Source organism: Limanda limanda, chromosome 9 (genome assembly GCF_963576545.1).
Source record: "Limanda limanda chromosome 9, fLimLim1.1, whole genome shotgun sequence".
Taxonomy (NCBI): Eukaryota; Metazoa; Chordata; class Actinopteri; order Pleuronectiformes; family Pleuronectidae; genus Limanda; species Limanda limanda.
This window is the reverse complement of record NC_083644.1, coordinates 4097962-4242140: the sequence shown is the minus strand read 5'-3', so window position 1 is coordinate 4242140 and position 144179 is coordinate 4097962. Positions and strand designations below refer to the sequence as shown.

Below are 144179 nucleotides of genomic sequence, written 5' to 3'. Positions count from 1 at the left end.
CTGACATTATTCATACATGGGTTTTTTTATGACTAAACGTAATCTTTAATCCTTGTAGAACAGATTTTAAGCTGTTTCCTTAAAGGTCGTAGATTATCATATGGACAATGTGTTAAATTTGTTGTTTGAAAAAGTACAAATACATCCTCTCATAACTCCTCCTGCTCAGTTTCCTGTTCTGAGCTCTGTAACATATGGGAGGAGATTTGCATTTGGTTGATAAACTTGTGTTAAGATGCTTTTCTCTGTTGTTTTGCGATTGAACACTAATATCTTTAAAATTCTGGATTGTTTTGCACGCATTGGATTAAAATGTCGCTCTGGATCTGATGTAACGACTCAATGGACAACAGAGGGTTTCTAATCCCCCCCCGTGCATAGATCCTGCTTTTCAAGGTTAGTGTCTCCACACGACAGATGTTACACCAACAACAATGAAAGAGAAACAGGAGGAAAACAACCCAACAAAGAAAAAACGAGAACAGCTTTACTCAAGGGGCTTTTAATGTAGATCTGTTGTGTTCAGCTCCTGTGCGTCACTTTCAAAGATAATCAAGATGAGTGACAAGTGGCAACTCAACCGACTGAGGAAGAGGAGGAGGCCGTGGTTACACCTCTAACTAAACTCTAATGATCTGCAGCTTCATCTCCATCATTTAGTCTTTCATTCCCAAGATGTCCCGAATCTAGTATTTGTCTGGAGGATCCTGGTTCTCCGAGGTGAGATCTCGACCTGTCGTCTGGATTCCCTCGCCGCCGCCGCACCAAACACAGCTGTGGCAGTCAGGAGGGTTTAAAAATGTAATTTCCCGATATAATGAACCAATTAAAATTAAATGCCACCCATAAACACAGACTAATCGGCTCCTTATTTGCATTTTTGCAATTTACCATTTCAAAGCATTCATCTTAGCATGACTGAGTGGTTCCTGTGTTTAATATTAAAGAGCAGCATATTTCTATTTAGCCACATAAAAACAATCTCCTCACTCGTTACTTTGTGTTTTTTTACAGAGAGAACCAGACGGCGAGGTCTCCATCACAACGAGGATTCACGGCGCTCGAGAAAAATGTTTCACGACCCAACGAGCAAACCTACAGCACGGCTCCGAGACGCCGTTCAACTGGAAGTGCCGAGCGCCGTAACTCAATCATCAGCGTAATGAGAGGAAATGAAAAATAAATAAAACATGAAATAGATTTTAGAGAAAGCCAGCAGGAATGTCTTCCTCTATTGTCGTCCTTGAACCGGGCACATTCTTGGCGTTTGAATTTCTGCCGATGACAAGTCCACAGAACATTAATCTGCTCGCCGACGTCCGACTGTAAATCCACGGAACAGCTGAGGTAATGACATTCTCCGTTAATACACATCGATCACTTCAACGCACTAAACAAAGAAAGGAGGAGGGCATCATATAAGTCACACTTAATAACTCTGCACAGCTTTTCACACAAATCACTCGTTGTATAAGCTCCCAGTCAAATAAAAAACCTCATTTGATTTAACTGGTCCAGGGTCAGTTAGCTAAACTATTCTTTAACCATGATGCCAAAGGTCACACGTTTGACCCCTGAACCAGAGCACCACAACATTATATTGTATATTTTATTTTATTACTTGATATAAATGGTTTAATTTCTGCTTTTGTGGTTTTTCTTTTTAAATATTTAAAGCATAGAGGAAGCCTGGGAACCAAGAATCCCATTGCCAGCGACAGCTTTGTGAATTATATTGCGGTTTTGTGTAATTGTTGTGCGACTGACAAATAAACTCTTGGAGTCTTGTTAAATGAAAAGACAAATATTCTTTGGAAAGCTAAAATAACACAATTTGCATTGTCCTGCACTACAAAACATGAATTCCAATGAAAATTAGGATTTCTTTCTGTCTGCATGAGTTTTTCTCTATTTTGAAAGACAAACATAAACATTATTTTATTACTTTAGAATTACTTTATTGTATATATTTTATTTTTTGGGTGTTTATTTTTGCTTGTGTGGTTTTTCTTTCTAAATATTTTTAGCGTAGAGGAAGCCTGGGACCCAAGAATCCCACTGCCACTGACAGCTTTGTGTAATTGTTGTGTGTTTGACAAATAAACTCTTGGAGTCTTGTTAAATGAAAAGACAAATATTCTTTGGAAAAGCTAAAATAACACAATTTGCATCGTTGGATAGTTGATAGTTGAAAGTCCTGCAATACAAAACATTAATTCCAATGGAGATGATGATTTGTTTCTCGCTGCATGAGTTTTTCTCTATTTTGAAAGACAAACATCCTTCATGATTGTGAACAATTTGATGAACAAGTATTTGTATAATTGGGCCAATTTCAATAAACACACGAGTCTGTGCACAGCTCATCTCATCAGGCTGCTGAGCAGGAAAATCCTGGAATCACCATCAGACCCGTTTTTTTACTCGTCCTGAGAGACACTTTATTTCCGGCTGTTACGAGTTACTGGGGATTTAAGGCGGTAATAAGCTCAGTCTGCACTGAAGACGTCTTCAGCCGAGGATCAACCCTTCCATCAGCCTGGACCATGAAATCTACATGATGCACATAAGTGCTCCTGGTTTGGTATATTGCTTGTGCCCCATTACAAAGTAAATCACGGCCCCTGTAGTGTCTCTCCGCTCGTCTCCCAGTGTTCCTTGAGAGTGAGATGAAAGCCAAGAGTGCTTCCAAGGGGATTTCAATTATTAAGTAGCAACATGAAATCTAATTCAGAGTGATAAATGAAATGACATTAAATTAGAGTCCGATGCCTCTGCAGCCCAATCGCTGCTCGGAGGGTAGAGAGATAACGTCTGTGTGTGTCTGTGTGTGTGTGTCTGTGTGTGTGTGTGTGTGTGAACGTGGGTGTGCTTTAATGAATGTATGCCTCTCTCCTGCTGCGGCGTGAGTTTCCTCCAACAGTCCCAAACTCCCCCGTCTGTGATTCTCCGCTGCCGAAGACAAAGAGCAGACGTGTCATCACACAAAGCTCTGCACACAAACCTATAGTTGAATTGTCCCTCAGAGCACCGACATGCCGCTCGCACCATAAAGACCCCACACAGCTCTATTCACCCGGGACTGAAAGGATCCGGGCATGTGCAGCAGCGGATAATAATTGGGAAGTTTTGAGGCTTTGAAGCAATTTGAAAAACCCCTGACGCCAGAATTCTATAAGTTCTGACTTCTCCAGTCGAGCATGAATCCCGGCTGCGATTCAAAACTCTCTGACTGTACATCTTGTTCTTCTGTCTGTATTTTATTCTGATGTGCGGAGACACCGTCCTCCCGTCAGGAAGCAGCGGAGACAGATGGGGGGGGGGGGGGGGGGGGGGGGACCGGACCATCTGGAGCAGCGTGGGTTTCTCCCTGTGGGACGCTCCACCTGTGAAGTGACGGTGACACTGGCAACAGTGACAGGGTAAAAAAAAAAAAGAAATTTTAAGAAATGCCATCCTGTTTTATTCAGCATTGGACCGACTGGCTGCCTCCTTACAGGTGTGTGGAGCTGCAGCCCCCCCCCCCCACCTCGCCAGCTGTACCCGGTACATCCTGTCCAGGCTCAGCAGTGATGCTGACTGGATCCAGGCAGCAGATTAGCATTATGCTGCTTTTATGAAACGTGTGTTTTCACTCAGAGGACGAAGAATCAGAAACAAATCAGCTCAGTACTTAGGAAAAAGCTTCTGCACTTTGTTTGTCCAGCGGGTTTTGGTTCAGTCTCGCTTCGTGTCTTCAGGTCGTGGTAGTTTCAAGTTGCAGGTTAGGGAGCACACTTACTAAAATGTTATTTTGGTATCACTCCCAGCCAGGACTCTACTCCACCCCCTCATTTCAATGCACCAATAGAACGTCCTCGACTGTTCAACGCCTCCGCTGCTGTCGATCATGTTAATTGTTGCCTTGAATGCAGCAGTTGGTTGTTTACATCGGTTCAGATTAATACAGACCGTTCACACCTGGTATTTTGGATTCAGACTAAACAGGTTTACACAGTAATAACACAATGGTAATAAAGACTTTTTTGTTTGTCTGGTCATGATACACCTGTATATTGATTTTTGTGAAGATCGGTCAGTGTGAACACGTTCCAGGGGTCTCGGGGGGGGGGCACCGTTGAGCCATTTTGCGACGCCCATTGAAAATTCCTCCAGAATACGTAAATTTTCATCACTTTCTAACTTTTTCTGCAAATTGGTAAGAATTTGAGCATGGTAAAGCCCTCGAAAAGCCAATTCATTTGCCTGAATAATAATAATAAAAATAATAATCCTTACAATTTCCATAGGGCCTCACCTGACCTTGATCAGTGCTCGGGCCCTAAATAACTAATCCAACCAGAGCTCTGCAGAAAACTTGATATCTTCATGACCATAATCCCGGCTTTCATCGGAACATCATTCATGATTTATCAGTTTCTTGTTGTTCATTTTGTTTCCAAGCTCTCCTGAAAATAGATAATGAGAATCCCCAGGTGTTAGACGACCATTACCACTGAGAGGCCGAGGAAGAAGAAGTCAATAATAACATGGTTCAGTGCGGTTTCAGATTACCGAGCTGGCTGTGTGTGGGAGGGGCTTCACATACAAACACCAGGCGACAGAATTAGCTCTGTAGTGAGCAGCACACTGGATGATTCCCTTTTGGTTTCCCGGCTGCAGACGACCCTCAGCTGAATGTTATGTGACACATCCTGACGAATCCAGAGAGAAAGTGTGACCGAGAATAATCGTACAACTGCAACAAGAGCAGCAAAGAGAGAAAAGCACAAAGACTCTGTGATGCAGCCTGGTCTGTGGTGTGTGGAGATGACCTGTGACCCCTGATCATATCCAGGATCAGTGATGAATCCACTCGGGGACGTGTCACCGATCATCAGCCGTCTTTCTGTGCTGCTGAATTCTGTGGGCGACGCTTCTCCTTCTTCTTTCTTTCCAGGGGATTTACTTTAAATCAAACAAATTCTTTTTCTAAACTCTTTGACTCTGAAGTTGCTGCCACAACACGAGTCTAAATCCTTTCTTCTGACACTGAGCTTGTAAAGGAGCAGACTAACAGCTTCTCGCTGCGCTGCCTCATTAAGTCCAACCTCCACCTGGATGCCACTAAAGCAAAGTGTCACTAAGACCCTCTGAACGTGGGCTGTGGACCATGAACACTTAATTAGAGCTGTTTCTCTGTCTAATTGAGGCAGATCATGGTTTTAACCTCCGTGGGGATTACAGGTGCACAGAGGAAATATGCTGTGGACATTATCTCATTAAAGGAATCCGTGCTCGTATCTACTGATCGGTCAGCGTATCGCTTTGCCACGTAATGTTGAGTTGTGTTGAGTTTTCACTGCAGTGTCAAGGCTCTTATATACTACTACGTGTCCGTTTCTCGGAGAGTTCTCAGCAGGGGGCAAAGACTCTTTTTGATTTTTACTTCTCCGTCAGTCTATGTCCGGAAAAAATTCACCGCCAAACCCATAGGTGGCGCAACGGAAGACGAGCTCAGAGAGGCCTACCCCATTTGGGAAGAAGAAGTCCACGTGTCTCTGTTGACATGTTAGCCTGCGTCCCACACACTGAACCATGGCAACTAACAGAACTAAATAAAGTGACACCCAGCCTGTCAAAATGCTGATGTAATCGTTTCTTAGCGCAGCGGTTCTCCGGTCTTGTTTCCGAACTGTGTTGCTGATTCCACAGCTTGAATCTGCTTGAGGCTACATGTAGCTAGAAGCTACCCGGACCTAGCTCCCCCCCAGCTTCCACACACAGTCAGCAGGGACTCCCGACACTAACTACTACTATCCAGTGTTTGCTTCTAACCTGACGGTATTATAGAAACAGTGTCATGATAGAAGTGGAATTAAAGTCGTGACGGCGGGTTCTTGCACTGTTACCACCGCAGTTAGCATGGTGGCTAGCCTAGCCCGCTAGCCTAGCCTGCTAGCGCCGTTTTGAAAGCTTGTTATAACCGTCTGTGACCGTGCACACATGCCCTCAGTGCTCTAACGAGCCACCGTCAGCCGGACAACTCCGCTGGCTTAACACACACGTCACATTAATCGTAGAATCATAGTTGTGTTTGGGTTTGATGCTACATGGAAGTAAACAGGAAGTAAACAGGAAGTTTGAGGTCCGGAAATACGGAAATGACGTCATACGGAAATGATGTCGTTCGCGGACCAATCACAGCCAAGAGCGGTCCGTCGGGTCTCCAGCATGAAGACGGATAGTTAGAAAAATCAGACGTGTACGAAAAGCTGTACGAAGCATTCGGAGAGGGCGTTTCACGACGGATAGGGCGATCTTATCTGTCCGTAATAGAAGAAACGGAGAGGCATAAATTGGCCTTCAGAATCGTCTCCGTGGATTCATCAGAATGAGTCGGGGGGGATTCGATCCACAGGCGAAGGTGGAGGTGAATCCTCGATAACAGAGAACAGCCTGAGAGGTTCTGTGTCCTGCAGCCAAGTTATATAAACATGGATGATATGACAGGTCCGCAAAAGTGAAGCCAAATCAACTGCATCGCCCCCTGGTGGCTGGCTGCAGTATGACTCATAATCCCCACGTCCTGTCATGTAGGTAGAGGGGAAGTGGAACAAGCTAAAAAAAGTAAAAGTATGTGAGTAGGAATTTCTTTTCACACTTATGGACTTTATTTTTTGCGGTTAATTTGTTTTGAATTAGCTGTAAATAAATTCATCTCACCACATTTTTATAGCATCAAATAACTGAGATTATATTGTGATTGGTGGAGCATGTTTATTGGTAGGACTTCAATATCGCTGGTTTCAAATGACGTTAAAAGATGGTGGCACCCACATCCAGGATGTTGTGACTCAATGAGAGTAACCGAAGATGTGTTATCCATTTTATATATACGTCTGTTTGTGATGCACCTTCCTTTATACTGGTTTCTGTAAACTATGCCTGTCTGTAACTATTTTTCCTGAAGCTTTTTGTTTTTACCAGACAAGCGTAAATATGTGGAATTCAAAAGCTCTCGGTTTCCCATGAGAGTTGAAGCCAGTTTGCTCACCAACTTTTAGAAGAGTTTTTTCAATCAAGTCAGTCAGGTTGGATTAATCAGGCTCGTTGGTTTAAAACTTGGTCAAACCCCAGGTTGTTCTGCTCATGTTTTATTCTTTTTGAAGTTGCTTCTCTTCATCCAACCGGTGCAGACGCAGACCGTCTGTGATTCTCCGTGTTTACAAAAAGTTTTGGTTAGAAAATATTGAGGTTGTGTATATAGGTCCAAACCAAACTCCATCGAAAATCCGTACCTATGTCACGACAGTTGTTTTTCGTGCTCTTTTAATAACCCAGATGTAAGCATTGTTTAAAAATGGATCATATCTCCACTAACACTCGGTTCTGTGTCTATAAACCCAGCAGCGGGTGAAGAACCGGTGAGCGGGTTGTGATCAGACACTGTGAGTAAAATGTTCATGCCCCTGGAGACAGAATCACTAGAATCTACAGGTTTTGAATTCATCCCCATCGCAAAGACTTTTGAGTTTCCTCCACCGCATAAAGAAGAAGTGAAGTGAACAACACAGACTCTGCTTGTATCCAGGGAGCCGCGGCTGAGAGGCGCTTTCATGATGTTGTGAAAAATGTGTTGGAGAACGTGCACCCCACAAATTTATTCTAGATTATTGAAAAACCGTATTCAAAGAAAAATAGTTTTGTACCCGTGTTCAGCATTCACTCACACACAAGCTCATCTTGCAGCGTTGATGTCATTTGGAGCTGTGGTTTAAATCGTTAATGTTTCAACAAAGTGACGTCGTTCATCGGTTCGGGATCAGCGTCGTTGTTGTAACCATATTTGGAGGCTTGGGGGTGGAGCCTGGCTTGACTACGACCTGCAGTCATTGGACCACACTGCCTGTCAATCACAGTGTATCAACAGCCCAAATGCATAAGGTGCCTTATCGTCTATTAGGGACCGTAACTTTAAACAACAGAAAATGTTTATTGACGTTCCCGTGAGAAGTGGAGTCCATTGCTCAGAGTCGTCCTCTGCTGGTCACTGGAGAGAATACAGGTTTCCGTTTTTAAGTACATTCTATCTTCCCATCCACGAACATGGAGGAGGTGTGAGGTTCTGCAGCCATCAACATGATCCTTCTCCAAATCTCTCTATCCGGTCCCTGACTCCCACTCTTCATCATTATCCTCCTCTAATTCTCTCCGTCCATGTTGCCTACGACTCCTCACGCTTCATTTAGTCTCGAGCTGCCGGTTTCGCACACGTCAAAACATTTCCACGGCTTCATTTACCCAAAAACCGTAGGAGTACATATTTTCCAATTGGAAGATGCCACGTGTTCGCCTGGCGTGCCTTGGCGTTCCACCGCACATGTGCTCTGTGGGCCGTGCGAGAACCGGTATCTGCGCCACCATCTTCTCCACAAGCTGCTCCATCTGCCGCGGAACCCATTAAACAAACACGCCATATTAATTGCGTGGATTCAACGGAGGTTTGACAGCCCCCGGAGGAGACGCCACACTTGATTTCCTTCCTTTGATCCGCTCCTCCTCCTGGAGGGCGGGCGAGTCATTAGGGCCTCCACACGCTGCTCCTGTATGTATGGGTATTTCTTTGTTGTGGTGTTCTTCATGCCCTTTCTCCTCCACCTTCACATGCCCACCCGAGGGCAGAGGCCTGAGCACAGGGTCGGGGATCAATGAGCTGCTGTGTTGTGCTCAGCCAGCGAAGGATCTGATTCAGACGCCCTGCAGGTGGGCGGGATCAGTGGCTCACGGAGGGAGGAAGGCAAAGACGCCATCCATTATTTATTTCCTCATTTAACACTGGCAGCAGGTTCTGCACCCGCGTTTATTTATTTTTTCAAAGACAAGTGTTGGGTTAATTCTCCAAAGGGGTTAATATCGGGGACATAATTGGATTCCTGCAGCGGGACAGATGGGAGTGTGAGAGATAAGGGACGTGTTGTAAACACACTAAGCCCTGTTTGCTGATAGAAGATCTATTTGTGCTGCCTGCTCTTTTGCTATAATGTCAGTGCATGCCAGGACAGGGGCGGCCCGGTGAAGCGTATCGATCTGCCCTTACTCCTTCAATTAGAGGGATGAAGAATTAGGCCCTGCCAATGAAACATAACTTATTCTCTTTCGCCGCAGGGGTCCCGGCCCACCGGTCCATCCCCCCCGTCCATCGCTCTTCTTCACAGGTTATCTGGGGCGCCCGAAAGCAGACAGTGTTTCTAATGAGAGCTTAAGAACACAAAGCTTTGAGCTGGGAGAGATGAAAACTCCTCCGAAGGAAAAATGTGGAAGTTCAGTGACGGCTTCATCTGTGTCTGGGATGGTTCGGAGGAGAACTAACTAGAGAGAAGGAAGCTGAGGTCAAACAGGACAAATGCTTCCTGCACTTTGACGTATATATTTCTGGGTAGCCGAGAGGTCGCTGTGTTGTAGAAGTTTGATGATGAAGGAAAGGAACGCGGACCCAGTAGTACAATAATGTTTATTACACAGAAGTTTCACAGGTCAGGACGAGCTCTAGAACTCGGGGAAATCACCCAGGCCAAATAGTGAAATCTGACCAGCCGTGGTCTTACACACATTTATACAGAGAGATTGGTTCCGCCCATGACTTCAGGTAAATGCCGTCCCCCCATGGGATTTCTGACTAAAGAAGGACATGTTTTTGTGTCGGAAAATGAAGACACATTGGTCAAGAACATTCCTTCCACACCCATCCATTAGCTGGTCAGAGGTCATTCCCAAAGTCAAGGATCATTTCAAAAAGGGAGAGAACTTCTAAAGTAAACACCTGGGGGGAATCTCTGAGAATATCTGAGAGTCCAGAAGGCAGGTATCATAAACGTAAGCCTGTCATTATGTTTCGAACACACACCAAAATGATCTACTCTAACGAATATACGACAACTTCATTCTCTCATATTCGATGAGAGATCATTTTTACCTCCAAACTGAATTTGAACGAGTCATGTCACAAATCCATGCAAGGTTATTACTCCATTGAAAGTAGAAAATGCTGTGTGACCCCCCCCCAGCATCACATTAACCTTACAAATATCCTGAATTAACTGTGATGCATCAAATTTGCAAGAGAGTCTCTCGATTTAAAACCCTAATTGGAAATGTTGGTGTCAGAACAGATCCTGGAAATTAAATTCTAGATAACTAAATTACATATTTTTACACAGCCTACATTTGTGGGGAAAAAAGCAGATCTGGCCCATTTTCCAAGTTTGTTCTGCGACTACATTGCAAAGCTTCTGGTTAATTGTTTAACAGTTAAAATAACTGTCTCTATAAAAAAGGAATTCATCTAATTTACTCTTCCTGAAGGGGCCGGTGCTCCCGAGCTCCCTTCACTGGGATCCTGCGACTGCAAAAAAATGCTAAATGATGTGTTATTAAAATACTTTGCATGATAATCACCGCTCCTGCCCCAAAATGGTTGAGCGGTTCCTGTTAAACTTTTAAGCTCTAATTAAAAAATAGAAAAAGGAGAAGAAGAAGACGAAAGGCATTGAGCCGCTTCGCCCGGGGGGGGGGGTGAGACCTGTCTTCTGTGCTGTTGTAAATTGAGCACACCTAGCAGCTCACTGCAGAATAATCAGGAATTAGGGGATGAATGCGGGCGACTGTGAAGAGTAATGCGCGGCTGCATTGCCCCCCCGCCCGCCCTGGAGTTTATAGAGCTCGTGGCAACGTGCTCCTGTTTGAATGCAGGGATTTAAGAAGTCTCAGGAGAAGCACAGTGGGTGAAGTGTTTTCTGTGTCACAGTATAAGCTTCCACTCAGGATGTTTTCTACCCTTTTAAATTCCTTCTTTCTTCCTCTCTCCCCCTCTTCTCCGAGTGTGAATTGTTCCCTGAAATAGCGCAGAGGGAGTTTAAAGCTCTGATCCACGATTCAGGATCTGGTTGTTTATTCTTTATTAGACTCGATGATGCACTCGGGTGTTTTACAGAATCCACTGTCTCTCTGTTTCCTGCCTGTACCTCGGATCGGTGGTCCCTCAACCCCACCCCCCCCCCGCCGGGGGCCTCTGTCCAACCAGCAGATGGGAGTCGACCCCCCCGGCGCCGACCGCAGCCTTCACGCCTCCTCCCGGTGACCTCGCCGTAAACTCGGTGTCAGGTCTTCAGCAGATTAAGCAGCAAAGAGGCGATTTCTTTAATCCGGGGCGATTCTGCTGCGGCATCATCGTCCTTCATCGCCACGACAACACACTCTTCATATTGAGGATGTTGTTTTTCTTGAATGTGGAAAAGGGACACGTGAAGACGGGCAGCTCTCCGATAGATGTATTCTCACAGTAATATTGCGAAAGTGGATCAATACTCTGTTATTTGAGTGTGGAGGTGAAGAATATTGCGGCTTTATATGAGATATTGGATATTAAGAGTTTTATTAAATGTCAGACATTCTAAGCTTCAGCTTCTTGGAGATATGAGCAGGAGTTTTTCCTTCTTTTGGTATTTTTACTTTAGGTCTTTACGTCTCTAGTGGTGACGGTGTCGTTCTGATACTTTAAAAGCACGTAAGTTGTACTCCGTCTGTTTGTTTGAATGTTTGTTTCTCGTAGATCTTCGAGCACTTTGGGACGTTTTGGAGCCGGAGCTTTGACTTTGTGGTTTATTTTGTTTGTTTGTTGGTGTTTATCACTCAGTTTTCCAGGGACTCGTTTGTGGATCTTGATTAAAAAACACACACTTCAGGGAAATGAGTGTGTACAAAACGAGTAGCGTCTTTTAAATCCTCCTCACACCCCCGCTCCACCCACACAGATGTTTCTCTGATTAAATTCTTCTCGGCTGTCGACTTGAATTCACTTTGACTGACAGCTCCTCTCTCCTGTTGATCCTGAAGCACCCGTTTGGGCGGCGCCACTCGTTGACCTGCGCCTCCTTCTCACCGGTGCCCCGAGGGTTTGGGACGTCATAAATTCACCAACAAGGTTTTTACCCATTTTCACCCTGACCGGGTCGGATCAGGAGAGTGATGAGAAGCAGCTGCAGCCCACAGTGGGTCCGAGCGATGACACATCTCCACGTCGAGCCTGATTAGATCTGTCAATCCGTTGATCCCTGATGGAAACAGGAGTCAGGGAAACTTCCACAGAACCTTGTTTGCTTGTTTTAATTTCAAATTAATTGATTACTGTACCGTATCGCTATATATTTCAGTTTCTATTACTTGCAAGAAACTGTGTAGACCTCATATTTAATTCATGAAATAAGTAAAAAGAAATGTGCAGTAACTATTGATTGTGCCGATGAACTCGACAAGCCTCCGCCCCCCCAGGATAAGGAACATGTGATATGAGCCTGTGATAATGCGAATGAGAACAAACCTATCTCTCTTCTCCAGGATTCACAGGGTCGATCGTCTTTTGTCCACTTCTGACGCTAAAAGGCAAACGTGTTGTCAGGTTCATCTACTTCCTGTTATTTCATCATCTGAAACATGTCATACATGAGGTGGCACGTTGCTCTTTCTTGGCAGAACACTGATTTCAGAACACGCTTTCATAATAAAAGTTCCTGTGATGAACAGGATGTGGGCGCGATGACATTTATCTTTAATATATATGTATTATAGTGTTATTCACGTCAGAAGCTTTCAGTGTACCGGATGAAGGGATTTTCTCAAATATGGACTGGAAACATATTCATGTTCAGGCTGTGCTGCTATGATTTTCATTTTTTGGATTGGTTTTGCTCAAAGGTTTGAGGCAGCAACTGTCTTCGGTCATGGAGGTTATGATTTTATCTGTTGGGTTTGTTTGATTTTGCAAAAACTACTCAATGTTTTTTCTTTGAATAAACCTGTTAAACTTTGTGGTGAATGCAGTCATTTCAATGAATTTAACATTGGGTGTTTTTTGGATATTTTTTAAATAGTGATTCACTCAAAGATCTTGAAAAAAAAACATCCGTTCAGAGGACTTATATCTGTGAGTGTTTGCAATTTGGTGCAGGGACCTTGGTGTCAAAAATGTAATCCAACCTTTGAAACGTCCTTCTGCCCTAAAATGAAGAGTTATTGAAGATACAAAATATAATCATATTTACCAAAGCCATTCCACATTCTTTTTTTAATATTGAAAAAACAAAATATGCCCAAATCTCTCACATTCTCTTGCTTGGTTTTTAGACAGATTGAGATTAATCTTTAAATGTGGTGTGAACCTCTTTACTTGGCTCTTTGTGAGACTTTGCTATTTCCAAAATTCATGCTCGGTAATATGAAAATTCTGGGTTTTTTATTCTTTCACTCCCGGTGCTTTTAAACCTGAGTTTGAGGAGAGGACCAACCACTTTGTATTCATTGCATTCCGTCATGGACACACACACACACACACACACACACACACACACACACACACACACACACATACTGGTTTCCATGGTCTGCGGGCCTCGAACTTGTTGTCATCATCTGTGGGGACCACCCTTTCTAGAGGTATTTGAGGTATGAAAAAAATCAGGGGCACTAAAAAAAATTCTGTTAGTACATACACAACTTAAAATATCTAAATTTATGAAGTAGTATTTTGACTGTGCAAAATGGGGACCGAAGAAAAAACGGGTAGGTATGGCTGATGGGGACCTTATTTACATATCATTTGCATGACTCACACAACTTGTCATAAGACTGATGGGGACCTTGCTTCAATAACGCATTATTACATATATATATATTACTACTGATACTGTAAGTCCTTCCATTATTACATTTGTTAGAGCAGTTTGTTTAGTCTAAACCAAAGAAGAAAAATCAATCTTGGCTCAGTTGTTGATAGATAATGTAGCGATATAACATGAGGCCTTTAAATGGTGATAGGGATGCAAAGCATCACTTTGCACAGAACATCTTGCTGTTAATGAACTCTGCCTTACAATGAAGCAGAATTTGATAGGACTATTAGTGTTATGCGGTTGAAGTGAATATTAACATATCAAACAGTGACATCTATCTACATCCGTACAAAGAATAAATCTTATTCAGTCAAATTTGTAAGATATTTTTAATTACAGCCAACTGCAGAGCAACAGCTTACTGCTATTCAATCACTTTCAAAATATTTGGTCGAATGAAAGACAAAATTCAAGTTATCTGAGTTGTAGGGAAAGACAGGATTTTTTGTAAACAAATAAAATCTCAAGTTTTACCGATCCTTCCTTTTAACATAACTCTTTTAGTAAAAAAAAAATATATATATATATATTTTAGAATTTAAAATAACAAAAATGTTGGCTATTATTGGCACTTCAGAACAGAACAATAAAATACATTTTTTTTAAATGCCTTAGTCATAGTAAATAAACATTTTCAGTAGACCAAGTTAGTATCTGCCATACCAGATAGGTGGTAATCTTCCTATTATTAACTAAATTTCCTCTTGTTGGCTGTAATGCGGTTATATATGTAGAATTTCACATTCTGCCAGCTCCGGTCATTAAGAGCTTCTGGTTCAGCTCTTATACACTTCTCACAGTCAAACTTTGCTGGAACAATACAAGATGTGATGAATCGATTCATGTGGCTTTCCACTGCCTCCACCTCTGTCTGCTTCCAGGGTGTTTTCTTCTTTTGGGCAGTTGTACCTTTAAGTGGTCAGAAAAACAAATTTGTAATGACAAAGTGTGTAAGAGTTATAATCCAAAGTTACAAGTTCTGTACAGTATAAACTAGCTTCTAAAGTATAAGAAAACTAATTTATACAATTACATTGCCAAGAAAGCACTGATTTGTGCATTCTGCCTGAAATGGTCAGTGGGAAAGAGGATTTTGATTCCATTTTCTTATAAGCTGTACATGCTGTGTTATATTAAAAAATAAACTGTTAATTCTGGTCACTGACATGGACTCACATTTACTGACATCAATTTCTCAAAATTGTCATGAAGACAATAATGTATTTATAAAATGTTGGATCTGTTGGATAAATAAACACAATGTACCCATTCACTCATTAATCTAACTAAATATGGATTTGTGAGTACCCAGGACAGGTGGTTGGTATAGGGGCTAGTTGTTGTTTGTATGTTTATACTATTAAAACTGTTACTGTTATGAGTCCTACTTTAAGCACCTAATAGACTATAGAATCAGCCTAAAAACCCTTTATCAGACTATTGCAGGCCTGAATATACAGATAAAACTAAATTAAATGGGTGCAGCAACAGTTATGCGGCAAAGTATTGGTGGCAACATCTTAAATGGGCAACACCGAAAACAGACTCTGATCTGGTCTTTTTTTTATGACTGCTATCTAACAAATTTGGCAATTTCTATATATTTCTAATATCCATGAAAGAAGCAAACATAATAAATACTGACATTAAAAAGACAAGAGGTACTACATGTCAAACGTTTACCTTTTGAGGAAGGCCTCATCGTACTGACTGGTTTTGGTTTATTGGGTGGTTGTGGCTGCATTTCATTCCTCTCAGTGGGAGGAAGTGACTCCTCTGCTGGTGGTGCTATAAAAGAAAAAAAAAAGAAGTAAAACTTTAACAACATTTTCCAGGGACAATTTTTAAATGACAAAATTATAAACAGCTTTAACATGGTCGGGGATTTGAAGGTGTGCTGTTTCTTTTTCTGTTCCCATATGGCTGCTATGACACATTTTAAAACATTTGGACATTTCTATAATTAAAACACTAACAATTAATATAAAGAAAGAAGCATACATAATCAATACTGACATACAAAAGATAAAAGAGAAGTGTCATGAGGTCACCTATTGAGGAAGGCCTCATTCTGCAGGATTCTGAAGGTACCTCATCACTTGATGAGTGTGGATTTTGTCTCTTGGGTGGTTGTGGCAGCATTTCATCCCTTTCGGTATGAGGAAATGTCTCCTCTGTATGTGGTTCTATGAAAAAACAAAAAAAGAATTTCACTTTAAAGACATATATGTACTACAGAATAATGATAATACAAAATTGAAAATTCAGTTTAATTAATAAAAGTGTATTCAACCATTCAAGTGTTGAATACACTTTTTAAACTACATATTATTAAAAAGATGAATAAATAATGTTTGTTAATTTTTATTTTCGATTGATTTCGAGATAAATGTGTGTGTCAATGGGTGAATGACAAAGCTGTACTGTAAAGCACTTAGTGGTCTTCAATTATATCACACAAACATCAGTGTAACCATGCGAAATGAATAAATGATGAACAAAAACAAACAAAAAAGTGAAATAAAATAACATACCATTTGGATCTATTCCAATTTCATCCAACCCTTTAGGCGGTCGTGGCACGAGTTTACCCTTTCCGTACTCCATAACTGCTGCATTGTGAGCAAAGTTTCCTCTGTTGCCAATATAATCCAGGTGTCTTTTTTTCTCTTTGGAACCTTTTGGAAAGCTTAGAGCTTTAGCCACATCTGATTTATCTTCATGTGCACGCTCTAGATGCCTTGCAATTTTTGAAATAGGCTTACTGCAATACAAGCAATAATGTTTTTTGTCATACACACCCTTCCCACCTTTTTTTTTAAATGAACTGACAACGACGCTGTCGTTTATGGTCTGACTTGAACAGGGTTCTTCTACTGCTCTGGGGGCTTCAGGTGTAATGTTGTGACTGTCCAAAATCATGTTGTCTGGTGTTGTAGAATCGCAGACAGGGGGGCCTATTGAGCTATCCGGATCACTGTCACTTTTGGTACCTGGTACGTAGTCATCTGCACTCTCTGATGACGAATCAAATAGCTCAGAATCTTCCAGATCTGTGTCTTTCATCTAAAAAAATTAATGAAAACATTATAAATATGTAGAGCTGTAATGGTTAGATTAGAAATTAGTCAGTAACCTAACAGAACCAAATTAAAATTGTTAACAGTGTTGATGTATCAATTAAACCATCATCTCATTTGGCTGTTTTGCAAGTTTTGTTTCATAATTTGTTTATTTTAGCAGTTTATATTAATAATAAACAGGGTATTTTGACTGTTCTGAAAAAAATAAGATTATATCAACTTGCATCAACTTGAAAAAATTGATGTTCAACTTAAAGTGATTATTTTTTACAGACTACATTATATATATTGTTAAATTATAATCCACTGAATTATTGGAAGTTATTTGTGAATGATGTCAACTCACAGTAAGTACTTACCAGAATACTTTTAGTCCGTCTTAGTTTTGGTACAAAAGTCTCAGTTTCATTTTCGAACTCTGTAATCTGTAAATAAAGGCACATGCACAATAAATAATATAGTAAAGTACATATAAGAATATTTGAGACCAAAGTTGTGTCTGCTCTGCTAAACTAAGTCTGAATTCACAATCTACAAAAAATACATTTCATACATTTTACACACAACATTATAGTTCATTGTGGGGACCAGTTTTATCTAACTTTTCAAAAGTTACAACTTGCACACTGTCAGAAGGTGTTTTGTGGGGACCTCGTGACTCCAAACTGTAGAGTGATAATTTATCAAGAAAGAAACAACTGTGAAGTTTGAAATCTACCATGAATATAGCTCTAACACTAACCTTCAAGATGTATGACTTGAAATGTCATTGTATACCAATTTACAATACTTCTGACCAGTGAAGCTCTTTCTCGTTCACACAACTTAACACAGGCTTTGTGGGGACATTTTACACACAACACTAAAGTTCCTTGTGGGGACCAGTTTTATCTTACTTTTCAAAAACAGTTTGTACTTGCACACTCTCAGAAGGTGTTTTGTGGTTACACACTGTCAGAAGGTGTCTTGTGGGGACCTCGTGACTCCAAAATGTAGAGTGATAATTTAACAAGAAAGAAAATACTGTGAGGTTTGAAATCTAGCATGAATATAGCTCTAACACTAACCTTCAATATGTATGACTTGAAATGTCATTGTATACCAATTTACAATACTTCTGACCAGTGAAGCTCTTTCTCGTTCACACAACTTAACACAGGCTTTGTGGGGACATTTTACACACAACATTATAGTTCATTGTGGGGACCAGTTTAATCTTACTTTTCAAAAACAGTTTGTAATTGCAAACTGTCAGAAGGTGTTTTGTGGGGACCTCGTGACTCCAAAATGTAGAGTGATAATTTATCAAGAAAGAAAATACTGTGAGGTTTGAAATCTAGCATGAATATAGCTCTAACACTAACCTTCAAGATGTATGACTTGAAATGTCATTGTATACCAATTTACATTACTTCTGACCAGTGAAGCTCTTTCTCGTTCACACAACTTAACACAGGCTTTGTGGGGACATTTTACACACAACATTATAGTTCATTGTGGGGACCAGTTTTATCTAACTTTTCAACAGTTACAACTTGCACACTGTCAGAAGGTGTCTTGTGGGGACCTCGTGACTCCAAAATGTAGAGTGATAATTTATCAAGAAAGAAAATACTGTGAGGTTTGAAATCTAGCATGAATATAGCTCTAACACTAACCTTCAAGATGTATGACTTGAAATGTCATTGTATACCAATTTACAATACTTCTGACCAGTGAAGCTCTTTCTCGTTCACACAACTTAACACAGGCTTTGTGGGGACATTTTACACACAACACTAAAGTTCCTTGTGGGGACCAGTTTTATCTTACTTTTCAAAAACAGTTTGTACTTGCACACTCTCAGAAGGTGTTTTGTGGTTACACACTGTCAGAAGGTGTCTTGTGGGGACCTCGTGACTCCAAAATGTAGAGTGATAATTTAACAAGAAAGAAAATACTGTGAGGTTTGAAATCTAGCATGAATATAGCTCTAACACTAACCTTCAATATGTATGACTTGAAATGTCATTGTATACCAATTTACAATACTTCTGACCAGTGAAGCTCTTTCTCGTTCACACAACTTAACACAGGCTTTGTGGGGACATTTTACACACAACATTATAGTTCATTGTGGGGACCAGTTTTACCTAATTGTTCACACACAGTTTCTACACGAACTCTGAACATAGAGTGACAAAATAATGAAAAAATAGTGATGGACATGAACTTACCTCTTCAGGTGTGGTCTTTGGCGCAAAGGCACCATCTATCAGACTCTCTGAGTGGACAGGATCAGAGTCATCCTCCTCCATGGTGTCAACAGTGATGCTGGTCGTCTGTAACAACAAATTGTATGACTATTTCAAGAAATTTAAACATAAGAGACTAATGGTTCATTCAATGTATATAATACATTGACATTCAAAAAGACTGACCATTGAGATTTTACCTCTAAAATGAGAAACACCCTGTTATTAACATAAAACAAACTCCAGAGAAAAGAAGCTTGAATTAATTTTCAACTATTTCTTCCTGCCCAGCCAAGCTCTATCTCGTTCACACAATTTAAATAAAACAGGCTTTGTGGGGACATTTTACACAAAACATTATAGTTCATTGTGGGGACCAGTTTTATCTAACTTTTGAAAAACAGTTTTTACTTGCACACTCTCAGAAGGTGTTTTGTGGTTGCACACTGTCAGAAGGTGTGTTGTGGGGACCTCGTGACTCCAAAATGTAGAGTGATAATTTAACAAGAAAGAAAATACTGTGAGGTTTGAAATCTAGCATGAATATAGCTCTAACACGAACCTTCAAGATGTATGACTTGAAATGTCATTGTATACCAATTTACATTACTTCTGACCAGTGAAGCTCTTTCTCGTTCACACAACTTAACACAGGCTTTGTGGGGACATTTTACACACAACATTAAAGTTCATTGTGGGGACCAGTTTTGTCTAACTTTTCAAAAACAGTTTTTACTTGCACACTCTCAGAAGGTGTTTTGTGGTTACACACTGTCAGAAGGTGTCTTGTGGGGACCTCGTGACTCCAAAATGTAGAGTGATAATTTATCAAGAAAGAAAATACTGTGAGGTTTGAAATCTAGCATGAATATAGCTCTAACACTAACCTTCAAGATGTATGACTTGAAATGTCATTGTATACCAATTTACATTACTTCTGACCAGTGAAGCTCTTTCTCGTTCACACAACTTAACACAGGCTTTGTGGGGACATTTTACACACAACATTATAGTTCATTGTGGGGACCAGTTTAATCTTACTTTTCAAAAACAGTTTGTAATTGCAAACTGTCAGAAGGTGTTTTGTGGGGACCTCGTGACTCCAAAATGTAGAGTGATAATTTATCAAGAAAGAAAATACTGTGAGGTTTGAAATCTAGCATGAATATAGCTCTAACACTAACCTTCAAGATGTATGACTTGAAATGTCATTGTATACCAATTTACAATACTTCTGACCAGTGAAGCTCTTTCTCGTTCACACAACTTAACACAGGCTTTGTGGGGACATTTTACACACAACACTAAAGATCCTTGTGGGGACCAGTTTTATCTTACTTTTCAAAAACAGTTTGTACTTGCACACTCTCAGAAGGTGTTTTGTGGTTACACACTGTCAGAAGGTGTCTTGTGGGGACCTCGTGACTCCAAAATGTAGAGTGATAATTTAACAAGAAAGAAAATACTGTGAGGTTTGAAATCTAGCATGAATATAGCTCTAACACTAACCTTCAATATGTTTGACTTGAAATGTCATTGTATACCAATTTACAATACTTCTGACCAGTGAAGCTCTTTCTCGTTCACACAACTTAACACAGGCTTTGTGGGGACATTTTACACACAACATTATAGTTCATTGTGGGGACCAGTTTTACCTAATTGTTCACACACAGTTTCTACACGAACTCTGAACATAGAGTGACAAAATAATGAAAAAATAGTGATGGACATGAACTTACCTCTTCAGGTGTGGTCTTTGGCGCAAAGGCACCATCTATCAGACTCTCTGAGTGGACAGGATCAGAGTCATCCTCCTCCATGGTGTCAACAGTGATGCTGGTCGTCTGTAACAACAAATTGTATGACTATTTCAAGAAATTTAAACATAAGAGACTAATGGTTCATTCAATGTATATAATACATTGACATTCAAAAAGACTGACCATTGAGATTTTACCTCTAAAATGAGAAACACCCTGTTATTAACATAAAACAAACTCCAGAGAAAAGAAGCTTGAATTAATTTTCAACTATTTCTTCCTGCCCAGCCAAGCTCTATCTCGTTCACACAATTTAAATAAAACAGGCTTTGTGGGGACATTTTACACACAACATTATAGTTCATTGTGGGGACCAGTTTTATCTAACTTTTGAAAAACAGTTTTTACTTGCACACTCTCAGAAGGTGTTTTGTGGTTACACACTGTCAGAAGGTGTCTTGTGGGGACCTCGTGACTCCAAAATGTAGAGTGATAATTTATCAAGAAAGAAAATACTGTGAGGTTTGAAATCTAGCATGAATATAGCTCTAACACTAACCTTCAAGATGTATGACTTGAAATGTCATTGTATACCAAATTACATTACTTCTGAGCAGTGAAGCTCTTTCTCGTTCACACAACTTAACACAGGCTTTGTGGGGACATTTTACACACAACATTATAGTTCATTGTGGGGACCAGTTTTATCTAACTTTTCAAAAACAGTTTTTACTTGGACACTCTCAGAAGGTGTTTTGTGGTTACACACTGTCAGAAGGTGTCTTGTGGGGACCTCGTGACTCCAAAATGTAGAGTGATAATTTACTAAGAAAGAAAATACTGTGAGGTTTGAAATCTAGCATGAATATAGCTCTAACACTAACCTTCAAGATGTATGACTTGAAATGTCATTGTATACCAATTTACATTACTTCTGACCAGTGAAGCTCTTTCTCGTTCACACAACTTAACACAGGCTTTGTGGGGACATTTTACACACAACATTATAGTTCATTGTGGGGTCCAGTTTTATCTAACTTTTCAAAAACAGTTTTTACTTGCACACTCTCAGAAGGTGTTTTGTGGTTACACACTATCAGAAGGTGTCTTGTGGGGACCTCGTGACTCCAAAATGTAGAGTGATAATTTAACAAGAAAGAAAATACTGTGAGGTTTGAAATCTAGCATGAATATAGCTCTAACACCAACCTTCAAGATGTATGACTTGAAATGTCATTGTATACCAATTTACATTACTTCTGACCAGTGAAGCTCTTTCTCGTTCACACAACTTAACACAGGCTTTGTGGGGACATTTTACACACAACATTAAAGTTCATTGTGGGGACCAGTTTTGTCTAACTTTTCAAAAACAGTTTTTACTTGCACACTCTCAGAAGGTGTTTTGTGGTTACACACTATCAGAAGGTGTCTTGTGGGGACCTCGTGACTCCAAAATGTAGAGTGATAATTTAACAAGAAAGAAAATACTGTGAGGTTTGAAATCTAGCATGAATATAGCTCTAACACTAACCTTCAATATGTATGACTTGAAATGTCATTGTATACCAATTTACAATACTTCTGACCAGTGAAGCTCTTTCTCGTTCACACAACTTAACACAGGCTTTGTGGGGACATTTTACACACAACATTATAGTTCATTGTGGGGACCAGTTTTACCTAATTGTTCACACACAGTTTGTACTTGCACACCGTCAGAAGGTGTCTTGTGGGGACCTCGTGACTCCAAAATGTAGAGTGATAATTTAACAAGAAAGAAAATACTGTGAGGTTTGAAATCTAGCATGAATATAGCTCTAACACTAACCTTCAAGATGTATGACTTGAAATGTCATTGTATACCAATTTACAATACTTCTGACCAGTGAAGCTCTTTCTCGTTCACACAACTTAACACAGGCTTTGTGGGGACATTTTACACACAACATTATAGTTCATTGTGGGGACCAGTTTTACCTAATTGTTCACACACAGTTTCTACACGAACTCTGAACATAGAGTGACAAAATAATGAAAAAATAGTGATGGACGTGAACTTACCTCTTCAGGTGTGGTCTTTGGCGCAAAGGCACCATCTATCAGACTCTCTGAGTTGACAGGATCAGAGTCATCCTCCTCCATGGTGTCAACAGTCATGCTGGTCGTCTGTAACAACAAATTGTATGACTATTTCAAGAAATTTAAACATAAGAGACTAATGGTTCATTCAATGTATATAATACATTGACATTCAAAAAGACTGACCATTGAGATTTTACCTCTAAAATGAGAAACACCCTGTTATTAACATAAAACAAACTCCAGAGAAGAGAAGCTTGAATTAATTTTCAACTATTTCTTCCTCTCCAGCCAAGCTCTATCTCGTTCACACAATTTAAATAAAACAGGCTTTGTGGGGACATTTTACACACAACATTATAGTTCATTGTGGGGACCAGTTTTATCTAACTTTTGAAAAACAGTTTTTACTTGCACACTCTCAGAAGGTGTTTTGTGGTTGCACACTGTCAGAAGGTGTGTTGTGGGGACCTCGTGACTCCAAAATGTAGAGTGATAATTTAACAAGAAAGAAAATACTGTGAGGTTTGAAATCTAGCATGAATATAGCTCTAACACGAACCTTCAAGATGTACGACTTGAAATGTCATTGTATACCAATTTACATTACTTCTGACCAGTGAAGCTCTTTCTCGTTCACACAACTTAACACAGGCTTTGTGGGGACATTTTACACACAACATTAAAGTTCATTGTGGGGACCAGTTTTATCTAACTTTTCAAAAACAGTTTTTACTTGCACACTCTCAGAAGGTGTTTTGTGGTTACACACTGTCAGAAGGTGTCTTGTGGGGACCTCGTGACTCCAAAATGTAGAGTGATTATTTATCAAGAAAGAAAATACTGTGAGGTTTGAAATCTAGCATGAATATAGCTCTAACACTAACCTTCAAGATGTATGACTTGAAATGTCATTGTATACCAATTTACATTACTTCTGAGCAGTGAAGCTCTTTCTCGTTCACACAATTTAACACAGGCTTTGTGGGGACATTTTACACACAACATTATAGTTCATTGTGGGGACCAGTTTTACCTAATTGTTCACACACAGTTTCTACACGAACTCTGAACATAGAGTGACAAAATAATGAAAAAATAGTGATGGACGTGAACTTACCTCTTCAGGTGTGGTCTTTGGCGCAAAGGCACCATCTATCAGACTCTCTGAGTTGACAGGATCAGAGTCATCCTCCTCCATGGTGTCAACAGTCATGCTGGTCGTCTGTAACAACAAATTGTATGACTATTTCAAGAAATTTAAACATAAGAGACTAATGGTTCATTCAATGTATATAATACATTGACATTCAAAAAGACTGACCATTGAGATTTTACCTCTAAAATGAGAAACACCCTGTTATTAACATAAAACAAACTCCAGAGAAGAGAAGCTTGAATTAATTTTCAACTATTTCTTCCTGTCCAGCCAAGCTCTATCTCGTTCACACAATTTAAATAAAACAGGCTTTGTGGGGACATTTTACACACAACATTATAGTTCATTGTGGGGACCAGTTTTATCTAACTTTTGAAAAACAGTTTTTACTTGCACACTCTCAGAAGGTGTTTTGTGGTTGCACACTGTCAGAAGGTGTGTTGTGGGGACCTCGTGACTCCAAAATGTAGAGTGATAATTTAACAAGAAAGAAAATACTGTGAGGTTTGAAATCTAGCATGAATATAGCTCTAACACGAACCTTCAAGATGTACGACTTGAAATGTCATTGTATACCAATTTACATTACTTCTGACCAGTGAAGCTCTTTCTCGTTCACACAACTTAACACAGGCTTTGTGGGGACATTTTACACACAACATTAAAGTTCATTGTGGGGACCAGTTTTATCTAACTTTTCAAAAACAGTTTTTACTTGCACACTCTCAGAAGGTGTTTTGTGGTTACACACTGTCAGAAGGTGTCTTGTGGGGACCTCGTGACTCCAAAATGTAGAGTGATTATTTATCAAGAAAGAAAATACTGTGAGGTTTGAAATCTAGCATGAATATAGCTCTAACACTAACCTTCAAGATGTATGACTTGAAATGTCATTGTATACCAATTTACATTACTTCTGAGCAGTGAAGCTCTTTCTCGTTCACACAATTTAACACAGGCTTTGTGGGGACATTTTACACACAACATTATAGTTCATTGTGGGGACCAGTTTTACCTAATTGTTCACACACAGTTTCTACACGAACTCTGAACATAGAGTGACAAAATAATGAAAAAATAGTGATGGACGTGAACTTACCTCTTCAGGTGTGGTCTTTGGCGCAAAGGCACCATCTATCAGACTCTCTGAGTTGACAGGATCAGAGTCATCCTCCTCCATGGTGTCAACAGTCATGCTGGTCGTCTGTAACAACAAATTGTATGACTATTTCAAGAAATTTAAACATAAGAGACTAATGGTTCATTCAATGTATATAATACATTGACATTCAAAAAGACTGACCATTGAGATTTTACCTCTAAAATGAGAAACACCCTGTTATTAACATAAAACAAACTCCAGAGAAGAGAAGCTTGAATTAATTTTCAACTATTTCTTCCTGTCCAGCCAAGCTCTATCTCGTTCACACAATTTAAATAAAACAGGCTTTGTGGGGACATTTTACACACAACATTATAGTTCATTGTGGGGACCAGTTTTATCTAACTTTTGAAAAACAGTTTTTACTTGCACACTCTCAGAAGGTGTTTTGTGGTTGCACACTGTCAGAAGGTGTGTTGTGGGGACCTCGTGACTCCAAAATGTAGAGTGATAATTTAACAAGAAAGAAAATACTGTGAGGTTTGAAATCTAGCATGAATATAGCTCTAACACGAACCTTCAAGATGTATGACTTGAAATGTCATTGTATACCAATTTACATTACTTCTGACCAGTGAAGCTCTTTCTCGTTCACACAACTTAACACAGGCTTTGTGGGGACATTTTACACACAACATTAAAGTTCATTGTGGGGACCAGTTTTATCTAACTTTTCAAAAACAGTTTTTACTTGCACACTCTCAGAAGGTGTTTTGTGGTTACACACTGTCAGAAGGTGTCTTGTTGGGACCTTGTGACTCCAAAATGTAGAGTGATATTTTAACAAGAAAGAAAATACTGTGAGGTTTGAAATCTAGCATGAATATAGCTCTAACACTAACCTTCAAGATGTATGACTTGAAATGTCATTGTATACCAATTTACATTACTTCTGACCAGTGAAGCTCTTTCTCGTTCTCACAACTTAACACAGGCTTTGTGGGGACATTTTACACACAACATTATAGTTCATTGTGGGGACCAGTTTTATCTTACTTTTCAAAAACAGTTTGTACTTGCACACTGTCAGAAGGTGTTTTGTGGGGACCTCGTGACTCCAAAATGTAGAGTGATAATTTATCAAGAAAGAAAATACTGTGAGGTTTGAAATCTAGCATGAATATAGCTCTAACACTAACCTTCAAGATGTATGACTTGAAATGTCATTGTATACCAATTTACAATACTTCTGACCAGTGAAGCTCTTTCTCGTTTACACAACTTAACACAGGCTTTGTGGGGACATTTTACACACTACATTAAAGTTCATTGTGGGGACCAGTTTCATCTAACTTTTCAAAAACTGTTTTTACTTGCACACTCTCAGAAGGTGTTTTGTGGTTACACACTGTCAGAAGGTGTCTTGTGGGGACCTCGTGACTCCAAAATGTAGAGTGATAATTTATCAAGAAAGAAAATACTGTGAGGTTTGAAATCTAGCATGAATATAGCTCTAACACTAACCTTCAAGATGTATGACTTGAAATTTCATTGTATACCAATTTACATTACTTCTGACCATTGAAGCTCTTTCTCATTCACATAACTTAACACAGGCTTTGTGGGGACATTTTACACCCAACATTATAGTTCATTGTGGGGACCAGTTTAACCTAATTGTTCACACACAGTTTCTACACGAACTCTGAACATAGAGTAACAAAATAATGAAAAAATAGTGATGGACATGAACTTACCTCTTCAGGTGTGGTCTTTGGCGCAAAGGCACCATCTATCAGACTCTCTGAGTGAACAGGATCAGAGTCATCCTCCTCCATGGTGTCAACAGTGATGCTGGTCGTCTGTAAACAAAAGTAAAACGTTCCAAACATTAACTTCTATTATATTGTAATATTTCTATTCAGACAAAGTTTTCAGATTACATCCATGTCATAAGCGAGACTGAATACATTTAGAATATGACCCTGATTCTTTACCATATAAAGTAATAGCATTTCAATGCTTTGTGCTTATGCCCGAACCCATTTCGCCCCTTCTCCCTAACCCTATCCCTTGTTTTACAGGGTTATCTTGCCCCTTGAAACAGTTATAAGGGGTAGTGGTTGAAATCTTCCCCATCAATTTGGGACAGCCCTTCAAGAGCCATTACATAATCAGTGGTCATCGCAAAAACCCGCCACGTCATCAGTAGTATTCGATTTAAACAGAAGCGACAAAAGGTTTTCCTGGAGATGTCATTGTAAAAACATTGTTGAGATCCTAAATTAACCAAAGCTATTGCTTGCAGTCACTAAAGTGACAAACCTATAATATCATAATCTCATCTATGCTAATGCAGGTGAATCAATGACATTTCCATTCATCCAATGGAAATTGAAAAGCTTGGACACGCTGCACTATTTCACATATAAATCAAAAGCACAGCTTCAGGCTGCTAGCAGAGGTTTGTAGACAACCCTGCTAGGATGAAGTGTTAAAAGAGGATCATTCAGTGCAGTAACATAATATCTATAATAATCTAAACTGACCTTCAATAGCTCCTTAAAACTTTTGTAAATCAAATTCCTGTTTGTAATTACATGTTCCTGTTATTTTCACTATAATTAGTGGTCACTCATGCATTGCAGCTTAAAATCCAAACAAGTTGTGTCAATCCTGGTATTTTTTGTATATGTATAGTGTACATGGTTATTGCAAATATGAATACAGCCAAATTAGTTCCACATATTTCTCATTCTACTAAAATGTTGTCATACTTGACTCATTGTATTTACTGTGTTTGCAACATACTTGTGTTCGCCATGGGCAGTCTTCACCTCCATAATCATAGGTGATTTCTTCTCCTTCTTTGATGTCATCCAGGGCAAATACACAAAGGTGGGGTACTCCATTAACATACATTTTTTTCATTTTCGAGTTAGGACGTCTGTGTTCATCATTAACTAGTCGCCCAATTGAGCCATCTTCTCTGGAGGCATCAACACTTGAGAAATTGGAAAAATTGGAAAAGAAAAAATACAAATGTCACAATATATCACGATAAAATCAGAGACCCACGTAGTAGAGCTTAGTATAGTATATGGAGTCTAGTTTAGGTATTCTTAAGTCTTACCACCATGTTTTCCCTCTCCACTTGAAGGCAAACATGAATGCAGCACATGAGGGGTGGTAAAGTTTTCTCCTTCTCTGTGATTCTGCATCACTTATCATATCCCCCCTATATTGTACAACAAAGTCTCCTTTACAAATTGTACCCTTTGCAAATACGCCACGTCCTGTAAACAATAAAAACATTTTCAATAAAGATCCATTAATTATATTTGTTAACAATGAGTTTATGCTGATATATAATACAAAACAAACCAAAACTGACCAGCATTCTAGTCCATATTAAATGTATTCTGGAGCTTTTCTTTAGATTTTAAATGATAATTATTTATTGATAATTTACAGCAGATACCACCTCACCTTTTACTGCATTAATATACTGGACCTCTAATTTGCAGATTTTGTCAGTCTGTGAAATAACATGTTGAATTGCATCCTGAAAGGGGCTGATGCATGGTGCCATTTCTGCAGGAAAAGATTAAAAAAAAATTGTTTACTTGCTTAGTAAGACTGGTGGTATTAAAAATTGCTGTTGTTGCCTCAATCCTCATGAGGGTTGTTTTTCTTGCAAAATTCAACTACAGAAACCTTCTCCTTTACTCTTTGTCATGAGTATAGTTTCTGCCTACAGGGTGATGCATACTCTTGTGCGTTGTTGCATAAACTTTACACACATACAAACATATATGTACTGTATATCTGTCTTGTGCATGTGTGAAAGGTAAACTGGGTCAATACTGTAGCCAATTATTTGGATTTTACCTGCAGGTCATGCCTGAAAACAGCTTAAATGAGAAATGATAATGTCTGAATAATTGTGAAGGAGTATGGCTTTCACATATAAAGAAAACAGCAGGAGAATTCAGACAGGAGGACGTGCCTGGGTAGAGCAAGCCAGAGGCATGACATGATGTACACATTCAGTAGCAGAGAGCATAGTATTTTTGTTTACAGCACATCGAAGATGATGGCAAAATAATAGTCATTGTATTTTGTTTTGCATGTACACCAATGTTACAAGCATTTGGACATGTCCACATTATCAACAAAGAGTCAAAAGGGAGATTTTTCATGCTGAGATATTTTTATTCTCCCAGTCTCACGTCTGTGAGCTGTTAAAAACACTATGAACTTTCCTACTCGCCGGCTCTGAATCCTCCTTCTATCATTTAATTCCAGATGTATGCCTCTGACCATGATGCTTTAATAACCTGCTCTGCCTCTTCCACATGAACGTGCCCATTGTTAAATAAGAAAAGTTTAAAGGGCCTGTTCATAACCAGCTTCCAAATAGAGGTTATCCAGAGCAGCCAGGTTACATTTCCTCTGCACATAAACTCCTTCACATATGCATCATGCTTGCAAGTAGTAAGAGAAACGCAGTAAAACATTTGAGGTCATACACTTAGCCTTTGTAGCTAATCAGAGCTATTAATCATGCTAGCTAGGTAATGGTAATTAATGTAATTTGAGGGTTCAACACTGCTTATACTTATTTAAGATACAACTGTGCTTACCTTATGTCTTACTTTTGCTCCTCTGCACAAGTTCTTATCTTCTTAGCTAGTTTCTCCAGCAAAAAGTCTTCTTTTACTGTTGATTGCTGAAAATGTCATCGCTGCTTTAATCATTACTAATGGGGACCAGGAAGTGGGTGGCACCCAACCATATTTGGAAGATGTGTGTGTGTGAAGCAGTGGGTGCAGTACTAGCTAGAAAAAGTAGGGACACTACTGAGCAATGCTCACACACTAACATTTACCAAAAAACATGTAATATGGGCCAATGCTTCAAACTTCACAGGCACCTTCAGAGTAGCTCTAGTATTCATTTAAAAGGGTAATCCTCATGGGGACCGGCATTTCGGTCCCCACACCGCAACCGGTCCCCATGACGTGACTGTGTAAACAGTCACCGGTCCCCGCGGTGTGATGATTACCAGAACACACACACACACACACACACACACACACACACACACACACACACACACACACACAAACACACACACATTTATGTAGATGGGAAAACTTGTACAAGTGCATATCATACATTTCTAATTCCCTTTGTTCTGTGCTGGTGAAGTAAGTAACTTTCCTCCACCCCGAGCACACGAGTCGTTGGTTTGAATCTTTTCCACAGAACCATAGTCCAGGTAACCACGGAGATGTGATGCTCATTATCCAGCGGAGCGCCCCAGGGTCGCCGCCGCTGACAGGTCCGTGACTCATCGCAGGGCAGTGGTGTATAAAGTACTTGAAAGCCATACTTGAGTAAAAGTACAGATATCTTACCTGAAAGTAAAAGTCACCCGTCAGAAAATGACTTGAGTAAAAGTCTTAAAGTAGCTCATATTAAAAGTACTAAAGAATCATAAGTATCTGGTGTTGAAATGTACTTAAGTATCAAAAGTAAAAATACAAGTACCAAAATTAAAAATGCAAAGTGCTTTTTATGGTAGTCCTATACAGACACAAAACAACCCAACATGTTTCTCCTCAAGATTTATCTCAACTGACTGAAAAATTATAACAACAATGTTAATATAATGTATAATTTTACAAATTTTGACCCCGAGATGAGAGAGAGAGAGAGAGAGAGAGAGAGCCAACCTCCGCTGCTCAAGTAACGAGCCAGTTTGACATTGTAAGAAGTAGACAGTACACATATTTTTGTTCAAATTTAACGAGTAAAAGTAAAAAGTATAGTAAAGTACAGATATGGGGAAAATCTACTTAAGTACAGTAACAAAGTATTTCTACTTTGTTACTTCCCACCACTGTCGCAGGGTAACAAGCCCCCCCCCGCTGGCAGGACTCACGGCCGGAGTGTGGTGAGACGAGCGTCCCTCAGCGTGACGTGAGGAGCTGGAGGCAGCGACGTCCATATGCAACACGACCGCAGCGGGAAACCAACAAAGATCCGCACGTCACCAACGTTTCAGGAAATCCGTCAATTCACGACGAGTAAATATCGGACGACTTCCAACGTCTTGACGTCTCTTTCTCTGGATTTCAATCTCGCCGACAACAACAAAACGTTCACAGAAAGTTTAGAAAAAAAGTCAAACCACAAACAACAAGCATAAGCAAAGATTCTTTTATTTTTTCTTCCTCCTGTTGTTGTTGCTGCTTCTTCTGAAATCCATCCGAGCTTCTCCCTGGTTCTGTGGAGCGTGAGGAATATCTCAGGACTGTTTATACACCTTCATCCCCACGCTGCACATTAACAAGGAGGGTGGCAGCTGATGCATTTGAAAGGAAACGTAATTGAGGCCCGGGCGCGGTGGACACTCCGATATTAATTTCTCAGAGGGCAGGCCCCCCCCCCTACTGCAGGGCATCAGATAAAATGTAATTAGTCCCACATTTCCATTTGAGAGCCTGTGCACTGCACACACACAGACCTGAGTTGAGGTCAGGTTCCTGCGTTGATGATAAGTAATATCGAAGCGGGAATGATGTATCAATCATGCCCGTGGGCTACTTAGCTAATATTTGTAATTCTTATCCCCAGCTGTGGAGCCTCAGCACAAACTGCGTCTGACAGTTTATTGGGACGGACTTTGCTTTTTAAGGCCGTTGTAGAATAAATCAAAGTGACACGTGGTAAACTGTCGCTGCACATTCACATCGAGGATTTAAAAAAACACTCAGTTCAACAAAGTGCCGGAGAAGCAGTTTGAGGAACGGGGACAAATAAACAGGCTGCAGGTGAAATAACAAACTTACCTCCAGGTTTGACCCACTTGTTTAAAAGCTCTTTTAACGCTGAGTTGTGATGACACACCCGATTTTTAAAGTTCCTGACCTCAATGAGTGGATTCGACTGAATGTCCACTTACTCTCATCCGTCTCATGGTCTTCATCTGTGAACGGTGGTTTTCTGTAGTTGTCATAGAAAGGGAACATTGAGCTGAGTCTGTCTTTTATCAACGGCTGATTTCATGATTATAATTTTTTTAAAAAGCACCGAGGAGAAACCAGATTAGCAATGAAACAAACCAAGGACAGAAAAACAAAGGTGGAACTGCTCGATGGAGATAAAGAAATAAAGATGTTATGAAGCCTTTGTGAACATGTGGTAGGTTTTCATGGTCTGTTGAGTAGCAGATGACGTCCAGCTCCACAAAACGTGTGTAAATGTGGATAAAGGGTCACAAAGAAACTGATGAAGCATTCAATTCATTCATAACAAGATGTTTAATAAAGATGTGTTTTGTATAAATCTGTTTAAGAATCAATTCATCGCGGTATAGATATATTTCAAATACAAAACAATTCAATATTTCTTTTTTGATTGTGAAAGAATTGTGGAAACTAATTCACGAATTGAATAATAAAAATAAAGTTTGAAAATTCAATTTAAAACGAGAAATAAATGATTGGATTCACACATTAAAAAGGAGAATACAGTTTTTTTAATCAGCGGTTTAAAAGGGCGATTTCCTTTTTTTCATTTGCGTTTCCATTTTCCAGAATCACTTCCTTCTCCAATGAGCTTTTACATTCCCTCAGTTACAGCCACTTCCTTTTCCACACTCTGGGTCGTGCACTAATAAAAAAAAGGGGGAAATGCAAATTCAGGCTTTCCAGTGATTGAATTTTTAAACACCTTTTCATTCACTTCATATCCTTTATCATTGGATCTGTCCTGGACATGTGTGGAATAGCTCTAATGGATCTCCACCTGCAGCACCTGGTCCTGAATGTGTGGATCCCTCCTCAGAGACCAGGACACTCTGCAGGTTAAAACCAAACTCAATTACCTCGACCCTCAATGGCTGCAGTCAAATGCTCCACAATCATTTCATTCTCACGTTTAGATCTTGCACGTTTTCCTTTGCTCTTCAGAAACCACACTGTCAAACTAAAACCCTGCCAGACAAAAAGAAGCATTATTCTACGAAGGTCAGATAAAGTGGTCTATTTAACATTTTGTGACTGACTCACCAGCTGCAGCACTTAGGACCCGACTCTCTTCAGGGTGAGTTACTGACTCGCAGGTAGAGCGGAGATAAACACACATGTGGGCCAGAGCGACGCCACGGCAGATGTAGATCGGTTGTGTTATTTCTCCCGGCTTTAATAGCTCCGGGAGATTGAAGAGTTGAGGGGCAGTAACGCAGCTCGGTACATTTCCAGCGCCGCGAGAAGCTATAAAGCTTTCTCTCCTCGGCCGCTCCGCTGATGTTTACAAGACGAATCTATAAATGTGTCTGCTTGATTTGATTTTCAACTCCAACAGAAAAAACAGCAATGTAAACAGAGTGAAGTGAGTCGTCGGGAAACGTTTGTGAGACTCCAGCTGAGAAAGTTCTACTTGACGGACAAATATTGATCGGTACCTTCTTTATTAATAATTGATACATAATTACAGTTGTGTGTCTGTGTTGTGCAGATTTCTCCCTTTTCTTAAAAACTCACAAAACACTATTTATTTCCTGAACCCTTCCTGAAAACGGCAGCTCCCTGTGGTTCTGTGGCCCCGTGAGGCCCCTCCCTCCAGCGGTGTGCAGCCTGATAACATTAATCATAAACAGCCGCTCTGAATATCTCGCAGTACGTTATATTTCCAGCCGCTGACACACAAAAAAAGAAGGCAAATCACTGCTTAATCCCAAAGTCACACGTACAGTACGGAGCATAATGTACCTCACATTTAGGTTGCAGCTTACAGAGCACTTGCAGATTCCCGGGCACTTTGTGAGGCGGACGGAGGCATTCATCTAAATGCCACAAACCCACCCCCCCCACCCCCCAGTTCCCTCTTTGCACACAAAACAATCTGTTTCTCCCGCGGCGGCAGTGGCTCCCCCTGACTTATGCAGAACTCAGAGTAATTTATTACTTTCCTTTGGCGTCCAGGGGGCCGATCTCCGTCCTGCAGAATAAAGAGCCGGAGTAACCCGGGCGCTCAAACATCATCACACAGGAGGAGAGAGAGAGTGTGAACCTCGCTGACAGCTCCCGCACGTTAGCTCCACGTGTTGGAGTCTGTGCAGCCATGAGCTCATTCGGGGGGAAACCCGTCAGCCGTGTGAACATCATGTCACCGGCGCCCGTGTGGGTCACTGGATTCACACGCCGTGTTCAGTGCGTCTCAGAGAGCAGGAAACGTCACCACCTGCCGCGGCGAATCGCAAGGTCGCGGCGAGTCACGATCAGATGTGATAGCCGTGAAAATCGCAGGGCGAGTCGTGAAGTGGAAGTAAAATATACGTCTCGGTGACTCACACAACAAATATGAATTTAAATAGGATTATTATTTGCATATTGTTGAATGCATCAGAAGAGGTTCCATTATTTCACCTGCAGGAATCCAGCGTGAGGCACATCAGCCACTTGCAATTCTGTCCGTGTGTCCGTCTCTGATTCGGTTTGCAGGTCACTAATGGCCCAAGTTGTGAGTTTGCATTATTTCCAAATTAATTATTATGTCCTCTTTGCTCGCGAACAATCGATGTAGCTGGAGAAACAGCAGATGGTTATTTACCGTGTGGAGACATCGCTGCAGGTGACGAGACGGGGGGGTGGGGGGGAGTTCAGGTCGGGACAGAGTGAACAAGAGATACATATAAATGTGTCTGCAGGCCGTTATAACACAAATCTGTCAGTGAGGATTCGTTGAACAATTATCGTAAAAATCAATGTTTAAATTTAAGGTTTAGGCGTCAAAATAGTTAATAAAAGCAAAACATCATCAAATGTGGAGAATAAATCATTAATTTATGTAGTTTTCAAAATTTTAAGAAGAATAAGAATCAACTTAGAAACTGGAAGTCGAGCTGTTGCTATGGGAACGCTCGGTTTGTCGGCTTCCTGCAGGGGAGGAGCTTCATTTGACATTAGTTAAGTTACAAAAACTGTAATTTGCAGAACAGTTACCTCATGAGTTCACACAAATTCCACATCATCATTAATCCCCTAAACGTTTCCCTGAATTTGTTTCTACATCCTTCCACCAGGTTTTGTAATAATCCAACCTGTACTTTTTCTACTTTAACACACATACAGGGAAATGAACATACAACTTGTTTTAGGTGAACCTCCTCAGTGACTAACAGCAGTGACTGGCAGCTACTGAAAAGAAATAATCATGAATAGAAAACTATTCTCTTTTTGTACACTGTTTATGTAGTTTGTCAGTTGCTTTGCCTTTTGTGTACTTTTAACAATGGTGATATCAAGGTTTGTGCATAAAATCCATCATTTTGGAATTCAACACAATAACCAATGGAAAGTAGCCTCGAGTCAATAGTTTCTTGGACCCAGGGAAACATTTGGAATATATTTACTCGGCCTCTTTCTAAAATATTTGATAATTCACTGATATATACGAGGACAAACTCCCTTCAGAATTGGTCTAAATGGCTGTATGCACTCGGTGAAGCTGCCCTACTTAAGACACTTTGATAAAGTTTAAGGCCCACAGCGTGTCGCTCTCTACATTTTTCAAGAAGGAAACCAATACCAGCGTGATTGCAATAACGACTGTTGTCTCCGTGATTGATTATCAGCCCCGGCTTCAATACCTCACCAGAGGTCTGGAGGTAAAACTGCGTCTCAGATGTTTAGTGATTTTGAATTCCTTATCCATCATACTTGTTTGGCGCAGCAGCAGAAGAAATCACCGGCCTCCCTCAACCCTGCGGTGTCCGTTCACTCACGGTGCTTCCATGAGGTAAAAGTGGTGTTTTTCTACAGCTCTGCAGTGGAGCTGGTTTGTCCAGATGGCGCCTGGGTTTTCTGGTCGAACACGGAGAAGAGATGTGCTGCTGCCAGCCGGCATCACGATTCACACCGAGCCACCTGGATTAAAAGGTCATTCGCTCCTGAGGTTCATCTGTAGGTGTTGCGCTGTAGGGCGGAGCAGCAGAGAAGGAGAACCGTCTTTCTTGGTTTTATGATCAACGCCGGGTGATTGATTCCAGGGGAAGGACGCCCTCTGACACAGGAAGAGAAATCACAGCAGAATGCCACAGCTCGCTTTTTAATATTAGCAACGCAAGCAATGTGGATTCTCGTCTTAGGTACAGAGAGAATTTGGAGAATGAGGGGTAATGATAACAATGGAGGGGGAGTTAAAAAAAGAAAACAAACAAGGGATGTGCCCAGTGCACATTCTCTTTAATGGACTTTACCCAAGTTGCATTTCTTCTTGCACAATAAGCAATTTGTGTCCAGTCGATGAAAACCGCTGCTGAATTGTTTACTTCCCTTTGCAGGTAAATCATTTCAAAATTGGTTTGATATTAAGGCGTCTCCCAGAGAGCATGTACTCTCAGGAATCTGGATGATTACAAAGCAAACTTCTGCAACCTTCCTGGACTTCATCAGGAGCCCGGCACTCTTTCTAATTAGCTCCGATCCCTCCAGGACAAACAGGGTTCAGGTGTGAATGAGGCTGTAGCCGGGGGTGCGTCAGGTGCATGTTTGTGTTTGCTGAACCGAAACCAGCTCATTTGGAAAAAAAGCTTCAGAGTCAAGTGGGAGCGAGTCGCGTTGTTAAAGCATAATCCTGTTTCTGCCCTCGGCTCGATCCCATTGGCTCCCGAGTGGAGAACACGGCAAATGTCTCTACATCCTAATTCCACCGGTGTTATTGTATTAAACTGAAACAAATACTTTGGAATATTAAAAAGTATCCTCAGGTTCACTGGTATTTGCTCGGGTAGACTGTTTATAGAGATGGAGGACATGACAGCTCCTCAGAGCATGAGGCCTGCGCGTCTCAATCAATCCTGCCTCCTCCATGTAAGTGGACGGGACACTGACCAAACTGAAAAGTCAAAGTTGGGATTTAATAACGTGTTAGAGACGGACAGGTGTTAAACATCGACTCTGGTCAGGAGCTCATCTGTTCAGTGATTTAACGTCTTCTTGAAGTTACAGTTGCTTCAGCCCCAGACTGGTTCTTAACTACTTTACTGTCCGGCCTCTTCTCCTCAGCTTCGGCCAGACACATGAATAAGTCATGATGGCAAACCGAGTGTTGAAGATGCTTTAATTACAATATGACTGAGCAAGAAACTTAAACATGGAGAGCATGTGGTTCTCTCTGGAGATCTTGTTACGGTTTAGACGACGGAGATTGACCCAAATGCAGAGATTATGAAATAAAAGGTATTTTAATTAAAGAAGCTCTTTAACTAACAAACAAGAAAACTAAAGGGGAAAAAACAACAAGGCTGACACGCTGATTCAAAGGTGAAGAGGTTCCTTTTAACAAAACAAAACATTAACAGGTAACAAACTGGAAAAAACAAAACACAACAAAGCTAACGCGGGGATTCAAAGACGAAGAAGCTCTGGACAGCACCATTGAAAACAGGGGGTGGAAGAACAAACGATCCGACAGAGGACAAGGGGAAACACAGAGGCTAAAGTACACAGGGAAGGCAGGTGCAATTGAACACAGGTGTAACACATGAGGGCAGGGCTGACAATCAAAGACAGGAAGTGAAGACGGACACAGGGAACACACACAGGGAACAGAGACTACAAAATAAAACAGGAAACAGAAACACAGAGTGCAAACATGAAAACAACTCAAACATAAACAACAGAGATCTACAGATAACCAGAAAACACTTTTGGCCTGACAAATACAACCTAAATTGCCAGACTGTTACATATCTCATATCTCCTCCGATTGCCGACTGAAGATTTGCCAGACTCAACCTGATGAAAAATACACTTATTATATCAGAGTTCATCAGACTACTTGACTTGAGGTATTCTGATTTACTGGAGATCAGAGTCACTGTCCAAGGTGTCACAGCAAGGACAACTGATCCTCCAGTGTCGGGTTGTGAGTCCAGCAAACTTAGAATTTAATAAAACAGGTGAACGACTCTTTGTGCAGCAGCAAGTCAGAAAGAAAACTGAGTCCAGCATCACCACAGTCCAATCAACAGAAACTACTCTTCTAAATACATCCTGTTGCCTTTGTGTTGTTGTGATCAGCCACAGTATTAAACCTGCTCCCTGGTTTTTATCCGTGAACATACACAGGATGTTGTTCCGGAGGATTATCACTGACCCACTGAAGAGATTTCCATTAAATTTTGTCAAGGACACGACCCGAGAAAGATAGAACCCAAATCCTGCAGCGGATCCGGATAAATCAACAACACAGGAGTTTTTATCTTTGCTCTCTTGATCAGCGGCTATCAGGGGCATTAGCCTTGGCGGAATCACGCACTCTCCAAGTGGCTCAATACATTTTTACCTGCATCTTTGTTGCCAACAATAACCTTACAGGTGCTTTCAGAGAACCTGCCTGGCTCCTCCTGTTGGATTCCGGCTCCAGAGTTTGTCTACAGGAGCGTTACAGCTTCTTTTTACTTTTGACTTTTCATTCAAGCAGCCTACACTTGAACCTGAGGTCACCTGATGCTTCAAGCTACACAGCCGCCCCCCCCCCAGCCCCAAGCGTCAGGGCGGCATCTGGAATTCTTTAATAAATAGAAACCTTCTGCTATTTCTCAGAAGGAAAACATCTGAAAGGAAAACGCACGCTCCTATTGACATTCTGCGATAATAATAACGGTTTACTTGCTCATCATGCACGGCGGCCACCTATTCATCGCCGGCTCTCTTTGCTTCCTCCAACACATTCTGCATTTCCCTGTCACCTCCTGTGTGACTCCACTGCTTCTGTTCTCAGGCCTTTCACACGTTATTCTTTCTGAGGGATTGCTGTTTGCTAAAGGATGTTTTCTTTTTTTTCTCCACCCGCAATAAGGCGGCCGTGCATTACCATATAGCCTGCAGAATAAATATTTCCCACTGTCAATAAACTACCCGGTGAATGAGGGATGCTGGGACGATGTTTTGCGAGGTGGAGGAGGGGAAGAGAGGGGGAAGAGTCCTGATTATCGAGGTTGTACGCGTTCATCCTCGCCGTGCATTCGTCTTGTTAGCTGTTCATTAATAACGAACGGCGGCCCGGGAAGTCGTTTGTCAGCCTTATCGCGCCGGTCTTTTTTCATATGCCATCATTCTAAACTCTTAGCAGAGTGTGTGCCCTCTTCGATGACCCATAACTCCACAACTACATCCAGCCTGCTTGGAGCGCACCAGGACATGAATCAAAAGACGGGCGGAGTTTATCCTCTCGCACGGCGCCTCCGAGTAAACAGACACCAACACAACATGTTCATTTTCTGAATGATGACATTTTTTCCTGCACACACACACACACACACACACACACACACACACACACGCAAACGCAAATGTGAAAGAGAAACTGCAATGTGTATCACGGCTATTTTCCTTTCTCTGATGGATAAAGCACCGGCTCTGCCAGAGTTATTGCATCAGTGTGCTCAACACTGCAGGGACCTCTAAAAATAAATGAGCGAGCAGAACGTAGGAAGTGTCTTTGGGTGGTTATTTAATCAGGGGCCTGCGTTCTGTGGGTTTCAGTGTTCGTCAGTGTCTCTGTTATTGCAGCGTGAACGTGATTGGCACAGTAATGTTCCTGTGAGGTGAACGCACGCCGGTGTCACTCCCACTGTGCCCTTCCTCCACAGGCTGGCTAGTAATGCAGGAAAAGGTAATGTCATTGTTGATAGGGTGAAGAAGAAGAAGAAGAAGAAGAAGAAGAAGAAGAAGAAGAAGAAGAAGAAGAAGAAGAAGAAGAAGAAGAAGAAGAAGAATGTATTTTAATGGGAAATTTGATGAGCTGGTTCTTTGTCCCTAATTTTCGGTAATTTAACTCAAATCTAAGATGGTGTTGGATACAAAACACTTTTCTGTTTCCTCTCTTTGGGAGCATTTCCTTCGGTTTCCTGGTTGAACAAAATGCTTTTTCTCTCAACAGCAGCAATGACTTGAATATAAACCGTGTTAATATTATAGATTTAAAGGTCATTGGGAAGTTCTACACAAATGCGTCAGCTGCCGCTTGGTGTTCACAACGTCTGACGATGTTAGAAGCAGCGATTACAGACGGAGAAGCCAGAGACGAAGAAGTACGAGTATTAAACACTTATTAAAACCCATTTTGTCTACCTCCAAGATTGATTCCACAAGAACTGTAAGAAAAACCCTCTCAACTCCCGTAGTTTCAACGCTTAGAAAACAACTATTTATGTTAAAATAAACTAATATTTTGTTTGTGCAGAAAATAGAAAAAACTGGTTCCTCTGCAGTAATCTATACTTTTCCCCACCTTTACTTTATTCTGTATGAGAAACCATGAGGTTATTTGATCAGAGTCGTCTGTCTTGTTTCTATTTAGATTCAGGTATTTTGTTTAGTCCTGATTTTGTTCTATTTATTTGATTTATTTGATTTATTTGGCAGAATCACCTTTGTGTGAACTTTTTAACTAATTTGTGTAGATAAATTGACGATAAATCACCCCTGTCTCACCTCTGTTTGACACATATTTGTATTTTTTGTGTGACTGACGCCCACAAGGTACACAACACTGGCAGAATATCTATGAACAGTAGAACAGCCCAATTCAGTAGAACAGCATCATAGATTACAGCCTCCAAAGTGTCCGATAAAGTACAATAAAAATAAAAAATCCTCTTAAAAAATACTGCACAATATAATCCTCACAAACAGACTCTACTGCTTTAGTTTTTTTTATCCTGGTGCACCTGCTGTGCGACAAAGAACCCAACAGGAGAATCTGTTCTTACCCTAAAACTTGAAATGCTAAAAACATGGATTTACTTTCTCTCTGGGTTAATATGCATTTAAGAAAATCACTGGCAAATGTTACAGTTTATGAATCATTGCAGATAATTTCTTCTGCTAATGCAAGAAAATGCTCGTCTTTAATATCATTTTAATCCATTTCCTCGCTCATACATGGTCGTTAAAGGATTTAGAAAACACACAATGGCCCGATAATGGCATCATGTGTTGCGTGGTGTTGCCGTAACAGCAGCGGTGCACAAAGGACTCGTCCCGCCTGCTAATAATCCTAATGCATCACGCTTGGCTGGTTCTGGAAAGTAAACAAACATGGTGTCGCCGTGCTGTGGCTGCGTCTTACAAGCAAAACGCTTCAGGATCCTTCTGCTTCAAGTGGCTCGTGCAGAGCTGTGATGAGACACTTCCAATTTCCAGAGAGAGAGGGTCTGAACTAGTCCCACACTTCAGATGATCCAAGTGAGATGTAATCAATGATGTCTGTTATGTGGTTGTGAGTCTCCCTGGCCCTGAACAAATTCCATTTCTCACAAAGTGCTTCACAATATTCACGGAAAGTTTGAGGACGATTAGAGGCGAGAAAATCCAAGGACAGACAGAATCAGAGAAGGACAGAGATTCCTCCATTTAACAGTCAGAATGTGAGATTTGATCATGAAGGACGGGATGGAGATAAAGATGGAAGCTGATGATATTCAATCTGTTTGATCGTTAAATTCTAGTCGTCTCTTTTCTTAAAGGTCAAAAAAACAAACAAGTAGGAAGAATATTTTATATGTGGCATGTTAGGGGAAGATGAAAAAGTAAAGAAATGAAGGAAGGAAAGAGAGACTGAGGCAGAAGATCAAGAGAAGGCGGACAAGAGATGAAAGAGGAGGAATAAAAAGGAAACAAGGGAGAAGTGGGATAAGAAGGAAAGAGTGAAGGACAAGGAAGAGACGAACAAAGAGTGAGGAGAAGGAAACAAAGGAGGCAGGAGGAGGAGGGACATGAAAGAGATGCTGAGGTAAAATGAGGAGTGAGACGGGAAAGAAGGAGGAGAACGGGAAGTGAAATTAGTCGGGAGAGAAGTCGAGGAATTAATTGAGAGAGAGAGGAACAAAGGGGAAGAAGAGGAGGAGGCCGGACAAAGCAAAGCCCACCACGAAGAGGAAGGAAAGAGGATAAACGAGGGGAAAACTCGACTTGGAAAAAAGAGAAGAGAGGGAAAAGGGAAGAGCAGGAAAAGAGGGAGAGGGAATGTGAATGAGAACGATAAGAAACACAAAGCAGGAGGAGGAGAACAGAAAGAAAACAAGGACACAGAAGGAGGAGGAGAGAGGATGGAGAGAATGACAGCGCTTATGGAGATGAAGAAGCAGGGGAGGGGGGGGGGAAAGTGGGACAGAAAATATGACAATAGACGAAGAGAAGGAGGGCAAGGACAATTTCTACCCGACCAGTTAAAACCCCAAAAAACTAAAGACGATACAGAAGTGAAATCTCAGTGTTCTGTCCCATGAAGAAGCTGTTTATTATATATATATATTAACACTATATTCACCTTTTCACAGAAGTGGTTTGTATGAAATGTTACAGTCGAGCACAGAGGCACAGGATGATTGTACGAGTCGAAAAAATGTATTTACATAAACACAAACGTGCAAAAATAGAAACTTTAATGATGAAACAGTTTTAATTGAAACATCTTTTATGCCGTGTTTACCCCCTGAGATAAAAGTGTTTGTGGGGAAACATCATTAACAACGAGCTCTAATACAGTTATGCTAGTGAAACATTATAAACAGAGGAATCTAAAGATGCTGGAAGCGAACGAGATGCTGGACGAGGACCAGGCTTCATCAGCAAATGACCAAACTGATCAGTGCAGTGGTTTCCTAGGCAGAGACCAGCAGCAGTATTTCTCTAGACCTCTGTGTCTGTACACGGTGGATAATCCTGGGATATTTCACCTGTGAGCAGTAATAGCCGGCTTCAGCCTTGTCTAATACAATTTGTGTAAAACATTATAAACAGAGGAATCGGTTGAGCTCTACTCTAGAAGCTACTCGGTGCTGGACGAGGCCCAGTCTCACCATTTAAGAAACACCGTATGAGAAACCATGATGGTATTTGATCAGTGTCATCTGTCTTGTTTCTAAAATCACCTTTGTCCCGTCCTCCTGTGTATTTGGGGAACTTTTTTAATTAATTTGTGTAACTAAATTGACAATAAATCACCTCTGTTTCACCTGTTTCACACATATTTTCATCAGCAAATGACCAAACTGATCAGTGCAGTGGTTTCCTAGGCAGAGACCAGCAGCAGTATTTCTCTGGACCTCTGTGTCTGTACACGGTGGATAATCCTGGGATATTTCGCCGGTGAGCAGTAACAGCCGGCTTCAGACACGTGTGCTTGTCAAGCCGCCCTTGTCTAATACAGTTTGTGAAACATAATAAACAGAGGAATCGGTTGAGCTCTACTCTAAAGATGCTGGAAGCTACACGGTGCTAGACCAGGCCCAGTCTCAGGATTAAAGAAACACCGTATGAGAAACCATGATGGTATTTGATCAGTGTCGTCTGTCTTGTTTCTATTTTGAGCCAAGTCTTTTGTTTAGTCCTGATTTTGTTGTATTCATTAGATTGATTTGGTAGAATCACCTTTGTCCCGTTCTCCCATGTATTTTGGGAACTTTTTAAGTAATTTGTGTAAATAAATTGAAAATAAATCCCCTCTGTTTCACCTGTTTCACACATATTTTGATCAGCAAATCATCAAACTGATCAGTGCAGTGGTTCCTAGGCAGAGACCAGCAGCAGTATTTCTCTGGACCTCTGTGTCTGTACACGGTGGATAATCCTGGGATATTTCACCGGTGAGCAGTAATAGCCGGCTTCAGACACGTGCGCTTGTCAAGCCGCCCTTGTCTCAGCTGTAAAAGTCACCGCACGCCACTGCCTCCTCAAGGTAAAAGGTAAAAAAAACACTACCTCAGTGCAACCGGAGTTTCTGTGGCTCTGTGCATATTGTGGCATTAATAACCCTCTTGTTCAGAAGCTCTATCCTCTCCAGTGGACCACTTCCTCTAAAGAAGTGTGGATAGGATCCATGTTGGGTGAACTCCAGTCTCCTGCCGAATGGAAACATGATGACCTTTCCCTCTGACCTTCTGAAACGCCACTACACAACTACACATGTCTGCACGGGTCACATGTTTTGCATGGAGATCCGTGTTTATCTTGTTCCGTCGGATTGAGACAGTCGATGCGTCTGCCACTCGCTGCCAGCGGCTCGGCAGGTAATCCGCACTGGCAGAGGCCGGGTAGATTATGGACAGGAGAGGAGGCCGGGGGGGCTGGCCTGCATGAGGCGGCGTCCCCCCCCACCCCAAGCTTCTGTCTGTCACGCAGTCCCACTGAAGCACAGGGAACCTCTCCGGGGGATGAAAGGATCTGTGGGTTCGGTAACTGAGCTCGCGGAGAGGATAGTATGGATTTGGATTCGGGAAACGGACGTAGAAAGACGTGAGAGGCTTGAGACAGGCGACCAAAACCATCAGGTGAAGACAACAAGGTCCCAACCTGCAGACACAAGCTCTGTCCATCCACACCATGCGACTGCAAACAGGAAGTGTGTATGTTGCAGAAAGAGCAAAGCCACAAAAAGCGAATACAAACAGATAATCTCCTTCACGTGTAAGCAAATTGTAATCACTGTAAAATGCAGGATTTAACTGCATAACAGCTGTGAGCAAACACGACAGACAATAATGTTAATTGATGTTGGATCAGGTCATTTAGCGTTTCCAGATTCAGTGTTTTTAAATCAAATCAAATCAAAGTTTACAAAAATTTTAAAAAATGACATACCATATAACATATAACATAATACGTATGACAAAGTAAAATAAAGCAGCAGTTTAAAGGGTGAAGGAGTGGGGAATATTAAATTAAATAATATGAATAAATGTGAAGTAAGTTCCTATTAAGTGTGACCTGTGATCTTGTGACCTGGTAGGCAACATCTACTTAGTAGACGGGCTATACAAAATAAAAAAAGAACATACCATATAACATATAACATATAACATATATCAAAGCAAAATGAAGCAGCAGTTTAGCGGGTGAAGGAGTGGGGAATATTAAATTAAAAAATATTAATATATATGTAGTAAGTACGTAGTAAGTGGGACCTGTGATAACCCAGATCTTGATGTTTTTAAGTGTATTCAAACATCGAGACGTTTCAAACTCTTGAAACAGAAGTTCCTTGTACTCCTACTTTCAATATTATACTTCTTGTGTAACACCTTTTCATCCGTGTCAAGTCTTTGCTTCTCTTTCGACGGTTCTTCTCCCGACAGGTCCGAGCATGAAATTATCCAATATTGACTTCGGCCTTTTTCCTTGTGCGAAGCCTGATTTGAATTTTGTACTTCAAATGGGTTTTTTTTCTGTCTTCAAGTGAATTGTGCGTTTCTCATTCCATTCCTCTTGGATTCATGCACCTTGCAACAATGTTGAAACTGATACTGACAAACAGACGGGAAACACAGTGTGTGTGTGTGTGTGTGTGTGTGTGTGTGTGTGTGTGTGTGTCACCAGAGAGAGGAGGCAGCAGCGGCGGGGGGGTTTCTCCAGGGCAGGAATCCAGGAGACCTGCTTTTGAAAATGGAAAAAAAACAACGACATCCACAAAAATCCAAAAGGAATAAAGGCGACTCAGAGATACTTTTATTTACTTTGGGAGTCCAGAAAGTTTACAAAGTAATGACTGCGGTAAAAGAAATGACATTTTGATTTAATTTAACAGGAAGAGAAATGACAGCAGAGGAAGGCGCTGGAGGAAGCCAAATAAAATGTATTGTTTGACAGCGGAGAACATTGCAATAAGGCGGAGGCGAAAGAAAGAAAACCCCACCTCGCTCCATCTGCAAAAGCACATAACTTCATTGTATGTTCGGTAAAGAAGATTATTACTGTTTCATCAAGCGGCATTTCATGAGGTGAACATAATGGAAAACACAAACTGCATTTCATAGAAAAGAAGCATCGGGCAGCAACTTGGAGACAGTCCATCTGTTTCTGCAGGTTTATACAGGTCTGGTGTGGAAGATAGATATATGGATACTTTATAAATCTTGTGGGATATTTAGGTCATCCAGTAGCTTATACACTTATACAGTTAAACGACATACATACATAAAACACATATACATAGGTAGAACATTGCAGATACAGGTACATGAATGGGTCGGACCCTATGGTACAGAATGCAATGATGTCATTGTGTCAGTGTCTAGTATGAAAGTGTTCTTGTGCTGCTGGAGTGGATAGTACAGAAAGATATATATATATATATATACATATAAAAACAACAAAATGTATATATATAAATATATGGGTGGATGACATGACGCATGATTTTTCTGTAATTAAGTGTGAATGTTTATTTAGATGCATTTAACCACTTAAACAACACATGGATGTGATGCATATTATGGTACTTTGTTTTAAACCCATGATTTTGTATGAAATATCTGTTATGTTTTGATTATATTTTAAGGTGAACACGCAAAATGTCCTGCGGTATTATCGTAACATAGGTGAAGCATTAAACTTATATATTGACAAAATAAACCAGAAATATCTGGAGCAGCTGATAACTACCTTGGCATTATATTGTATATAATGACTTTATTAATATTAGATTTTAATATGCACAAAACTAGTATATCAGTATTTACAGCAAAATAACTTTCGTAACACAAATGCTGTTCTGTGGCGTGACATGGAAAATCTAAATTTTGAAACAGCAGTTACATGGACAACTATAGGGGCCCTTAGTTTATCCCCCTACCAGGAAGACCCCAGATGTTGGAATGTACTGTGAAGGTTGAAATGTGACTGTTAACCTCTGATTAATATGAATATGAAGTGGTAAAAGGTAAAAGTCTGTGCATGGGGCTAGTAAAGGGATGGACAGTGGGTTGGTACATGATGAGATGAGAAGAGTAGAGATGTCAAACCACCGGAGGATAGAGAGTCATCAGAAGTATTTACTGTATGTTGCTGCATCAAATCTTTACATTTTCAATCTAACAAAACGCTTACAGACGATCTTTGTGCTGTTTTCTTTGAAGTTACGTTTCTATAAAACTTTCAACAGTCAGAAATATGACAAGCAGCTGGAGTAGAGGTGACTTTGGTCCCCACCCGAGGCCGGAGCTGGTGGAGTTTAGGTACAGATTGTGATTCTGTACATTTAAACCCATCGGGCTCTGTTTGAACAAGTCTGTGCACATGTACATTTAAGCTACGTTTAAAAAAAGAAAGGGCTGTACTTAGTGTCTTAATTAATCATGAATGTCTTTGGGGCATAACATGATATAAACCAATCAGAGTGCCATCTGCCATTCCTTCTTTTTCAAGTGAGGTGTACTCGCACCTTGTCGGTTTTCTGTTATAATAAACCATCTGCGTGAGTAACAACTTTACATGTGTTAGCTCTGTGCATTTTACTGTCGTGATAATCTGCCCTTAAGGTTTCAGAGAAGCGCTGCACTGCTGAGTCAGAGTTATTTCATCTAAAGAGCAAATTCTGTCTCACCTGCATTGCACCTGACGACACCTCATGTAAAGAAACAACACGTCCATGGAGGCTACGTGGATTTGTGTCTTCGCTTTAAATTGATAATATAAAACATGTTATTTGTTGCAATTTAGCTGTATAGAAATAGGATTTACTGCAATTTGCTAACTGGAATTACATGTTGTTAATTCAGTGGTTAACCAGAGTGAAAAGACTTCAAACTAAAAGTATTGAAATAGTTTTTTAGATCCGACGTATCATCCAGTTTTTATAAAACCTTGTTCTTTCCATAGAGGATCTGCTACAATAGACATTTCCTCTCACTCTCCATTTTTCTAATGACGTGAACTTTCCACAACCCAGTTGACCAGTCAGCAGGTCAACAGGTCAGCAGGTCACCAGGTCACCGAGCTCCAACCCACCTGATGTGCAGCGACTTGCAGATGAGCGTCAGCCGGACCCGGAGGAAGTCGAGATTTTCTTACGCCCACTGACTTCTGACTTGGCCCTGGCTCCCTCTGGCTCATTTGAATTTAATGGATTTGAATTCTGAGGATACAAAGAGGCGTATTGGAGTGTGTGTGAAGTCTTTCAGGGGGGCAACGGGAACCATGTGACCACTCGACCGGCGCTCAGCCTGCTGCTGCTCCCGGGAGCTCGGTATTCACGCTTTGTTCCAACGTGTTTACTCCCGTCGCCTTTTGGTCGCAGCAGATGGATGCAACTGTGTTTGTGTAGTCAAACACATGCAGCGATTTGTGTAAATACTGGATTTATTTTTCTATGTAACCACAAGCGACCCACAATTTGACTCGGTTTTCAGTCCTTGTGATAATTTGTTGCAGCCAGAAATTATCTTTTCACTTCTGAGTAGGACAGGAGTGTGAGAGGTCGTCTCCCACTCTGCTGCTCTGTCGGACAACACGTCGAGGTTTCATAAAACCAAGGCATGTGACTCTGACATCGGAGATCTGGTTTCTGTCTCGACTTCTGCAGTTAACAGTTAATGTTGTTCTCTCTCATGCATCATTGATCTGAATGGATTATTCCATACCTTAACCTGACATGGTCATCAGGAGCGTTCCCCAGGATATAGGGAATCAAACCATATATAATAATCCACCTAAAAGAAACACACGACACCAATCCACATCATTTCAATCTTCATACAATTCTTTCGATACCTTTTCTCAGACCACGGTGTCTCCTCTACAAAGCCAATCATAGAGTTTCAGGAGCTTCTCACCTACTCAGTCGTGAACTAACGTAATCTTCCTCTCAGCTTTGGGCCCCGGGTAATTGCTTCCTTGACCAGGAGGGTTTTTCAAAAGCAATGTGTTGATTTGACCATTTGGAAAACCGTTATTTTTAGAAATGATATGAGAGTTTTACTAACAACCTATTCTGTTATTGAGGTTTGAACTTCATGTAGGAACATGAGGATTGTTTCCTTGAAGAAAGAACCAACCTTTGCTCATACTCATCCGTTGTTTGGCCCTGAGATGATCATAATTTACCCCGAATTATTCATCACTGCACCGTCAGTACAATGATTACAGCTGAGAACAAATAAATAATGAGTGAAGCCTATTTCGAAAACCAAAAACAGCTCATTTTCCCCGGGGGGGGGGGGTCTTTATTATTTGTAGAAACAGCGAGGCCTCCAGAACAAAATACGAAAGTTGGCAAAATAAATTGAACAAGACCTGAAAATTGAGTAAGACAAAGAGCTCATTAACCCCCCGTCCCTCTGTGGTTGTTCCTCCGATGCACTATGTCAAAACCAATGGAGAAAAAAAAAACACCTGGGCCAAACACAGCAAGGTGACAAGAACAGAAACCCATTTATTTATTGTCACAGGGAAAAGGTCTCTTTCCTCCCTCTGTCTCTCGGAGGTGTTTCACCATCGGCCGGCTGTGGCAGCTGGAACTCAGCTCAATCATCAACCGCTGATTGTGGAACATTCATCCTGAAGTGTCGCTTCCACGTAGAGTAAAAAAAAACACACAACACAGAAACATTGGTGAGTAAATCAAAAGCCATCAGCCGGGTTTTTATGAAGCCTGCTGGTGCACGGAGCACCGGGTCTCACACCAGGCAGCGGTGGTTTCCTGCAACATCTGCTGTGAGAACGACTTTGACATTATGCAGAGACTTCACCTCCATCCATCAGTTCCAGAGCTGCAGAGTTTCTCTCGGAGAAGCTTGGCCAAGCCGTCCTCCAGCATCGGCCGGCGCCGGTGATAGAAACCTCGTAGTGGCGTTGGCTTTCCGCCCGCTGTGCTCGGCTGGACTCTCGTTCTCTCAGCGATTTGACACACGTGGCATTTTGTTATCGAGCCAGGACGCCCCTGTTTCGGGAGAGAGCGGATTATTCATGGAATGTCAAGAGGGGATCTGCTCTCCGCTCCTTCCTTAAGGGATCCGGAGAGCTCAGTGACAATGATTCATTTCCTCCCCCGTGGTTTTTAGCAAAATAACACTCGAAGGTAATGACATTACAGCGAGATGCAAATGTTCTCATGCAGGCAAAGCCGGATTAAAATGATTTAAAGACACAGGTAGAAGGTGTTGGGTTTGGATTTGAGAGAAAGATTTCCTCTAAAGTAGCAGAAGCAAGTCATAAAAGAGGTAAGAATCACATTTAAATGGCCCCATCAGGTGAAGCTTTTGTCGGAAAAATGTATTATGTTGTGTTTTTGCTCCACCAAAGTTGGAATACAATTCTAATCAAGCAATGAGTAGTTTATTTTTTTGTTTAAAACATTTCTCGAAATTTAGAAACACTGTTATCTCGTGAGAAAACAACAACCTAGATACCAAATGTCTTCCTCTGCAAACTCTGATTTACACTAATTTACTAAATTAATGTATTTTGTCAGTTGTTCCTAATCAATCGGATTATAAAGCATTTGATTACTTTAAAATCAAACACTGAGAATAATGCAGCAAATGTTCTCAAACACAGACACACAATTTCAAAACAAATCAAATGCATTTAGCAAGATTAGATGTGTTGAGCAATGTGGAGAAACATTGATATTTAACATAAATTAAAACAATAAAATCTGAGCTCAAGCTAAATCTATTCCACATTCTTTCTGCGGTGAGTTTAACTCTAAATCTTCCTTCAGCTCTGCAGTTGTTGTCTTTGTAGAGGAAACCGACGCTATATTTATTTTTCAGTGATTAGACTTTCTTGTGTTGCACAATTTGAAGAGGGTAAATCGTTGGTTAACCTTTGACCCCACATTGAAAAGAAGTACACATGTAATCCTTGACTTGTTTTTATTATACTTGAATATGACTTCTTGTTACACAATTCTTCAAAAGATCTAAACTGGGCTGATCACAGCGACTTTTTATTATTATGATTTCATAAGAAATGTGTCCCCACATCCACCTGAACTCTGTAAATAACACCTGAAAGGAACAGGAACCCAACATGTGGTTCCCGACCTGCAGGCTGGGAACCTTTCTGGCTTTGTACGTCAGACTCTGACACATCTGGAGCCGATCCAGGGACTCGGGAACCTTTACAGGCTCTAAACTGCTGTGGCCTAACAACTGGCAGCAGTCGGAGCTGTGGCGTTCAGCGCTGAAGGCTGTGACATTTCAGAGACCTTCTTGAAACCCGAAGAAACAGCTTGAGTCTGGAAGTGAAACACAAGTCATTGTTCAGGTACCAGACGAACTAATATCACTGAGAGGTGAGACGTTAGTGAGGCTGGAGAACAGGTATGTTATGATGTAAGATGTAATTAGGAAATATGACACCAAGAACCGTAGATTGTTTAATAGATTGTTGAATAATCGTTTAAGTAAGAAAGCACCCAGTTGAGTATTTAGTCATCTTTGTTGTTTATTTAATAGAAGATGCTTTACAGTCTCTACTAATGACTTTTAAATAACAATTGAACTTAGAGTAAAGCCCAAGTCAGTATTTTAAATATTTTAAAATGTTAAAACATATTGTAAAAGAACAGGAAAACTTTTCAGTTGATCAAATATTTTAGATGAAAGAGTTTTGAAAAAAAACCTGTATTTTTATGAATCTAAAGAAAAACTGAAAAATGTTTCCATGTCCTGACTTTTATATGAAGTTAATTTTAAAGACATACTGTCAAATCCATCAAATAAGCAAATGATTTGGACCAAAACACAAACAAGGTCCATTATTAACCGCTCAACTGAACCATAAGAAGGTTCATTAATCTCACAGTGACATAACGTTATTGTTTGGAGACTGAAGAAATACATTTTTTGTAAATGCTTGGCTGACATAGTCACATTTTATAGCTTCATATAGACCAAAATGTTTCATAATGTTGGCTAAATTGCATTTCTTTCAAATCTGCTTTCGCAAATATTTTTTATTTCTAAGATACCGAGGACTGATATTAAAACACCACAGCTCCGTTCACCATCTATTCAAACCCAGACCTCCCTTCCACTGCAGCTCTGTGTTGTGCTTTTTGTCCGATTTTATTAAAATATCTCAAATTCTCTGAAGGATATTTTCATTTTCTCCATCCGTCTGATTTGAAAAACCTCACACGCTGCTCCAGTGTGCGTGTGTGTATGAAATCCAGCAGGTTTCTTGTCTCCAGGCCGGCTGACTTTGCAGTCTGCTCACACCCCCGCAGCCCTCTCCTCTGGACAAACACAGCAGTCTCCTCCGTGATGGATGTGGAGTCTAAGTGCCACCACTGTTTTTAGCCTTCTTAATATTTCTGCTCTCGCACAAACTCCTCCATGTGCTTGACACTGGCTTCTTTGTTAAAGCCACTTTTTTCTTTTTTGTGCAATATTTGCACCTGTTCCATTTGTCTCCACAACCAGCACGATGATTGTTGTCCTCCGTGTTTTACCAGATCATTTTTAGATTTGTGCTTCTCAAAATATTCCACTGGAGACTTCCTGCTGTTTCCTGACGACAGTGTGGACCAGGAAACATATTGCTTGTTATGGAGAAAACAATCTGTGTGCGTACATAACGCCATGCATCGGCTTGTGTGGGCGAACATGTGTCGGAGTGTGTTCCTCGTCCGTTCCTCTCTCTATGTTAATGTGATGTGTATGTGTTTCAGTTTATGATTATGGCTCATATGAGGAAACGGTGCAGGCGGCAGCATCGAGCCGGCGGTGCCAGACACGCTGCTCTCTGCGGCCCTGTGTCTGAGATTGGTTGGAATTAAGAGTGGGATCTATTTCAGAGGGCAGGCCGGCCAAGACACGGGGGGGGGAGGGAGGGAGGGAGGGAGGGAGGGAGGGAGGGAGGGAGGGAGGGAGGGAGGGAGGGAGGGAGGGAGGGCGGGAGGGAGGGAGGGTTAAGAAATGTGCTCAAAGGTTTTATGAGACTGAACAGAATGTGAAGTCTGAGGGTGAAATATAAAAAGAGAGTTTATATTACATGCATCGAAATCTAAGGGTTCAATCTCCAAAGTTGTAAAAACTGCTTAATTCGTTATCTCCAATGTCATAAGCGAAGAATCCAAACTCTCCAAAGACCCATCAGTATCGATCTAATACAGGAATGGAATATGTATTGTATTATTAAGAGCAATGTGTCATGATTTATAAGATGAATGTTTCATTAATGGTTTATAGCTGAGTTCTCTAATTGCCACCACATGATTTGCCAGAAGCGTTTTTTCTTTCCCTGGTAATTACACAATCAGACACTTTTAGAAACATGGCGGTTTTGAACGGTGAAAGAAGAATGTTCATGCACACAGCAATGGTAGTAAAAGAAGGTGTCGCTGCACTGTGGAGGACGTGATGTAAACACGACAGGATATACACATCGATTCCACTGTGCATTGATACACAAAACAAGACACACAAGAGGTGGTGTCGGTACGTCTGGTATTGATCTGCTCGCCCGTGCACCAGTGCAGCACAACAGGATCCAACCCTAGAGTGGTTGGTCACATGTGTGCAGCCATGAATGTCTTTGTGACTAGTAAAGAAATCTATGTTGCAGTACACAATGGACTTCTTTATCATTCAACTGATAATCGCAACACAAAACCAACACAACTGCAGCTTCTTGCATTTCTATGTAACACTGGGTCTCTCTGCTTTGTTAGAAAACACACAACATAGGAAGTGTTGACCTGATTGGCTCATTAAGAACCCAAATTAAACCCAATGGATCGGAAAGCGGTTGGCGTAGTGTGGGAATCGAACCTGGCGACGTCCACAGCGAAACGAGAGGAGCTGCTAGGGGGAAAAAAAAAAATCTGTCAGTACTTCTGCAACATGCTGAAATCTTCTGGAGACCCGGCGTCCCGGCCATCTGGGTTTGGATCCTGATTTCAGGGAGAAGAGAAGCTGTCGAACTCTTTTTTCCTCGTGGAACAGAAACAGACTCGATACGTGGAAGCTGCAGGTGGTTCTCTCAGGTCCTCGCCACTGGAAAAGGTCTTGTGCACGATTTATTTATTTATTTAATTATTTATTTATTTATTTATTTATTTATTTATTTATTTATTTATTTATTTATTTATTTATTTATTTATTTATTTATTTATTTATTTATTTATTTATTTATTTATTTATTTATATAGAAGGATCCCCATTAGCTCTACCCTAAGACAGAGCTACTTTTTGTGGGGTCCACATTTAAAACATACATACAGATATCAAACATTTAAAACATACATTAGAATACCAATATCAAACATTTAAAACATACATTACATTACAAATATCAAAAGTTAAAATACATACAAATAATGATCATACAATTTAACATTACAGATATCAAAAATGAACTTAGTGGTTATGCTCGACTATCACCAGAAACACACAAACAGCCACCGTGGCATTGTCCGCATAACACGAGCATCTGTGCAGTGAAGCTGTGATGTGACTCGTTTCTCTAGAGTCAATGGGTTTTTTGTATAAAGTTCTTACTGGACCCAAAGTTCTGTGAATGGAATGTTTATGGTCGTACGCGGTGGATCAGCGGAGGGACGAGCCCGGCCGCGATCCTGATTGATTCTCCAACATTCAATTTGAAACAATCCTTGTTCTCTTCCTCTTGTTCAGACTCAACTTTCCACATTGAGACGTGAGAAACTTCTCTGATCAAAACCAAGCTTCACTACTTCCTCAACAGTTTCCTACTGAACACAATAAAAACAATACATTTGATGTTTACTTTTTTCTTTAAGCTGCCGAGAAAAATAAAAGAGATTTCATGCGTTTTATACAGTTATTACATTTTTATGCAAATACAAAGATATAGTAGATTTAGCTTGAACATCATGAAAAGCACAATAAAAGTACACATTTTAATGAAAACAAGAATGACTTCATTATTATTCTAATGTTGAATTTTTTATTAAACACACACACACACATGCACGACTTATTATAGTTGTGAGGACAATCATTGACATAATGCATTCACTAGCCCCCAACCCTTACCTTAACCATCACAACTAAATGTCTTACCTTAACTCTGACCTTAACCTAAACCTCGCTCGAACCCTAAACCCTCAAATAAACCTTTGAAACTGTGAGGATCAGCCGAACCCTCATAACTATAGATAGACACACAGCACACAAAAACACACACACACACACAGATCTCCTGTCCCTCAGCTACACAGCGATAGGCTGAGGCTTTCTTGGGCTTTATTTCTTCCTATCTCACTGCACACAAACACACACATACACACACAGAAACACACACAGAGACACACACAACCACACTTTGACTCACTGACTTACTCATACACATAGCAGAGTATATCGGCTGGGGGTTTCTCTCACTTTATTTCTCAGATATCACTGCACACAGGCAACACAACACAGACACACACACACAGAGAAACTGACAGGCACAGATTCACACACTGACACTTACATGTACACATCTCCTGTCCAGCTTTATAGCAGTTTATAGGCTGGAGCTTTCCTGCACTTTATTCCTCACATCTCAGTGCACTCACACACACACACACACACACACACACACACACACACACACACACACACACACACACACACACATATTTGCAGTCACAACAGCAGATTTAACTGATCATTTTAAATCTCAAGAAAAGATGTTATTTCAGGGGATTACTTTATTAATCAGCCTCTCGTGGTTTCATAATATTTCCTCCTTCTGTCAAACATAAGAAAGTGAATAATTGAAAATGTATTAAGTTAAATTAAACAAAACAATGTGTACATTTCAAGTTAAATGTGGTCTAAGGTGCATTAGGAATAAGTCATGTAGCTGATAAAACCTTTTACAGGATGAATTCCATCCAGATTCGACCTGGGATCACATGTTCTCCGTGGGATCAGAGAATCCTGATTCCAAACAGAAGCTCAGAGAATCAGCATCAGGAACCGACCATGAAAAGAAGACATCGGGACTGAGCTGCTTCCCGTCTCTTCAGGGAGGACGGAGAGACGCCGGGAGACAGGCTGAGAGTCCGGGATCCAGTGAAGGATGTCAATAGAGTACAGGATTGAATTAAAGTGTAATTAGAGGAATCATTACCTGACACTTCTGCAGTCGGGGATTTGCTTAATTTACTGAACAATCCTTCAGCGAACGGACGGAGTCGAGTGAGGTTCTTATGTCAAGGGTGACTGAGTGCCTGTAAGTGGTAGAGGATGAATTTATAATGCACTCATAAATAATGGAACACAGATTCAATCAAATCTTCTTTAAAAGTGTTTATATAGAGTTTTTAAAAAATATGGCAAAGTCGCTGACAGAAGCGTATTTTATCAACCTGAAGGCGATGCAAGAATTATGAGGGCAAATGCTCTGGATACTTTGAAAATGATTGAGTTTGACTTCTTGTTCAAGCATGTGAGGGTTCGGAGTTAAATAAACTTTTATATTACAGCTTTTATATCAGCTGAGTTAATTTCACCAGGAACAAATCTCATTAAAATGCGTCGAAAGACTTTCTTCAATTAGCCAATTAAGATGCAAAGTAGGTCAATTAAAGTCAAAACAATACGTGTGAACAAAACTATTTTCCTCATTCTGTTCAAATTCATTTGACATAAGCAACAATAACTTCTTCTGAGTTTCAAGTTCTTCTGTGCATTGATCAATACTTTATTTCTACACATTATTCAAACAATTGAAGTATTTGCAGATATAATATAATATAAAGTACATTATGAATATCCAGTTATTTCCTCACTCACAGTTTCCTCTTTGAAATAAAACCAGCTTCTCTGTACAAGTAACTTCAGCTTTTTCAATGTATAATTCATATAACAAGTAAGGATTCATAATAATTGCAATATGCATTGTTATTTGTAGGAAAGTGTCAACAACTAACTTACTCAGAGATTAAAACAAACTCAACAACATTAAAAGCAGTTCCAGGGTTTGCTCTATTGATAAGGAAGACCAATGTTTAACAGTGTGATCAGCATAGATGTTGTAGAATGCATTTATCATCTATAATTTACATGAATAGAAAATATGAACGGCCCTAGAACAGAACCCTGGGAAAAACCCTAAATATGGAGCGCGAGGAAGAGGAACAGTTTGCAAATTGGTTTTCCAAAATGATTCAGTGTTGTGGAATCTATTAACCAAGGCGACATATTGTTGTGTATCAAAAGTCCTGGTCTTTAAACTTGTAATTGCTCAAACCAGTCGCTGCCTCTGGATATAAACGTGGGGGGGGCACTGCCGGTGACATTGCTGCTCGAGACCCACTGATCATTTCCAGGCTGAACAAAGCTGCGACACGCAAGTTACGTGACCGCAATTAGCCGCAGTGGCTCCCAGTGGGGAAGAGATTTATAATCAGGTGCATGTGTTTGTGTGTTTCTGAGCATGTGTGTGTGTGTGTGTGTGATGCGTTTATTTTTAGAGAGGAGCTTTGTTTGTTGCTCCTTCAAGTAATTAATGTGTTCATGCCAGTTGAAAGTAAACCAGTAGAGGACCCTTGTGAGAGAATATGAAGGAAGGAGGAGGAACTGGAAAGTGTCAAGACATCTGCTGGTCATTAACAATCAAAAACACACAGGTACTGGTACTTTACCATTTCCTGTGGTGGTGGTGGTGGTGATACATGTTCTACTGTTTCATGCTTCATCGTTTTATTTGGTAGCAGTATGAACAAAACCTGTCTTTGTCAGAAATCAGAAATCAGAAAGGATTTATTGCAAAGTAGGTTTACACCTATGGAATTTTTTTGGTAAAAAGGTGCATACATTTAACATAAAGCATAAAAAAACAATAAGTACTTCACATAAGAAAGAAATAACTGTATATAAAACAAATATATATATATACAAGACAAAAGTTAAATAAAGACTAAAATGCAAAACAGATATATACTCGATATAAAAAGTTAAATAAAAAGTAAAATGCAAAGCAGGAGAGAAATGGGGATGTGCAATATGCAATATACTTTTATGTTATGTGTGTTAATGTTAATGTTAATGTTAATGTGTTAATGTTATGTGTGTTAATGTATGATGTGAGGAATCGAATAACAGCTTAAATACTGCTGCTTGTCTGAATCTCTCTTTCTGAATATTACCATGGAGGAAACCATCAGGATTTTGAAATGACAATCCCATGAAGGCCACGACAATACCAGTAAAAGGTGAGATGTGTAACATTTCTGTTTGTCCTCCCTGTCAACGTAGATACGTCCTCAAGGAGCGAAGGTGGGTAAAAACAAAATGTGCCTTTTCTTTTAAAGCCTTTTTTTTAAACATGGCTACTCACCCAGAGCCAGGATCCCACCAGCATGTGCTCTGTGGGTAATGATGCAGCATAAAAGGAAGAACGGTTTGTAAAATATGACCTTCAGCCATTGAACACCACAAAGTAAACAACCCACCAATAAAGAAGAAAAACAAATCTTACCTTTAGAAAAGTGTCCTGGTCAGTTTACCACCTTTAAACCGCTCTGCACCTATAGAGCACCCACCGATCACTTACAATGATAAATGCTTTCAATTACCCTCAGATTAGATTCCATTTGCACACAATTACTTGAGACGACCTCACACTATACAACCATGTGTGTGTGTGTGTGTGTAACTCTGTGTGGGTGTGTGTGTGTCCCCCAGCGAACACCTAAAACCGTTTCCTCTCATGTTTCTTTCCCTCTCCCTGAGTCATGAAAGCTCTTCACTCCTCTCCTCCCACATCAGTCACTTCTCCAGCGACAGCCTCAGATCCCAGCGTTCCGTTTGTTTCTGAGTGTTGTCGATGGCACATAATCTGGTTTCCTGTGCACAGTCCCAGTGTCGGTGGCAGCTGATGAGGTCTCGCCGAGCCAAGCCTTTTATTCTCCTGAGAGCATGTCCCCAACAGCATCTGGCCATGCCTCGCAGCCAAACACACACACACACACACACAGACACACACACACAGACACACAGACAGACACACACACACACACACAGAGAGAGAGAATATACTATATTTAACTAGTTCAGCCTGCCTCGCTGCTGCATTAGCTCCGACCGTTTGTCCATCTGCAGTCATTCCATTAAATCTCTCTGCAATCTGTTGTGTGCCGTTTAAAATCTCACTGCCGGGTAATTTTCAATATTGCATCGACATATTGTCCCTGATGAAATAACGATATTAGTCCTCCTCTAATATGTGAAGCAGAATCAGCGTTGGTTCATAAATGTCACGTTGATCCGTGTGACCTGAAGCTTGCTGCCATGAAAACAGCCGAACACACGAGGTCGTACGTGATGAACATGGGAGGACACCAATTCAAGCAGGTTCACAAAATGTTAGTATATTAATAATAGTCACGGCTAGAGGATGTAGCACTGCGAGAACAGAAAAAGTCTGTGTTTCCATTCTATTAGGATATATTTCCAACCTCAGCCACCGTATTATCTCTAACATGTCCTGCAGCAAATGGCTGAGCAACACCCACCGTTTGTTCAGGTAATGGTCGCAGGAATTTTACAATTATTACACCGAGGTGAGAGCGCTGCAGAATTAGTGAGAGAGCAGAAGAGAAGGTTGAATTCCAAGAGCTATCAAGGACAGTTATTAATTCAGCCCAAAAAGAAAATGAAATTCCCTCGTGTCTACACACACACACACACACACACACACACACACAAAAGAAAAGTTTGCATTCCATTATAACATAACGAGTCAGCTCACACGGCTCCCTCCCCCAAATGAGTGCTGACCCATAATGAGGTCATTTGAGATCTAATGTGAGCAAACAGTGACGATAAAATCACTGCAAACATCTTGTGCAGCACATTCCAACTGTTCAAAAGTCCAATATTTACCTCATTATCTCCCAGATTTCCCTCTCGCACGACGCTGCCCCGGCCCCGCGGCTCAGGAGAAGAGCTGCTGTTGAGTTCCTGCTCCTCTTCTCTCCTCATGCTCCCAAATATTAGACCCATGAATCATAATATGTATTAAATCGGAGATAAAACCCTGAGACAAAAAGCAGCTCTGCTTGGTCGCCAGGAAGCAACACTTATTAATGCTGCGTTGGTGGAATTAAGAGGAAAATATTGTTGTTTTAAGTTTTGGAGCCTTATGCAGGATTTATGGAAGGCATATATATACCCTAACCCCGCAAATAATCAAATTTAAAAATTGTTTCGTACAAATGCTGACGTGGTTATCTTTCTAAACGAACAAAACTAACTTTTCTTCAGGCTAATATAATCGTAACTACATTAATTAAATGAGTGATATATCTAAGTTATATCAATTTCATATTTACCTCAACCCCCCAAAGTTAAATCAAAAGTTACATCCTTGTTTCTATCCAGTGTTTTACACCAATTAACTTCATAGCTCTGAGATTAACTGTTACCTGAACTACATGAAACTGGACAATTATAAAAACTGTTTATAGTGAGTTCAGTGTATGCACATATACTTCAACACCAAAATGTCACAACTGCTTGTGAAGCTGCTGACAAATACTCACTACTGCAGAGATTCAACTCTACTAGTTAGCAATAAGCACAACAACACACAACACGTTCGACTGAAATCAGGTCGTGTTGGACAAACTGAAATATCGTGTTTCGTGCTGGGAATAAAACACTTTTGGATATTAGCAAAGTTACCAGGAAAGAGATTGCAGAGATATTTTATGAAGATATTTAAAAAACTCATCATCACAGAACTCATTATTCCATTTCTCTGGGCACAAACGTCTGGAGCAAACTTCTTGGAAATCCATCCAACAGAAAGTTCAGTCTGCTTTCAAGGCTTCGAGACATATTAAACACTGTGTCGGACTGCTAATCCGTCAAAAGATGAAAGTTAAATAGGGTGATTAACTTGCCTTCTTTTGACATTTTGTTTTAGATCAATGGACAGACATTAACATTTTAATTTAATAATATGAAGATGGTGTATGTGGAACATTGTAAACATCTGCTAAACTATTTGCTAAACTTGCTAACAAGCTCACATTAGCATTTAGCCCAAAGCACAGCTGGGCATAGGTACACTTCCCCCCCCCAGGGGTTGTTGAATTATTTTTGACAGGTGATTATAACGATGGAAGTTTCCGACAGGAGAAAGTCTTCGTGAGTATTTTTTCTTACTTCTGCTGTATGAATAAAAATGAGCCAGATTTGGAAAAAAGATGCATGTCGTCCCTCGTTAGAATCGTGCCAGTCCACTGATACGAACTAAGCCATTTGGGCCATTTTCATACTCTGATGACACTTACACTGGATGAGCAATAGCCGTCCAGTCAGGCTTGGGCAAAAAAATGTGTATGTGGCGCGTGGACAGGATTGGATCAGAGCTCTCGGGGTTTTTCAGCTGGACGCTGCACAGGACCGGAGGCTGTTTGGCTGAGGTCATTCATCAGCAGCCAGTCGCCACAGGCGGAGGCCGGGCACTTTCTCTCCCTGACCTCTGTTCTCTATAAAACCAAGACAATGTCCTACTAACACTGTGGCTTTTTTAAAGTCGCTCTGTCTGCGCTGGATTGTTCGCTTTTGTTCCCCCCCGCAGGGAATGAATCGTCCTTGGCCCCCGGCGGCAGAATGCAGACCAGCATCAAGGGGGAAGGACTCTGCAGAGGTAACAAACACAAGGAGGAGGAAAAACAGATCACTAACAAGGTCTGTGCAGTGGCTGGTGCCAGCCCAGCAATCTGTTTGGTCAGATAAGCATTCCCACCATGTTTTATGAGACCCTTAACCACATTCAGCCGGCCTGGACAGAAAATGAAACTGGTTGCTAAGCTTAAAAAACAAGCAGCTATTGTTCTATTCATGGAGAAGTTACAGTTTGAACTTGATTTGTTTTGATTATTACATATTAACATCACTTCAAGGGTCAGTTAATAGATACATATTGAACAATATGAACCGGTAATCAGTCATTGTGGTGACAGGCGTCTTTGCTTTTCAGGAATTACTATGGTTATTTGTTTGTTATATGTCTTTATCAATTAGTAATGACTCCAACTTGACCGTAGGTGTGAATTTGAACATGATATGTACCTTAGCGATATTCTCTCCACCCACCTGCAACCCTCAAAGGATAAACTGTAAAGATAATGGATGTACAAAGGCTAAATATTCAAATGTAAATGACCATGATGATAATTGCATGATTACTAAATACAGGAGCTCCCATCGTGACCGAGAACTTGTCAAACATCGAGCTGCAACTCCCACGAATCAATTCAATACCTCAGACTTAACAACAAGCAAGATTATATAAGACAGTGCAGTGAGTCAGCAAATAAATCTGAACCAACTAATGCTTCAGTCCGTGCTGCTACAGCTTTCAACATCAGTCTTCAGCTGCACATCCATCCTCTCTTTGAGGTATTTGTATGTTCTGGTACCTGATTTGTATGATGTATATTTCTAGTGAATGGTTTTAATGCATCTTGGCCTTGGTCTGGATATAAGCAGTGTTTGAAATCCCAGCTCCTTACAGCCTCTCCACACAAACACGGGTGAAGTAATATCATTTCAACAATTTAGACGATGGAGTCAATACCTGTCTTCTTATTATCCCAACAACCACTGACAAGAATGCAAGAATATAGAATATAACTGCTGTAAGCACGACTTCTTGAAAGAAAGACGTGCACAAGGTCGACTCCTGCTTGTTAGCCCAGTGTTTTTCCACTCAATAAAAATGCAATAATGTGTTACGCCTTACTATGCAACACGGTGTATATTTCAATCTCTCAAGTTAATGGTTTTTCAACTGTGAGTGACCACATTTGCAAAAAAAAAAAAAAAAAACAATTTAGCTCCTTGCAAACGAACCCAACTCCCTGATGAGGGGAAAGAGTCTCCAGCCCCGAGAATGATTTCCACACGGGGCTCCTTATCATATCATATCACACGATGCACACTCATGCACGAGCACACACACACACACAAGCCCACCAGCTGTCACGGGATTCTTTTGACTGTGTGAATGTCGGAATCGTTCAGCGAGAGAGGGCGACAACAGGGTGGGGGGGGCGGAGCATCTGGGGAGGCGGCGAGGAGAGGAGAGGTGCGAGCGTCTCCCTGTGTGCAGAGGCTGACACATTTTATTAGTTCTCTCTCTCTCTCTCTCTCTCTCTCTCTCTCTCTCTCTCAACCGCCCTCTCGTTTCAAACATGCTCCATTTGCATGAATGGGTAATGGCCATTGTAAAGAGAGCATATGTCAATAGGAGACGTTGTGTAAACAACCGGCCATAAAAACTAATAAGATACTGTACGTGTGTACAAAGGGGCTGGAGGTCGCATATAATACATGTATGTTCGTGTCTTCAAATTTCAGTTCTCACCAAAGTCACAGATCAAACAGGGAAATCGTTTCATAAGGACTTTAATTATCATTTAATGGGTCAAATATGTCCTTTTGCAACAATCCCCTCACCTCAGTTTGAGCAGGAGATGAGACACAGGGGAGAAGGGTCAGGATTAAATTGTGAAACTCTTAACAAATTACATTTGCTTAGGCCGAAGACACCTGGTACCTAAAACGTTTGCCGACCCTAACAAAGCAGCCAACGCTTGTTTTTCATTGGGTGGATGAAAGTATTATTATTATAGTACTTTAATTCAGAATTCAGAATTCAGAATTCTTTTAATCACCAAGTATATTTGCACATACAGGAAATTGCCTTGGTGTGGTTGGTGCACTGTACATAAATAACAATCAGACATTAAACAACAATATATATATAAATATATATAAAACAAAACACAATATATTCAGTAAGAGAGTTATGGGCATGTACAGTGCTAAGGTGCAGAGATTTTCTGCAATAGGTGGTGACCGGGGAGTTCAACCTGTAGAGTCCACACAAATATTCATTAACAAGGAAAACAGCTGTGTGTGTGTGTGTGTGTGTGTGTGTGTGTCGTTGTGTGTAAAAGTAACTCTAGTGACTTGTCAACTGAGGTTAAACTAAGTTAACCTCTTAGTAAACTGAACAGTGCAATTATTGGAAATTGCCAACTGTTTTAAAATTCAGTTCTCACCAAAGTCACAGATCAAACAGGGATTTCATTACATAAGGACTTTAATTATCAATTAATGGGTCAAATATGTCCTTTTGCAACAATCCCCTCACCTCAGTTTGAGCAGGAGATGGAACACAGGGGAGAAGGGTCAGGATTCAAATTGTGAATCTGTTTTTCGGACCCTAACCAAGCAGCCAACGCTTGGTTTCCATTAGGTGGATGAAAGTAGAGAGGAACAGGCGTGTAGCAGAGGAAATGTTGCGTGTGTCAACAGTACATTTTTGCTGTCGTTCAGAAATATATACTCCCCGAGATCCAGTTAACGGGGAACAGACAGGAAAGCGCTTTGTGATTTATCTGCGTCAATGTTATGCCGAGATGGAGACGGAGCTAAAGAAAGCATTTGGACGAGTCGCAGTAAAAATCTTCCCTGCGTCCAAGAGGAACCTGAGCGATTCCCAGGGTGAGAGAGAACTGAAGGATGATACAGATCCTCTGTTGTAGTGAAATCAAACAGGTTCATTACACTTATTGACCGTCGCACAAAGTAACCACAGCTGTCACAGACACTAGGTTCAATTTGATTAAGGCTCCTGAGATGTACGAGGCTGTAGTTAGTCGATTCTGACGAGGAGGCGGGCGATCGAGATGTGACGCTGGAGAGATGTCTCCGCTGGCTCCGACCCAGAAGAGCAGTTCCCTCTCTGTCACTCCAGATGCCCATCACACAAACTAAACTTGGATTCAGGTAGTGATGTTGGCAAACGGCTGAGAACGTACACATCGGTCTCGAGAATCCTTCTGCATGTTGGACTCAGACCAGCTGTCGTACCTCGGCCTCGGAGCCTGAGGAGGATAAAGATAAAGAAACAACTAATCACACCGACATCTACAAGATGCAACTTGCTCCGTGAGGTCGGATCCCGTGTGACCGAGGTTCCCTTCGAGGAGTCGGACACTGCAGTGGAATGAGCCATTTGTGAATATTATCCTTAATGAATATCAAACAATCAGGAAATCACTCATTACGGCCTCGGACATATTACAAGATAAGGATAACTGCTACTTTGGGAGTTTCCTTCCACCAGAGCTGGAAATGTCCAACGTCTATAATGTATGTGGAAGGGATCTAGAGGCAGAAGTTTTAAATCAAATTATCCTAGTGATGTTTTCACTGTATGAACTGTAGTTTCCTTTTACCTAGAATGGGCCTTTTATGTTTAAATACTTTATATTTAAATACTTAATATTTCAGCTGGAGCAGATCCTCTCTACGGAGGCCGCCATGTTTTTTACAGAAGCTCAGACTGGACCAACTTAAAAATGTCTCCCCACTTGATTAACCTACATGTGCATCTCTGTGACATGAAAGTGTTATTTTTTGAATATGCACGTAACACATACATATCAAGTCCTTATAGATATACAGTCTGCATATTGTCCCAGTCCACAGTTTCCCCTCAGTGAGAGTTGCAGTGTCAGTGTCTCCTCTCTGAGTCCGTCTGGGTTCGACAGCAAAGTTGCTCTCCTTGCTGCTGTCACTTTGCCACAGCTGAGAGTGTGATGGCCGAAACCAGAGAGGAGAGGAGCCCCGGGGACAGCGCTGACTACAGAGTGACGCGTCCCCCCCCACCCCCCCCCCCCCACCACCCCCTCTGAGATGAGCAGAATGCAACTATCCCCAGCAGCGGTGACCCGGACTTCTCTGCGTGGACGAGGAGGAAACAGCTTCCCTCAGCTCGGACACTGACGTCACGGGATGTTTAACATCGGGGTCAATTTAAAAGGAGGTAAACTAACACTTTGGTTATCAACATGTGGAAGGAGGTGGACCTGATTTATACTGAAGCCTTGAATTTGCTGCAAGAGGTTATGGAGCTTCTGATAGTTGTGCTTTTGGGGTTTCGGGGATAAGTCAAGTTTTGTTTTGGGGGTAAATGATAAAGTAGTTTGTACTAAAACCGAGTTTTTGATTTGTTGATGCAGGAGTTCCATTAAAGACCCAGTTCTTGGTTCATCCATTCTTATTTGGTTCCATCAAGTTCTCTTGATGACCTTATGGGTTTGGTGCCCTCTTTATATAAGTGTTGGTATTTTCTGACTGGGACAATCTTCCTATAGTAGCTTCTTATCTCATTTGTTTTCAATGATCCAACATCTCTGTCACACTCTGCACCCTTACTTCTGACTTATTATAATCCATGGCTCTAGTTGTGTCAACTTTTCTATTTCAACTATTATTAATATTATTCTATTTAAACATTATATACTATTATTTGCCTTCATCCTGCTTTTTCCTCAGTTTTTTGTTGTGGTTTTGGTCGCGACAAAGAACAAGGGACTCGTCACAAAGTGATTTAGTTTCAGAGGTTGTTTTGTCCATTAAAGTCACTTTATATGACATTTGAACATGTTTTTATCTTCTTACCTCTGTCGTCCTCTCATGATGTTGGAAATCTCAGACTCTTAAACCACTTATCTCACCGATACATCACTTTGTGGCAGCTCACATTTGTATTTGGTGTATCTCGTGAAGGCCGGGCTCTTTTATGCGATGCAGCTTTATTTGGAGGCGGTTACAGTTGACAGTCGGCGCAGCCTTGATTCTCCACATGCGATTGAAGAACAAGGCTTTGTTCCCACCAGGACACTTTCCTGTGAAGTGCTCCACTTCTGGCTGCTTCTCACCAACTTTGCTGGCGGCTTTTTTGTGGTAATACTTTATCATATTGTTCTCGTTGATGTTGTGTTTGTGCTCCAGCTCAGGATCCGGATCTGCGCTGTAATTTTTTAACCATTATAACAAGTGGCAATACGTGACAGAATCGCACTGTTTGTTGCATCAGAAGTGTAACAAACTGCAAGTTAATAGAGTTTTGCATTACTTTAACTTTTGTGTAACAAGCCCAACTGATTGTACATTAGCTAACAACATTGATGTATCACACAGACTATTTCTATACGGTACAATGTGTGAGTATATACTGAACACGTAGTTCACAGGGTCTCCTCCAGCAGCTGCTGGAGCCGATGCGATGGCAGGTGAGAATGTACTCGCAGAAAATTGTGTTGTTTATGTTTTTTCACACCAACCGACGCGTTGAATTTTCACACATGTCCAGTGTTAGTATCAAAAATGATCTACAAGAGAAGCAAACATGCAATAAACACAGAGAAATATCATATTTTCTTTGTACCCTTTTCGTTCCACTTCCTATATTGTAAGTGCATGATCAATAATAATGACTCTATACATCCTGGGAGAAATTGCCTTAGACATGCAGCGGCTGTAAAAAGAGCAGCTTCATTTCATCGGCTTTTTATCTTTGCCTTATCTTCCCCAGTGCACCGATCGAGAAGTTCTTTTTTCAAAGGATGGAAGTGATTAACAGAATCAAACTGGATTTAAAAGCATTCCGCAGAAGAGAAGTTCTGGGATGATATTTTAATAAAAACCCAAAATATTGGCACTGAAGCTTTGCCAACCTCCATTGTTAGGGAAACAGCCTGATCCATCTCCGACGGACTCGGCACTGCCTGCTCAGGACAATAGTTCCTCCCACAGTCTCCCAGTGAAGCCGGCAGTTAATTAGAAAACAGGACTTTATTGAAAAAGGTCTGGAGCACTAATGCGATGCTGCTCGTGTAGAAGAAGAAAACCAGAAAAAAAAACAGGAAGATGATGATGATGCAGCCGGAGGACTGGACAAAGGGCTCAGCGTTTTCTTAAGTTGATGAATGTTGGGTTGTGTGACCCAGATGAGCAATAAGTAACACACACACACACATTAGACACACACTCTCGGGCTGTTGGCTTTTTTAATCACCGCGTTATGTTTTCCCTCTGACCCGGCTGAGAAATGTGCAGTGGACAACATTAAGTCAGGATGATTCTCTTTCTCACACAATAGACTGGTCGCAATTTATAATTCATAGAGGCACAGAGGCGGTTAGCTGTCATCCTGTAGCACTTAGCGCTGCTTATCCAAACAAAGGCGACGCGGCGTCTTCGCCATCAAAGCTCGCGGGCGACGGGAACTTAGAAGATTTATTTCCCGGCGTAAACACGTCTGCATATAGCACAACCAGGCTGATGTATTTCATCTCGCACCTGGAAGTGTCAGGGAAACGTGAATCTCCCGTCTCGTGTAGCGCACTCGGAGAAAACAGGCGAACGCCAGCGCCGCCGTGACAAAGGCTGTCAGGTTTTTCCGGGCTAATTAAAACCTCGGCTCCTCTCTGTTCCCTGTTCCCTCCTCACAGAGACACAAAGACCCTTGAGTGGCGTCAATGAGCACGCGCCGGCTTAAGTGAATGTTTACCTCCTCTAATGACTATCTGTCTGGTGCTGAGTAAATGCGACCGACTGGGTTCTTCCACGCCACTCGTCGAGCTCACTCACGCTGAGACGTGACCTCGGCCCCGGATCCGCACGCCGCCTGTTTGTCTACACATCAGCGTTTACTAGTTGTTGTTGTTGTTTTGCCGATGATTGTTCGACATGCCGAGCGGCGCAGCGCTGCAGGAGAGAGATGCTAGCTCGAGTCCAAACCTCTGCTCGTTGTGCTCGGAGCTGCTCGCCAGCTCGGTTTGCTGCTTTAAATAAAATTCAAGTAGGTGGGTGATGGAGTCTGAACTGCTGGCATGTGTGAATGTTAATATGAATGTGCTCTGGGTCTTTTCCTGGCACATGGGAGTCGACTGCCTTGGAGACGATCTGCCAGCGAGCGGTTAATGTTGTGAAAGAATCTATTTCAACCCAAGACGTGATCTCTTCCTCAGCCCAGTGAGTCTCGAAACCAAACGGCAGCTGGATGTTTCTGTCAGCGAGGGTTTCTGCCGGAGAGCGTTTTCCTCCATGCCGCCCGGCTGCATGCTGGGATCGGCTCTCCAGACCCCAAACAAACAAAAGTAATAGAATGAAAAAAGCCTTCGATCAGAGGGAAGGCTGGATGCAGCCCAGATTCTACTATAGAGACACATTTTGTACGTAGACTGTGTTGTAGGATGTAAAGAAGTAGTCACATCCTATAATTAATCAAAATGCCTTGTTTCCACATAGCTCTGTGGTCGTAAGCGACATCCAGGATCTCAGATGTGTCCCCACCTCTGGTATTTTACCCTTTTTGGTATTTGTCTTTATATACTTGGAAAAAAGTTTAACTTTTAGAATGTATTTAGACCAGAGTGTGTATTGTGCGCCTCAGGAAGTTAGTTTAAATGCTAATTAGGACTTTTCATTCAAGAAAACTGTGAAAGAGTAAGTAAATATAAACTCGTTCAACCGGTTTAACACATTGTAAGTATGAATAATGTCATTTTGCTAAAGAAAATTATTCAGGGATAAATTAAAGTCATTGTTACATTAATTTGCTTGAAAAAATAAATAAATATATTGATTATGATTTCATTATTATTCATGCATTATTCAGATCAAAACATTGTCATTTTCCTTTGTATCATTCACAATTTCATTAATATGGGTTTTCAATGAAAATATGGAGTTTCACAAAACATATCTTCGAAGGTCATTTCATACGAATGTGTTTATTTTATATACTCTGAGGAAGAAGTCTCCATATATGTGTCACTTTGCAGTTTAAGTCCAACTGATATGAAAACATACTATTTGATATATGATCTTTAAAGCGAACCTAAAAGCTCAGTAAACCTTTCGGGGTTCATCAGAGACTGAACTCCTTCCACATTACACAGAGTCCTTTGACCCAGTGTCCATATAAACATTTAATTAAACCAGCTATCAGTATTTTTTATCTCAAGTAAATGTAGTTGTCTCTTTCCACCTCAGGGATTTATGAGGCCGTTTGCAGCACCCGGTGTGTTTTATAGAACTTTACTGCATGTTTAAGGTTTTTCATTATGTTGTATGTCATTTTACAGGCTCGGTTTTATGTGCTATCTCTACCTGCACTGTTCCTCAGCGTGGGAAAATAAAATAAATAAGAACTTCCATCGAGGGACGACACAATTAAAGGGGGAAGCTGAACACAACCCTGAATACGAATAGAGCATTACGGTAAGAATACATGAATAATGATTTACAAAAACTCGGGTAATACCGGTTGCACTGCCACAGAATTCCAGGCAGCATTTCTCCCTTGTTTACCGAATTCAGACCCTCTGCAGGAGGACGTCTTGGCTGGATGCGGTTGCCAAGGTTCCGCTTGTGCACTCTTCGGTGACTGTGGCCTCCAAGAGCACGTGGCTGGCTGCTCGTTATAGGTCACTGCTCAGCCACCGTGACCTGCAGCCTCCCTGCACCTCTCTGGAGCTGTAATGAGACCTTTTGTCCGAGACACTGTCTTTGAGTTTTTCCTTTTTACTCCTTCATGTGTGACGGGCTCCTCTTGGACATCCTGACGTTCCATCAACTGGCGATCAATCCTGCCTCATGCCCATCGCGCCTTCAAAAAATGAAACAAGCCCATTTGTTGTGTGCACGTGGCGGTAAACACTTAAACATGTCTGCTCCTGCTCCCATAAACACGCACAAATTGATGAATGATTTATCCGAAGCGGTAAATATAAGCCGATGGGACCTGCCTCCGGTCGGCTCATCTGGGTTCCGGGGTTCGTGGAACATGAGAACAAGGGTCTAAAAGCTTCCTAAAATGCAAAGGGAATCCATGGAGGTAATGAGCCATGACACACTCTCCACTAAAAAAAAATCATCTTTTATTCAAAACTCAAAAACATTACCTGTGCTTGCAGACAAAGCTTAAAATGGTCAGCGACATACAGAGCAGCTCGGGGAAACAGGCAGGTGGAAAGAAGCCAGATCCGGAGAGTCAGCTGCTTTCAGGAAGTCGTCCTCCATCCGTCATCATGGCTCCGAGGCCGGGTCAGAGAGAGAAGTCACCCAATCCCAAGACGTGATGATGAAACCGTGACAAATCAACTCATTCTCTCACTCTCCCGGAATCCGGCAAGTCGCTGTGCCGCGGGATTTCAAGCTTCTTTTTGAGTTTTGGGAAGCCGGAGAATCGCATGACTCAATAGTGGTTTCATTTCTCTAATCCAATCCCTGTATGAAAAAAACCTCCCTTTGAACATCCAGAGAGAAAAGGCTGAAAGGCAGCACACGCTTCCCGTCCCTGCGACTCGCCCGGCTCTCTCTCTGATCCGGGCTCAGTGTCCGACACACAAGCGGCGCGATGGAGTGGGGATAGAGCAGATCTAATTAAGTTTGCTGATGGAGAAAAGCAGTGATTATTCCTGCAGGAAGAAAGGAAAGAGAGTGGAAGAGGGCAAGGAGGAGAGCGAGAGGAACCGCAGGGGGGCCCTGGATGCTCTCGCTTCCTTCTCATCATCTTCACCAGCTTCACTTCAACCTACAGCAATCATTACAGGCAGTGTTCAGAGAGGCTTGAACAAAGTGCATTTTAGAGGTTGTAGAATTCATTATTTCATTGTTAGGACCATTAATGTGTGATTTCAACAGGATAATCTTACTATTTTCTAATCAGACATTTAATTGTTCTACCTATCTTTCTATATTTACTTATATAAAAAAGTGGCATCTTGCTTTTTATTCTCATGTTCACCTTCCTCTCCTCGGTGATGCGCATTAATCTGAACCACAGGTGACTTGTATTGCTTTTCTAAAAAAACAGGCATCTGACTCCAGCTTCACTTCAACCTTCAACCATCATTACAGTGTTCAGAGAGGTTTTCATGGAGATAACTTCCATTTGAACAAAGTGCAATTTCGAGATTGTAGAATGTGAATTCATTATTCCATTGTAAGGACCATTTCTGTTTGATTTCAACAGGATAATCTTACTGTTTTCTAATCAGAAGTTTGATTGTTCTATCTTTCTTTATCTAATTCTATATCAAAAAAGTGGCATCTTGCTTTTTATTCTCATGTCCTTCTGTTTCAAACCTTCCTCTTCTCAGTGATGCGCTGAATCTGAACCACAGGTGACTTGTATTGCTTTTCTAAAAAAAACAGGCATCTGACTCCAGCTTCACTTCAACCTACAGCCATCATTACAGTCAGTGTTCACAGAGGTTTTCATGGAGATGACTAACATTTGAACAAACTGCATTTTAGAGATTGAAGAATGTGAATCCATTATTTCATCGTAACGACCATTCCTGTTTGATTTCAACAGGATAATCTTGTTTTCTAATTAGACATTTGATTGTTCTATCTTTCTTTATCTAATCCTATATCAAAAAAGTGTCATCTTGCTTTTTTTTCTCATGTCCTCCAGTTGCAACCCATTCTTCTCATCATCTTCACGAGCATCACTTCAACCTATAGCCATCATTACAGTCAGTGTTCAGAGAGGTTTTCATAGAGATAACTTCCATTTGAACAAAGTGCAATTTCGAGATTGTAGAATGTGAATTCATTATTCCATTGTAAGGACCATTTCTGCTTGATTTCATCAGGATAATCTTACTGTTTTCTAATAAGACATTTGATTGTTCTATCTTTCTAAATAATCCTATATCAAAAAGTGGCATTTTGCTTTTTATTCATATCCTCCTGTTTCCACCTTCTCTCCTCAGTGATGCACATTAATCTGAACCACAGGTGACTTGTATTGCTTTTCTAAAAACCAGGCATCTGACTCCAGCTTCACTTCAACCTACAGCCATCATTACAGGCAGTGTTCAGAGAGGTTTGAACAAAGTGCATTTTAGAGATTGCAGAATTAATTATTTCATTGTAAAGACCATTTCTGTTTGATTTCAACAGGATAATCTTACTGTTTTCTAATGAGACATTTGATTGTTCTATCTTTCTTTCTACATCTTATCCAATATCAAAAAAGCGGCATCTTTCTTTTTATTCTCATGTCCTCCTGTTACAAACCTTCCTCTCCTCGGTGATGCACATTAATCTGAACCACAGGTGACTTGTATTGCTTTTCTAAAAACCAGGCATCTGACTCCAGCTTCACTTCAACCTTCAACCATCATTACAGTCAGTGTTCAGAGAGGTTTTCATAGAGATAACTTCCATTTGAACAAACTGCATTCTAGAGATTGTAGAATGTGAATTCATTATTTCATTGTAGGGACCATTCCTGTTTGATTTCAACAGGATAATCTTACTGTTTTCTAATTAGACATTTGATTGTTCTATCTTTCTTTATCTAATCCTATATCAAAAAAGTGTCATCTTGCTTTTTTTTCTCATGTCCTCCAGTTGCAACCCATTCTTCTCATCATCTTCACGAGCATCACTTCAACCTACAGCCATCATTACAGTCAGTGTTCAGAGAGGTTTTCATGGAGATAACTTCCATTTGAACAAAGTGCAATTTCGAGATTGTAGAATGTGAATTCATTATTCCATTGTAAGGACCATTTCTGTTTGATTTCAACAGGAAAATCTTAAAGTTTTCTAATCAGACATTTAATTGTTCTATCTTTCTAAATCTAATCCTATATCAAAAAAGTGGCATCATGCTTTTTATTCTCATGTCCTCCTGTTTCCACCTTCTCTCCTCAGTGATGCGCAATAATCTGAACCACAGGTGACTTGTATTGCTTTTCTAAAAACCAGGCATCTGACTCCAGCTTCATCCTCTGACCATCGCCACATCCAGCCTGATCCTCCTCCTCCTCCTCCTCCCTCTCCTCCTCCTCCTCCTCCTCCTCCATCTGAACACCTCCTCCTCTCACTTCCTCCGGTTACGTCCCAGCCAACCGGGAGTGAGCTCGCTGCTGGAATAAATTAGATTGCGGTGGTGAGGCACAGGGAGGGAGGGAGGGAGAGAGGGAGAGAGAGAGGGAGCGAGTCATTCACACATCCAACAGTGCGCCCGGACTCCAGTGCGCTCCTCCTGCGCTCCGAGGTGGACGTTCCTCTGCAGCCTGAGAAGCTCCTCTCATCGCAGGGTGGTCTCCTGGACCCTGTGCATGCATACATGTGTGTGAATAACTGGTCTTACTGGGATGTTTGACTGGTGAAGTGTCCGGGGGGCTGCGCCTGGTTCCGGGGGGATTGGATTTACACCGGAGCTGGAGATATGGCACCGTGACGCCCGGGGACAGGAGCGCGCTTGGATGTCCGCTGGTCTTTTGCGTTGACCCGATTTGTGTTGTGTATCTTTTTTTTTTATTTGTGTTGCATTTGTGGTGAAAGTCCTTGAAGGGAAAAAGTCGTTTTTCCAAATGCCGCCCCGTGTCCGCGCCGAGCCGAGCCCGAGTTCCCGGACCTACCGGGGGATTCTGAGGAGACCGGTTCTGACCACATCGCAAAACTTACAGAATAAGGTAAAATAAAATAAAAATCTATAAAAAAAATAAAAAAATACCCTTCAGACCTTTTATTCTCTTAAACCAAACCTGTAATTTATAGATATACATGTGTTTATTTGGTTTAAATTAATTAATTCCCAGCTCTATAAATAAATATCCCTCTGCCATAATTCCTGCAACACTGGACATAAGCACCCCCCCACTCTTGGTTCATCTTCATCCCACTTAAAAGCAAAAGCAAAAAAAATGACCAACTCCTCTTCCTCTCCGCTCCTCTTCCTCCTCTTCCTCCTCTCAGCAGGACGATGAGGAGTCCCCGGGGCCGGGGGAAGCAGCATGAGTGGCCCGTACAGCTCCGTTAGACTGACGGCTCTCATGTTTCTATGGAGGTGGTTTTCACTAAGCCTGCTCTGGAGCTGGGTGTCGCTGGGGTCCGGGGCCGGGGCTCAGGACCACCACCACGGGACCCCCCCCGGGTTCAGTGGCTCCGCCGGGCCCCTCGGGTGGCTCCTGTCGGACAAGGGCCCTTTCCAGCGCTCGCAGGAGTATGTTGATTTCACAGAACGCTACCAGCAAGGATTCACCACCAAGTACAAGATATACAGGTGAGACTCAGAGGTGGTTGTTGGTGGAATCTGTGTTTTGAATCTCAAAGAAATGTTCCCAAATGCAGAGATGTGTGTGTGATGCCTGAGAGAGAATCTGCTCTTTCATTCCTGAGGCCTGGATTTGATGGGAAAAGAAGCATTTTGCAGGATCTTGGAACATATCCCACAATGCATTCCTTCAGACTATGGAAGATGCAGATATTTAGTAGGTGGAGCTGGAGAAGATGACTTAGTGGAGTTTTGCATACAAATGTCATCTCCATGTGCTTCCTCTCCTCTGTGGGCAGCAGGGACATATGGACCTGGAACCACACAAACCCACGGATTGTCTGAATATCAGTGGGAACTCAAAGTGAAGATATACCGCAGGAGGGTTGGGGGGGCGAAGCAGCGGGACGTAACAGATATCTGACTGAGCCAGTCCATGTGTGACAGTGTGTAGATGGGAATGGCTTCTGAAGTGTGTAGCTGTGATGTGTCGTGGCTTTGTGTTGCAGGCAGCAGGATATTGTTTGAATGCTCACTCCGGTGACATTATTCAGATTTGATCCCAGAGACAAGAAAGTGGAATTAAAGTCATATTTCAAGATGCAAACTCCCCCCATAGGAACGCACGTAGTGATAATAAGCTGTCTGTGTCATCGTCAGACTGATATAAGGGGGGGGGGGTGGAAGGTGAGCACTGTTTCCAAATGGAAATACTTTTTTTTGTTGACATAAATTGGCAATTGTGTCTCCTGTGTCTGAGGAGAGAGGACGGGAGTTTCATCACTTCACACGTTCCACTCCGGAGTTCACTCGACGTGGAGATGGAATGAATTATGCACACATGCAAACCTCGGCTGTGCGTGGCTGCTGTTCCTTCATTTGTGAGTCTGTGTGCATGCATGTGTGTGTGTGTGTGTGTGTGTGGTTGTGTGTGTTTGTGTGTGTGTGTGTGTGTATGGGTAGAAACGCCTTCGAAGCATTTACACAGACTGATAACATTCTTTTATGTGGTGGTTCAATAAACTCAATGTTCACTCACACACAGCAGGTGACTGTCAGTGTGTGTGTGTGTGTGTGTGTGTGTGCGTGTGTGTTCACGTGAGGGATACATCGTCTTTTTACCAATTGCCAAAGTACATGTGTGTGTGTGTGTGTGTGTGTGTGTGTGTGTTCACGTGAGGGATACATCGTCTTTTTACTAATTGCCAAAGTACGTGTGTGTGTGTGTGTGTGTGTGTGTGTGTGTGTGTGTGTGTGTGTCTGTGTGTGTTCACGTGAGGGATACATTGTCTTTTTACCAATTGCCAAAGTACATGTGTGTGTGTGTGTGTGTGTGTGTGTGTGTGTGTGTTCACGTGAGGGATACATCGTCTTTTTACCAATTGCCAAAGTACGTGTGTGTGTGTGTGTGTGTGTGTGTGTGTGTGTGTGTGTGTGTGTGTGTGTATTCATAGGGGCTAAGTTTCGTTTTCCAACAAAACCTTTGTTCCCCAAAATACATTTTTCCCCCGTAGCTAAATTAAAGCTTGGTGAGATGATTTCAGGCCACCTGCTTCCAAACAGGTCACCACACGTCTCAGCGTGATTGTGTTGGCGTTCTTCAAGGTGTGTGATGTGTCTGACGCCCTGTGTGTGTGTGTGTGTGTGTGTGTGTGTGTGTGCCAGGTAGGTGTTGTGATGCTCGGTGCCGGCGGAGCGGCCGCAGCTGATGCCAGCCGAACAGAGGTTTGACTGACACTGGCATTTAGCAGCTGACAGGGGTGACAATGCCAGGCAGAGATAGAGAATGTAGCACTATTGGCTCTGCACTCATCCATCACTTCCTCCTTCACTCGCTCCGCTGCTGGCTTCTTCTTCTCTCTCCGTCTCCCTGTTCCTCCCTCTCCTCCTCACACCACCCCCGCCCTACATGCATGCAAAATCCAATGGCTACTTCCATACTCAAGCTTGGCTGACCACTTCTATTTCCAAAGCTATAGCACTGACTGCTCTCCGACTTGCGTGGACCTCTATCAGCAAATATCTAGAAATGCAAACTTGACTTGTAGTCCTCCTCCCCCCCCCCCCCCCCCTCGAGGTGCAGTGGCCTTTTCAGTTTCCTCTGAAAGATGAAAGAACGCCCGGCTAATTGGAGCAAAAATCCAACAGGAACTCGAGTGAAGAAGTAAAATATCATCCCGTCAAAAAAGTGCAACTCTCGTCCTGTGTTGTCATTTTGCTTTTTTTTTTTAGGGTTTTAAAATAAATAAATATCTTGCTCCCGCAGCGGTGTCATCTCTCGCTGAGCAGTCGAGGACTAAAGAGATCACAAGTGCCTCCAAACTCCAAAGGGCTGAACACTTTCTCTCTTCTTGTTTTCGGCTCCTAAACTGACTCATGCATTTTAAAAAAAGCCATAAAAACTCATTTGTATTTGTTGGAAGCTTCATTCTGCTTCTGGAAGACACACGACCCTGAGCTACGGGTCAGTTACAGGAGCTGTTATCTCCTCCCTGAGTCCTCACAGCTTCATTGTAAATCCCAGTTTCCCAGTCCGGAGCCCAAAGTGGTCTCTGAGGAGTCTGGATTTGCCCCCCCCGACATGAATAGAAAGACTTCAGTGCCAGCACATCGCCGAGACCGAGGAGTGGCAATAAGAAATCATTTTTAATTAACCACAGGGTTTAAAAAGAAGGTTAAATAGGAACATTAAAATCTCACCTCTCCTTCTCGCCCTATCCCCACGTCTCTCTCGTTTTCTCTCACTCTCTCTCTTTTCTCTGCCTCCCTCCCTCCCACTCGCCCCTTCCCTCGCTCCTTCCCTTCCTCCCTCGTCGAATGATCTCAAACCAATTGCTCTCCCGCGCTCATAAATATTCTCCAGAGCTCAGTTGGCCTTCTCCGTCAGGGGGCAGGAGTGGGGGAGTCGGGTGGGTGAGAGGAGCGAGGGAATTGGAGTAAAGAGGAAGGGACATCAGAGGAACCAGAGATTTATCCCCCCCTGCTGGTTGCCCACTGCACTGGAACCCCTTGTCACCATTTCTTAATATAATAGATTACTTTAATAGAAGAATACAGAAGGTCATATTTAGACGAGAGGCAATAAAGTGATTTTTTTAAAGAGCAGATTAAAAACACTTGGAGAATCACAGCTTTCTTCCACAAACATAATGTGAGCTTTTCTTTTATTGTTTTAATTGTCAAACTGCAAAGCCTCCGAGTGAAAAGAGGTTTATTCTCTTCTCAAGGTCTGACCAGATATTATAATGTGGATTAATGGATTCCGTGGATTTAATTGCGCTGCAAAAAAGGTCTAAACAGGAAAACACTTCATCTTCCATTCATGTATTCACTCTGCTGCAGATGAAGGTCAAACATCTCACAACACTTTTCTGGCTTTTAATTCTTGTTGAGAGTCGACTGGTTTCCACGTTCCCTTGTCCCCCCCCCCACCTGCACCTCTGTGTACAATCAATTAACATTCGCCCATTGACTGCTTTCACTCAGAGCATGAGCTGGAATTAGAGACGTTGCTGTTGCTGCTGCGGCTGTGTGGAGCGCATCAGAGGTGGGAATGGGTGTGAAATGGAAAAAAATAAAGTTTCCTTTAATAATTCAGACGGCCGAGATGTCTGGAAAGCGTTTCTGCCAACGAGAGAAGCTCCGGCTCCGTGTCTCCTTTTGTGTCGTGGATTCATATCCACAGACTTATTATTCAAAATGTCATCTCCTCCTTTCTTCTTCTTCATGGACCATAACTTTTATATCACGCCTCATCTCCCCTGTTTTCTCCTCTCTCCGCTCTCCGCCCGCTGGCTATTCTATCGACCTCACTTGATATTAAGGAGTCGCCTGGTAATTATGGAGTGATTAGTGTTTCAATTATATGCAAACATGTTTGCGGAGGAGATAGGGCGCGGAGGCAGAACCTCACAATACCTGCACTGCACTGTGTAATCAGGCCATTTTAATTTGAAAGAAGTCAGAGCCTATTGTGCTTTATCTGTCCCGGGTGCACCAGCGTGCCGGTGTGTTCCTGAAACGCTTCAGACGGAGGAGCACGGTTTGAAGAGAGTATAAAACGAGCCGGAGTAAAAGTGTTAGAGTGCTGCACGATGCAAAGAGGCAAGAAGAGAGCGTTAAGGAATACGTCATAATGCAGTGCAAGGGAACACAATGCTTCCATAGACCACACCTTTACTGGACGTGCACAGGGAAGTCAAATACAAAAACTCTTTAACTCTCAAGCATATTGCATTTAACAAATTTATGGCGCTGCTTGGTTTTTCTTTTCACCGGTTTGGCCCAAACAAAGACCCAGCGAGGTGAGAAACTGGCAGGCACATGAACCAAGATGCCCCGACTTTTAAACAAAGGGCTTCAAACACGTCTCCTCCGCTCGATTTCCCTCTTCCTCACTGCGGACAGCTTGTATTTTTGGATACCTTTGCATGCAGGTATGCTGAGCAGTGATTGGCAGTCGGTGGCAGCAGCGACGTACAAAGACTCACAGCAAAGAGCCGGAGAAGGAAGCGGGAACAAAGAGGACAGGCAGGCAAATATAGATGTAAAGAACGCAGGATTCAAAGTTCTACAAATGTACAACGATAAAAGGGAAAGTGAGAGGGGAATCTTTCAGGTTGGAAGTGTTTTATTAAGTCAGTATAAGACTGGGCAGGTGAGCCGAACCAAATCTGAGCTGACATCTGCTAAAAGGTGCATTTTAAACGTATAAAGTCAAATTGGGCAAGAGAATAAGATACAAAACAAAATCTAAATCATAAAAATCGAAGAAACGAATGACATTCAACATGTTTGCAACTCTTTGAACACATGCTAATGGTCTTGAGTGTAGGAAACTAATTGGTTAAAAAGGAACGAGACGTGAAATTTGCTCTATATGACACCGACCCTTGACCTTATAGAAAGATGGACGACATGACAGCTCCACAAAAGTAAAGCCAGATTATCTTGATCACCCCCTAGTGGCTAGCTGCGGTACAGATCATAAACCCAGCCTCCTTCATGTTAGCCAATGGGACAATAACTGGCTCGTATGACACCGATGTTTAAGTCTTCGTGTTTCTGATAAGTTTGGTTTGAATCTGTTATTTGATGATGTACGAACAAGGTGAAACGTCTTGATTGACAGCTGAGACTGACTCCTGATTGGTCGAGCATGAGTTTTGGGCGGGACCTCGTTAGCTTGGCTTCACTCCCTGATCACAACTCTGCAGACACCATTAGTACAAGATGGCTGCAGCATATTTTGGCTCAGTTATTGTACAGTGTGAGGAAGAGGGAACATGTTCTTCATCTTTATATAGAAACAAATTTGTAATTAGGCGACCTGGTCATTCTGTAACAAAAGGTTTCTAAAAGGATTAAAGTGCAGCTAATTAGCATCAGGCGTGTTTATACCAGGAGCTAATCATGCTGATGATTGGCTGATAAATGTTGCATTATACAAACATGTCATCGACACATGCTGGAGAGACACTGCTGATCCAATCAAGAGTCTGCCTCCATTGTATCAGGCCTGATGCCAATAGCCCACGATGCAACATATGCAAAAAGGACATGGCTGGCAATGAATTTGATGAAACACTTCAACGTGCGCGGAATAAATTTGAGAGCATCAGCTTGATTTGTGTTTCAATCGAAGAGCCGGAGCTCCTCTCAGTATCCAAGTCTCCAAGTCTGCCCGACGTCACAGAGCCTCTTTCAAAACCTCCTCCAGCAGATTCCCCCCCCGCTGAAGGACGGAGCATTTGGCAAACAGTCTCCGAAGACATCTCGTGATCAGAGTTTTGTTAATTGTTATAATGTTAAAGGGAGAGTTCACCCATAAATTAAAATGCACTCATCATCTACTCGCCCGATGCCGATGTCCACAAGACAGTTTTGAGGTTTCAGGGGTAAACAGTGAACTATCTACAGATGTCCAAAAACATATATGCCTCCATTCTGCTCTCGTAGTGTCATATGAGCGTCCACAAGCCCCGACATGTATATCCGACTCGAAACGAGGTTGTTTACACCGTGTTCTAAGCCTAAAAGTCCACCAGATGTGGCTAAGCTAGCGGATGTTAGTATTTCCGACAGTCCCTGAACGCACCTCGTCGGAAGATATCGGACATTTAAGCCAGTTTTCCAGGAACAATATCGAAGTCGAAGTTTAACAAATTGTAACCTCGCGTCTGTTTACTAGATTTCACAAAAACAAACTCACACAGTTGCTAAATCTGAACATTGCCTCTGTAATCTGTGCAAGTAAAAATAAAAGCTTAATAAGGTGAATAGAATAAAACTCCACTTATTTATAATTACAACCTATGAAAGAGACGATAAGACTCAGCAGGTTCATGTCACGCTTCATTTATCGTGAGTGTCGTGTTTCTTTAAACGCCGAACACAGTTTCTGCACTTCCTCCTCTTCCTCTTCCCCGGACGTACGTAACCAAATCAAACGTGACCTTGTGGTTCACGATGTGCACTGCAGTCGCAGACGAGAGCCGTTCATCCTGGTTTCAGTTGTCTCGTCTGTTTACAATCAATATATCAGCGCCTGGGAATTATTATGGTAAACATATTTGTCTGGACAGAACGAGAAGAGGGAGAAAAGTAGCTGGATGTCTCTCTCTCTCTCTCTCTCTCGTGTGAATGTGGCTCATTCGGTGAGAATCGTCCTCCAGCCAGAGGTTGAACGTGTCTCCGGGACAGAAGCCGAGCGGCCTCGTCCTGCTTGTCCCGATCACCACCAGCGGAGGCAGTGACGAGGACCTCACCCAGCACGGAGCTTATGTCTTCTGACAAGTGTGTGATGGGGGAGTTATCAGGGCCAGAGGTCCACGGAATGAGCTTTCATGAAAGAGAGACTCTGCATGAGGGGGTTTCGTTTGGAATCGCTTCAGCCGAGATAACCGGGAGTGAAGAGTTTTCATAGCAGTGTCAGGAGATATCGTTTCTATCCCTTGACCGTCAACTTATGACATGTCAGTGACAGCTGTCAATCAGGAAATGTTCCTGCGTTTTCATCAAATAACTTAAACTTACATCAGATAAGAACAAGCTGAAATAACAGAAACCATCTTTGGATTGATGACTTGACAATCATTTCTCTTTGGTCCATGTCCCATCTGATAAAGTGGAGGAGGAAACATTCATAAGCTCTACTGCAGCCAGCCACCGGGGGGGGGCTTCAGTTTTGGGGTCCGTCAATGAGTCGAATTCCCCAATAAGGTATTTTAATTGCTCGGTTCATCTTTGGTTTTAACTGTTTATTTTACTCGGCTCGTTAACTGCTATAAGGCTACGTTATCGTTTTTAAATGCATCGTTAACACTCGAGCTCCTAAAATGGAGAAATTTGGAATCTTCCTGTCTGTCAGAAAGTGAGAAGTTTGGAAACGATGATGCAGTCGCTCACATTCTCCTCCTGATTGGTTCTTATCAGTCATGACTCATCTGTCAGTGGTGAATGCGAACAGCTGCAGGGAACAGACCTCTATCTTTTCACCATCGCTGTTTCTCATTCTCATTATTTTCATGCGGAGTAGAAAACCTTCTTCCTGTTTACACCACGTTCAGTGTACATGTGTGTTAATAAGGATTGAGATACATTCTGATACGGAAAAACACTTATCTTGGCGGAGATCATTTCCTTTTTAGGCCTTTTAAAATGAAATCTTATCCTTGTGGATGTAGCCTGAGACACTGGTTTGCACAACATCATCTATAAACTAGAGCCAGGTCATCAAAAAGTGTTTAATTGTAGAAGGAGATAGATGTTTAGATGTGAAAATGTGTTGTTCCTCTGCACATCGATGTGCTGCCTGGGCTGCAGCTGCAGTGTGCGATCAGAATTATAAAAATGTCTGTGTGTGTGTCTGTGTGTGTGTGTGTGTGTGTGTGTGTGTGCACTGTGTGCATTCACAGTATGTTCATGTCCCATTGTGTGCACGGTGTGATTCCTGGCTTTCCTTGTTTTGTGTTTGGAGGAAAGTGTCTTGTCAACAATGTTTTGACAAATTGCAGCACAAAAGGAATCAGCCGCCTCGATGTCAGCAAACCCGGCTGCACATTCTCCTCTCTCTCTTTCTCTCATTGCTTCCCATTATCTGAGGTGGTGGTAATATTCATGGAAACAAGAAATCAATAACACAATTACCTTTTCTTAAACGAGGACTTTCCTCTGCAAACATTTTAACATTTTGCATTTCAACAAAGTGGGCTGTGAGTTCGAATCACCTCCACGGACCAAATAAGGTCAAATGGTGAAAATTAGCATTGTTTTATTTTTCTACTTAGAAAAACAAAGCAGAATAATAAATGAAAAAAGAAATATCAACTACTTTATATGAAAGATTCATTTAGGATGGTGTTAAGGAGTAAAAGGGTTTTAGTTTGGAAATGGAAGCAAGTTCAGTCAGAGACATTAACATGCGGGACACACACACACACACACACACACACACACACACACACACACACGCACACACACACACACACACACACACACAGACTTTACCTCTTCGTGGAGCCGATTCCAGAAGTCTGACCTATAAGCAGGAGGGTTTGAGCAGTAATTAGGTTGAAGTGTCAGGTTGTACAGCCACACTGTGGGTGTCGCTGCTAGCCAATCAGCTGATGGGTGTGGCCCCCTGGGGGTAAAGTTTGAAGGAAATAGCCAATCAGTGTGCTTGTGTAACATAAAAACACAAAGGCCGGTTCTGATAATCACTCACTAACCTCTTCTTCACTGTGTCAGGAGCTGATTGGCAAAAGAAAAACGTTTTTACTCGTCGCATTTTTTCTGCAGATGTATTTATGTCATTGTTGCAAAATTATGACGTAGACAAACTACAACGTTCCAAATCCAAAACTAGATTTTAAATGATTATTTTACACTTAATACTTTTGGATAAAAAGCACAATGAACAACCATCTTAGAACGTAGAAATAACCTTGTTTGTCTCAGATTTGCTAGATAGCTCTGTTCCTTATAGATCATCCACAGTTTGAGTCTTCAGTGCCTTCCGGAGACAAAGCTGAATGTCTAAATAATCACGATTCTGTTATTTGATCCCAACACTTGAGCGATCCATTCATTATCTCTCTCCTTTGAGGGAGGTTAGCTGGAGCCAATCCCAGCCGACAGTGGGCGAGAGAGGGTTCACACCACGGACACATCGCCAGTGTCTCACAGGACGAGAACATCCAGAGACAAACCACCCCTCACGCCTACGTGCCAGTTAGTTTCCAATCCACCCGACCCCAATCTGCATGTCTTTGGACTACGAGAGGGAAACCAACGCAAGACAAAAAGGCTTCTTCTCTTTCTTATTCATCAGTTTCTGATTCTGTGAAAACAACGAACTCCCCAGAAACTATAACACATCTGTGATTCCATTCCCTGAGCCTCACCTGAAACTGTTTGGAGAACCACCTCCCACTTTTCAAACATTTCCAGAAGAGGCAGTGATAACCTTATAGTTCTCCATCTCCTGATGTTTCAGTTTGCATGAATTAAACCTCCTCTTCCAAGCTTGAGCTATGTCTCCTTCTAACCAGACTTCGTTAGTTGTCAGATATATTCTTAAAAGCTTGACTTTAGATTTGAAATTTCAAGTTCATCGTCTCCATTTTTACTTAAGTCTCGATATGAAAAATAAAAACAGTATCCATCAGCTACTTAGCTCGATTTACCACAACCCGAACCAGGACCACTTCCTGACGAGGAGCAGGGAACTGATCTCCTCTTCAGTTTGTCACCAGGAGGTTTCCAGGACTCTGAGGAGACTCTTGAACAATGAGTAACTTTGACTCACTTTTTGTCGTATGCGGTCTGACCTCAGGCCTCTTCATCCCACGTGAGGAGCTTTATTCATAGTCGAGTTCTTCTTCGATGCCAAAGCAAGGAAAGAAGAAAGATGGAGTGCGTCAGATCTGAGTCGTCCCAGCGTCTCCGTGTGAAGTTCATTTATTTGGTGCCATTTGGCGTGGAGATCCTCGGCAGGACCGAGTGGCAGCGGCTCCAATCGAGTGTTAGCAGCACATCAGAGACGTGAGGCAGTGAAACCAGCAGGACACAGTATGGCGTCTTGTTTATGGGACCTCTCAGCGGGTTTAATGGGATTTTCACAAATTATTTGCCTGATGTTTGTTTGATGTTGAAAAAGAAGCAGCTATTAACTCCGTCATTACACCCGCTCTCTCCGACTCGCTCTCGCTCTCTTTCCGTTTGTCTCCATGAATAAAAGACACGAGTCAGAAGTTGATGTCTACGTTCATGAAGGAAAACGCTCGCAATGCGAATAATTCCTCGTGATGTGGTTTTGTGTGTAATTCTTAATTTCTCCAGAAATCACGTCACCGTCGCTAATGGTGCAAACACGTTGAGAGGGATCAACGTCACTTGAGATTAAAACCGAGAGGAGGAAAAAAGGGAAAACTGCGGCAAAGTCAAAACCGGGAAGCGTGGCGGTGCTTTGCTTGTTGGGTCGTCAGAAATAAATATGCAATTTGGTGCATCTCACTGAATCAAGCGTGAAGGACTTCTCTCTCATTTTGCACAATTCTCTTCGGGGAGATCCTTGAAATAACTTTGAGTCCACATCAACCGAGTGTTTTGCGCTGCGGTTATTTTGGTATCTGGGGTAACACAGCTGCGAAAAAACAACACAACTATTTGTTCTCACTCAGGCCGTAATAATGAGAAGCAAACGTTTGTCCATCACCGTTAATGTCGATTTTTTGTTCTCTTCGCCTTTTCCATAGTAAATTTAGGATTGGATTAAAATAATAACAGATAGAATGATTTTCTTTCAAGTGGAGACATTTCTTTCTTTGTGTTTACTGCCCATTTCATTTCATGTGATTTGAATATAACTCTTTGATTTAAAGAAGAATGGAAAGAATCTCAAAGTGCTCTTGTCTCAGCCAGTTGTAAATTTTCCAGCTCAAATTCATCCTCTAAAAAAAACTTATATATTTTACTGATTGAACAGCAAATGCATTTAGAAGACTTAAAAGCTCTTTCTTTGATTTTGAATCCAAATAAAGTGGAAAATCTGTTAAAATAATTTTCTGCCAAGTCATAGTCTGTTGATATTGAACGTTTCTGTCCGATTATAAAAGAAAAACATGTTGAATTTCTCTTGTAAATTTGACAAAATCTATTTTTTTGGTGTTTTATTTTTGTAAGAATGAATAAATGAAGAATGATGAGAAGCGTGAAATCGAAGGGAACTTTCTTTTGTGCATGTTCCTAAAATATGATTTGTACAAAGAAACTAAACTTTCTTTGAAGGAACAAAAAATTGCAAGTGAACATAAACTAGTAAGATGTATAAAATCATAACATCTAGCGGCTAAATAAAAATCAGATAACCAAATATGCAACATAAGTTTATATGCAAACTTGTAATTTCATTACTTTATGAAGTCAAGAGGTCAAATTAGACTTTTTTTTTAGTCAATCCATCAAACATGGGGGAGTTTAAACCATCGATTTGGTTTTGTAATGCGCATGAATTACCGAGAAATAAAATAAAGTCTGTGCTACATTCCTCAGTTTCTCCAGAGTGTAAATATTTATGCATTTGTTTTCCTAAATCACCGTTTGAAGCCGGCGTTCTGATGCCGCGGAGCGACGACGTGGACTTAACGGCTGTTAAATTCATTTCACCGTGTCGGAGTCAAACAGCGACGAGAGGAAACTGTGTTTAGTGGTAATCAGCTCGCTGTCGGGAACTGGGTTTAAATGCAAATGTTCAGAACACCTGCAAAGTCGGGTCCATTTCACTTTCTATTCCTACCTTCCTCTCTTTCATGTTATGTCTTATGAAGGGTTGAAATAAGGTTAAAAGTAAACCTTGCTCTTTGGACAACGAAGTCTGAGTAACGTCGACTCTGAATCGGTCCGTTTCAGTGATTTAATCCCACGAGCTCCTCACACGTTTGCTGGTCTCTGATTATTTGCCGCCTGCGGTTCGAGGCCACACATGAAGTCCGGCTAATGGAAACAAATAACACAACTCATGCTCATATTCCTCTGAAATGATTCCAAATGGACCGTGCTCAATTACGCGCTAATTTGAGACGGTTTCTAAACCAACGTGTGAGCGATGCCTTTTGGTTTCCAGTCATTTAACAGGAAGATGAAGTGGTCACAACACAGCAGCTTGTGGGCTTTTTATTAACCAGGGGTCAGGATTTCACCCCCGAGGCTGGAGGATCTTTATATAGACGCTCCCTAAGGTGTTGCTCACAAAGAATCATGACATTGAGGCCGATTCCAAACAACAGTGGATGTGGGCCAGCGAGTGTTTATATGATGCACAAGGCTAGAGTCCAAACTTTTAATAAAACTGGAAAACACAAAGTTAGAAAATAAGAAAAAACACTGGAAAATTTAAAGAAAACCGAGGTGATGTTTGTTCAAATACATTTCTATCAGGATTCTCAACTGATTTAACTTACACAAGACACTTTAGAGGTAAATTAAAGTTTTACTTCTGCTGCTGTTAAAATTCAGATTTGTATTGTTCGAGTTTTGTTTCCATCCAAAGACATTTCACCCCCCCCCTGCTCAGTGACACCCTGAACTGACCGAACACAATCTGTATGACTCTGCTCTGCTCGGCTGCGTGTTGCATCAGCAGCTTCTTCACCGAGCTGCCTCCATGATTTGTTATGTTGCCGAGCGGGCGCCTCAGGCCGTCTGCACGCCGTGATGGATCCGAGACACCCGGGCGGTGATAGACAGGTGGCAAGGTACCAGCCCCCCCCGGCTCCTGCAGCCCCTCGGCTCCGGGTGCACCGGGCTCTCGGGGGGGTGGCTGACAGGAAGCAGTGCATCGAGACCCCCTGCTGCACAGAGCTGCGGGTGAAATAAACCTGCCGCCTGCGTGTGTGTGTGTGTGTGTCTGTATGTGTGTGTGTGTGCGTGTGTGTGTGTGTGTGTGTGTGTGTGTGTGTGTGTGTGTGTGTGTGTGTGAGTGATCCAGTATTCCAGTCAGCGCTCATCCTCCCACCGAGAAGTGTTAAGGGTGAAATAAACCTTCAGTTCTCCATGAAACCTCAGATGTGTGTATGAGTGCGTGGTCGTTTTGTGGGAAAGGTGAGGTTGTGTTGAGGATACTTCCACAACAGATCTGTGTGTGTCTGTGTGTGTGTCTGTGTGTGTGTGTGTGTGTCTGTATTCTGCAGCTTAACTGTGGCCCCATTCATAAATGTCCATCAAGCGAGCGCCACAGCAGGTCGGTGTGTCCATCACGTCTAATCTCTCTCTCTCCACCCGCTCTCTCTCTCTCTCTCTCTCTCTCCACCCGCCTCGGCCCCAGTGGACGGAGGGAAACACACTAATGGCCGATCGTTATATAGCAACGCAGACATGAAATAGGCCTTAATGAGCTGTTTTCTGCTCTGTCTTTTTTCCTCGGGGGGGATCATTGTTATTGGAGGGATTGATTGGCAGCGGGCGCCGGCGCCGCGAGGCTCTCTGCGATATTTCTGGGCGATAGAAGTTGTCGCAGCAAGGGCAGCTTTGTTTGGATGTTTGCAGCTGCAGGGTGCGTTGCTGCATGTGTGCGTGGGCGTGTGTGTCTCCGCTCGGCACTCGGAGCGCTGCGGGTTTTGTACGATTCTATTTGCGTCATCGCAGAAGACGATTCTCTTTTTTTTTCAAGCCGGCTGTTTATATCTTCGACGGCTCGAGGGACTTCCACATAAGCTGGCGTTTGTGGATGTCAAACAGGGAAGAAGCTGAAGTGTCACGTTGTGTTGTGTCCTGTGCGACCTGCAGATTGTGTGTGTCTGCGTCACACAACAGCAAAAAAGGGATTCACGAGTGCAGATGCTGCAAGTTGCTCACGATAAAGACAAAACCGACTGGAATTCACAGAATGTCTTTTTTTAAATGAAGCTACTCATGATGCTAATTTATGCAAAAATCGCTTTAGACCTCTTCGAGCTAAAATAACCCACTGGGAGGTTTTTTTTTCTCGCTAATCCAGTGGAAGAAATGTGTGAAAAATCAATGTACTTCACATTAGGGCAGAGATACAACTGCTTAACCTTCAATAATGAATCAATCCTCAGAGAGTTATTACCCGGCTCCAGCCCCGAGGAGCTTCCATTGTTTCCCTCAATCCCAGTGGCCTCTTCAACCCTGTTTGCAGCAAACCAGCGCTGATTAACCCATCGTTTGTGACCCCCCCCCCCCCGCTGCCAAACACAAGACGTGCAGAGTTCAACTCTATTCAGCTTTATTTGTATAGCGCCACTGCACGGTGAACACTATCTCCAGGCGCTTTACAGAGGAAAGGGGCGAGACCTCACGATGTTATAGAGATCCACAATGAGCAAACAGAGAGAGAGATAGTGAAGAGAGGAAGAAAAATCCTGGAGCGGAACGGGACCCGTCTGTAGCGGCCAGGTTTAGAGGAGAGGAAGATAGAGATAGAAGAGGAAAAGGAGAAAGAAGAGGCAGAAAGGGAGAGATGAGAGGAAGATAGAGATAGAAGAGGAGAAAGAAGAGAAAGAAAGGGAGAGAAAGATAGAGATAGAAGAGTAAGAGGAGAAAGAAGAGGCAGGAAGGGAGAGAGAAGAGGAAGATAGAGATAGAAGAAGAAGAGGAGAAAGGGAGAGAGGAGAGGAAGATAGAGATAGAAGAGGAAGAGGAGAAAGGGAGAGAGGAGAGGAAGAGAGAGATAGAAGAGGAAGATAGACATAGAAGAGGAAGAAAGGGAGAGAGGAGAGGAAGATAGAGATAGAAGAGGAAGAGGAGAAAGAAGAGACAGAAAGGGAGAGAGGAGAGGAACATAGAGATATAAGAAGAAGAGGAGAAAGAAGAGGAAGAATGGGAGAGAGAAGAGGAAGATAGAGATAGAAGAGGAAGAAGAGGCAGAAGAGGAGAGGGGAGAGGAAGATAGAGATAGAAGAGGAAGAGGAGAAAGTAGAGGGAGAGGAAGAGAGAAGAGGAAGAGGAGAAAGAAGAGGAAGAAAGGGAGTGGAGAGGAAGATAGAGATAGAAGAGGAAGAGGAGAAAGAAGAGGAAGAATGGGAGAGAGGAGAGGAAGATAGAGATAGAAGAGGAAGAAGAGGCAGAAGAGGAGAGGGGAGAGGAAGATAGAGATAGAAGAGGAAGAGGAGAAAGTAGAGGGAGAGGAAGAGAGAAGAGGAAGAGGAGAAAGAAGAGGCAGAAAGGGAGAGAGGAGAGGAGGATAGAGATAGAAGAGGAAGAGGAGAAAGAAGAGGCAGAAAGGGAGAGAGGAGAGGAGGATAGAGATAGAAGAGGAAGAGGAGAAAGAAAGGGAGAGAGGAGGAGAAGGACACAAGGGCACAGCTGCACATGCTGTCATATTGGAGTATTTCATTTTTAATACCAATACCTTGAGGACTTATTGTGTTATTAATAATAAGACTGAGTAGATCAGCAGGAAATTAAATTAATTATAAGAAAAGATGATGAGTCTTGAGGCAGATTTGGATCCTGCAGCTCTGGAGTGAGAGAGTCACATATTACAGGAAAGAGAACAACTGGTGGAGACCAAACAAGGGATAAAAAGACAGGATATATATCGAGAAAAACAGGAAATATAAAAGACAAATTAAAAGCTCATATTGTCCCATGTCTTCAGCACAATTAGTCTTTATTTTCTAATGAATTTACAAAAATCAATGTATGTTGTGTAGGTGACTTTGTTTGAATTGGTGCAGTAGAATACAGACAGGTCTGATTTGTTTCCTGGTTCACAGATTATTCTCTCACGCATCTTAAGCCTGTTTTCAAGATGTTTGGCAGGACTTTGTGTGTTGATTATATTGATATGGACACAATTGCCAGTTACACAACTTTCATCCTTTGAATTCAAGAGCCAAAAACTTAGTAAAAGTCGTGGAGAGCTGCTGATATGGAATCTGTGTTGTTGGTGTCCTCCAGGCGACATCATCGGATAATAAAGTCATTATATACTGTAACAGTGCAATATTCTATTCAACCACTTCTCAACATTTGTATTTATTTATTATTTGTATTATTTGCATTCTCCTCTAAATACCTGAATAGATAGAACCAAGTGTTTGTGTCGTGGGTGTTGTGAAACCATGTGGATCTGATAACGTTCACATCAGAGATCATAACTTCTCTCTCTCAGGATTTTCAGGTGCCACGAACATTTTACCGTATTTTATTTTCTGCATTTGCTTCATTAATAGTGATGAAGCAACGAGACAGCAGACATAAATCTGTTTTTCTACCTTAAGATTGAAAGTATTGTAAATATTGCACAGGTTGAAACATATTTCTATTATTTGTGTATATATATGCAACAATGTGGTAATAGTTTGTTCTGCAACCAATCTCTGATGCCAATTTTGCATGTAAATCTTTCTTATTTCAGCCCCATGAACCAAAAACACCTTCCAACTCGTATTAAATGTACCTTTTCATTCGTGTTTTCCTTTTTCTTGGGAGATAACTCAACCTTGTACCCAGCAGTGATTGAAAGGTCTTCAATTTCTCCCCCTACCAGGTTGTGAAAGGAGCATGTTTATTACCGGCTGTATTTGAATAGAGCTAATCTATGCATCAAGCAGCAGCTCACAGTCTGCACTCGGTAGATAAAGGCGGCTGGCGTGCTCCGAGGCCGGGCTGAATATCAAACGGCTTCAGATGAGGCCCGATCCCGGCAGAAGAAGCAGCCCCTGGAAGCAGCAAGACTCCAACCATGATTATAGCCCCTGTCGTACCGCGGCGCCTCTAGAAAGTGACTCGAGATGAGAAAAGATTGCGCTATTATTTAAAATGGGCGGAAAGCACAATGTTTTCCGCCGTGGCGCAAAAGCAATTCACTGAGCTGGAGGGAGAAGCAGCGTGACACCATTCATCTCTGAGAGGACGGCACAGAAGATTCACTCAGAGGTCGCACGGACACGGAGGTTTACACGCAGCGAGGAACCGATCTGAATGGGAGCCTCCTCCCGAGGGGCAAGCTGTGTCCCGTGCACTTTGAAATCCCCCACAACACTTTCCTCCTTTTTCACCCGGCACAAAACAACCGCTCAGATCAACCCCGGTGGATTGAGACGTTTCATTCTAAGTCTCAAAACAGTTTCCAGTTTGCCGTCACTTTGAGAGACGCTCTCTGAAAACACGTGTCCTCCCTCCGACGTCTGCATGCGGCGTTCTGGTGTTGTGTGTTGTGTGTGTTGTGTGTGTGTTGGTCGTGCTTACACTGTGTTTGTGTGACCTTGCAGGGAGTTCGGCCGCTGGAAGGTGAACAGCTTGGCCCTGGAGAGGCAGGAGAACAATGGCTTTTCCTTACCGCTGGACCCCGAGTTCCTCCAGACCATTAGGCAGCTGGGCAGGAGGCCCAGTCTCAGGGCCATCACCGACAACATTATCAGGAAATACGGGACCCACTTCCTGCTCTCCGCTACGCTGGGAGGTGAGAGCAGCTCTGTATCTTCTATCTGACCTACCTTTTGCAGCACGGGGGGGGGGGGGGGGTACCGGTGTTAAAAGGTGACCTCTGTGGCCTCCAGGTGGCGCCGACCAAGGGCGGACATGCAGCTCTTTGAAACCACAGGAAATGTGCCAGGAAACCTTTTTGTGACCTTGCTCGTGCATCGCTGCCATTGTGGAGAATCGACTTTCAGATTAAAAACCCCCCAAAAAAAGGAGAAATCTCTGGCAAACGCCGGCTGTGAAACGTCTTCTAAGCTCCGGCGCTTTGTGCATCGGGCTCAAACAACCACGTCTTCCCCTGGATATCGGCCCAGCTGTGAATATGAGTTGATAAATGGTTGTTTAAGCTCATGTTCTCCGATTCAATGAGTAAAATCTGTGTTTGGTGGTTGTTTGACAAAAAAAACGTCTGCTTCCATAACAATAGGTGCACGTTAGCCAAGGAGTAGAGCCTCCCGCGGTTATCTGCGGCACGATCTCCTCGGCTCTTTTCATCTTTTGTCTCTGGCGCACAGACTCTCAGAGCCACGCTGGAAACCAAAAGTATTTAAAATAGATAACAAACACAATTCTCTGCATTATGTGAGGAGAACAACAGACTAACTGAGGCCTGATATAACCTAGTATCCCTTTTGCTTGGGGATGTACTTAATATGTCTATGACTGGGATTATAATTAATAACAGCTACAGGTAATAAATGAGGGCATTTTAATTATTCATATATCACCTTAAAATGAATTCTAAGTATTTGTGTTATGACTTGAAAATGCTCTACATGCTCTAATGTTCAGACTATCCATCGCTGCAGCTCCTCCTTTCAGCCTCTGTCTGGAACACTTGGTTTTTATCTTCCAGTGAATATAAGAAATGTCGGCCACCACTCTTGTTGGGGTCGAACCAGAATAGCCGCTAAACATGCATTATGCAGAAATGTCGGGCATCTCAGTGGTGGAAGTCTCGGCCGCTCTACCCATGAAGCGTTTTAGGAGCTTTAGGAGCAGTGTGTTCTCCGGGAGGGAGAGAAGCTCCCTGGCACTTTGGGGATTTTCATTTTGCAGACTCAGGGAGTGCATCCCTCCACCGAGCGTGTTAGAGACAGTGAAAAGAAATTCCTGGATCTGCCCCCGGAATCGTGCACCGCTTCAGTTCTTCCCGGGTCCATCAGCTCAGTTGTTTCTATGTAATCCTGGTAAAAAACAAACGGCAATTAAAGCAATACCTCCTTGGCCAAAAGTTCTGACACACTACAGGAAAGGGAAAAAACTGAAAAAGCATCATGAACATTATAGAAAACATGTTCTTGCTGTCAATCAGTTTAGAAGATGGACGCCACTCTCGTCTTTTTAGGTTAAATATAAAAGATGGAACCAGGAGATTAAAAACTCGGCTTAGATTAAAACAATGAAAGCAGGTGCCTGGCTTTCACCTCATGTTAAAACACTTCCTCTACCTCCACCTCTGTAATTAACACGTTGAATTGTCCAATACCTGTAAATTGTATAACACATGTATCCGATAGCAGCAGTGATTTTCTCGCTCTTTTAAAGGTTTCAGTGACGGAGAGAACGAGCTGTGAAGCAGGTTTAACCTTTTCTCTCCTCCCAGTGTTAACGTACTGTACGTCAGCTCGAGTGTCTCTCCAAATTAAAAGCACATCGCCCATAAAAGCTAACGTTGTTAGAAAGCTTGTCTCTATTGATCCTTCACTCCGTCTAGCGTCTGTCAATACGCTGTCGTCTGGAAGCCTCGGCTGTGTTTGGATTGAGCGACAGCGTCTCCATTCCAGTTATTATCAGTAGATTTTTGAATTTCTCTGCAGCTTCTTCACTTTCAGACGTCCTGTTTCTCTCCCTGTGTGAGCGTATGAACATCCGACCACCTGTCATGGGTTCATATCCACAGCTTTTACCACTGGGGGCGTTTAGTCTGCGTTCATGCTGCAGGGGATGAGTCATAAATTAAGTTTATGGATGTAACTGTGCCCCTGTGTGTGTGTTTGTGTTTGTGTGTGTGTGTGTGTGTGTGTTCATAGGGGAAGAGTCTTTAATGATCTTTGTGGACAAGCGGAAGTTGAGTCGGACGAGCGAAGTGAGCGAGTCCAACGGCACGGCGGTGACCCTGGAGGCGCTGCACCAGCTGGCCGCCTCCTACTTCATCGACCGGGAGAGCACGCTTCACAAGCTGCACCACATCCAGATCGCCTCCACCGCCATCAAGGTAGAACCCCGCTGCTCTTTGTTACGCACGCCAACATAATGGAGGTTTTAAAAAAAAAAAATTAGAAACATCAGAAACTCATTTATTTGAGCTTTTAAATTGGCTCCATTGTTAAAGTTTTTTTTTTTTCTTCAGAGAAACTCCGTGAAGACGCTGTTCAAATTAGATTTTGTCTCGGTGGATAAACATGATTATTGTATTTTCTTACAAAACATGGCAAGTGGTCCAGATTAGCTCTCGCCGAGGAATTAATGAGATCGCGGCTCGTGGTTCGGAGAGTTTGAAAGGAAACGGCACACTCAGCAAGTTTAGTTTCTTTTAATGAGAAGAAGAAGAAGAAGAAGTTATTTCCGTCCAATCAGGGCAGTTTGTTCTTGTGGAGTTAGTCTCCAAATTAACTTGGTACACTATAAAACCATTGACTGTAAAATACATGAAGGGAAACCAGTGTGTTTTGATTGCCCCCTGGTGGATGGATACAGTATAGGTCATAAACCCCACCTCCATGTCAGTGGGTGGGACCTGAACCTTAACCATTATGATACTTTTGTCAGGCTGGGCGAAAGGCAGGACTCAGATGCAGAGCGGATGTGTTAGGAGAATGTTTTATTTACACCTCCACACAGAGTAAACTATGATACAAAATTAAAGTCGCTCCAAAAAGGAGGAAAAAGCTATCTAAATACTGCAATACAAAAAATAACAATTAAACAAAAGCGCTCCAAAGGGAGGAAAAACAAAGCTTCATTCTATAAACCTAACTAAGATTAAACACTGAAACAAAAAAGGCTACAAAGAATAATCACTCAACTGAGGTAAAACTTTAAGCACGAGGCTAAGCAAAACTTAGACTATGACTCTGGTTTCTATGGCACGGGCTGGAATGACGACAAAAGACGACACACTGGCCCAAGACAAAGGGAGACGCAGACTATATGAGCACATGGGGGGAAAAGGGAACAGGTGGACACAATCAGGAATCAGGGGAGACGATCAGACCGGTGACACATGAGGAAGGGCAAGTGACCTGAAACGAGAGGAGAGTTACTTTTCAAAATAAAACCGGAAATGACGAGACAAAAAACACAAAACAAGACATGATCTCACCGCGGTGTGACAATTTTGAATTGATTTCTGGATGATGGGAGCAAACGAAAACGTGTTGTTCATCTTTATTTTCTGTTTCAAACACAACATTTTTACTTGCAAACAAAAAAACACAGTTGCATATATAAAGTGTAAATATAAACTGTATAACAGATTTATAACAGATTGTGTTGAACCAGTTGACTGTGCATGAAATCCTGCAGCGCTTTTGCTTTTTTTATTACTAAATGTGTCGACCAAATGTTTCCTGTGATCCCCAAACTTGTACTTTCTGATTAATAGCCTATGAGTCATTGACTCAGACAAACAGCTGATGACGTGCTTATGTTTTGGAGACAATAACGCTGCTCGTGCTTCCCTCCTGGAATGACTACGGGAGCAAATTAAGAAAATTACCCTGCACAGTGGTCCGTACTTGCCAAGTACTTACCACTTGCTACCAATTACTGTGCGCAGTTTACGACCCATCAATCGGCCCTTAGTGGACGACTGTGGCCCGTTCCGAAAGCTGAATATGCTGCAGATTATTAAAACACGCTTTAAAAGAAAAACGTTAAAGGAAATCTCCGTTCGAAGGGTGACAACATTACACCTTCATTTACATACTCCACCCTCCGTAAGGGCTGATAAAAACACCAAAGTAGTAAACTTTTCATATGTTACCGACGGAGCAGAACTCCTCCAGATAGATATTTTCACGGCGCTGTGTGAGATATTCAGCGAGTTGCAGAAAAACCTCATATGAATAAACACATTTCCTCCACATTAAACTGAGAGCAGGCGGCGGAACGCTTCTCAAACTTTTTTCTCATCGCATCGTGCTTTGATTTGGCTTTTTTACTTCTGACTGCTGTGCACCTGCGTGTCAGAAAGCATGTTTTTCTTCCTCGCCCTCTTTTATGATGTGGTTAAGCTTTATTTAACGGTGAAGAATCGGGTGTGACTCTGGCTGCACCATTACCTCCGTTCTCCTCAAGGCGCCACGAGGATCCACGTGATGCTTCCCGTCCTGCAGCTCGGGCGCCGTTTGTAAAAAATCGTGTTCGCTCTTGAAAAGCGATGGATTTTAACGATTTTATCTATGAGCCACAAACGTATCTGACTGGAAGGAAGCTGAATTAAAGTGCATGTTCTTTTTCAAACCATCATATCGGTGAACATATGTATTTACTTTAAATTCCTTATTTTGCTGCGTGATTGAAAAATATCATTCTGTCCTCCGTGGCCTCCCGTCGTCTTGGCTTTACGACGCCTTGATGTGACTTCGGAGGGAACATGTGCACATGTGCACGTTCAGCGAGCGAGAGAGAGAGGGAGGTCGAGCGAGAGAAGAGATGAAGCGAGCGGCATTGTTTACTCCCCCCACCCCTCACTCTTTCATGTGTGCATTCGCCGCTTTGTATAGGGAACAGCACACTGTGCATATCAAAATATGCTTATGATGTAAATATCACCCTGCATCTTTTACTGCTTAATGCCTCGGGGGGGTGTGTTCATTCATCACGCTGTCAGCGGTTATCAAGCGGAATGAATGGAATCCACCGAGTTTGCCCTTCGTGCCGCAGACTTAATTCTCTGCTTTCTGAGGAATGGGGTTTCCTCACATGGCTTTGCGGTGTTTATGTTTGCCTGCGATAAATAACAGATTAATATCACGGGTGGAGGTAAAAGCAGGAACGCCCATCGCTGCACGTTCCTGTTCGTTATAATGTATTAGTCTCCACGCTTTGCTGTCTCTGCAGAAGCAAATCACAGTATGAAGCGAAAAACAACTGGACAGATTATCACCAAACTTGGTTGGAGTATACAGTTAAAGGTGGAGACAGAACCAATTGAACTGCATGATAGACGCTCCGACAAGGGGAGGAAACTTATTTCTGTTCTGACTGTCTGTGTGGACGGTAAAAACTTTGTAGACGATAGCAGGAGTGAGGCAGCAATCAGGCCGCGAAAAAGTGTGACTAGCAGCAAAGGAGCTAAACACCAAGGTGGAGAAAGTAGATCTCTAGTCATTATGAGAAGTGTCCAATTAATTTTTTGGTTTAGTATGTCTTGGACATGACGATAATAATGAAACCTAGTGGACAGAGGCAGTATCGTTCAGGAAATAAGCAGTAACGTTTTGGTGCTGATCCAGATCGGGCGGAAGGTGCAAGATTTATAGATCTTAAAGAAAACTCTCAGGCATCATGAGTGAGCAAATCACAGTATGAAGCGAAAAACAACTGGAAGGATTAGCACCAAACTTGGTCGACAAGGTAAAGGTAAAGTTGGTAACGAACCAATTGAACTGCACGATAGACGCTCCGACACGGGGAGGAAACTGAGTTCTGACTGTCTGCGTGGACGGTAACAACTTTATGGACGATAGCAGGAGTGAGGCAGCAATCAGGCCGCGAAAAGTGTGACTAACAGCACAACGCACAACTGTACAACGCAGCGAAGGCGACAACACCCAGGTGGAGAAACTAGATCTCTGGTCATTAAGGTTTAGTATCTAGATTACAGTCGAGATAATTAATGGGTAACGCTACTTGGACATGACGTGGAATTGGCCCTGAGTAAAGGTTTGTGCTTTTAGTTTAATCTGCTTCTTTTTTTTTTTTAGTAAGCAGAACTATGCAAACCATACCAGATGGATTACCAACGAACCTGGTGGACAGAGGCAGTAACATTCAGGAAAGAAGCAGAAGAGTTTTGGAGCTGATCCAGATCAGGGGGCAGGTGCAAGATTTATAGATCTTAAAGAAAACTCTCAGGCATCATGAGTGTTCACAGTTTGGTGCAGTTAAAAATAAAAAATCGGGATCGGGTGATTTTACATCTTGTTTCATGATGAGACTTTTGGGTTTATGGTCTTCTACTAAATGCCGCTGCAGCTTCTACATTGTAAAATGTGTCAAAACGGGTAAAGTACTTCATATTCCAACTGGAACTCCTACACACAGCAGCTGGCTGGTGAGCAACATGGAACCAGTTGAATCTCTTATACTGAACTGCAGCAGAAGAGTAAGAACATCAGAGTGTGTGTTTCTCTCTCTGTGACTCTGTGGCTGCAGCTGAAAGACTAAACTGCTTTTTCCCCTTTTCCTGAGCCGCGGCCCATTTTGTCATGCACTCGTCCTTATTGATGCTCCACTATACAGTCCATCAGAGATAAAACTCTGCATTCTCTAAAGTGAATTGGCAAGAGGACGTCTGGCTGATTTGGCAGCAGCCACCGAACCGGGGTCCCGCTCAAAAAAAACCCCCCCGTCTGATTGAGATGAATGGAGGAAAAGCTCTCCGGGGTGCGTTTGTTTGTGAGGCCTTTTCAGGTGACTGATGTTAAATACTCACCGCGTCAGCAGCCGTTAATTCCGAACACGGGGTTGTTACCTCAGCCGCGATGAAGACGGATGCCAACACAAAGCTGCAGTTATAAGAGCAGCACCGGTTCCCCCTGGTTTTTTGAAGAGATAACACATTTTAAGCGGTGGAGATGTCTGGCCCCCCGGAGACCTGCAGGACGGAGCACATTAGCACCGGGAAATAATGAAAGACGGGGAAAATGAGATAGCAGAGTCGGGAGGGAAGGTAGAGGGGCGGCTGCTCAACGCTGTGATGAATCAGCTCTTTCATTTTGGTAATTTGCTTCGAGAGCCTCCGTCATTTCTCAAACATTTTGCAGGGTGAGGTTAAGTAAGGGACGAGGACGGACAGGATCCAGACAGGTCCACACAAAGCTCTGCATCAGTCTCTTACCTTTGGATTTGCAGTTCTGGCATATTGAAGATTCATTAAACCGAAGTTGGGAGGAGAAGATCATTGACGGGGGGGAGAAGCGATAAGCAACGTTTGACCCTGAGTGTTCGGTCAGTCATGCAGCGTCATGCTTCATCTGTCAGAGCGGGAAATAAAACAAAACCCCACAAGTTAGAGCATCAGATAACGGCTGAGGAAAGAACTGCAGAGAACAACGGCACAAATCTTCATTACTCTCCAGGGAAGATAAATGTTGTTTTCCTCGTGTCACGAAGTTCAACTTCTTCAACCTTCCACACGAGCCGGAGGTTTTTCTTGCTGGACACGTTCGCAGAAGAAGCTTCAGGTCGTTGAGCGGCGGATCGATGGCGGCTTCCGGCTTCAGTCTTGTTTCTACGGAAAAGAACCGGGGAGGCAAGATTAGAGTTTTTATTCTTTCTTATTTTTTCCGAGAATAAATCTTAGAGGACAGAATGTAATATAACCCAATCAGAGGATTTAAGTATTTCGTGACTAAAGTAAGAATGCAAAGATTAGGGTTAGGGTCGACTCTTCAGCTTCTAATCCAAATGTTGGTCTGAGAGCAGATGCACTTTTTGGCAAAATCTCAAGAGCAAGAATTACTATGAATGTTACAATAATATTTTACGCTTCCTGATACAAAGACCGATTCCTGGATTCTGTGTATCGGCCAATTCGGAGAACCGATCTGAAACCGGTGGATTTACAAAAAAGATTTTCTTCACTACTCTAAAAACAATACATTACAATGCAGCTGTTTAAGTGATTTTCAGGAAAAGAAGATTTCAGTTTTATCTGGATGAAGCTAATATACTTAAAAGGCCGTACATAGATTTACGTATATGTCGATGCCACATTCCATAGCGGCAGGAAAAAGTTCATCTTTACTTTTGACATTTAAAGTTAAATTCTCCCCTGATGTAGTTCAACTTTATCGTCTGTACATTTCCACCTTTTCTTGAAATGCAAAACAGCCCCAGTCCTTCCCTGAGATACCCGGCTGTCGATGTTGAGATTTTTTTTTTTTTTGAAGAATTTCCCTTCCAGCTCCTTCTCCTCTAATCTGCAGCCGGTTGAAAGACGTGGAGCCCGCAGAGACAGAAAATAAATACACAGGATCAGAATTTCTCTCCTGGCTCCTTTTCAAGTGACTGGTGCTTCCTGTGAAGTCGCAGAGCTTAGTTCCCCTTAAAGAAACTCAGTGAATATGACACAACGTACAGTATTAAACTCCTCTTTCCCCCAGCGAAGGTTCCCCTCTGTTCCCCCCGTGGCTTTGAGTGGCGTTTCAGTTTTTTTTCTTTCTTTCAGGGCACACAATAATCTCATTCTGATGCTATTTTCTCCCTCTTCCCCCTTTTCTCTCGCTCATAGTTGATAAGCTTATCCCTCGCCGGTTGACATTAGAGTGTAAGCCAGTGCAACAAAGTGGTCTTTAAACATGCGTTGAAATCCTCAAAGACTGAATAAACAGGCGGAAACACATCTCTGATGCAAATGTGGATTTTCGACACATTCGGCGCCGCGGTGATTAAGCCAAACGACGATTCTGGAAGGTGCGGCGAATCGGACAATTTGGAAAAGGAGCGATGACTTTCCCGTGAAGCGTTGGTGCCGTCTCGTAGTTTTTTTTATAACGATCGGAAAAAGGGCAGCCGTTTAAAGTCCATTGTTCCTCAGATATCCGACAGCAGCGGCTCACTAAGTGACATTTTAGTTTTTGTGGAATTATTCATACGGGAGGATTTCGCAGCGGCGATGAATCTTCATCAGTAAAACGCCGCCGCCCTAACTGCTCTGATAATACTATTAAAGCCGTGCGTTTTTAAATAATGCATGTGCCTGGGAGCGATGTGCGCTGGTGGACCGTGGAAACAGGCTAAATGCTGCGATGCCCCCCCCCACCGAGACCACACACCAACAACACAAGAGGCTATCATCTATCTGGGCACCGTGCAGAACATAATCTGATTTAGATAAAACGGGCATTTTAGCAGCCTACTTCTTTCATCACGGTCATTTTATTCAATTTATAAGCTGCAAATATTTAGTCCCAGCTTCTGCAGAGATCGGACTAGTACAGCGTGGCACGAAAGTCAAGTTGGAGCAGAATGAGAAATCTTTATTCTTTATGTTGCACTCAGCTTTTGGCACAAAACTATTATGTTGTGTCTTAAATAAAACATTTGAGGTACATGTGTGTGTGCGTCTGTGTTTGTGTGTGTGTGTGTGTGCAGAGTGTCTCCACTGGGAACACTGGACCCCACAGCAGGTAGAAGGAGCAGCCGAGCTCGATGCCAAACATCGGCTCTGGCTCTCACCGGCTCCAGGAGCTGGAACAAGGCGACGCTGCTGTGTTGTCTGAAAGTGGAACTTCTCCAAGCAGCCGTGTTTCCCTAAATAACGGGTTTGGCAGCGGGCGGAGCTGTTCTCTCCGTCAGGCTGGGAGGTGGAGGAAGGGAAGCTATGGGGCTCGTTTGGGAATATTTACTCGCTGCTTGAAAACACAGGCTGTAAAATGAACGAAGGAACAAATGTATATGTTTTTCTTCTGGGTCCAGAGAGATCGGTGAATGATTTGACGTGAATCATAAAGGCTCAGAGAACATTATGACACCAGCAGGGACAAGATGTTGATCTGTTTGAAAGAGTGTTTCAATATTTGAAGAGAACGAGCTTGTTGAACTGCACAGCATCCATCCATCCATTATTTATATCGGATATATATTTAACTATTTGTCTGCTTTGTTGCTTTCTGGCTCACTAGTGTAAGATTCTCTCTAATTTATTGACTTATTGGATGAATGTTTAATGTTGTTGTTTCAACACAACACATTTAATTTGCTGTTTTACTCTCAAACTCCAGATTCACGGGCTGATATGTAATCAGAGCTTAAGCCGTATTAAATGATAGTTTTTAATATAATTTTCTGATATAATAGATACACTGGTCCCACTTGGTCATTTAATATTTTATTTTCTTTCCAATATTTGCCAAATCATATTATAAGAAGTATGTCTTTCTGTTGGAATATATCATTTCACGAATGCAAATTAAGAAAGATTGCTTTTTTAGTTGGGTTAATTGGAGATTTTAAATTTACCATTAATGTGACTCTGGGAGTGAGAGGAGGTTTTTCTCTGCCTTAAGGATAAGTTCTATGGATGGATGGATGGATGGATGGATGGATGGGTAGATGGATGTATGTATGTATGTTCAGCCATATCAGTAAACCATGAAGACATAGAGAGTAAACGATATTCTGACTGTAGTACTTTCAGGACTAAAAATGCTCTTTTAGTCTGTGAGATGATATTTAAAGCCCGGAGGGCAAAATTAAATTCATAACGTTAAGATAAACAAGTCACATCCGCAGCGTGTGTAAGCACCAAAAACTGCTTATTCCAGAAAAGCCTTTAAGCGCAATTAAATGTTCCATTAAATGCAGCTGTTAGTTATTCCAACACAGTCAGCACAATTATCTTGTAGTCAATTATGGCCCATTAATAATTCCCCCACCAACGGCTCTCTGTCATTTACATATCAGCTTCTTTTTTATTTTATTATAGAAAAACTTGTGTGTTTTTCTCCCTTTTTAGATCAAATTGAAAAAAGAAAAACTGTCCCACGAGTGCTTGGAGGCGGAGAAATCCAGATTTCTCTTTTTGGGGTTGATTTCTAATGGAGGAGCTGACTGTGCACACATGCTCTGCTCCACTGGGTTCTCTTTGCAGATGGTCTCATTGCTATGCATAGAAAAACCATCTTTAGATTTGCATTTGGTCAATTTTCTTCCTCTTTAAGTTAGACATCTGTCTGTGTGAGGGACTAATCCCCGGCTCCCGACGGAGGCTCCTCGGATTTTAATTAATTGTGTTAACGCATCAATATTAAAAGAGGAAAAAGTGGAAGTGGGTTTCTCTCGCTCTCTTTTCTCGCTCTCTTTTCTCACAATGATGTCTTTGTATTCACGAGAGCAACTTTTAATGATTTTACACCGAACAACTCGGTTTATTTGACGTTTTGTCCGGCAGGAGAAGGAAAGTGGACGGACGTGTTTTATTTCCTCTGTGCCTCTTTTCCTTGTTGACCTTGGAGTTGTGAAAAGTAGACGTCAAAAAAAACCAACAAGACTTTCAAGTTTTTCTGCCCACGGCGGCAAAAAGTCGTGCGTTTTCCTTTTCTCCTCCCGGCTGGAAACCACCGCTGCTGTCATCACTCTGGCGAGGAGATGTGGTTACTGTTACTGAACCCGTGGGAAAGTATTAAAGGAGACACGGCCGTGGTGTTGGGCGATGATTCGCCGGTAACAGGGGGGGGGGTGGGGGGGGGGGGAGATGGATGTCCCTTCAGGTTGGCAGTTCATCTTTGCCGCCCGTGAAGCCCTGGATGTGTGTGTGTGTCTCTTAATCAGGCTTTTGTCAGGGATGACGGAGCCGAGAACAATCCAACACCGGCTAAAAGCGGAGATGAGAGATTCTGGTGTGTGTTTTTTCTTTTCATGTGTGTGTGTCTGTGTGTGTTTTGTCACCGTTTCCTGTGCGGTCTTTGATCTGGTAATTCAGATGACGCGCCGCACTCGAGGCAACGATCGGCTTCAATGCACGACTGTTTTTTGGGGGAATTTCTGAGGTTTAGTTTCAGGAGTCATGACGTTCTGACGCCTGCGGTTCTTCAGAGTTTTCGAGCCCCTTAAAAAACAGATCTTTGAAAACGCTGCTGGTCCTGTGTCAGTTTGAAAAGCCTGTTTCAGTTTGTGTTTTAGTCTGGACAGGTACTGTGACGGGAATTTTTGTATTTAGATATGTTTAACGAAACAAATTACATTTATGTAGAAGAAGTTTACTGAAAGATGTGTTTCTGTGTTCAAGACTGTGGTCAAGAGTGACTCAAGGTAACCCTATGCATATTGCTCCTGGAAACAGTCAGACGTAGCTTCATCTATTCAGTGCTGAACAAAGGGTTTAACAGCAGGGGCCAATCAAGCATGCAACAAGAGGGTTATAGGTGTTTACTGACCAGAAGACAGGGGTCTGAAGAGAAACAGGTTTGCAGACTCAAGGCTTCTCTTGAGTCTGAGTAGAATCAACATGCCATCATGTTGTAAAACTACAAAGGAGATCTACTTTATGATGCAGACCAAGTGGTTGGTCTTCCTGGTCAGGACATGCAGAGAGCTGATTGGACAACCATATTCTGATGTGTGAGGAGGAGTTAAACCAGTATAAATGTATGCATTTCCCATTGTTCACTGCCATTGCCTCATATCTGTCACCGTGGTATGAGCTCTGTGCCACGACTGCAGTTGTTGAATTAAACTTCCAGATTGATAATTGTTTGCTTGTCCTTGGTATAGAAATTCCCATAACAGTACAAACAGAGCCGTTTGAAAACAGTGCAGAAACCCATGTGCACATCTGACCTGGTTCTTTGCTTGTTCCTCATTAGCTGCATTTTCCACCTGCAAATGGACGATCTGCTTCCTGTTTACACCCCCACTCACATGACCTGTGGTAGTCACATGATGTGTGTTTAGATATAAGTTTTCTAAAAAGTTGAACCCCCCCTTGTGCACACAGCAGTTCTTCTCCTGGGTGCCGGCTGATTCAGGATCAAACAGGATAAGAAAAATAATTTTAAATAAATCCCAGTGCACGGCAGATCGCCAGGTTTGAATTAATTTATTTAATATTTTTGAAATATGACTGAGAGAGGGGACATATACACTTCACACATCGCTGTTAGCGCTTTTTTAAATTTCTCTCTGAAGGACAAAGAGGTTAAAAGCATTTTAAATGTCAGATGGTTTAAATGAAAATGTTGCTCAAGCTTTCAGTGTTGATTTTATTTGCAGATGTTCGCTGCTCCTTGTCCCGGTTTCTGTTTTTGAATGAAACACTTTTCTGATGGTTGTGATAAAATCAACACCCAGAGATTCAAAGAAGTTCACTTCCAAGGTTTGACTCGTCTCTTAATGGAAGTCGGAGGATAATGGAGGCAGTCCTGCTAGAAGCTGGAAGCCGCCTCACACTTCCTCTCAAGTGCAGAGCACAGTGAGGAATAAGTTTGCATGAAGCGAAGCCCAGAAACTCACTTTAAGTCTCAGCCCAGAAACTATTTCCCAAAGCACAGCAACAACCCAAGGTCTTTCTTTTTTTCATAAATGAACGAGGTTGGGAAAATATCCAAAATACATAATTGTGTTACAAAGCTTCACAGGCTGAGTTTGGCCAGAAGAAGAAGGCCACATTAATTAAATGTAAGCAGAGAATACATTCAGTGTCCTCGCATTACTTTCAGTTACCTGAGATTCACCTTAATGCATCAGTCTGTGATTCACAGCAGATTAATGGCCTCAGCGAATGGAAGCAGTCTCCGGTTGTGTGGTTTACTTTGTGTTATTGTCAAACCCACCCACTGAATGACAACTTTTTTATTCATAATAACTGCAGAAGGCTGAATGTACTTTGGAAGCAGGCCAGCGGTGACTTCTAATACATCACCCGGCTGATAATAGGAGTCAACACATTTGGCTCGAGCGGCGGCTTTGGATCGTTTTGCCCGAGCGGCTTCGAAAGCTTCATCCTGGCACTCGGGAGGAGATCTGATTAAAAACACAGCGTAAATAAATCCAATCAAAAAACAGATGTTATACAAGATGTTTTTATCTCATCTTCTGCCGTCTGTTACGTTGGCTGCCATTAAGGTAACGTTTTACATCAGACCCTGCATAAAATCTACATTTTACATGATATGAGAGGGGATAATAACTTTTTTTAATGTGATTTCGTCAAACTGAAAAGTAGAAATCTCTGAATTTGAATGAATTTAACTACCTGCAGTCACACAGCACACACAAAAGGACACAATCAGATTTTAGTTCTTCTTCTTCCTCACATATTTCCTCAAATATTCCCTAACGTGAGCTGAAGACAAAAGGACATTGTTGTCTTCATAGCTGTGTCTCAATTCGGGGGCTGAATCCTAGATTGTCCCAGTTTGAAGACTCCTCCAAATATGTGTCATTCCACCCCCGAGCACAGGGGGCTCCACCAGGTGGATCCCTCCCAGCCCGACTCATCCCTGGATTCATTCATTCATTCACACAACGGAACAGAAAATCATCTTTTCAATGTTTTTAATCGTCCGTATCTCGATTCCACTTCCTCCACTTTTCAAAAAATGTGCTTCTGGAGCCACCTGGAGGCGGAGTCTGTGCAATTGCGACCATGGGGCGGAGCTGTGGTGTCAAGGACCAATCAGGAGTCTCAGCTGTCAATCATTTCAACCTGTGTTTATAGCAGCAAATATCTGATTACTGGTAGAATCGACACATTAGCAAACACAGTGATAAGAACTAAATAAAACAACAGAAACAATCTTTGGAATTAATTATTTCTTTTTCAGTTTGTACTTTGGCCCATGTCCCGTTTGCAAACATGGAGGAGGCGAGGTTCATGAATGCAGCCACCAGGGGGCAATTAGGATGTGTTTGGCTTCATTTGTGCGAAGCTGTCAAGTCGTTCATCGTTATAACAGAATCTGCGTTGTGCACCGATTCGATTTTCTCTGACTCCCACGTAGTTGAAGGTGAACAAAACTGAATCGGAAAGTTGTGGGTGTAGAAATCAAACGCACTCATCCCGTCTCCGGAGCCTTTGTGGATCACAGCCGTATCAATTAATTCTGAACACGTAGCTGTTCTGTGACAGATCGTCAGATATACAAAAAACTGCCGTAGTGATCCATGGCGAGCGGATAAAGAAGATGGTCGTATCCTCTGAAGACTCGCTGGCTGATGACCACCCCCCCCCCCCCGCCCCCCCACTCGCAGCTAAACCAACAGTTTTCTGCCAATTTGTTTGGCGCCTCCAATTTGTGTCAGTGAACCATTTCCTAGATTTGTTCAAGAGTTCTCCTGGGACGCGGGAAACTGAAACTAACCAAATGTGTTCTCTCTCTCTGTCTCTCTCTCTCTCTCCTCGAGCCGCAGTCCTCCAACGCTCGGCAACTGACTCCGAGTGTCAATTATTCTCTCGCGGAGACGTTACCCCCCCCCACACACACGCTCCTCCGGGAGCCGTTGTGGTGAAAACCTGCTCTGCCGCGTTCGCTCCGTCGCTAAATTGTCAAACAGACGTTTTGAGAAGTGCAGGGAAGCGGGAGAAGAGGGGGGGGGGGGCGGCTTGATTGGTCGTGATGGGAAAAATCAGCGTGAGCTCATGTCCCATATATTTAATAGAGATTTGTATTCCGCTGATTAGAAAATAACCTTTATGTCAGGGCTGTATGTTGCTGTTCATTCTCTGTTTGTCTCCTCGGCTGCGTTCAGACTTTTAATTTGATTTATGTAAACGTGACAAAAGTGTTGCGTTCAATAGCGAAATGAAGGAGGAGACGCTTCTATTGAAGAATGAACAAAATCCATGGTGGTGCACAATAAGAGATGAAATGATGGGATATAATTGAGTCTGATGAAAGCAGAGGAGGAAAAGGGAAAAAAGAACGGAACGGAAATATGTATTTTTGGTTTTGTTTGCTTGTCTCTTCCTCCTGCTACTTATCTATATCCCCAACTATGTCCATGTAGATGCACTTATTGATGAATTAAAGTAATTAAAAATATAATTAAATGAGTATTCAGGGCTTTAAGTGTTTGAGATGCCATCTAGGTAGAAAAGGGGCGTGGCCTCACACTATAGGAAACCTCAGCTGGAGACTGAACGCTAGCGACGGTTGTTAGGGTCGAGTGTTGACGATCTGATTGAGAGGACTCCAACTGGAAGTGACTGAGGAGGAGGAGGAGGAGGAGGAGGAGGAGGAGGAGGAGGAGGAGGAGGAGGAGGAGGAGGAGGAGGAGGAGGAGGAAGAGGAGGAGGAGGAGGAGGAGGGTTCCAGCCAATCAGTGAAATGACAACTGACAGCGAAGAGCAGGACATAATCAGAATGTGATTGGTTTACTGTAAACATCCAAGTCAGCTAATGAGGAGGTGGAGAGTGACAGAGAATATAATGAGAGACATAGAGAAAGTTTTACTGATTGAATTTACACTAAAGCTTCATTTGTATTGCTCAGAGCTAAAGTTGCAAAAAGGGTTTAGTGTTTTATCCAATGTTTTCTTTTCTAAATTAAGTTTAAATTACTTTTATTGAAGATATGAACCTCAAAAGTAATACAATGGAAACTTGAAGGATAATTTAACTGCTTGATGGTCTTGAATATAAAATTATGGCTGAATGTATGTATTTGAATTTGCTTAACTGCATTTAAAGAAATCTCTAAAATAACGAAATTTACTTTTTACTGTAATTTGAGAGTAAGTGTTTTATAGGTTGTATTATCCATTTAACTGCCTTGTTTAAAACAGTCAAGTCTATAAACACGTTGCTGCTGATTCGATAAAACCTCTGAATCAGCCTCAAGACAAGAGGGAGTTTAGTGTGTGTTGCTGTTGTGTTCTAACTGTGTCTTTGCGTTAATGAACTCCACAGTTTGTGTTGCCGATGCCCCGTGTGGCAGCCAGAGGGAACAGCAGTTAATAAATCCATGCAGATGTGGTTCCATTCAGCTCAAAGCTCCACTGCTCAGTCCCTCACGTCCGCTGGTCATAGACTCTTTGTCTTGTTAAAATAACACAGCGCTTTTATTGAAGGTAACTTCTTCCAGGACCAGAAAAAAATCAATCCTCCAATTGTTTCAGAGTTAATGTTTGGTTGTATAACAGTGAATCAATAAAAATGCACTTCAAGTTCTTTTTTACAAGGTAATAACACGTTAAATTCAAAGATCCGTGACACGTCAATGGAGAATTAACCGGATTATTTATCTGGCCGACTGGATGCTGGTTATTTTCCAGGAGCTTCAGCTCACGATATGGGAAAGTGCGGCTGCATCTCTGAGAAAAGTTGATGTTTATGGCTCCGGGGGGGAAACTGAGCAAAATCAGAAACGCCTCGAGCTGGAGACAGTGTTGACAGGGGCTGAAGTTTAAAGTAGAAAAAGTCCTGGTGGTGCAGGAGTCTGAGAGGAGAGAGAGGGAGAGCGAGAGAGAGAGGGAGGTGTGGCCTGTCGCTCAACCTGTCCAAAACAAACTTTGTCCACTAGCTGCTGAATATCAGAGCATTTCAAGGTCAAATACCATCAATCAAAGACATAAGAAAAAAAACATGGAAGAATAGGCTCAAAATGCTTGATGGATCATCGATGTGGACGCTATCGCCACCTACTGGCCTGGCATGCTTGTTTGTGCATTTGTAATCCTTTATTGCATATTAGTCTGGACGGAGATATTTTGTAAAACCAAGGTTGTGTTGAATATTTTGTAATCAGGAGTCTGCAGTTGTGTTGACTGATCGAGGTCACAGTGGACTCGCCACTACTAAACTTCATTTATCTTATCTTGAGAACACCTTGAGAGACTCATGTTCACGTAGACACACGGAATAAACAGATTATAGATTCATAATTTCAAAAGGTCAAGGTCACAGTGACCTCTCTCCACAGTGACCTTTTGAATGTAAACCAAGTCTTGAATATTTTGTAATCTGGAGTCTGCAGTTGTGTCGACGCAACAAAGGTTGAGGAGGTTTCTTCAAATTGGTGGAAAATCAAAAATGAACTGATTTGATCTGAAAGGTCGAGGTCACCGTGGACTCACAAAACTTTATTTATCTTATCTTGACAACACCTTGAGAGAAGAACACGGAATAAACAGATTAAGATTCAGGTTTTCAAAAGGTCAAGGTCACAGTGACCTCTCTCCACACAGGTGTTTTACATTTTGAACGTAACTCAAGTCTGTACCCTAAGGAACTTTTTCAAATTTTGCCCTCAAAGATGAACAGACCTCAGGGGTCAAAGGTCAGGAGAACCAGTGAAACAAACTACACTGGTTTGCAGAGGCAGGAAACGGCAGCGTGGTCTTTCTGGTTGAAATCCTCATCTGAAGAACAAACTCGTATTGTGCGATGATTTTGTCGATGATCACATTCCAGTCTTTTGAAGTCCTGTTTACAATATCTCCTCCGTGTACCAGTTTGCATCAGACGATTACACAAAACCCCAGGTACGTGTATAATTGAGCAGGACACGCTAACACTTCACATCACAACGGGTTTGATGTGTGTGTCTGTGTGCGTCGGTGGGGAAAACACAACGCAGATATGAATTTGACAGATGACACCGCAACTTACTCATTATGCTTTTCTCCAGGGATCCTTATCGCGACTCCATTTCCAGCCCACTAGCTCACAGAGTCATTATCCTAAATATGATTTGCACGGCGGAGAAGTCTAAATAATGCGAGATGTGTTTTGTGTCTCGGGGGGGAAAAACGTTGTGAACAGGAAACAGTGTGTTGTTCATCTTATCCTGCGTGCTCCTTTTCTTTTTTACCCCTCTTTATCTCTCTCTCTCTCTCTATTTATTTAATGACATCTGGGCATATTTCTCAGTATGGATTATTGTGGTGTGCCTCTGCTCTCCTCCCTTCAGGTGACCGAAACAAGGACGGGCCCGCTCGGATGCAGTAACTATGACAACCTCGACTCTGTCAGCTCCGTTTTGGTTCAGAGTCCCGAAAACAAGATTCATTTGCAAGGTTGGCCATCCATAATTGAACTCCCCCAAATTTCTGATGGAATTGTCACAGTGTCTGTTCTCTGGCGAAGCTTATAACTGCAGCGCCAGAGTGTCACAACGAATTTAGCTTCAATCACTCTTCCGCTTCTTCTCTTATTCCTCTCTTCTTGCCCACGCATGCTTGCGGAGTTGTGAAGTAGAATCCCAGACCGTAATGATTTGGAACAAAAGAAGCAGAACTGTGCTGTAAAAATAAAAATACAACTTTAAGTGAATCTGGGTTTATTGCATGTGACGCAGAGCAGATGTCAACCGTGGTGGAGGAACTGTGATTTACAGATCTAGTGTTTAGGAGCACATCTCCACACATCTCCTGTAAAAAACCTCCTCTCTCCTCTCTCCTCTCTCCTCTCTCCTCTCTCCTCTCTCCTCTCTCCTCTCTCCTCTCTCCTCTCTCCTCTCTCCTCTCTCCTCTCTCCTCTCTCCTCTCTCCTCTCTCCTCTCTCCTCTCCTCCTCTCTCTCCTCTTTCCTCTCTCCTCTCTCCTCTCTCCTCTTTCTCCTCTCTCCTCTCTCCTCTCTCCTCTCTCCTCTCTCCTCTCTCCTTCCTCCTCTCTCCCCTCTCCTCTCTCCTTCATCCTGTCCCCTCTCTCCTCTCTCCTATCTCGTCCCTCCTCCCTCCTCCCTCCTGTCCCCTCTCTCCTCTCTCCTGTCTCCTCTCTCCTCTCTCCTCTCTCCTCTCTCCTCTCTCCTCACTCCTCTCTCCTTACTCCTCTCTCCTCCATCCTCTCTCCTCTCTCCTCTGTCCTGTCCCCTCTCTCCTCTCTCCTCTCTCCTCTCTCCTCTCTCCTCTGTCCTGTCCCCTCTCTCCTCTCTCCTCTCTCCTCCCTCCTCTCTCATGTCCCCTCTCTCCTCTCTCCTCCCTCCTCCCTCCTCCCTCCCCCCTCCTCTCCCCTCTCTCCTGTCCCCTCTCTCCTCTCTCCTCTCTCCTCTCTCCTCTCTCCTCTCTCCTCTCTCCTCTCTCCTCTCTCCTCTCTCCTCTCTCCTCTCTCCTCTCTCCTTCCTCCTCTCTCCTCTTTCCTCTCTCCTCTCTCCTCTCTCCTCTTTCCTCTCTCCTCTCTCCTCTCTCCTCTCTCCTCTCTCCTCTCTCCTCTCTCCTCTCTCCTCTCTCCTCTCTCCTCTCTCCTCTCTCCTCTTTCCTCTCTCCTCTCTCCTCTCTCCTCTCTCCTCTCTCCTCTTTCCTCTCTCCTCTCTCCTCTCTCCTCTCTCCTCTCTCCTCTCTCCTGTCCCCTCTCTCCTCTCTCCTCTCTCCTCTCTCCTCTCTCCTCTCTCCTCTCTCCTCTCTCCTCTCTCCTCTCTCCTCTCTCCTTTCTCCTCTCTCCTCTCTCCTCTCTCCTCTCTCCTCTCTCCTCTCTCCTTCCTCCTCTCTCCTTCCTCCTCTCTCCTCTCTCCTCTCTCCTCTCTCCTCCTTCCTCTCTCCTCACTCCTCACTCCTCTCTCCTCTCTCCTCACTCCTCACTCCTCTCTCCTCACTCCTCTCTCCTTACTCCTCTCTCCTCCATCCTCTCTCCTCTCTCCTCTGTCCTGTCCCCTCTCTCCTCTCTCCTCTCTCCTCTCTCCTCTCTCCTCTCTCCTCTCTCCTCTCTCCTCTCTCCTCTCTCCTCTCTCCTCTGTCCTGTCCCCTCTCTCCTCTCTCCTCTCTCCTCTCTCCTCTGTCCTGTCCCCTCTCTCCTCTCTCCTCCCTCCCCTCTCCTCTCCCCCCCCCCAGGCCTGCAGGCCGTGCTGCCACAGTACCTGAGGTCCCGGTTCGTGCAGGCGGCCCTCAGCTACATCGGCTGTAATGAGGAGGGCCAGTTCGTGTGCCGGGACAACGACTGCTGGTGCCATTGCGCCGCGGACTACCCACAATGCAACTGCCCCGAGGGGGACCTGAGGGCCATGGAAGCCAGTTTACTGCAAATCCGAGACTCGTGGAACGTGGCCAACCAGGACTTTGAGGAGTCAGGTCAGTGTGGTTTGTCTCTCTCTCTTTGTGGTCATGTGACGAGTGTGACCGCGCCACTGACGGCAAAATTACCCCCCCGTTGTTATGGAGGAGCCGACGGGCGAAGGAAACAATGACAGAGGCGCCATGACAACAAGATTCAAGATTCAAAATTCAAGATTTTTATTGTCAAATGCACAGAGACAACATGAAGCAGTCGCTGGCCATGAAACACTTGGGTCACAGGCTCTCTATAAGCAATGCTCAAGTAATTACAACCCAAAAAAATAAAATTAAAATAGAAATAGTATAAAATAGAATACCATAAGTACTTTCTTATGGGAAGTACTTATTGTGTTTTTATGCTTTATGTTAAATGTATGCACCTTTTCACCAAAGAAAATTCCAGGTAGGTGTAAACCTACTTGGCAATAAATCCTTTCTGATTCTGATTCTGATTCTGAAATGAAATATCAATAAAATAGAATAAAATAGAATAAAATAGAATAAAATAGAATAAAATAGAATATAAAAAATTTAAAATAGAAAATCTTTATCTTTACAGGGACAATTTCATCCAATAACTGTTATGGGAATTCCTCAGGACACGGAGGAGCAACTTTTAAAGAGGCATCTTGCAGAACTAAAACAAAAACAACAGAAGAGCATCTCACCCTTATTAACTGAAAGTACATTGATTTGCTTGCTTTCTTTTTCCCCAAAGTCCCACAGTTACAAGTTGTAAAAGCATAAATTCTCACACAGAAAACAAAATATGAAACCCTCTCATAAACCTAAAGCACCTTCTACATATTTTTTATGCATAACAGTCACAAACCAAACTGCAGCCGCACCAGTAAGTGGATAAAATAAATCTGTTGTTGTTTTACGGTATCATTATAGAAATTGCGAAACTGCAAAAAAATGTCTGCAAACACCCTCAAAACGTTTTGCTGGACAATTTGCTAAATTAAAAGTTTGACAAATTGGAGGCACTTAAACCCGAGTGGCATCGATGCAACAAAAAAAAAAAAAAATCTTGTGAATCCAATACGGCCCGAGAAGCAGCCCTGCTTATTGATTGGCAGCATTCTCCCTCCCCTCCCTCCCCCCCCTCCCTCTCGGTGGCCTAAAAAAAGCAGCCGGAGACAGGAAAGGCCGGCGCTGACTCTGTAGAAAGCGGCGTGCAAAAAATCTCTCAACATCTGTCATCTCCCAGCGAGCGTTGTCAGAAACAAGCAGGCGTCCTCTCCTCCCGTCAGAAGGATACCTTACCGGGGGGGGGGGGCGGGGGGGATTGGACGTTGCAAAAATGTCAGTGTCCGCACAAAATGGAAGGGCAGTATTTACTGTAATGTGACTGGGTCAGCTCCGTCACAGGGGGAGAGAAGGAGCTGCAGCCGGTGATGTAACCTGTAATTTAATACGTTCCTGCAGCTCCGCTTGTAAGCTGTTTTTTTTTATTATTTTATTTTTTTATTAGCTGACCTGATTCAACGCCGTCCCGGGTAAACGCGGCAGAAACGGTTTCATCAGCCGAGCGTCGTGCTCACGGTGCGGAGATTAAAAAAAAACACGAGTTTGCACGAGCCTGTTTCTGTTCCGAAGGGTTTATTATGAGCGGCGCCCGTGCTGACCATTAGCGATATTGTATTTTTGAACATCCCTCCTCGTTAAGTGAAGGCGTCTCACAGCTTCAGTCACTTCCCAGCCCCCCCCCCCCTTCGCGGCCTGCAGCTGCTCTGCCTGCACCGAGCCGCCCGAGATTCTTATTACCGGCTACGAGCTTCTGCACCGAGGGCAACTCGATTAGCACGCGCAGCCGGGCAAGAACTGCAGCGCTGCATTAAATAAGGAAAAATAAGTAAGTTCTCTTAAAAAAAAAATCCCCCACGGATCCACTTGTGGAATTGATTTAAATACGTAGCACCTCACAGCAGAGAGATTAATAATCAGGAGGGTTTTTTAAAATGAGGTCTCTTCCTGTGAGGAAACCTGGATCAGGATCTTAATTATAGAAGGTTTCTCCTCTGCTTCGTTCAGGTTCAAGTTGGACTAATAATGCCCATATTCATAATTATATATTGTCATCGTTGTAACAGATGAGACTGAAGACATTCATTATTTATCACTTCAATCATTCTGCTAAAGACCCATTTCAATGCACCTAATTACCCTTCAACCCCAGTCTTGTTGTTTTTAATAATGTCGGTACTATAACTGTCCTCCTTCCCATATCTTACCATACATGCTATTTTTAAAATCATATTGAAAGAAGAGGGGAAGCGCAGATTCCTTCCTGGATTCAATTGCTGACAGGATAATAATGGTGGGAAGAGAGCGGGTGTCCAGGGATGAGCCATCGTTGTCTTGGTGATAAAATAACTGTGTGGTTCAGCAGAAACTTGCAGTTGGCACCTTATTGTTTTGTCTGCTGGTTTCTGAATTACCAATATCTTTTTATTATGTATTTGGCCTCAATTTCACCGAGAAGTCTCTGAAGATGCGACGTCTGTTTACTGGAGACGTGTGTGGATAAATAGGGCAGAGGAAGTGAGGTCTTTGTTTTAACCCCATTGACTTAATTAGTTTCCTGCACGCGTCTGTTGAGCATGATTATTAATAAAGATATAGTAGAAGTAGGAGTGTGGAGACCCAACCTGAGCACGAGGGGAACCCACAGGTCGCACTGGGTTCAGACGTCAAATCTGAAAAATCTGCAATCTATTCAGATGTAAAATTAATGCTTTTGAGGGACATGTTCAAGGTCCTCACTGCCCACATGTGTAACCAGGGTAAAGAGGCAATGTGTGGCCATGGCAACAATAACTGTGGCGCCACCGTTTCTGCCATAAACCAGACGGAGAACGAAAAAAAAACAAAGATGTTCTTTTTCGCCATCAAAAATTACCTTAAAATCAACTGATCACACAAACAGTTATTATCTGTTTGAGCTTTGTTCAAAGAATAATTAAAAATGTGTCCCTGAGCCACGGTGTTGCTTTGGGTTGAGATGTTTCTTCTTCGTTTATTTGAAGTTAATCTCACAAACACTGAGTTGCTGTGAATATAATCAAGTGCACATAAGGCTGTGATATTAACACCTTTTGGACAAATGAAAATCAAAACTACTGTTATAATTATGGCTAAAAATTTTGGCAGCTTGAGGAACAAATGGGCGACACTGGGCTGGTACACAACAGTTTATTCATTTGAATATATTTGTTAAATTTGCTGCCATGAGCAAAATAATACAGGACAACAGACCTGGTGGTTTAACATTTTAATTTGATAAAACAAATGCATTCATCAGGAATCAAAACTCTTTTTATGTGAAGTGGAATTAAAGGGATAAACACGGAGGCTGCACCGCGTCTCCTCGGGAGAATATCTCTCATTTCAAAAAGTAGGCCATGCAAAGACCCCCAAATACCCTTTAATATATTTTAACACAAGCTGTTTAATCAAGTTATTAATTTCACAGGAACATGTAATACACCTTGCATAATCACCAGGGAAGCCATTGACACATAATTGGTTTTCTAATCAGACGCTGTATTATCAAGATAACGTCAACTAATTACAAACAGTCGCTCGGCCATTTTCTCATCAGCGCTGCATATGCATCGATTTCCCATTCAACCAATCAAGATTAGCACGGGGATGATGACATTGTTATTGAAAGCCTTGGAAATGTAATCTGTGTATTGTGTGTGTGTGTGTGTGTGTGTGTGTGTGTGTGTGTGTGTGTGTGTGTGTGTGTGTGTGTGTGTGTGTGTGCAGCTCGGAGGGACCTGAGACTTTAGATGGATATTATCCTCTGTGTTCCGTGTCCAACCTGCTTCTTATAAACAAACCTGCAAAGAACGTTCCTGTCCCTTTATTAAAGAAATTAATAAAATATACATCTTATCTTTGTATTGGCATCAAGAAACATCACTTCCAGTTTCTCCTGTGGCATTTCAGCCCAAATGTCCGCTGCAAAGTGATTTTCTTGCTTTTGCTCAGTCTAAATTAGCCAAATATGGCAAATGTGACTAATTAGATGTCTAAAAATGTCTTCCATCTCAATTGGGATTAGACAGAAGTCGTTGTGTTAGGAACTGATTGTTTCATTACGGAGGACGGCCCCTATAATGAACTCCTGGCTCCTGATTAAGAGGCGTTTATTCAAGTGACCGGCCTTTTACGATCTTCTGCTCGTTATCTGTTTCCTGTTCTGATCTAAAACCCAGAGATGACAGAGTTTTTAAAACCTTCCTCTTTCCATCAGATCTGCAGAATCTGTGGTTTGTTTTAAAAGACTCATTGCTATAGATAAGCCTTTTTTAAAACACCATACATTTCTACAGATGTTCATGATCCCACAACATTGTTGTTCTTGTTTTGACCCCTAACGTGTAAATTTAAATATTGTAGATCCAAGTTATTTGGTATTTTGGTTGTAAAATGAATTCATGTGTATGTGCTTGATGGTTTGATTTGCACTGGAAAAGGAGAAAGTTTGTCCCTCACTCCTCCCTCTTCCTCTCCTGCCTCCCCAGAGGAGTTCCAGACCTTCGTTCGGAAGCTCCCCACGTTCTACGCCCTGAACACGTCGGCGATCCACTACTTCTGGACGTCGGAGCCCGGCGTTCACCAGCGCTACAAACAGCTGGAGCTCAACGGCCAGCAGCTGCTGAGCAAAGCGCGGCGCATCGTCAACAAGCTCTTCAGCCTGAGCAAGAGGTGCCGGACGCAGCCCAGGATCACCATGCTGAGGGAGAGGTGAGAAGCTGAGGAGAGTTCCTGCTGACCTTTCTGTGGAGACCTGGGACGTGTACATGTGTGTTTGTTACCCCCCCGAACTCGGCATTGCACTAATAACACCGTGTAGCTCGGCTCTGATCTTCAACTGGAGTGAGCTTTAGTGTCTGAGGCCGCACACCCAACCCCCGAGTCTCCTTCAGGTCCAGGAAATCAAAGCTATCCGCCTGTGAAATTAAAGTTTGCAGTGTTTTACAGGAATATGCGAAGTCTGGGAGAATTCTTTAACGTTGTTTAACGAGCCCGCGACGGAAACCGTAGACGGAGAGAAAACTTTTCCCTCCTCCTCCTCCTCCTCCTCCTCCTTCTCCTTCTCCTCCTCCTCTCACTTAATCTATTTCTGTCCTTCTCTCGCAAATAAAAAAAACTCCGGTCATGTCGTGCACACAGACTCCGAAGCTTCTGGTCGGGGGGGTGGGTGTGATTGCTCCGGTGCAGCTGATGCAGCCACATTTATTTCCGGAGTCGTTTCAGGTGAGGATCGCTCGTCCTCTGCAGCCTCAGTCCCCCCCCCGTCTCCCGCCCCCCCCCGCCCACCTTCACTTCCTGTTAATTAAATGAGGGAACATCATCCACGGCGATTCAAAAAGGTGAAGCTTTACTATCCTCCGTGCCAGTATTTCATCAGTCACCCTCAAAATCGTATTAGAAGCGTACAATATGTATTGTTAACCTTCGAGCGGCGATGATTTCCTGGCTTCAGGGAGAGATTTGGATTGTTGAACGGGGGGGGGGGGTAAGAGCTGAAGTTTGAGGTGTGATGCAAGAAGGGAACGAAATAAAGGAGAGGAGGATGAAAACACAGAAAAGGCTCGTTGCTGACTGACCTCTGTGAAACTGAAAAGCTAATGTGTAGTGTAAAAATGTAATGTGTTATTTCATCAGATGCACACAGCTGGAGAGAGAGGGGGAGGAAGAGAGAGAGAGAGAGAGAGAGAGAGAGAGAGAGATGCAAATTAAAAGAGACATTAACAAGTTAATTCAGCTGCGATGCATTTACATTTAAACAGGCTTTTATCCACAGTGACTCACAACTGCAGGACGACACTATAGCATCAGTAGAGTGTGAGAACTCGAAGTGAGAAAATCCATCTGTTCATCAGCAATGAAACTCAGAGAAGTCGAAGAACATTTACATTCACTAGATCTGCACTTTTCATTAGGATCCATAAAATCGTTTCCCTGAGAAATCAATGACAATGTTGAAAAACTCCCTATTGTGCAATGTTAAAGAATTCATGGATCCATCTCCTAATGCAGATGTGCACTGAAAATTGAACTGGTTCTTCTTTGGGTCCTGGTGGGTCCCTCTCATTGGAGAATAGTTGCTCTCTGGAGAAATTAGTCTTCATGTTATTAAACAGATCTGATCTGATGGTATTTGGTTTCTCGCTCCACCATCAAAGTAGATCTGTGACTTTCAGACATCGTGAGTTAGTCAGTGAAGGTCGAAGAGCTTCAGCTTCTGCTCGGCTTGAGGAGGAAGTAGTCGACCAAGTATTCCAGATGTTCCTCTGTCCAGCCACACTCTCCAGCTCCTCCTGGGGATCAAATGGTGTTCCAAGGCCAAATATGAAATCAATATCCATTTGCACTTCTGAGTCTCATCTTTTCAACTTATATTTATTAGGTCGAGCTGCAGCTTTTCTCTGCTCCTCATAAATCAGGTGAGCTGTGGCTGGGATCTGTAGTCTCAGAAAATACTCACCCAAATTATAGAACTTGCAGTGGGACAAAAGATGCAGGTGGATTAAACAGGTTTAGGAAATCTCCTTCCAGATCATAAGTAAGATCACAACATTTTAAAATAATCCATCCATTAATTGTTTATACCACAAATCAGCCTCATGTCTTGGAGCCTGGAGGAAACTCACTCAGACACGGGGAGAACATGCAAAGGATGAAATGGGAACTGAACCTGGTTCGGCAAAGATGCTGCACACCTATATAAACAATAAAAACAAATTAGAAAGATAAATGATACTGTTAAAAAAGACCTAACCATAATCTATCTCTGCCTAAGAAGACGTCCAAATTACAAATCCAGGGCTAAAACTATATTGAAAGTAACAGAGGAGAAAAGTCTTTCAGTGTAAAACACCACAGGCGCAGAATCTAATATTTAATCTTCCTCAGCACTCGAGCTCGAGCAGAATCTGGGGCGAATTTGGGGAAGAGACGTAAACACGTTGACAAGACGTCGTAGCAGCGATGAAAGCAAATATTCAAAGTGGGAGGTTTGCCCCCTGCTGTGATTTAACCTCTTGCTCTCCAGGGATCTGAGGGAAGAGGGCGTCGCTTCAAAGCTCAACGTTCAGGCTCCTCTCAACTGGAATATTGCACTTTTTACTTCATATCAAAACTTCAGTGTGGGATTTAATATCTCATTTTCTCATTTAAAACCAAACTTTTCTTGTTCTTGACTGAAAAGAACAAAGATTTCCTCTTTCTCCACAACATGTTTCCTTTGGGCCTTGTGTGTAAATGACCTAGTTCACTGAGGATTAGTTTTTCTCTCTTTGCTCTTTATAAAAAGACGATATTCATCCTGACGCATCTTCGCTCCATTATTCATTTGACTGGAGCATCGTGGTCTTTGTCAGATGAAGAAAAGGCGAACATAAAGAAAAAAAATATCATACTTTATTACTTGACACCGCGGAAATCCATTTTGGACTTTTTCTTTTATAAGTTTCCGGGAACATGGAGATGAGGACAGTGTGTTTCTTTTCAAGCTGTAGAGAATAGAAGAATATAAAAAAAAAAAAACATTTTTATTGAAAAAATTTGCCACAAAGGAATAAAAGATCTGCTCAGCTCGGGAGTGAGTGAGAAATGACTCGGCGTCGACGGGAGGAAGTTGTGTTGCGTGGATCTGTGTGGAACAGATTGCAGCTTCTCTACGTCCCGCTGACACGCCCGCTCCCCCCACCGCTCTGCAGATGAGCCGTGCACCGACGCCTCTCGGAGTTAACACAACACTTCGGCTGCGTTCTGACAAATTGTCTCCAGGTTTCAAACTCGTGTGATTTGAGGGAAAATGTCTTTTTTGCTTTTTTCCTCTTCCTTGCGCGTCATGATCTGACTCTCCCGCTCGCTGTGATGTCGTTAGAGCGCCGCCGTGCACACACTGAAGGTGCGTGTTTGTTCATGTGAGTGGAACGCCCCCCCCACAGTTTAAGACAGTGTGTATTTTTTCCTCCTGCACATTAAAAAGGTGTAATTAGCTCATTCTTCGGCGGAATGAAACCTATTCCTGCTTTTTTTTCTCCAGTTTTTCACGCCGCATAACAAACTGACAATTATTTATGATGTGTGCGAACATTAAAGCAGCAAATGCTTAGAGTATAATGTGCAGCTGCGTTGGAATTGTCACTTGACGCAGGTGTCGTGCCTGTGCAGCATGAACACAGGTTCACCATCATCTTCAGAGCTCATCATCACACCAGCTTCTGTTTCCTTTACAGTCTCTGAAATGTGTCTCCTCAGCTCGGCCAAATCTGTTTTCACCTGCATTTGTTTGAAAGTAACAACTACAAAAACCAATCCAATGAATTTTTTTGGGAGCAGATACTTTTCAGCCATATGAACTTTAGATATGAGCTAATTAACTAATGCGAGGGTCGGGAGTTCGATTCCTGGCTCATCCACTCTGCAAACAGCTGTGCTCCAAGTCTTAGAATTAAACCTTCGTCTTCTTCTTCATATAATTGTTTTTTCTGCAGTTGGCAGAAGACCTCCTGGTACATGACTGAGCTGGAGGATGGATTAGAACCATCCTTGGCTTCTTCTCCACTGTGAACACACGACTGAGACAAAGCACTCGACATAGAAGAGCTGTTTGAACGTAAATGGGCCAATTTCAACTGTAAAGTGCTCGTTAAGACTAAAGTGCTATAGAAATATAATTAATTCACCATTAAGCTTCATATCCGGACTATCAGAGTCTTCATCCTCGGAGTTGGGGAGATTTTTTTTACATGTGATGTTGTAGGAAAGGATTGTATTTGTATTTGTTCTTATTGTTTCTGTTTTTAAATTAATAAATTCATTTATTCAGCTTTGGAAACGAACCAAAGCTGGCGTTCAACATTTGTCATTTATGGGACATTAGGAACAAACTGTATTTGTCCCTGTGTATAAATGGGACTTGGTCCTTTCAGAGGATGAACTGAGGTCGCCACTTTATTTTGATTTGCTCTAAAGCCGCTATTTTAATCTGTGGAAGTGGAAAGAAACCTGCCTGACGATCATTCAATTTGAAATCCTCTATGCGGCACGTATTATGCAGCTTTTATTTAGTCAAACAACTGTTTAGACTGATTTTTGTTCCTTTTCTCCTTCAGAAATATGTTTTTTTAAATGTAAATTGCTTATACAGGCACCAGTGTTTCCCCCACAAATTAATCTAGCAGTCGCACACGGCCGTAATAGCAGCGCCGCTAACTGCCAGGGAACAAAGAATGGATTCAGAGTCGTGACAGATGTGAAACAAAGAAGGTGAAAGGCTGATTCATCACATTATATTCCTGTCATCCAGTCCATCTGCTCCTCTCGGCACAAACTGGAGTTCTGATTTACTCCTGGTTGGTCGAAATAAATATTAAAATTTTTTGAAATTGCTGCTTTCACAGGCCAAGTCACAAACCCCCAATTTTGAATCGTGTATCAGAAACACAGATTTTAATGTTTTTATAATCAGGTGTTCTATGAGGAAAGAAACTAGTTGACTTATTAGCTTCCCAATAAAAGTAGTAGGGTTTCACTTTAAATGCTCGATTTTACCAAATCATTTTTAGATGTTTGTGCTTGAGGTTTATTAAATTGGACATTATTTTAACATGAGAATAAAAATCGGACTTAAATAATGTTGCTGCTACGTCGTCGTGAGACACTTTCAATCATCTGATGGAGAGAATGAGCTCGGTGACGTTTTTCAGGCTGAAACCAAACATCTGGACAGGTTCTCCTCTCTAGTAGGATTTAATTGAAATTGTTTATACGCTGAGTTCTTTGAAATCACGACCCACCAGTAGAATCAGACGTTCCCCCCCTCTTCACCCACTGCTGTCGGACTGGTTTGGGTCTCCGGTGGCCAGAGTGTGTAATGCAGCTCTGATCAGATGATGGAGCGGAGACGTGTTCCTCTAACCGTGAATCTTAACTTCAGGATTAAACTGGGCTGGAGTTTGACTGTTTTACGAGTGTTTTCTCACTTCAGGAGCAAATGAGTTGTGACTTTTCTCTTCTCTTCCCCCCCGAGTCGCCGCTGTGCCGCAGAAGCCAATTTCACAAGTGTTCTTTTTTAATTCCTGTGCACACAGATCATGACTCTCACAAACACACTCAATAACATACACACTCAAGCAAACCTACGAGTGTAGACTATGTACTTTTATAGTAAATGTACTTTTCAATTTGTATTTCTCCCATCAGGGTTGGGACCAGCAACTTGAGAATCTCTGGATACTGTAAAAGGAAACAGAGCTTAAGGACGACCCTCAGCCCTCCAGTGTATAGATCATTGACCTGAGTCAAATTCATTGAGACAAATTTGCGTATATGCCCCTAAAAACTTGGATAAATGGTTATTTTATTGGATCGAATTTGGTCTATTTCTCATTCAGTCCCATATATATTTGTTGATTTGCCTTAAAACATCCTCATTGGTTCCCACATATGTTTGATAAATGTATTTATACTGAGAATAATTTCGAGTTTCTCTCTGTCGCAGGCCCTTCAGCTACTGGCTGCACTACATCCTGTCCATCATGTACTGCAGCGAGAACAACCACATCGGCTCGTACCTGGAGGAGACGCGCAGCTGCTCCTGTCCCTACGAGCACCCCCCCTGCCAGGGCCTCATCCCCTGCACGGTGGGCGAGGGCACCTCCTGCGCCTCCTGCTCCTACGAGAACCGCTCGCGCTGCGCCACCTGCAACCAGGGCTACATGCTGAGTCAGGGCGCGTGCCGCAACGAGGTGCCCGACTCCACCGACCACTACATCGGCTTCGAGACCGACCTGCAGGACCTGGAGCTGCGCTACCTGCTGCAGAAACGCGACAACCGCATCGGAATCCACGGGATCTTCGTCAGCAACGACGTGCGGCTGAACAACTGGTTCGACCCGTCGTGGAGGAAGAGGATGCTGCTGACGCTGAAGAGCAACAAGTACAAGTCCAACCACGTCCACATGCTCCTGGGGATGTCTCTACAGATCTGCCTTACCAAGAACAGCACCCTGGACCCGCTGCTGTCGGTCTACATCAACCCGTTTGGGGGGAGCCACTCGGAGAGCTGGATCATGCCCATTGACCAGAACAACTACCCTGACTGGGAGAGGACTAAACTAGACTTTCCCTACGACTGTTACAATTGGACTTTGACTTTGGGCAACAAGTGGAAAACGTTTTTTGAGACTGTCCACTTTTACCTACGGAGCCGGATCATGGGCCCGTCGCCGAGCGGGAACGGGACGGTGTACTACGAACCCTTGGAGTCCCTGGAGCCGCTGAGGAACCGGGGCTACATGAAGATCAACAGCATCCAGGTGTACGGCTACAGCATGCACTTTGACCCGGAGGCCATCCAGGACCTGATCCTGCAGCTGGACTACCCGTACACTCAGGGATCGCAGGACTCGGCCCTGCTGCAGCTGCTGGAGATCCGGGACCGGGTCAACCGGCTCTCCCCTCCCGGAGCTCAGCCTCTGGACCTGTTCTCCTGTCTGCTCCGGCACCGGCTCAAACTGTCCACCACGGACGTCGCCAGGATCCAGGCGGCGCTGCAGACGTTCGCTGCCAAGCAGCCCAACACCATGGAATACGAAACAACCAAATTATGTAGCTAATAAGCGGGCGGCGGGCCAGCTGCACAGATGGCGGAGCAGTTATCACACGAGCCTGATGATGGCTAAGAGCAGTTCTGGAGCCGTGCAGGACATCTGGGTGACATTTGTGTTGTTGTCATGAATCTCGAGAGCGCGTTGGAGATGCTCATGTCAGCTTTTTCGTATAAATTTGTACAACATGGTAGAATCAAGGAGGATTTCACCAAACTTGCCTCGTAGCTTCTTTTCTTTTTTCCCCCCTTTCTCTCCCGGTGAAATAATAACTTTGACAGTTTACAGTATAAATTCAAAGCTCTGGAGTCACTGATGTGTCGCCAACGTGCTGACGTTTGTATATTGCACAAATCCGAATCGCTCTCATAAACTCAAATACAATAGCTTTTTTGCAGATGACGTATTATCCGAGCAATGCTATCGCGACCATCTCGTCACCAGCACATTTTGTTTTCTCCTTTTGATTGATTTCGTTCACTTTTGTTTTCCAGGTGCAAATTATCACGGACCTCTCTTTTAATGCCGGCACGTGACGGACACCTTCATTGTTTTTTCAGCTTTTCATTCGACAACAAAACTCTCACAACTTTTTTTAAACTCTAGTAAACATTTTGTAAGAAATAAACTGAAATAAACAACGTGAACAAATAGATGCTGTGCTATTCCAGATCTGCGGAGAAACCACGACACCGTTACCATAACGATATGTGTTACATGTGCTTTTATTTTTATAATGCTGTCGTTTGTGGAACAAAAGTTATAAAAACACTGTCTATAAAATGTATAATACGGTTTGTTAATACACTAAATAAAATACATTTTTATGTGTGGTCTATAGACGCTGTACGTCTCATGTGTGTGATACTGAAGACACATGTTTATTAATCAATATTTGGCAAAGCACAAAATGGAAAAATGCTGCAAATGAACATAAATCAGCAACAATTATTGTATTACTTCACAAACTGGCAATTTAAAAACTATTTCTAGGTTTTCTGAAAGTGAAGGACACATCAGATTCTTTTCAACAAATAGTGTCAGTAAGTTTTATATAAGATAATCAGTTTTTTAAATGTTTTTACATTTTAGTATTTAGTAGTTTCAAGATTTTATGTGAAAGTAGAAAGAAAAAGCTTTTGAATCGGAGAGTTTAACTGGAATGCGACAGTTTAAACATCTGCATTTCATTTATGAGAAAATGTTAAATTCCCTGGTTTGGTGAATATCATTTGGAAACATTCCACTCATCTCTGAATGAAACCTTTTGAAAGAGCATTACTTTTACAGAGTGAAACCTCGCAGTGATTTTCTTCCAGAGCTCAGAGCTGAGGACCAAAGGGTTCAGCAGGAGAACGATGGAAGCTGGTATTTCACCTTTTACTATCGGCTTCACCTGCATCATTAAATTCCCCCTGGACATCAAACCTGTATATGATCAAAAATGTGTTGTGATGCAACAGGAATCCATTGACCACGGAGACACAGCCTGGTTCATGCATTCGTTGCTTTGAAGCCACATGTGGAAGATCTTTCCCGGGTCTTGGATCTGTTCTGGATTCTTGCCGATGGACGTCTGTTAGCGGCGGTGAGCACGGCGCAGCATCAAAGCCGTTAGCTCACGTGCTTCCACCCGCTGTTGTAATTTGCAAGGGGGGGGGTTTATGTCATACTCCACGGCGTGAAATAAAAGCATCACACTCCCGGTGATTTGTGCCGTACGTGCCGTGTGCAGCCCTGCACAGCGCCGAGCCTTTCTCTCTCTCCTCTCTGATGTTCCACCATTGTGTGCGATGAAAGCCGGGCCGCGGCGAGATGCGGATTCAGGAACTCGAATCGCCCGGAGTATTCCTCGTATTCCCCTTCACATATTCCCTCAGCGGTGATGCTATCTGCCAGGAGTGTCACTGAAATGCAAATGGCTGCTTTCCCAGTAGAATGGTGGAATAAAAAGGGGGCAGATCAAGTTGAAATTACAAGTTGGACTTCAAAGACTTCTCAGGCAGTGGCTGACATTGCGTCGGCACAAATGAACAATTAAAAAATATATAAATGTGCACAGGATTCCATTTAACTTACGTGTCACCTTTTGAAATCAAATTCAGGTCATGTTACACCGTTTCTGGTGAATACATTTGCATTTTTTTAATTTAATAAGCTGCGGATGCATTAAATGAAAAGACCGTCTGGTTTAAACTCGCACTGACATGAACTGCACGTTTCTGTTTTGGTGGAAGACGGTTAAATCGAATCCGACACGCTGCAATATTTCACCAGATTCTTCCGTCGTATCTGAGCTGGATCTCTGCAACATACTAATGCTGTAATTAGACCCGACCAGCAGGGAGTGAACCCCCTCCAACATTTAATGGAAGCAAGCGTAAGCCCCACCATGCACCGGAGTGTCTGGTGTTATTCCTTTGTCATTATTTCTGTGCATAATGATTTGGTTTGAAATCATCCATGCATCACAACAATCAAAAGCAACATCTGCGTGGACTGTTCGACTCTGTGGCTCGTGAAGCGGGAGCTCGGCCGAGGCTTTTGTTTGGATTCCCACCAAATAAGGGATATTTTCATTAAACCACACGTCGTCCTGGGAGCTGGGAGGTGGTGGTGAATTGGATTTCTTCATGCTCAGGCAGCCATCATAACCCATCCATCAAAACAAAGCCAAACCAGAATGGCAGTTGGTCGGGTTCATTTCTCTGCCAAGGCTCCACAGTCCCCCTCAAATTCAATCTCGCCGCATCCAAATTTCACACATACAGATATCACTCCCCCCCCCCCCGAGATGTGCCAGACTTTTTCTTTGTCATCAAGATCGATGAATTATATCCTTGGGAATATGGTCGGAAAATGTCAAAAGACTCCTATCACATCTCACAATGTCAAAGAATGTGATTAAAAAATAAATAAAATCCTGGATGTGCACCTTTTCCCCACGTCTGTGCCAAAACCCTAATGTTTTTCTTTCTTGGCTCACGTCCCATCCGTCCATCAAGTTTCAAGGAAATCCTCTGAGTAGTTTCAGCGTAATCCTGCTGATAAACAAAACCTCGGACAAGGGCGAAAATAGCCTCCTTGGCCGAGGTAAAAAATAAAGCGGTCAAAGTGCAAGACGAGCGTATGAGACAGAATTTTAAACGGGGCCGTCGGCATCACTGCAAAGCTTAATGGGAACATTGAGCTCAGTGAAGGTGGGAGCTGAAGCAAAGGCATAAGACTTGTTTATTTTCACGGAAAAATGTGTTTTGTGTCACAAAGACTTTTAAATATGAAGATGTTTCTTTGACCTTCTGCTGCTTTGGGACACGACTGAGTGATGAGGAGTTTCTGTCTCCGCCGGCCGAACTAAAACGTCCTGTAATAATTCAAAGCAAAAGCCCATGAACTCTAATTTGTGGACACAGGTTTCATAAATAGACCATTGTGGGCTTTATTATGTAGAGTGCAAGGTTATAACATATTTTAGTTTTCACAAGACGCAGCGATGACGCACATAAGGTCTGCATGTAAAGAAATACTGACAGTATTATTAAAAACACACTGTCCAAGATTAAACTACGGCAAATACTAATATCAACATCAAGAAAAAAGAAAAAATTTCAAATATAACCTGATTTCAAGATCACATGATATTCTCATGTGGGGTTTTTTCCATGTTCCACATCACAGAGCTCAGCGCTGAGAGGCTAACGAATCTGTGGCTGCATCAGGTGAGAAGTTCTGCTTTCTCTCAGGCTGCGGTGACTCATCCTGTTCTGAGGTTTCCGGGCTTTTCGGTCAGAGTTTTGAATTCCACATTTTAAAAAATGGATGATGTGTTAAATGCAGGATTTCACATGTGGAGGCACAGAGCCAAGCTGCTGCTGTGCATGAAGTTTCCCACTGTTATCGAGCTCCATCCTCATTACATGTAGACACCTCAGCTCCAGAAACACAGGCTGTTAATGGGAAGGAAACCATCTATTCTCAAGGTGCAGAAGCCACGTAATTGGACGAAATCTCCTTTGAACGAAAAGTGGAATTCGTTAACGGAACACTTCATTATATGAAGCCGCAGCCGCAGAGAATCTAACCACGGTCTATTTTTAAAATGCTGTATTCCTAAAGCGTTTGTGTCCACATCTTATCAGAACTCCAACAGCTCCGTAAACGATGGGTTTCAACTCTCAGGCTAGAACCATTTCCCTCCTCGAGAGACAGACATGCAGAGATTTGAGAGTCAAAATATTTCCCCTATCAGCATGTGCCGCTTTTTGCTTTTTTATTGTTGAGCGTTGTGTTGTTTTTCCTCCGCAGCCCGGCCCCGGCTCCGGCCCCCCCCTCCGGAGCAGTCTGCACGGCTCCTTGATAACGTACTTCATACTTCACCACACAGGCTGCAATCAGACACAATTCCCAAAGTGACCCCAGGAGTCGCTCGCCCCTCTCTCTCTCCGGCGGAGAGGAAAAAACTCTCGTGCAAACTCATAATGCCTTAATAGTGGCACTAAAACGTAATGTGGAGGGAGGAAAGTGAAAGAGCACCGTCTGCAGAGAGTGTGGTGGGTGAAGGTGACCATACTATCATCATCATCATCATTGTCTCAATGCCAGATCCTCGGAGGAAACGTTTCCCCTCAGACACCTGAAGCCGCCCACGACTTCCAGAGGAACCTGAATGACAAGATGAGCAAATCACTTCGTATCAAAACAAACGTCTGGAGCGTGAAGGAGGTTTGAAGGTCATTGACACGCTCGTGTCCTACCTGCCGTGCACTGCTTTTAGAACACATGTTTGGAGGGATAAGTTATTTTTATGCACATTATGCTTCCTTGCCAGAGGGGGTAAGTGAATCTAATTTAGCGGCAATAAAACTAAATTAATGGACTACAAGCATCGGAGCACATAAACAGCTAATTCCATCTGAAAGAAGCATTAACACGGAGAATATGTAATTGCGGAAAGGGGTCTATAAAAATTGTGATTTGCTCGGCCAAATGCAAATGTGTCCCTCAATCAACTCTGCCAAGTTCTGCTCGGGCGTGACGTACGAGCCGGATCCAAGTCCAGCTTCTTTCATCAGATCTGAGTGCAGCCCCGGAGTGAATAAAATATTTGAGATAATGCAGTAGAAAAGATTAGAACTGAGCAAACTGACTTTCAGACTTGGAAATAGCTTCTATTGTATTTTGAAAGGATTTGTATTTCCCTTTTGGGCTCTTTCACGGCCTAGACAGGCGCAAATTCAAAAAAAAAAGTCACAGGTACAATGGGAAAAACGCAACAAGAAGCTTTGGATTTAGGATTTAGAAGCTTTTGGCCGTTTTCAAATTTTTGTCTTTGATGTACTTGTCCCAGGTTTATCATCAGATCAACTTCATATGGACATGAGTGTCATCACAACAAGACGGAGATATCAACTACCTCGAATTTCGAGTTTTCATCACACGGTGATATCGTGGCATGACGTAAAAGTTTGATTACACGCCATCAAAAACATAAGGGTTCTGTATCTCAGACATATTTTGTCCAATTGAGTCCAAACTAGACATGTAGGACAAGAGTCCCGGCCTGAAGACATCTACACAGAAAACATGACTTAAAATCACAGCACTACCTGCTGGCTACAGGAAGTGACTTGTTTTATACTTTGATGAACTGCTCCTGGGTGCAAAACAGCTCAGTCAACTCAACCATGGTCAGAATTGTGACATTTCCTCGAACCGTGTAAACATTGATGGATCATCCTTCCCCGAAGGAGACAATGTTGTCACAACTCCACCGTGCATTGTACTATCACCACCAAACTTCTGTCTCATGATCAGAGTCCAAGCCTCATGTGTCAGAAAGGAGCCACAGTGAGCTTTTATATGAGGAGGTAACCAATCACAGAAACTAAGTCCTGTTGCTGTGACGGTGTGACCCTGGCATGACATTTGGATGATTCGCCCAAAAAAAGGGATTTATTATAACTCCTCTGTGCATTGTTCCTTCAGCCTCAAACCTCATTCACACATTCACAGTCCCGCCCTGATCAGATCCATATCAATATTGACTCATCATTACAGTCAAATGAGCTGTACATATGAAAGAACACTTCAAAAGATTCATTAAGCAAATAACTCTTTATTGTCAGTTTGCTTTAATGTCACAGTGTCAGTGATGTTAGAATCCTTTGAGGTCTAAGATGTAAAGGTGAAAGATTTATTAGATCTGAAGAGAGAAAAGAGTGTTTTTGACCTGAACAGATCTATTAGTCTAGTACAGAGATAGCGATAGACCAAACTGTTGCTCTTTTCAATAGTTAAACGTGGGAAAAAGAGGAAGTGAACGCTCTCTCCACCGACCGCAACAGGCTTGAAATTGCCTGTGCTCGGGTCCGTTAGTGCTACAACGTAGCCCTGGTTATATCTGCTTTGGGATTTAGAAATCAAACCTGATAACACACTTTTTCTAAAATGTAAAGTCTCAAACTTTTAAAAAGGAGAAACTCTGTTGTGAGATATTTCTGCCGTGAGCTCTCAGAAGCTCCTTCAGCGCCAGCAGGACGCACCGTGCTCCCGCTCCTGCTCTTATTATTATTCACTTCTCTGATCTTTGTTTTTTTTTCTGATTCTTAAAGGAACACACGGAGAAAATGAGACCCAGACTCCTGTAACAAACATATGCTCAGCTCATTTCTTTAGAAAATAAAACATGTCTCTTTTTGCTCCGGCACATCACAATTTGCCCTTTTGCACAACCTCCTTATGCACGGCAGGAAAAAAAAAACGTGTCCATCTCTATTCCAATTGCTTATGATAGCAGCAGCGCCTCGGTTACCTCTGGGGCCAAGAGATGCTTATTTGAAAAATCGCCCAGACGTGCACGGAGGTTGCCAAGCTCAATTTTTGATGCAGTTGCTCATTTCGAGTGTCTTCCACGGAGTCGCGGTCCAGCCCCACCGGAGGCTCGGCCAAACCAGCCACACCATAATCGTGGCCTTTTTCCCTGCACCTGCCCCCCCGGCCGCTCTCGTGTGGAGCAATCAAAGCTGATTCCACGCTACAGGTCGACTTCCAGAGGCCGACGGAGCTGTGGTGTCGTGTAATGAACGAAGGTTCAGGTATTTTCGGTTTCAGTAAAGGCATGCTCCATTTGGAAGGTGGCCACTAGCTTTTGCTACTGCAGCTTAATGTTGCTTCTCAAAATGGTCAGAGAAAATGATTTTAATTCATTCAAAAGTCTTGGAATCTGAAATGCTTCCAAATGTCATACAATTCAAAAAAAGATATACATTCTTACTGCAGGGGACTAGTTTAAGTATCTGGTGTTGTGACATTCAATCAAATGAAAATGTGAAAATCATTTTTTTTCACAATCAGTAAGTGGCTTTCTCCCAAATCTGTCATTTCCTGTCTCCCCTCAGCTTCCTGACTCTCGTCTTCACCATCTCTGCCATTTACCTTTTCTAAAAACAGGTATTTTTTGGTGATGATATTTGGAAAATCCACGTTTCCTTTTAATCTGAGTGCTGCTAATGGGGAGAGTAATGTGTCCGATGCTGCACAAACACAAACTCTCCTAAGAGCTGCTAATATCACAAGATAAAATCACACAACCACTCTGTTCATATACATATTCAACTGGATAATAAATAATGTTGTAAGAAAACCACCGTTAGTTGTTATTTAAATATAAATAAAGTGCCTTGAGATACTGTTTATTGTGATTCGATGCTACAAATAAAATCAAACAGAATTACTGATGCAACTCAAGGTGTCGGGGAAACAAGGGTAAATATTACAAGGATTTATTTTGTTTTCTTCTTCCAACCTGCGATGAAACAAGCGACAAACAACCAGCGATTCCTGTGCATAGTGTTACTGCTGCGTTTGATTCAAGGGGGGAATTTGCTGTCTTTGCAAGTCATGCATGCTGCAGTAAGTGCAGCCTGCTCCTCGTGACCAAAAACCTGCAGCGACATCTGAATACACCGGTGAGTTTGAAAAAAAAACAACCTTCAGGCTTTTTACTGAGACGTTTCAAGACATCAAGCGTAAACAACAGGAACAGAACGTTATTGCAACACAGCTTATTGTGGAACCAGCTGATGTGACCGACAACCTGCAACACAACATCGTGGAACTGCAACACAACAAAGAGCTCAGAGCTACAAAACCTACCTGTGCTGAAATTCTGTAAACTCAACCTATGTCTGTGTGCAGCTCTTTACACTAGATATTACAAAGACTTGTTTCTATTCAAGACAGATCTGGAGAGCCAGCTGCCAGGAGCAGCCTCATCACCGCCATCTGACATCAGACGCCTCACCAGAGATGAGCAGTTCCAGCTTTCTCATTGGTAAAGTTAGTATGATGTATGTGCTCAATAATTTACTGCAGCCTTGAAGAAAAAATACAGAAATCCAAATGGCCCCTGACACAGACTCACGTAGTGTCTAGGCAACAGGGGCTTGAGTAAATATTAGTATGTATCAACATCTCATAAAATGAATCCGCCTGCAGCACGTCTTCTTTTACAAGGAGTCTTTTTTCTGGGATGTATTTCTCCTGCAAATCACATGAATCCAGTGCGGTGATCAAAACAAACCAACTGATGAGCGTCGTCCTGGATGTAAATTAGTGTAAAGTCTCTTTTTTTTTCGTCCTTCAGCCAATTGAGACACGGGAGATTGAGTGTGCACGAGATAAGAGGAACAAGTTGTCAGAGTGAGGAACGGCTGGGAGATAAACTGATTGGACTTTAGATTGGTTGTGAAAATGGTCTGCATAAGTAGTTCTGTCATTCACAATCAGTTTCAATGCAGGAAAAGAATCTCAAATGTAATTTATGGGTCCACACTCCAGTCGTATTGTTTTCTCTCCGTATGCGAAGTGACAGAAAATCCTTTGTGATGACGTCCACCTCTTATGGCTTCAAGAGAATGTGGTCAGTAAAACCTGTTTGTATATGAAAATGGTTTTGCTTTTTTTGTTTAACTCAAATCGTAACCATGAGCTTGTTATGATTTTTACGATTTTACACAGATGTTAACGATAAAATGTTTTAATTCCAATGGACACAGTTCATTTGAAAATATTAAGAAAACACATGATTTTCCTCAAGCTCTTCATTGCTGAAGTTCCTCTTTTCAGCCTCCGTCCAAAACATTTGGGTATTATGCAATATCACAATATACCAAAGGTTTCAAAACTACGAGATGTTAGTTTGGGTGAAAGAGCTCTTTACTCGAGATTTGGACATTTTTAACTTTCCTAAATTTGTACATTCAGAAAAAAAACGACACAAAAACCCCAGAGAAAAGAAAAACTGAAAAAAACATCATATGTTTCCATTTAAAACATCAGAAAACAATTCCCTGAGTCTTAATGGAGCCTAATCTACTTTAGCCTTCAGGTATGTAGTCGCACTTCAGAAAATGTTCATCATCCTCAAACTACTGCCAAATAAATCACTTGTAGAAAGTGCTCCGATGCAAACGGAGCCAACGCCTGCACTGAATTAAAGATCTCACCGAGGCACATTGATTTGTCAAGGTCCTGCTGAGTCACAGCTGACTTCACTTGCTCTTCACCACCTGTAAACAAGGCAGAGCCCGTTTGTCATTTCACAAACAGAAAGCAGAAATACGGACACTATCATGCACAGGGAGATTTTCACAACATGTTTCATTTTACTGTGGTTTTGTTGTAAATCCGTTTTGAATGTATCCATTCAAATGACTGTATATGTGTCCAAACAAACAGAGGGACTATAGAGGACGAGCAGAAACATGAAGTGAATAAAAAGAGGTGAATTCAGTCCGAGCAAAGTCGATTGACACAGAACTCACGTCTGTACGGGTTCAGAATCTGCACGCATCCCAGGGCTTTGTGAATCCCCTTCATAAATGTAAAAGTCAGGAGGATAAAAGAGGGTTAGAGCAGCGGAGGAGGGAAAAACAGGAAAGAGCCGGTTAAGGCTGAGTTCTGAGATCAGAATAGAAAGTCTGTGTGTGTACCTCAGCTAGCTCACAGCTAGCGTCTGTACAGACAGTTCATTCGCAGGTTGGGGTAAGGAAGTCAACTTTGTTCAAAAGATGTATGAGGTGAAAATTGAGCTCTTAGCCTCTGAACCTGCAGAACGATGTGAACTGGCTCACAAAGCCCGAGCTTCAATTTGTTATCGGCCTTTGGCTTTTTCTTTAAATATCTTATCTCAATTCGTCCTGAACCAAAATGTTCCCCTCGTAAAAAGGCTGAAATTAGAAAGAACATCAGACAAAAGCGAAACAGAGTTGGTGTCACAGACTGTTTATAAAGATTCACGCCATGACTGCTCCCTTAAAGTCAAGCTAAGTCATCTGCATTGCCCCCTGGTGGCTGGTTGCAGTATCGTTCATAAATCTCCTCCATGTTAGCAGATGGGAGAAACTAAAACAGTACACATCTTAGCACACATCGACCAAAATGCATAGAAATTAGTCAAAATGTTGTATAGAAGACGTTTACAATAACTATACAAAAAAGGTAGACTACACAGAAGTGTCTGTTTCGTTTTCTCAGGAAATTGGGATTTTATTTAAAAGCTGAGACTGATTCGCAATTGCTCGCCTTTTGGTTCCAAGTATCAACGTCGCCTAGACACCTCGGCTCAAACCCACGATCTCCAATGTATCCCGGATATTTGGGCTCCATTTTTTGTCCGATATAAGGAAAGTTGAGACACACCGTCCATCTTTATATTCAGCCTAAGGCTCATACAGTTACGCTTGGTCACTCTAGGACTTGAAAAATCCGTCTGAAAGGAGACAGGCCTGTTGTTGCACAAGGTGGACGTGTGATAAGTCCCGGAGACGCAGATGGACCGTGGCCATTTGACTTTCATATTTATCATAACGGGCACAGCTTGGCAGATCATCTTGACGGTGGTGTGGAAGTGTAATGAGTTGCAATATACTCTGATGTTCCAAAATGGGAAAACAATATTCAGTCGATACATGCACAGCAATGCTTTGGCAAGATTTTATATTGATATAATCTCATCCGCTGATGGATGGATGTGCAATAACAGTCGGTCTGTGCAGCGGCTGATGCCAAGAAAACTCTGAGATGATTATTCATGATGTGAAGTAGTTAAATGCCGTCATATAGCTGTTTGCTGGAACTGGCCTGAACAGTGATTGTGTGGGATTTTATAATACAGCAGATTTATAGTCAGTGAGGAAATAAGCCCAAAATATTGTAATGCAAGCTGCGCATTTTAATATCCTAGCTGTGTTATAGTAGAAATATCCAGTGGTGAAATAACAGCAGTTAAACAATGCAATTAAAAACACAGACAGAGAAAATCTGTGGTGACAAATAACAGCATTTGTCAGAGTGAAGAATGTTATTAAGGAACATTAGGTTTTCTGCAAAGCGCTCATAAAGATGCATACAGTATGTAAGTGAGAATTAATGTCTAATGAGGATTAAACGCTTTAATAAAGCATAAATCTTTATCTGAGAAGTTAAACGATTAACGAGATATATTCAGGACGAGATGAAGAAGACGAACCGGAGCTGATGGATGATTTTAAAACTCCAGGACATACAAAGCCCCGAGCTGCCATCTTGGGTTCGCTCCTTCCTGCTTCAGCCCAGCGGACGACACCATGTAGAACCAATAATACCTCATAAAACGTTTCAGTTGATATAAAAACATATTCTCACCTTGTTTGAACCCATTAAAGCCAGTTTATGCTGGAACAGGGTGAGTGTGTGTGTAGTTGAACGTTACAAACACTCTTTATAAACACTTATAAAAGCCGTTTCTTTATTGTACAATCTGTTGAACTGTGCGACTTGTGCATTCTCATGATTATGTTTTTGGCGCCGGCAGAGGAGGCTGTCACCGTCTCCACACAATATGAATGCATGCTGTTTGTCATCCGAGCCCCGGCCGTTACTCGGGGGTATTTTCCCATTTATGACAGGATTTATTTTTCTCTCTCTCTCCCTCTCTCCCTCTCTCCCTCTCTCTTCTACTCTTTCTGTTCCTTTAATATATGTCCTGACTTGCGGGCACTTCCTCATTATTCCTATCTTGATATCTGCCACTGTTAATGAGTGGAGGGACTCGAGTGGCAGAGTTTGAACATTTGGATTAATGTGGGCGCTGCAGTGGGGAAGTTGGGGAATAGTGTGCGCTCTCACAGTTCATTACTGTGGCTATATGACATTTTAAGGCTGTGAGACGCCGGGCTAATGATGCTCCTCTGTAAACACTGGAGACTGCCAGACACTGCACCTGAGAATGTTCCTCTAATAGCAGGGATGTCAACATGGTGACAGGTCCACTTCCTCTGCACCAGCTACTGTACCGCGGCTTCTTTTAGCACATCAACCCTGTCTCTTTCCTTCCTTGTTAATTGTTAATAGACATAACTTTAAGACAGCACGGGATGTAAAAAATAACCCAGGCACCACTTTGATATAACAACATCCGTACCAGCTCATAATAATGAGGTTTATTTGAGAAGACTCTTTAGATTTGATGCAGTGAGTCTTTATCTCTGCTTCAACACCGCTCAGGGTAAGTCGTGCATTCTTAAATAAAGGCCGCACTTCAACTTGTGTTTGGCAACTTCATTCTCCCAAGCCCTTTATAAATGTTTTCTTCTTCCAGCAGCCGCCAGCGCTCGTGCATCAACGACAACACAGGCTGTGTCACTGCAGTAAAGCAGACTGATGTAAGACCTGGCTCCTTTTTCACTAAAAGCGATGGTATAAATAAAAACGGCAAGCAATAAAAAGTTGAATTAACAAAGTTAAACAATGAAGAAATCCCCCGACTAGATTACATCTTGTAAGAAACTATTTTATGCCTAAGATTTATGAGGCAGAAATATTTGCAGGTCACGACATGAGGGACGAGAGGAGTGAGAGGCTGGAGGAGGACGTGTCTTTGTTAAAGCTCAGGACAATGATAAGAGAATGCAGGAAACCGAGAAGACTCTTAATCAGTCATTAGCATTGTGATGTGAACCGGAAACTATTTTAATATATTACTGAGGGAAAGCAGGAACAAATTAAAAACCACAGGATAACAGAATTTTAGCTGAAGCTGCTTCAACCAGCAGAAAAACTGTCAATCAACCAACAACCCAAACTCAATATTCAATAGACTAACTTGTATCTTTATTATTTATATTGTATTTATAAATGATGATGATAACTGGTAATGACCAGTCAAGCCAGTAGCTAATCCAGTGGTGTATGAGTTACCACATTGGTCACATGAAAAGTAAGCTTGTACTTCTACTGCCTTTATTATTTGACCTGATTCTTTTACGTTGATCTATTTCATGTTTCCAGCTCCTTTACAGTGATCAGGACAATACAGAGTTGTAGAGTCTTTTCTCTGTATTTGTTTTTTGTTTGAATTTAATATATCTGGGCCAAATGTGGCGACAGCATTGAAATTACTGCATCACACAAACACGTGTCCTGGTGAGGTAGAGTGTGTTTCCTGTCAGTCTTACCATGGAAGTGGAGTACACCATGTAATAGAGGTTTCGTGACAGAGTAGCCAGGCTGTGTGGTGACAAGCAGAGCAGAATAACCAACCACACCTTCCCCACCAACAGGAGAAATGGACCCGACTCTAACATGCCTCTTTGTGACAGCAGTGGTGGAAAGTCTCTTTGTGCTTCCTGTCGTCCCTGATGCTGAAAGTCTCTCTCCTGCCTCCTGCTGCTCTCCGCCTGCACATCTTCACCTTTCACTTCCTCCCTCGGCCAACTACTAGGATTATCCATTTGAAATTGACAGTATATCATATATCAAATGTGTGCAGCATTGAAGGGGAAAAAAATATCTATAAAAGCACTTCTTTGGTAATCTTCAAATCCATTAACTGACAATGACACACCCCAGTGACAATGCAGAATCCACTCTCCGGCCCTAATGTTCGGTCTTTCAACTTCTCAAACTTCTAGCACAGAGGAAACCTGCAACTTGACGAACAAAAGGATAAGATATTAGTGTGATAACCAAAAAAAGCTGAGCAGAATAAAAAAGGCTTGGATATTATGCGATATGGCCGTTGAATAAATATGTCTGTGAAAGCTTCCTTTGCGAGATTACTGAATAAAAGCTGCTCCGAGACACATCACATCTCCCTCTCCTCTTAAAGGTGGACTGAGGTAAGACAATGTATACTGATCTGAAAACAGTTTCCTCATTTGCGATCGACTGCTAATTCTTAATTTCAAGGAAAAACAAATAATAGTTCATGCATGCAGGGATGTCATTAGGTATTCGGTTTGTCCACTTCCTGGTGGCCACTCTCTATTTTCCTTGTCTTTATTCTGTATAAAGAACTATTTTATCATATTTAATATATATTTTATATCGTCTTCCGTCTCAACAACCATCTTAAACACTGAATTCTTGCTGCACAGTATTTTACCAGTATTTTGAGTACTTGAAATGTCAATGTGGGCAAAAGTTAACTTTGTTTTATTTCGGCCGTTGGCCTTTGTATTGACGAAGCACTGAGTCAATACCCAGACTCCATTCAAATAGATGAGAGGTCTGAGTTCTTCTTTCATTCCAGGACGTGTGTCTGCGCGCGGCCGAGGTAGCAGCAGCGAAAACCCTCGAGTGCAGTAAACTGAGCAAGGATGCGTTTTATAGCCCATGAATTCAACTTTTTATTTGTAAGAGGAAACCTTTCTTCTTTCATAAGGTGCATAATCTCACTTAAGGCCTTCCAGTGTGTCCCCGGATCAGATGCTGCCATAAAGAAAGGATCCATAAAAAGTCTCGGAGCAGAAGTCATCGTGGGGACCATGTCACGCCGGATACAAACTATTGTCATTCACCTCTTAGTTTCATTTGCCTGGTAGGCATGAATATTTTATTTGCACCGGTATTGATTTGGCCATGAAAACACATAATGGGCAATGAGGGATTCGTTGAAAGGCATTGATCACCTCAGAGGCCTGACAGCAACCTTTTTTTTTAATATATATATATATATATATATTTGAAGTAATGTCATTTTGCAAATGGAGGTCATATTTCAACTTTATCGAGTCCGGCCCCGTCGGCGCGGCGGCAACATGGAGTCAGCATAAAAAAAACGCCTTCGGGAAGCAAACCCCGCCTCCTGTTTGGGGATAAAATATTCCGTCTGAATCCAGGAAGTATTTATCAGGCCTCAGATTGATAACGTCAACAGCACAACCCGACCACTTCACACTCTCACCTCATAGAAAGCTCCTGTCCTTTGCTTGAGCAGGAGACAAATTATCTTTTGATTTGAAATGGACCATTTCCTTAAATACCTGTATTCCTAATGAGTCCCCCCCCCCCCCCCCCCCACTGCTCTGGTTCTCTGCTTGTCTTGCTATTAGAGTCCAGGGAGCTGGTGGCGAGTTGGCTGCTGCCTGAGTGATTAACTGAGGCTCGGGGCTGACAGGAGAGCTGGCCCTGATAGCAGGAGGGGGGTGGGGGGGGGGGTAATGTGGGTCTCTGTTTAGCAAGGCAGAGAGGACAGGAGAGAAAGAGCGGATGGGTGAGAGAGAGAGAGAGAGAGAGAGAGAGAGAGAGTCCGAGATGATGGAGAAGAGAACAAATGGACAGAGTGAATGCCGGCCGGGCGAGAGGAGGATGGAGATGAAGGAGAACAGAGTCGGAGAATCAGAAGAAAGAGTCGGGTTTCTACGGCGATGAGGAGAACGGCCGCGGCGGTGGAAAGTGAAGGATGATGGGGAATCATCGGGAGCAGGGATGTGAGAAGCGTGGGGAGGAGGCACCTGGAGAGGGAATCAAACCACCGGGGCCGCAGATGGAAGTCCCTCTTGAGATCAGAAAAATAAAGTCTACGTAGCGATAGCGGCTCGAGCAAAAGTAATGATCTCGTCCAATTGAGAATTGAGGACGCCCGAGTCTCGCTCATAGCTTCTATCCACCGGATGATGCAGTTGGGGGGGGGGGGGGGGACGCAGGTGTTTCAGATAGAAGCCTTTAGAGCAGATCTCCCTGAAGCCTTCCCTATGTGCAGCACATTCCTCGGTATGGGATTTCCTCCAAATCACACATTTACGGGCCAGAGTTTGTATTTTTTCCTCCCATGCCGGGGAGAGTGACTCCACCTGACAGCTGTGTGTTGAAGTAATGATGAGAGGAGGGGGGGGGGGGGGGGGGGGTGAGGGGGGGGCAACTTTATACACAATCCTCTGGTGGACGCGGCGCCCGAGAGTGAAAACAGGTTCATTAGCACAATGGAAGCGGGTTTCGTGACAAGGGAAGGGATCTGCAGCCAGCACACATATCAGTTTAGTTCTGATGAACATGTTTGAAATCAACTCACTCCATCCCCCCCTCCCCCCTGGGGGTTTCCTTAATTGACACCGCCGATCAAGATGCAGCAATTAAAAAATTTCCATTTATAACTTCACGGTTGTAACAGCAGCCTGGAGAATTTAGACTTTAAAGCAGATTTGAAGACGTGTTGCCGTCATTCAAACGCAGGAGTTTATTACATGTTTATTAATGAGCTTCACCACTTTGTTTTCTGTAATAAACTATTGACAGAGACATCGGTCAAGAGAAGGAGAATATTACCGTCATGACCCGTGAGCTGCAAATGGAGAACACATCACACCGAGGTTTTCATATTTTTTTAAAGCCGAGAGAAACCCGACCATTTCGGTGACAATAACTATTAAAAAATTCTGAGGAGACAGATGAGATTCAGGATTTTTTTTTTTTCTTTTCCCACATGAAATCACAGTGGCAGCATTTCCCCCCCCAAAGAAAATGCTCGGCCCTGTATTCTGTCACCTTATTAGTGTCTTCCTGTCCGGGCGCTGCTGCCGGGACTTTCCATATGTGACAGGGTGACAGGAAGTGAGAAAAGCCACCGGGCGCTTTCAGGTGAGGAGGTGTCATCGAGAACCAATCTGAACTATGTTGGAAAATAATAAGTTCTGCTCTTAGTGGAGCCTATAGGGGCTCCATCTTGGTATCTGCCTCAATGCCCCTGGTTGTTGTAATATGTAATATTAATGTATAGGTGGATATTAAAGGCTGACACTCTGCCAGGGAAGAAGAAGGCTGGTTCAATTCATATTTCAATGTGATATACTCGGGAAGAAAGGATCCTGCATGAAGCATTTGTCTTTGGTGTCTGTTAAAGCAAAGCAGGAACTCGGAGCTCATGCACTATGTACACATCCCCTCACACACGCACACATATACACTTATTCGTCGGCTTTTATTAAAAAAATATCATCAGCCGAGCTCCTTCCATGGAGGCGTGAAACAACTTCAGAGGCAGCGAGGGAGGAAAACTCTGCAAAGGCTGATTCCACAGGCGAGAGGAGAAATACTGCAACCTGTCGTTTGCCATCGCTGCCTCACTCCTGGCGTCGTCTGTTTGAAGTCCTCTCCCAGGCTTTAACTCATGGTTAATTAACATGGCAGAAATGTTAATGGCGTCGTCGCAAATCACAACAATGAGCAGCCGTTAGAGGGCTCACACACACACACACACAGACACACACACACACACACAGGCGAGGATCGATTTTTACCAGCGTAGAAGTTGAGTTGTTGTGAAAGAGATGGAGACGTCTCCCTCTTTGATTGTGGTTTTTTTTATTGAGAGACACTTAATTCCAACATGTGAACGGAGCCGGGGAAGATGCAGGTTTCATCGGCGTTCATCACATCACATCCATGATGGCTGCACCCGGGAAGACTGACATCTACACACACGCTCGCACAGTGCAGCCAATTATTTCCCTCCTCAAATGAGAGCTGCTGTGCTGACGCTCAAATGCTGACATGTTCACCTTCACAGTCTCCGGGAAGAAGAGAAAACGAGAGAGATTCAAGTGTGAGGCCCCTTGGAATCAACCTCGTTTCAATCAGACGTGCATCCGGCTCCTCCGGAGGTTTTATTACAAATACATTAAAAGCGGCAATTACTGTATTTATCCTCTCGCCCGTGTTGTTGCTGTTCCTGCAAAAACGCCCCCGAGGAGAAGTGAGAGAAGGTGGAAGTAGAGACGACGAAAGAGGAAATCAACCCCTCGGGCTCAATCCTGCTTCCTCATCTGTTCCTCCATCACAAGCATTGGAAGGAAGGGTTCACATAAACTTCCTTTAAGTGTCAATTCACAGCTGCATAAACACCCTCAAATCAACAGATAGCACTTTGCATTGTAAACAGTTGCCTGATGGGAAACATAAGAACTCAATCCGCCCGACTAATCATCAGGAAGATGACAGTTTCTTAAAAAGCGATGATCATACGCTGCGTTTGCCTGTGTTGACTTTCATTCTGCTTCGCCTGAGGGGGAAACCAGGAGGATCTGAGAGTGCTCCCGGCTCCGAGCCCCCCCCCCTTCCATCACTTCATTCACGTCTCTCTGTTTCCAATCCTCGTTATTAATCATAATAAAAAGAAAAACCTGCTGGCGTTCCCACCCAGATACTGGTAAACAACCCGGGTGAGAACTGTACACACCAGTAATTTAATGTGTTTCTGCTAATTTGAGAATAGAGTGGCTGCTTTTAGTGGAAACATCTCTTTTTTTTCCAAGGCAGCTTTTAATGTTGTGTCACGTAGAAATAATTTCTTCTTCCCACTCAGAGACTTTTCACGGATTTGATTATGGAGATATTGACGTAATCACCTCAGCGTCTTGATAAACACAAGCAAGGCCAAGGAAGAAAGGCCTCTTCTACATATCACTCAGCCAAACCACAATTAGGAATGAAAAAAATAAAAACCAGTGACAGGCTGTCAAAGTGCTGCCTTCATCCCCCCCCACCACCACCACCACCACAATGCACAGCGTGATCCTCTGGCTGCCTGCCTGCCTCGGCCTAAATACTGGATTTATGAGTCTTTAAATGAATACTTGAGGGAAGGAGGATTTATATCCAGCTGCGGGAACTTCAAGTGTTTTCTGTTTGAGTGTTTGCTGAGACGAGATGACACTGAATATTTATGATTTCTTTTAATTTGCGAACAGAGCCCTGCAAACTTTGTGGAACACAACACGAGCGACAACAATACAACGATGTCAGAATGTTTGAAACACTGATTTTTATATCATTATCTAAGGAGTTTAAACCAAACTTACCAGGAACATCAACAACTTGAACGTACATCAGTTTGATACGAACTCCAAAAAATGACAGAAACCATATTTGTTTGAACTTTCACGTTTCAGTTTGGTTCCCTGAGTTTTGCTTTCGTTCCCCGATTCTTTAAAAAGCTGCAGGTTTCTCAGATAAAACACTGAAAACCGAACAAAGACAACGACTCGGACAAGACAAGACTTAACAATCATGTTCTTCCAGATGGTCAGTTCGGTGATCATGGTTCTGTCAGGACTCGGCTGAGAGAGAACGGGTCAGAATACAGAGTCGGATTAAATGAGACTGTGGTCTTCTCAGTGGAGTGTCTCTGCTAATTATATCCGACCAGACGGATTTCCACGTCGGGCTCTATTTCCAATACCAATGCTCCCAGTGTTCCCTTAATGGAGCGAGACGAGAAGAAGTGAAGTGGGAGAGTGTAGCACATCAGACCTCATAGTGAAGGAATCTGTCAATATAAACCTTGTGGTCTTTC

General features: G+C 42.4%; 2 protein-coding genes across 2 annotated transcripts; one reads left to right on the top strand and one right to left on the bottom strand.

Moving 5' to 3' along the window:
* Positions 1-14266: 14266 nt before the first annotated feature.
* LOC133011139 (uncharacterized) lies at positions 14267-17210 on the bottom strand. The gene is made up of 6 exons (XM_061078843.1): positions 17149-17210; positions 16517-16772; positions 16241-16384; positions 15758-15892; positions 15390-15494; positions 14267-14615 (listed from the first exon to the last, which is right to left on the bottom strand). Exons 2-6 carry the CDS (start codon positions 16770-16772, stop codon positions 14395-14397), a joined length of 861 nt encoding a protein of 286 aa, XP_060934826.1. The 5' UTR covers positions 17149-17210; the 3' UTR covers positions 14267-14394.
* Positions 17211-74554: 57344 nt separating this feature from the next.
* On the top strand, positions 74555-124576 carry brinp3a.1 (bone morphogenetic protein/retinoic acid inducible neural-specific 3a, tandem duplicate 1). The gene is made up of 7 exons (XM_061078544.1): positions 74555-74823; positions 92055-92245; positions 94299-94483; positions 110851-110956; positions 112704-112940; positions 117464-117686; positions 123460-124576. The coding sequence occupies exons 1-7, from the start codon at positions 74555-74557 to the stop codon at positions 124574-124576; spliced, it is 2328 nt and encodes a 775-aa protein (XP_060934527.1).
* The last annotated feature ends 19603 nt before the right edge of the window (positions 124577-144179 follow it).

Coding starts and splice junctions, on each gene's coding strand:
- brinp3a.1 (XM_061078544.1), top strand. CDS start 74,555: ATGAGTGGCCCGTACAGCTCCGTTAGACTGACGGCTCTCATGTTTCTA. Junction 92,246..94,298: donor GCTCTCCGCTACGCTGGGAG/GTGAGAGCAGCT, acceptor GTGTGTTCATAG/GGGAAGAGTCTTTAATGATC. Junction 112,941..117,463: donor CCAGGACTTTGAGGAGTCAG/GTCAGTGTGGTT, acceptor CTGCCTCCCCAG/AGGAGTTCCAGACCTTCGTT.
- LOC133011139 (XM_061078843.1), bottom strand. CDS start 16,772: ATGAAAGACACAGATCTGGAAGATTCTGAGCTATTTGATTCGTCATCA. Junction 16,385..16,516: donor CAGTTCATTTAAAAAAAAAG/GTGGGAAGGGTG, acceptor GCTTTCCAAAAG/GTTCCAAAGAGAAAAAAAGA. Junction 14,616..15,389: donor GATGAGGCCTTCCTCAAAAG/GTAAACGTTTGA, acceptor GACCACTTAAAG/GTACAACTGCCCAAAAGAAG.